Source organism: Mustela nigripes, chromosome 16, assembly GCF_022355385.1.
Source record: "Mustela nigripes isolate SB6536 chromosome 16, MUSNIG.SB6536, whole genome shotgun sequence".
Lineage (NCBI taxonomy): Eukaryota > Metazoa > Chordata > Mammalia > Carnivora > Mustelidae > Mustela > Mustela nigripes.
The window spans coordinates 6,546,889-6,684,663 of NC_081572.1; the positions used below are offsets into that span (position 1 = coordinate 6,546,889).

Here is a 137,775-nt window from a genome sequence, read left to right on the forward strand (position 1 = left end):
TTGTATCACAGACTGGGTAGACCTAGACAAGAGAAAAATGCCCTTTCACTTGTCCGGAGGCTATCGGTCCCAAATCAAGATGTCTGTGGGGCCATATTCCCTCTGACGCCTCCAGGGAAGAATCTTTCTTTGTCTCTTCCAGTTCCTGGTGGTTGCTGGTGATCTTTTGTGTTTCAGGCTCACATCTTCTTCACTCCAATCTCTGCTTTGTTGTCACATGGCCTCTCCCAGTGTTGGTCTTTACATGGCCTCCTTCTAAGGACAGGATTCATACTGGACTTAGGGTCCACCCAACTCCGGTATGACCTTATCTTAACTTGTTGACATCAACAAAGACCCTACTTCCAAGGAAGGTCACATTCACAGGTACGGGATTAGAACTTCAAAGTATCTCTTCAAGTGTGGTGTGTAAAACCCCGTATATATGTGAGTCCGGATTGTCTTTAAATTTTTTTTTTTTAGATTTTATTTATTTATTGAGAGCATGCAGGCAGGGGGAGGAACAGAGGGAGAGAGAGAGAATCCTAAGCAGACTCCTCACTCAGTGGAGAGCCCCACACTGGGCTCAATCTCCTGATCCTGAGATCATGACCCGAACTAAAATCAGGAGTTGGACAGTCAATCGATGGAGTGACCCAGGTGTCCTGAGTCTTCTCTTTAATTACAGCACAGCTGGTTGAAATTGCTGATGGGAGCAGAGGGTTAGCTTGGTCACCCTCCTGGAGGCCAATGCCATTGCTATGGCAGCCTTTAGGTCACTTTGAAAGTCCTGCTGTCTTGGCCATTTTCCCCAAGCCCAGGCTGCTGTCTCTCACTGGAGTGTCCTCATACTTCCCAGTGGGTTGTGGATTTGATTCACCAAATTTGTGTCCATCAGATTCTTCCTTAGACCCTCCATTTGCCAGCAGCTGATTCTGTTCCATGACTTTCTCACCTGACTGCCCCAAGCATCTCCGAGGCCCATGTCTCCCTTCCTGTTTCTGAAGCCACTTCTTCTCTAAAAGTTGTTTCTTGGTGGAGTCCCGGCACTTTCCCAAGGAACACCACTCAGCCCCTTGTTCCTGGCCCTCACTGGCTCCTTGGTCCAGCCAGGCACCCAGCGATGTGTGTCAGAAAACTGCCCAGCTGGGCAGTGGTTCCCAGTCCCCGCTCTGCCTCCAGTGAGCTGGGTGACCTCCAGCAAGTTTCTTCAGCTCTTCCTACAAGAGCTCTGAATTTGGCAGGTGCATTCCAACGACTCTGTACTGCATACTCCCACTGTGCCAGGCACGGGGTGCAAAGGCAGCTGAATCACAGTCCCTGCCCCCGAGCAGCTCTGATCTAATCAGCAGGAGTCATGTCAACAGGTCGCTGAGATACGGGGTGCTAGCAGGTATGGAAGTATGAGAAGTGCTGTGGGATCAAGGACAAGGGACTGCAGGCTAGCTGGGAATCTGGGTGGAAGAGTGTCCAGGAGAGAAGGAGCTAGACGTGGGATTTCAGGTCAGTGCCAAGCTCAAATAGTTGGTCATGAATGGATGTCATAACCAGCAACTCTCAGCTCTGATTCAGCCTACAGAAATGTTGTTTTACCCACCCAATGTTTAAAATCGGAATTGACTACTACAATTTAAAAAGTAGATTTTACATGGAAATCTGGATTCTCAGGTTCTCTTAGAAAACTGGAAGATGTGGCAGCTCTGGGCCCACATTGCTCCCCAGTGACCATCAGCTGGAGCACTTGGTTTGCCCCACTCCCCTCCATTCCCTCTCGCCTCTCCTGCTCAGCTTTCTTTCCCCGACGCTGCCCGCCTGACCCTCGTCAGCACTGCAGTTGGTGTTCCTTTTTCCAACACCCGTTGCCGCTGCCGTGTCCTCACTTTTGTGGGGCATCGTATGCCAACTCCGGCTGGCTGGTGATTCAGTCCCAAATTCACACAAGATTTTGGGAGAAAGATGTTGGGGGCACACTCAGCCAAAAAGTTGAATTCTGAGGATATTGGGGAGGTAACCTGAACTTGGTGGTGACAAATGACCAGAATGAACGTTTTCACGTTTCGGGAGGCCAGAAGTCCCAAATCAAGGTGTCAGCAGGGCCACGCTCCCTCTGTCCTTCCTTGCCTCTTCCAGCTTCAGGTGGCTCTAGGCGTCCCTTGGCTTGTGGCCATATCCTTCCCATCTCTGCCCTTGACCTCATGTGGCCTTTTCCTTTGTATCTCTGTGTCTTCTTTCTCGTTTCTTATAAGGACACTCATCCTGGGTGTAGGGCTCCCCCCAATCCAAGATCATCTCATCTCAGTATCCTTATCTTAAGGACACCTGCAAGCCTTTATTCCAAGCAGGGTCATATTCTGAGGATTCTTAGAGGAAAGGGAGAGACACCATTCAACCCACCAGCCCCCAACCCACTCTGTTCCAGTTATCTATTGCCGTGTGACAAACCATCTTAACCTTTAGTGACTTCAAACAGCAAGCACCATTTTCTTAGCTGTCACGTTTTCTTTGGGTTAGGAGCTCAGGAAGGGCTCAGCTGGGCAGTTCTTGGCGTGGACAGTGGATGGAGCAGGAGCAGCATGGAACCGAGGCAGCTGGGGCCCCGACAGGCATCTTTCTTCCTGCAGCCCCAAGGCCTCTCCATGTGGCCTTCTTAGGTGGGCTGGTCTGGGCTTCCTCACAGCCCGGCAGCCTCGAGAGTTCTGCCAGCTTTGTGGAGAGCAAGGCGGAGAACTTGTATTTCGTGATCTGGCCTTCAGCATCACCGATGGTCACCTCCGTGGTGCTCCATCCTTGGAGGCGGTCACAAAAGCCCACCTCAGTTCACACCAAGGTCTCTGCTGGAGGGCATCTCCCTTTCCAGAAGCAGGCACTAAGGTGCGGCCAGGTGAGTTATCACAGTCGAGTTATCACAGCTAAGAGCCACGCCTGCCCCCAGGAAGGGGGCTGGGGGCCAGAACCACAACCAGGGCTTACTGGCCGCAGCCAGTTTCTCTTCCCCACGTCCCTGTCCCCTGCCTGACGAGGCCACCGCCGCTCTCCAGGATGGTTTGGACACGATCGGAATGCCCACAAGGCCAGCTTTCGGACGGGCAGCCAGGGGACATGCCACTCCTGTTTGTGTCATCACAAGGTAGTTTCCTGTTCTAGAACAAAAGGAATAATGCCTCCTGCTACTTTGGTGGTTTTCATGGGTGAGATGAGGTTCAACAGGCTGGAGTGCTGGCTACACAATGTAATGCTCTTCAAGTAAGAGGCATGGGGTGTCTCTTTGAGCTCCCCGGAGTGCCACAAACGTCCCAGCAGCTTTACGGATTTTCATGCTGAGCTTTCCTGCCTGCCCCAGAAAGAGCAGCGACCCCTGCAAGTCGGCCCCACGACCAGGGCCAATGACTGGGGAGACCGTGGGGTCAGATCGTCGATGAGGAGCTGCAGACTTTGGGGCTTGAGAGTTCTTGCGGCCCCTGAGTAACCCAGTGCTGCTGCCCCGACTGGAAGCGGCACCCAGAAATGAGCCCAGGGACGGGGATGAAGGGTTGATGAGTCTTTCAGACTATTTCTATCATGCAGAGCTGGGTCACCAAGCTGTCCCTAAATGTAGTAGCTTCAAACAATTTATGTATCTCTCTCATGGTTTTGTGGGTCCAGAGGGTTCAGCTGGCCAGTTCTCCCCCGTGATGGAAGTGGTCTTCTCTGAGACAGCAGCTGGGGCCAGATGGGGCTGGAGTCCCAGGTGGCAGCTCAGGGCTCCTCCGTGTGGCCTCTCGCTCCCGCAGGATGACCTCCACCTCTCAAGGGGTGACCCGGGATTTCGAGAGCAGGTGGGAACGCCAGTCCTCTCACAGCTAGGTGCGAATCTGGCTCAGCATCTCTCTCGCCATATTCCACTGCTCAGAGTAGTTACAAGGCCGCCCGGATGCAGGGTAGGGAGGAACGGGCTCTGCCTCGATGGGGTGGTCATCCGCAGAGGGCAGGAACAGAGGCCTGCTACCTTCAGAGGCAAGCTACGCAGAACCAGGGACAGTCCCCGTTCCTCAGGCTCCTGAGCTGCCCAGCTTAGATGGGCTGTTCCTGTGACCACCCAGAGGGCCCAGCTTTGGCTGGAGCATGGGGACCCAGAAAGCCCTTCAACTGAAAAGCTGCTGGTCAGCCTTAGTCCCCTCCCCCCTCTCCCCCAGGTGCCGCTGCCTTGCCCTGGGCCACGGGAATGTGGGCCAGCACAGGCCCTGAGCACCAAGGTCAAGGCTGTGATATCGAGGCCTGGACGTGGCCAGCATCCAGCCCGGCCTCCCTCCCACACCCTGACACAGCTCTGACCAAGCAGTTGCATGGCTTCGAGGGGGTGGTGTTGGACCGTCTGCTGGACAGCTGTGCAGGCCCCGATGTGGGGGCGGAAGGGCAGTTGAAAGCGGCACAGGGAGCTGAGCAAACAGTCGTCTCGTTGCATCCGCGGTGTGGCTGTATCTCGTTATTGGAGAACTTGTCACCAGCACCGTCTGTCTGTAGTTCTCCATCGCCGAGGAGATGGAGCCTTGCTTGGCCAGCCTTGCCCCTCCTGCTTGTTTTCTGACCTGGCCCCCTCCCTGGCTCGGGGCAGCCGCTCCCCTGTGACTTCGAGCACATTCCCCAGCCTTCCAAGCCAAGAGCGGGCCACCAGCCGCCTCCTCCCTTCCTGCGTTCTTTCCCTGCCCCTTGTGCCATCCTACTGGCGTCCTCAGGGACCTCAGGGTGCGGGGCACCAGGGTCACCGGGAACCACCCGCCAATGCTCGCCCCGGGTGTGTTCACTTCCCGAGGCGTCTGTAACCAACCACCACACACTGGGTGGCTTCAAAGAACAGAAGCAGCTTCTCTCCCAGGTCAGGAGGCCGGAAGTCCAAGATCAAGGTGTGGGCAGGGTGGGAGCCTTCTGAGGGACAGCCCATTCCACGCCCCTGTCCCCGCTTCTGGTGGCTGCTGGCAACCCTTGGCTTGCAGTGACCACGGATTTTTGCGAGACACCATTCAAACCGGGACACGGAGGCATGGGACGTTCACCGAAAACCCCCCAAAGAATCTTCCCACCAGGACACTCCGCTCTCCTGGCTGAGACAGGCAGGTGGGCAAGAGACAGGCCTTCCACGGAGATGGTGACTCAGCGGCCACTGCCCTCTTCCTCTAGAGAGTGGAAACCCCGTGATTCCAACCCACGTGGGGGCGTTCCCAGGCTTCCCGTTCCCACCCACCCTACTCTTCTCGGATCTGCGCTCTCACCGTCTCCCTTGTGACCCCGGCTATCTCTGTGTCTCTGGGGCAAGGGATCCCTCCTTGGAGCCTCCGTTTCCTTACCTGTAACCCAGGGTTACTAAGAACCACCTCTTAGGGCCGTACTGAGTCAGAACTCAGTTTAACTTAGCGGTTCCTGGCCCAGACCTGGGCCCTGGAAGGTGCCAGTGAGTCAGCGGGGAGTCACAGCCGCGGGCCGGGCCCTGCCCTAACACGTTAGCTGTTGTGTTCACGGCTTTCCGTGTGTTATCTGAGCTAAACCTCAGGGCTCCAGGAACGAGGTACTATTTTTATCTCCATTTTATAAAACAAGGAAACTAAAGTTTAGAGAGATTAAGTAACTTGCTCAAGGTCATTCGGTGAGTAAGTGGCCTGTGGTCTGAGCCGAAACCCTGTTTTTCCCACTGGAGACTGACCCTGAGCCCCGAGGCTCTGTAGAAGAGTAAACACATCTCCTTGGCTCTTGGGCCCCCATGGGGGAGGGGGCTGTGGCCCCTCCCTCCGCCTCCAGCGGGCTCTCTAGACTCGCATCCCCCCCGCCCCCCAGAAGGATCATTCCTTGTTACCTCCTTAAGTGGCTTACCTTGGTGATTTATGGAGCCACAACTGTGCTCATGGGGGAGATCTTTTCAGGTGTAATTAAAAAATTGGGCAAAGTTGAAGTGATTTACGGGGCTGGGGGTGGGGGTCAGTTCAGCCAACATCTTCTTCCCCTCCCCCCACGCAGACTTTCCTGCCCTTTGGTGGTGGACAGCCAGGCACTCTGGGAAACAGGAATACCCCCCACTCCCTGCTGGTCCAGAGGAGTTTAGGAACATGGCTAATCCTAAAGGCTGCTCAGACCTGCCCTAGCAGGGGTCTGGTGAATTAGAGCAGGGGTCGGCTAAGGGCAAAAGACATTCCTGGGCCAAATGTGGCCCGCTGCCTGTTTTTATAAATAAAGTTTTATTGGAGCACAGCCACATCCATTTGTTGACAAATCTGTTGCCTGCTTTCATGCTATGATGGCAGAACTGAGTAGTTTTGATGGAGACCCTGGCCCGTAAGTGGAAAGTCCTTGCCATCTGGCCTTTACAGAAACCTGCCAACCCCTGAATTAGGGGAGTCCCTGTACTGCTCTTTCTACAAGATTACTTCTCTCTGGGCTGCTGTTTGGGTTGATAGAAGAGGGAAGAGCTTCTTCTGTTCTGAGTAAGAGTTCTGTTCCTTTGGAGGGGATGTGTTGGTGTTTCTCCCAAACTTGACAGCTCGTTCAGGACAAGATCAGGTCGCAGTCCGAGGCAGTGCAGACTCAGGACCCAGCTCATTCTTGACCCCCACCCAGAGCACACCATTGGCCGCGGAGCAGCTGCAGCCTCAAGGAGATAACCGCTGCTTGCTTCTGTCCCCTTGGACCCCCATGTCCCAGGTGGAGGGGCTGAGAGCCTCTGTAACTTGAGATTAGGTATTAAAGTGACCTGGTTTATGCAGCTCACTGGAGGGACCTGGGCTCCCCGCCAATCCTTCCTCTCCCTCTCTCCCCCTTCAAGGGAGACATCCTGGGGACCTGTCCTCCTGGTATGGGCAGAGTGATAGTCGGTGGGGACTGCTGCTATTACAAACAATGGTGGTCTCTTTAAGTGGTCCTTTTTCCCCTGGCATATCCTGGGCTCCCCAAGGATTGTGCCCCCAGCCACTTTCCGAGACCTGGGAGGTCTTGTGAGCAAGGGAGGGCTTTTCCTGGGTGGGTTCTAGGCACCTGGGGAAGTCGGCACCCATACCCATGGGCGAGGAGCTTCAGCCACAAATAAACAAGTACAAATGCACACGGCCTCATTCCTCCTTGCTGTCCAGCGAAGGTGTGCCAGCCCCTGGCTGTGCCCTTGGCCACTGAATACAGTTGGCCCAGGCTGGCTTCAGTGCCTGCTGAGCCATCAGCATGCCCAGAGCCCCAGCTGCAAGCTGGCTCCTTGGGAGGATGACCTCAGCACCCACCCCCCCCCCCCCCCCATTATGGTGGGCTGCTGCCTCAGTGATTGATTTTTTTTTTAATGTGCTCTGTGCTGACTCTTCTGTCCTACAGCATCCTTCCCTCTGGCACCATGGCTCCTGCCTGCAGGCTGGTCTGGCCAGATACCCAGGGAGGAACATATGTCCCATACCTGGGGTTCAGAGTCCGAGGGAGGAGCCAACTCACAGCCAACAGGGAGCCACACCTTCTCTTCCAGCCACCTCCCCTGGAACCCAGATCCCCATCCTGGCCGATCTCAGCCAGTGACACCCTCAGATGGAAGGTGGTCACGCAAGATGGAGTGACCCACACACAGGTATAGAAGAACAGCTAGCCAGCCATTTAGCAGAGCTGGAAAATTCTGGAAGACCACAAAATACATCATTACGTTATTATATTTAACCACTGTGAACATTTACAAACTTTTTATCACAAAAGGAATTAATATTTTTAAAGATTATGAAACAAGATCAGAGTTGTTTGAACTTGAAAGAAGATATCCTGATGCCTGCCGACCTCCTCCACCCGCTTCTCTACCTAACCCCATTCCATACCCTGGAGAAGCCAGTTCGGGTAGTAGCTTTCCAGACATTTTCTGTGCTGGATCGTTTATGTCTGGAAACAATTCCATGAGATGGGCAGGTCAGATAGCGAACTTGCCAGTTTACAGGCAGCAAAAGGGGGGTCACACAAGGTTAGAGACCCCAGAAACGGAGGGACAGAAGGAGGGTGAGGCCTCCAGTCCCAGGAAGGAGGCCAGCGGGGAGCGGGTATCCCACAGCCGGACACTGGACAGATCAGTGCAACCAGGAAACCCACTTTCTCCTTCTACTCTGCTCTTAGCTTTGGTGTAGACTCAGCCTCGCCTGTTCTAGAATCCAAAGATTAGTGTGTGTTCAGACCCAACGATCCCAGAACAAGACAAGATGAATTCCCACTCCACTTTAGAAGAAATTATATGTGTACTTTCTGGCAAGTTTTTTGACCTGATGAAAAACGTGCTTCACACAGATAAGTACTATGTTGCAGGCGAAGTCAGAAGTGTTACAACCGTTTCACTGTCAGAGTAAACACAGCTCGGTCCTGGGAGTGAGTGGAGAGCACTGATCTGTGAATCTTTTTATAAACACTTAGCAACTCCATAGCAAGGAAAAGAAAGCAAATTTGCATTCGTCATATTCCTCAGGCAAAATACAATCTGTTCTCCCAGGAAGCAAGGGAATGTCTGTTTTTGAGTTTTCTATAAAATCAGCATTTCTCTCCTCCTTTAGAACCGACACAAAGTCTGATCAGAGTGTGAAAGTCCTATAGCTAGGACAAAGAAAGTTGAGCCATCGTCCTAAGTCTATACCTGTGGCGTAATAAGAAATATATTCAGAGGCACCTGAATGGCTCTGTCGGTAAAGCGCCTGCCCTCAGCTCAGGACATGATCCCAGGGTCCTGGGATCAAGCCCCGCGCTGGGCTCCCTGCTCAGGGAGAAGCCTGCTTCTCCCTCTCCCACTCCCCCTGCTTGTGTTCCCTCTCTAGCTGTGTCTCTTTCTGCCAAGTCAGTAAATAAAATCTTTTTTAAAAAAAGAAAAAAGTATGTGATCTTTGTCCTCTGTTCCAGGCATAGAGCTCCTAAAGCCCTTGTCCTTTCCTAAGTGAGAGGAGGCGCTTTTGGTACTTAGGACAAGCCCTTTGGGTCACACCTGAGTTTATGCTAAAGAGGAGACTTAGTGTGGGGTCCCTACAGAGCTTCCCTCTGGTCTGTCCCTATGGGGCTGGGTAAAAGGAAGAGCAAGTCATTAGAACTGAGAAGCTTTCAACCCCTTCCACCGATGGAGGCCATGCGGGAGATTAAGCTGTATAAAAGAACAAGATTTGTCAGGCTTCTGGGCTCCTGCCTCCTCTGGGCTCGTGTGCTGGGAGGGAGCATGGTGCCCCCCCCCCCGCCATGTGGACAAAAGACCTGAATAGACACTTTACCAAAGAGGACAGACAGACAGCAGAGAAGCACGTGAAAAGACGCGCATCACTAGCCCTCGGGCCAACGCAAACATAAAGCATAATGAGGTACCACTATACACCTATCATAATGGCTTCAATTTTAAACACGGACGCTGTCAAGCCTGGGCAGAGAGATGTGACCCACCTGGAACTCTCATATGTTGCTGGTGGAAATGCAACATGGGAAAGTCACTTGGGAAAACCGTTGGGCAGTTTTTCATAAAGTTCAACGTGAGCACGGCCGGTGACCCAGCAATCTCAGCGTCCGTACGTTTCCCCCGGGGCCAGCTTTGTCGGCCACAGCACTAGTGACATGGGGGAGCCAGATCATTCGGTATCATGAGGCCGGCCAGGGCTCTGTGGGAGGTTTGGCAGTGTCCCTGACTTCCAGCCCCTAGACACTGAGCATGCGACCATCAAAAAGGTCTCCAGACATTGCCAGATGTTCCCTCGGGGGCAAAATTGTGTCCAGTCGAGACCCACTGCTCTGAGAAAAGGAGAACTTTTGTTCACACGAGAGCTGGTTGTCTAATGTTTCCAGCCTTCCGTGCATGATCACTTAACCCTGGAAATAACCCAAATGTCCTTCCACACATAAGTGGATGAACAAACTGTGGAGCCCGCCACTGCGGGATCCAACTCAGCTGTAAAGGGAGAGAGCTCTTGGCACTTGCAATGAGAAGGATCCCAAAGGCATTATTATGAGTGAAAAAAAACGGTCAAAAGATTACGGGCGCCATAGACTTCCAGTTCGACGACCTGTTCTCAAAAAGACAACCTCAAAAAAAAAAAAAAAAGAAAGAAAAAAGACAACCTCTGGCTTAAAGGGGGGCGTTGGGGAGGTCGAAATGTCCTGACCTGATCTGATCATGGGGGGCGATGACACGAATCTGAACCCCAAAACACCCAACGAAGATAAAGTCAGTTTTATTCTGTTGATTTTAAAAAATAAAGTAAGAGCAAAGAAGGGGAGGCTGAATTAAGGGAGAAATGGGCTATTTTAGTCAATATCTTCTTCCTTTAGGGCGCCTGGGTACCTCAGTTAGAGAAACATATGCCTTTGGCTCCAGTTGTGATCCTGGCGTCCCGGGATCGAGCCCCGTGTGGGGCCTCCACCTGCAGGCATGTTTCATGCTGTTACTCAGCGCAAGATGGGAAGTGCCTGAGTCTCTGAGAGACTGTGGAGCAGAGCAGCCCCGGCAGCTGAGACATTCCCCCCTCCAGACCCTGAGATGAGAGAGAAACTTTTGTTTTATTTTAGAAAACAGTGGTGGTGTGGGGGTGCGGGAGCGGGGAACATGTAGCTAAAGCCTTCATGTTCCAACCTATTTAAGGAGAAAGGGAGAGGAAAAACTCACTTCTGTTTGCCTTCTTCCCTTCTATTCCGTTTTTTCTGGGTGATTCCAGGTGCCAAAGAAAACAAAGAGCTGGTGGGGCAGCCCCGGGTCTCCGTGCAGAATCTCGGAACCACCCCTCCAGGCTGCCGAGAGCCGGGCAGGACCAGGGAGGACGAGACGGGGTGAGAATGAAAGGGAAGGAGAAAAGAGCATCCATCAGAAGGAAGGCCCACCGGCCCACGGTGCAGAACCAGCACTAGAATGCATGCAAAACACTTTTCTTCTTTATTTGTGCAAGATTCCTAAGAAGCAGGCAGCTCACGGCTGCGCTGTTTCAGAGGGCAGCTCCGGGATCCAGGCAGCCTGGCGTGGTCATACTTCCAGGCTGCTGTTTCCCTGGGTACTTAGTTCATGTCAAACACAGGACAACCCTCTGAAGTGGGCGGTGGTTTCATTCCTGCTTCAGTGATGAAGTAAGGGTTACTTTCCCAAAGTCGCCCAGGTAGGAGGCCGCCAACTCAGAGTTCGAGGCCAGGCTCTGACATCATAGCTGGTGCCTGCACCTGTCTGACCTGCGGCCTGGCTCATGTTCTAGGTAGGAACGTTCTAGGCAGACATGACAGCAGCCACCTGAGTCCCCAGGACTCTCAGGGGAGGTGGGAAAAGGAGAGGGGGGAGCCAGCAAACCTGGATGCAAGTTCTTGCTCAACCACCTGCTGTGTGACTTCAGAGAAATCACTTCCCCTCTCTGGGCCTCCATTTCTTCTTCTGGAGAAAGGGACTGTCCTGAGGATTGTAAGTGCAGCACAAACGAAGGAGTGTCATGTCAACGTCACATGCGGGGGGAGTGTAGGACGGGACAATATCTCCTGTCCACTGTCACATTCTGTCCTGGGAACTTGCTGGTGGCCCCTCCAGTTCTAGGATAGTTCCATTCCATTCCGGGGCACATAGCTGAAACTGTATTTTCCTTTTCAATAGGTCCTGTAGTCACAGGTCAAACATTTGAAGTCACAAAAAAGGTATATCATGAAAATACCTGCTCCCCTGGAAACGACGGAACCCTTTCCTTGGGTCTCTGACCAGAGACGACCATATGCACTGTTTTCCTTTTCTGATTTTTACCCAAATGGGAGTTTGTCAATTGATTCATTTATTCATTCATTCACCGAGACTCGAAACCAGCCAAACCCGCAGGCTGTTCTGCTCCTGCTTTACTTTACTTTAGTTTTCCCATTTCACAATGTCACTGGGACCCGTGTCCAGCTCCATGCTCCAGTTCCTTGTCCTGGGCGTACCGTAAGTGTGTGGAATCCCTCACCTGCAGAAGGCACCTCAGATCCCTTGTCATTCTTATAAGCAATGACCCTTAGGTGCTTTTACAGCTGTGCGCCGCTGGGCGTTCCGTTTCTGGAAGTGGTGCTGCTGGGTCACAGAATCTGTGCACTCGGTAGGTTCTGCCAAACTGCCCTCCGTGGAGGATGTGCGTGTCTACAGTCCTGCCGGCGAAGCCCCAGAGTGCCTTTCTCCACCCTTGCCAGCTCAAGGCACTGTTGAAACTTTGATCTTTGCTCATCTGCTCTGTGGAAAATGGGCCCTGGGCGTTTTTGTTTGATTCTTTTATTCAGAGTGAGGTTGAGCATCTTTTTAGTGCCCCGCTCTGGACTGGCTCCATTCCGCACACAGCGGAAGGCCAGGGCCTTGCCTGCTACGCCCTCTGCAAGATCCAGGACCGGGTTTGTGTTTCTGTCCCCCAGGTTCTTGCTGAGTCACTCCAGAAGGAAAGGGCAGCAGGCTCGGGTTATTTCTGCCCCGGGAGCCATCCGAGCTGCCAGCCCTGGGAGGACCTTGGTCTCTGGCATCGTCCGTGGGCATCCAGCACCCAGCACAGGCACGCAGGATCGTTGTGCCTGTCTGATCCGGCCTCCCTGGGCCCCCAGGGAGAGATGGGGTGTGCAGGTGGGGATCAGGACAGGCATGTTCATGAACTAGGCATGGTAAGGTCTCAGCTAGATTTGGAGAGGGGACATTGGGAAGGAATGAATTAGCAACGTCCTAATTGTAACAGCATGAGAGGAGCTGTTAAGTAACAGAGTGAGAGGAGCCAGGCCAGGTGCAGTGGAGGAGGATGTAGCTGTTGGGAGAGGCTCCGGGCAGGGTGTGCGGTGAGCCACAGTGAAGGGGTCGGGAAAACTGGGAAGAGATCCTCACGGGCAATCTCCAAAAGCATCCTGCATGAGATACACCCTGTCCCGGGCGCTCAGTTCACCACCACAGCAGGGCTTGTGCTAATCCCTGGCTGGAGTCTGGAGCAGAGACACTCCCTTGGTGCTCACAGAGGATTCAGGCCACCTGTGTGACCAGCGAGAGGCGTGGAGGGGCCGGGGACGCTCGCTGCCCGTCTCTGCGAGGTGGCTCGGCGTCCGTGCGGCAGCCCAGGTCAACTTGTCATTTAACCTCAGTGCCACCCCACGCATCTGGTTGCGTCTTGCTCCTGGACAGAAGACACCAAGAGGAGCCAGTGGCTAGGTTCCTGGGCCCTGGGGAGTCTGCCGCCGTTCTTTCCAGACTCAAACAGAACGCACATTTGCACAGGAAATTGCTGAGGCAGCGTCATCCTGGAGCCCCACGAAGCACGGGGCTGATGTGAGAGTCCATGACCTCTGGCTCCTCTGAGCCCACAGGAGAGCTGGACGGTGGCATCTGTGAACTGCAGCAGAGCCCAGGGCCCTTCCTAAGCTGCACACTATCTTTGCCTGGCCTGTCTGCTCTGCTGGGGTCGATGATCCAGGGCTGCTCTTCAGCAGCGGACCAAGAAAGGGGGGCCTTCTTGTATGTTGGACCCCCTCTCCTGGTCCATTCCGGGCTCCCCGTGCTGCTGCTTGGTGTGCCAGCTGCTGGTACCAGAGGGAGCATCCTTGGGTGAGGAGCGAGGTGGAGGGGTTGCTGCTGCCTTCCTGCAGTGAGCTTCTTCCGGCCTTAGCCACAGCCCACAGTAGAGCTTTCTAGAACTGTAGCCACAGTGCTCTCCTCCTCACCCCCACTCTCTCCCCAACCTCCCTGGGGGAAATGTACAAAAGTTGAGGTAGTCCCCAGGGGCTCCAAGAAAGGCTTAATTGCTTTCTGAGAGAATTGTCCCCTCCCCTCTCCAGTACCTCCCTCTACCTCTTCCCCAGCCGCTAGAGGCCCTTGCTTAGCGCGCGAGGGCTGAGGACCTGTGCTCCCTGGCTGTGTCCCCAAGTAACCAGCAGCCACGCGCCGAATAGAAGCCAGCTTCTCCAAATACACTGCTTCACCTCCTTTGCTGAAAAATAAGAACCCTATGTTTGGGGGAATACATGTGCATTTTTCTGTGAGCCAGGCCCTCGCTGACAGCAGATGGACGCTGGCCCGGGCCAGCTGAGTCAGCCAGACTCCGGAGCGAGCAGACAGTGCGAACCGAGGCCTGGGTAGGAGCCAGCCAAGGAAACTGGAACACAGAGACATTAAGAGGCTTTCACCCAGGTTAGTCAGCACCTTGGGCTACTCGCTTCGGGTCGAGGGCCAAGCAGAGGGATGCATGTGCTTTGTGAAGTGTAGGCTACTAAGAATCAGTAACAGACCCCAAATATGGAATAATTATCCAATTTATAGATAATGGTTCAAATTACAGATAATGGTATAATGGCTCAAATGCCTTAGAAATATATTTCGTACTCATATAATACACCACGGCACATATTTTTTTTTTTTAAGATTTTATTTATTTATTTGAGAGAAAGAGAGCAACTGAGACCGCGAGTGGAGAAGGAGGGACATAGGGAGAAGGAGAAGCAGACGCCCCGCTGAGCAGGGAACCAGACACAGGGCTCGATCCTGGGACCCTGAGATCATGACCTGAGCTGAAGGCAGATGCTTCACCGCTTAATCGACTGAGACACCTGGGTGCCCCTCAAGGGAGGTATCCTTGACGGGCCAGTGGCTTTCCTCCACGTGGTGATCCAGGAACCCAGGCTCTTTCCTTCTGGGTGCTCTGCCATTCCCCAGGGCCTCATTGGCATCTGCATCTAGTTGACAGAGGAGGAAGGGAAGGAGGGGGGAGGGACACCTGCTTCTTAGGGCCTTGGCTCAGAAGCACACAGCTCTTCTGCTCACATCCTATTGGTGGGGATGGGTCACATGACCACACCTAGTCACAAGAGCTGCTGGGAAATGTAGTTTTTGCCCTTTAATGACAGCTACAAGGGGAGCAGGGATTTCAATGGACCTCTAACCACCTCTGCCAGAGGATGAAATCAAGGCAGTTGGTCCATGCAACTGAGAGAGACCAATTCATTCTGGAACTTATTTAAGGAACTATCTAGAAGAAGAGTCTGGGTCTTAAACTAGAGAGTCTGGCTTCAATAACTGGCTAGAAGAGATTTTGCTTTTGCCAAGGACCAGAAGATCTAATAGCATCAGAATGGGGTAGAAAGACAGGAGAGAGTTAGTAGAGAAGCCAACTCCTAAGGAACCTGGATTATGAGGCCCAAGAAGCTGTGCTATTCACCTACACTTGGTCTGTCTATCTATAAATAGTTCGTGTCCAAACTTCCTGGCTCACCAATTGGAACTGGGGCCCCTGGCAGAGGTTTCATGGACAATGATTTGGATGCCTATGTGTGGAGGAGGGCCACAGCCAGAGTGCAGGGTGAGTTCAAACCCCAGGGTTTGGGGTGAAATAGGAATGTTACCTTTGCCTTCTCACCTGGGGTCAGCCTACGCAGCTTGAAGCCATCTCCGTGCGGGCCTCTGGGTTAGGTCTCCTTTGCTCAGTAACAAACCGCCACAAACCTAGAAGCTTAACAGCACCCATGTCAGCTCCTAGTTTTGTAGGTTAGAAGTCTGGGGTGGGCGCGCCTGGGTCTCCGCTTAGGGCCTCAAAGCCAAAATCAAGGTGTTGGCCAGGCCGAGCTCTCACTAGAGGCTCTGGGGGATAATCTGTCCCCGGGTCATTTAGGTTGTGAACAGAACAGGTTTCCTGGTTGCATGGGGTTGCAGAACTGAGGTCCCCATGGTCTTGCTGATTCTTGGCTGGAGGGTCTTTCTCAGTTCCTAGAGGTGGTTCTGAAATCCTTTCCATGCAGAGCCTCCGTCTTCTAAGCCATGACCCAGTACATCAAATTCTTCCTGTGCTTGGAATCCTGACTCTCCATTCTCACCGGAGACTTTGTTTTTAAAGCGCTCATGTGATTAAGTCAGACCCACCCAGATACCTGTCCTGTTTGAAGGTCAACTGATGAGTAACCTTAATTTCACTGCAAATCCCTTTTTGCCATATGACCTGGTCTAATTATGGGAGCAAACCCCAGGGAAGGAGGTCATGGGGACATCTTAGAATTCTGCCTTCCACAGCACCTGAGCCTTTGTATCTGGGACCTAGAGTGATGTCCGAGAAAGAGACTTTTGTCTTCTGGTCCAAAAGCTGCCCCACCTGGTTCCACCCAGCCTTGGCAGGTTGAAGGACAGGCCTGGCCACAGCCCTTACCCTATGCAAGGGAGGTCTAAGAACAGAGGAATGCAGCTGACCACCCCCGTCAGTTCCTTTTCCTTAAAGCCTCACGGAGACTGGGCCCCCCAAGGAGGAGCTCAATGTTGCACAGAGCACTCCGCACCGAGAGAAACAAAGGCAGTTCCTGTTACCAGGGATCTCAAGGCAACGGCCCTGACTTGCCTCCCCCGCACCCCTGACCTCCCGCACTCAGGTCTCCTGCCCTGAAGAGAGCCGCGTAGTTCTCCGGCCTCCCCACCTTCTTGCCTCAATCCTCCCTCACACCCCCTCAGGGAAGGGCAGGCCTGGGCACAGTGACTTCAAGCCTTGGCAGCTCCCTGGCATTCCCTGACCCACTTCCTGGCCACCCAGATGGTTCCCGGCCTGGAGAAGCAGCTCCTGGTCTGTCCCCCATGGATGGCCTGCCCCTGGGGAGGGCAGCGTCCATTGGAATCAGGAGGTCCTGCCCCCCTGGGCTTCTGGCTGCTGCCGCTCAGGTTTGGCCCTGCCACCTCACGTCCTAGACTTGCCTCTGGCCTGTTGGTTGGCTCCAAGCTTCACTGAGGGTCTGCCCTGCACACGTTTGCAGCACTTTCTGTGACACGTGTCTAGGTCCTTTTTATGCCTTTTCCTTGTAGCCAAGACAGGTAGGGCCTCTCCCTCCACCTGAGGCCTGCTGCCTTCCATTCACGGCTGGAATTCAGGAATGTGGGCGTCTGCAGCAAAAAGCACTAAAAATGTTTTCTTAGCTGAAGGCCCGTGTCCTGGGGCCACCGAGAAGAAAGACCCTTGCGTGGCCCCCTTTCCTTCCCATCTCGGACGTGGTGTCTCGGCCCCCCCTGAGTGGACCGCGGTCTCCCCTCTTGCAGGCAAGTGCTGGGGGCTGGGGGACTGGAACAGGCCCCTCTTTCGATGGTCCATCCCAAGGGCAAAAGCAAAGCTCCGTGGGAGTCTAGCTGCGGGCCTGGGAGCCCTTCCTTTCCCCTGGAGCCCCGTGGAAGGCAGCAGGAAGCACGGCGGGGCTCTCTGCAGGCAACAAGGGGTGTGAGGGGAGCCCTCCTGATTCCCTGGGGCTGGGACAGACCCTGCAGCCTGCTGGACAGGGCTGGTTCCCGAGGACGTTTCCTGGTGTGCCGGGATGTGATGTCTGCCTACGCAGAACTTTGAAACTGGGAGGAAAGTATCCCGTTGGCCACATGGTTATCACGCACGTAGCCGGAGTGCATTCACGGAAGCGCGGATCGTGACGCCCGTGTGTCCCACGCCGAGCAGCTGCTGGGAGTCCCACAGTCAGCTGGAGCAGGCCAGTGCTCGGCTGGGGCCTGGGGTGTTGGTAGGGGAGGAAGAGGCGAGAGGCTGGGAGCCCAGACTGGAGGGCAGGCCAGGGGAGGAGTCCGGGTCTCATCCTGGGGCCCTGGGAAGCCACTGGAGGGCTCTGTGCGGGGACAGAGTCAGGACTGCCTCCAGAAAGAAGGCTCTGCCTACAAGGCAGGGAGGGTCAGGCCTGAGCCTGGAGGAGGGAGGCCAGGGGACCCTCTGGAGAGGGGACAGGCCTGTGGACAAGGCCCCCTCCTACCCGTAAGCACCAAGAGTCCACAGTCGAGTCTCTCAGGAGAATGACGCCCCATCTGATCTGGCACCAGGCAGCTCTGCCAAAGAAGACTTTTGTCTCCAAGCCCTGTCTCTCTTCACATTTTCTCCTCTTGTCCCTTCGGGTCCCCTGCGGCTTCTGCAACGGGGTGCTACTTCCTTTCCTCCGGGACTCCCTCCGGACACCAGCCTCTCTCCTTAGCTTTTCAGGGACCAAGCCCTCTGTGGGATGCCCTTCGGAAAGAAAGAACGGAGAGAGAATGCAGAGGCCGGACGCAGAGACCCTGAAGCGCTTCCAGGCTGTGTGGAGGGCCCCTGCCCACTGCCCCGTCTTGCGAGTGTGCTGAAGTTGGGGCGCAGGGGCCTGGAGGGGAGCAGCGGGGGTTTGGGCAGTGCCCGGCCCTGCCCACGCTCAGCCTCCCGATGCCAGGGCCTATGTGAAGCCCACAAGGTCCTCGGACTACGTGGTCTCCAGGCCTTGGGACTGAGAAGTCACTGCCAGGTTGTGACCACACCCCTGCTGTGGCTGTGTGTGGGTGTGTGTGGCTGTGTGTGTGTACGTGTGCGTGCAGACCTCAGAAAGCAGAACCAAGCCCTTGGAAAAATCAACAGCCACACCTGTTTCTCACCCAAATTCTCTTTCCTTCATAGTAGGTGTGGCGCATCCACTTGAGGTGGGAGAGGACCAGAGGCTGGAGGGGGAGGGGCCCGGCGGGTGGGGAAGGGGGCGGGGTTTGCACAGACAGTAGCCACATTCAGAAGCGGTTTCTGCTGCTTCTTTCCAACGGACCCAGGAGTCACCTCGACCCACCTGACGGGCATAACCCAGGGGAGTTGGCCTTAATCCTGGCCTCTCTTGGGCTCAAAAGAATCCAGATCACAATAGGTAGGGTTAGATTACTCGGGCCAGTAACTCACTCCACAGATAGAGAAACTGGGGCTTGCAGAGGCCTGGGGTTCTGGGGCCAGTATGGGATACACACTGGCAGCCAGGTCGCCTGACCTCCCAGGGTGTCTGACCCCCACCCTCCAGGTCACCTGACATCTCAGACCACTGCCCTCCCCCCCCAATGCAGTGCGGTTTTCCCTATGTGGGAAATCCCTTTCACTGCAGTACTTAAAATAATTGTGGGGCATCCTGATGGGGTCTGGGTTGGTGGCATGGCCGGTTAGAGAATTCCCCCAAGGAAGAACAAAAAAGATTGTTATTGCATAAACGGCTACAGAGCAGCAGGCAGGACAGCAAAGGAGAGACGGGCTGCCACGAGGCGGTGGTGAGGGGCTATAGTTACAGGGCGGAGGGAGGGCGTATGGGGACAGGTGGAACTTTCCCCTTTTTGGTTCCTTAGGAACTACTGGGGCTCGCTGTAAATAGCCCATCCGTCAGTTAGGGCCTAAGGCTTAATGAAAGTCTGTTTGCATCAGCTCAGGGGTCACTATGGGCCCTTTGGCCTCATTCAACTTTCCAATGCTCAAGCCCGTTGCCTCAAAATGTCCTCTACGATGATCAAGGAGTAACTCTTGAGGACAAGGGATGGAGATCATGGGGTCACCTTAGAATTCTGCCATCCACAGGGGCTGAGGCTTCTGCCCCCCTACCCGGCTTTACTCCAGGCCAACCCCTGGGAGGAAACAGCCTCTTCCACCCCTGGCTGCCTCTGTCCATCAGGGAGATGGACCAGAATCCCCAATCCATTGATTATTAACAACGGAGTGGGCGGTGGGGTGGACACACCCGGGGGCAGACTGCTTGCATCCCAGAGGCTGGTTCCCTTCCGGCCCAATTGGCAGAAACCCACAAGTCTCAGGCTGTGGTTTCAACTTTCAAATCAGGAGTGATCAGGTGCTCACAGGTTGCCGGCTGGGAGAGAGCCCGGAACTTGGCCTCTCTTAGTGCAGCTGCCTCCCCAGCCAGCACACCCTTACTCTCTGTTTTTGCATTTCTATCTGATCTCCTCGCTGACATCATAAAAATGAGTATTCACTCATTTAATAAATATTTATAGAGAGCGAGCGCAAAGCATCAGGAGAGGAGCCGGAGAGAAGGCGCAGGGAGCTTGCCTTCAGAAGGCTGGAAGGAAAAAGTTGTGCATAAAACCAATGGGTTCTTGTCCAACTTCTGAAACTTAACTGGCTCTGTAACCGAGCTGTCACCTAACCTTTCCAATTTCTGGTGTGCTTGCCTGAAAAACTGGGCTGATATGCACAGGTTGTTGGTGGCAGACTGAGTCTACAGATGGACAATGGCCAGACCGTCCATAAAAATAGAACTGTGACCCACAATCCTGCAGCAACCAGCTCAGGAATCCAGTCATGGTTTGTAGGAAGCAGCCCAGGAAGCCAGCGGGTAGCTGTGAGTGAGACACGCAGGGCTTCGGACCACTATCTCTAGCAACTGGTCCCCAGAAGCCAAACCAGAGCCTTGTAACAATCGACCCCACATGGTGTGGACCTGATTAATGAGTGACAGCTTCCCTAATTCTTGTCCCTGCTTAGGACCAACCAGAGAATACCAAATCTGCGCCTAACCACTCAGTCCTACAGGATGCCCCGTGGCTGGTTAGCCGCCCCTCGCTGCAGCTGTGCTGGCCTTGGTCCCTAGCTTCCCTTTGCGGCACATCTGAGATCTTCTGTTTGTTCCACTATATGCTTTCCTGCTCCCCATTCCCCTCGAGTCCCTGTGAAGCATGGGTGATGGTGGCTGACCCCTCGTAGCAAGCTCCAAGCTCTGAAGCACTAGCCTTTGCTGGTTCTCCTGTGGGTGGCTCTCATCTGTTCCCATGCTGGGGTCAGAGCAGTGAGGGGACGTGCGAGTTGGTTAAGAGCTCAGGACTTCTAGAACGGTAAGGTGGAAAGATTGTAGGTAGGAAGGCTCCCGGTGAGGACCAGAGCAGGTGTTCCGAGAAGGGAAGCCTCCGGAGCCTCCTGACCTTGCCTTCTGAACTTTCTCCAGGCCACCGATCTGAGCTCGATGGCGGCGGTATTTGGGTCAGCCTCCTCCAGGTCCGTTCTCCTCACATGCTGGCACGTGAGCACGAGAAGGACAGGCCCCAGTGTCCTTGGCACTAGAAGTGCCAGCTGTGGCCAAGCCAGCTGTAGCCAAATGAGCAAGTCCAGTTACCAAGGACCACTGAGGCAGGGCTTTCTAGGCCCATCCCCCACTACGCCTTGCCTGCAGATTATCTCTGGATACATGTCCAGCATCTGGGGGGACACTTCTGAATGCCTGGACCCAGGCTAAGCTCCCACAGGCACAGGGTGATCAGTGGGTCAGGGAGGGCCGGAGTCCCCAGTTCAGGTAGTGGTGGAAACTTTTCTCTCCCCAGCAGTGCTCCAGGGGCCATTGTGGTGGTGGTGGTGGAGGGGGTTGTTACCTCCTTCTGTTCCCAGGTCTCCTCCAAACTCAGCAGACCCTTCAAAAGCATCTGGGCCCCTCCGTCCTGGCCTCACTCTCTCACCTGGACTAGCCGCTGGTCTTGGGGTCTCCAGTTTCCCACCTCGATCTATTCTTCACAGTGCCACTGGTGGGATCTTTCTAGAACGCAATCCTGAGAACCTTCAGAAGCTCAGCCCACCACACAGAGAGGCCTTTCAGGCTGGGACCAGCCCAGCTTCCCAACTTTACACCAAACTACTCACTGTTTTCACCTGATTCCGAGAGTTAGAATAAAGGGGCATGTGCTGGCGTGTAGTTGGACGTGTAGACTTCCTCTCGCACACCTCTTCTGGCTCTGGGCTCTCTGCCAACTCCAGCATCTCCGCAGGCCTTGTACAATGGTTAGATGTACAGACTCCAGAGGTAAAGGGGCCTGGTCCTGAGCCCTGCCTCTCCCCACCCAGCTGCGTGTTCTTTGGGCAAATAACTCTACCTCTGTGACTCTCAGTATGTCCATCTATAAAATGGACATAGTAATTCCTGCCTTGTGGTGTTAGTGTGAGGATTCTATGAGATGGTGCGCACAAAAAACTCAGCCCCGTGCCCGGGACGTGGGAAAGGCTCCGAAGACGCTACCTTTTCTACAAGGTGCTGCATCCGGGGCTGAGCAGCTTGCCCATGGACGTGACCACAGGCCCCATCTAGTCCAACCTCCATCCATACCCTGAGATTGGAAATGACGTTCCCAAGGTCTTGCAGCGCGTTGGTGTCAGAGAAGGGTTAGCTGCCTTCTTTGTTTGTAGAGAGGGCACTTGGGAAGGGGTTGGGGTTCATTGCCTCCATGAGAGTTCGTGACACAGAAAATTCTAGAAGGGTGCTATCCCCTGGGCAGGAGAACCAAGATAGACTAAAAGCAGTAACACCTGGCATGTCTTGGTGGCGGACAATCCCCAGATCCTTTCTGGCGGGGCCTGCCGCTCCCTCAGGCAAAGGGAGAGCCATCCTTTTCTGGTAGGGGATGCCCCGCTTGGAGGGGATCCTCGGAACCCCTCATCCACCCTAGCCCCAGCCCCAGCCTCACCATGTCTGCCATCCCAGAGGGACGGTGTGGCGCCCAGCACAGCACTCACCAGCCATCTCGCCTCTGGAACCCTCCAACCAGCCTGGTGGGCACCTTAACCAGGAGGGGACATCCTGGCGCGGACACTCAGTTCCCACGTTCCCAGGCCCAGGACCCTTTCAGCAGGTGGCTGAAGGAGCTCTCCCCGCAGCCCTGCCCCCTCACCCCTCCCTGGGAAGCCCACTGATCCCAGCCCTGCTCTCCAGCAATCCCCTCACACCCCCGGGAGACTGGGTCACTCGGTCCTCCTCCCACAGAGAAAGAGCAACGCCCTCCCCTCCTCCCCTTCTCCCCTTCTGGGCCTGGATGCTCTCTCTGAGACCACAGCCAGCTTGCACACCCCTTCCCCTGCCGGCGGAGGACCCTCTCCCCTTCCGCCATCCCACCCCCGTGGCACCCGCGCCCCTCCTCCCACTCCGCTGCGCTCCCCGCAGCCTCCGAGGGGTGCTGTGGTGAAGCAGGGGCCCATGCCAGGGCCTCTTGGCATTCCTAGCCCGGCCTGCTAAATATACATCCTGAGTCCGGGAAGGAAAACACCACAGACCAGTTAACTCTTTCACTCCCAGCAGCCGCTAGAGGGCGGCCACGGAGGGGTGCTCGCAGGCCGGGGGTGGGGGCGGTTCCCAAGGATCTTCTGCCCAAGCTGAACAGGAGGGCAGGAGGGCAAGCCAGCCCCTCTCAGCAGGCCGGAGGGATGGGGTCTTGGGGTCAGGGCTCCGGGGTCGTGGTTGGGGGGGACCTGTGGGAAGGAAAGCAGCTGTGCTCCCACGCCCACCCCCGGCCCCTGCGCAGGAGGAAGGCAGGTGGGGCCCCCTTGCTCAAATCTCATGATTTGAGTGAAGTCAGGCCCTCACCCACTCAGCTCTCCTTTTACAGAGAAGGGGACGGAGTGTGGGGCAGGTGGCCCACTTTCCTCTGGGCAGGGGGTGGGAGGGTTCCCCTTTTCAGGCTGCTTGGACAGAGGAGTGAAGGCCTGAGATAGGAGGTGGCCCGCGTCTCACGCCTGGCCGGCCCGGGATCAGCCTCCACCATCCCTCCTTCCCTCCGGGCTGGGCGAGCCCCCCCAGCACGGCAGCCCCAGCCTAGGCCTGCCACCCACGCCCCCCGAGGCCTGCCAGGCTGTCCTAACTAGGACCGGGGGTCAGCAGGCTGGTGAGGTCAGTGGGGCTGGCTGGGCTGGGGTGGAGACTAAGGGGGGGGGGCAAAGTCTCTCCCTCCAGCTCTGTGACCAGAAGGTGGAACTTGGCGGGTTCCAGGGAAGGTTTCAGGCAGGGATGGAACCACCCTGGGTCCCACCTCTGCTCGTGACTCACTGCGGGGTTTGGCAGTCTCTCTCCTCCCTCACCTCCCCGGCCCCTTTCCCTCCATCCTTGTCACGTGGGGCCGCTGCCAAGACTCAGACTTTCTTGGATGCCCAAGCGGCTGCCGTGGCCAGGACCCCCTGGCCAAGGGCGTGGGGCCAGGGGGAGATGGACTAGGGTGGGGTGAGTGGGACCCCAGAGGCACTGATCGAGGGGCAGGCTCCCCACCACGGGGAAGGCAGTGCCACTGACCGGGATACCAGCGGGAGGGGCTGGCTGGACCCTGCCATGGGTGGGGGAGGAGGCCAATGAAAGGGCCCTTTACACAGTGCCACGCACAGGAAACCATTCCAACCACCAGAATGAACTGGGAAAACTGCAGTGTCCTGGGGGCCCTCTGGGCTCACCAGCCCCAGCGTGGCAGCTGGCATGGCTTCACGGTGGAGGGGAGTGACAGGGGGAACAGCGGATCCCTCCTGCCTGGCCACTCCCCAAGCTGGCTGCAGGCCCCAGGGCAAGCACTCTTTCTTTGCAGTATCTTGGATCTTTCTACAAATCTGGCTTGAAGCCCGGCGGGTCGGTTTCCTTCCAGCCAGTCCTGCAGCGCCCCCTGCTGTCTGGGCCCATAGCGACAGACAAAAGGAGTGGGTGGGCCCCGAGACCCTCTGAAGGGCTCAAGCTTCACCTTTGGCAAAGGAGCTGGCCGTGGGGAAAGGCAAGATCCCCAAGATGACGTGTGAAAAACCGTCCAATCGTCCCTGCTACAGCATCTGTCATCTGGCTGGCCAAAGGGCTCAGTGTTTAATTCAGTAAGTCCTGCTTGGGGTAGGGGGCTGGGGGACCCTCTCCAGCCTCGTTGCCGAGAATAGCAGGCTCTCTTAGAAGCCTCTCCCCTCGTCCCCTTCTTGCCCACTGCCACTCCCCACCCTGACAGGACAGGGACAGCCGTGGGCCCCTTTGACCCAACCTGTGTGCCCCTTTTTTGAACAAAAAGAAAAAGGAAAAGAGTGAGCGGTAGAGCCCCTCAAGGGGAAAGCTGGAGGAATCTGGAAGCAAACCAGCAAAGCTGCACCAGGGCCGGGGGACTGAGCACGTGGAGAACGCACGCGGGTGACGCTGGATGTCCAGGCAAGTCTCTGAGCCCCGGCCGGATGGAGACGCTCTGGGGGTGGTGGATGCGACAGAGGGGGACCCTGGAAGCCTGGCCAACAGCACATTTGCCCTCCTGCCCAAGCACAAGGGAGAAGAGGGCCAGCATCTCAATCAGGATTCGGAACATAAGGAAAACTTTCTGAGCTAAAAGGTCCACTTGATGTGGAGTTGAGACTGGCTGGAGCGGACTCTGCGGATGGACTGGTACAGGAGAGACGGTGAGCCACGCCACGGCCACCCCAGTCTTGCCCTCCTTTGGGACGTCACTGAGAGTTAATAATAAAAATGCACAAAGGCAGCGGCTAGAGCAGCTTTAATGATGCCCCGCATGTCCGTGATCCGGATATCCAGGGGAAGAGCTCTGCGTTTTGTTAAAGGTTACAAAGACATTTAAAAGGAATGTTGCTCAAACCATCTTATCAGGAAACTATGATCGTGCTTTTCAAATCTGGTAAGTCGGGGACCAAAAAGTTGTAAGCGGCGCAAAGCACTGCTGAAGACTCCCATCCCCCAGTCTGCTGCCCCTCCCACCCCCACCCAGTGCACCTGCAAGGTGCTGGGAAGACGGGGAACCAGCCACCCTGCTCTCCACCAGCGGAGGGCCTCTTGCTCAGCGTGTCACTTCTCCGGGCTCCCATTTCCTCCGTCGGAAAAACGGTGACTATACTCGGGACCCAGGGTTGTTTGGAAAAACTGGTGTCGCCTCAGCCTGTGGGTCCGTGTGAGGTCCCATTCACGTTAACACCCTGGTTCTGGTGGCTTCATGCCCCCACCTGTGCCAAACCCTCCGTGTCCCCACAGAGCCTCCACACCCGCTTCTGGAAGCATCTGGTTTCGTCCGTGATCAGAAGCCGCTGCATGCATGGGTCTTATTCCATTGGCCCACCGGCCCATTGAGAGGGTCCGGTCACTGGTCTCGTCCCCGGCTGCAGTCCAGCCTTCCATGACAATGCTCTTTTTTGGTCCTGGAGGGCTCTCAGAGGTTTCTTCTAAGGGGGGTAAGGTTGCCCCTCCACGGTGTTCCACTGGGTTCTGCGTCAGAAAGGCGCCTTTCTTTCCCGTGCCTCCCTCTGTAGGCGGACCGGGAAGCATCGCTCCAGCCTCTAGAGCCTGCTCTTCCCCGAGCTCCCTGGCCTTGCACGCCCGCCTCCTCGGGGGACCCTCCGTGCCCAGAACGAACTCAGGGTCAGCCTGGACCCTGCGCTGCCAGCAGTGGTGGTGCTGGGGGTCCCCCTTCCTCTCTCTGAGCTCGAGACCTGATGTGTCCCAGAATTCAGAGCTCTTCAGAACAGAGAAGGGTCACGTGTGGCCTGTCCCATGCACGAGGTCTCGGTTCCAGCCGCCCAACCGCAGGCAGTCTGCAGGGAACCACTGTGTCCACGCTCCCTCGTCCTGCCTCAGGTTAGGTCAGGTTTGGCCACTAAATGTGACCGTGGCAAACTTGGGACAAATATTTTGCTTTTCAGAGCTCTTAAGAACTGTGGATAAAGGACGGAGGGCCTGCTTTTTCCCTTTTTGGGTACGGCTGAAAGTCCCCTCCTGGTGCCTCTGTTCTGGGGAGAAGGGGAAAGCCGAATATTTATTTTGCACTGACGGTGTGCCCCGTGCATTTCTGGTTCTTTCTGCTGGGCCATGCCACTAAGGGGTTGGGTGCTGGTGGGCCCCAGCAAGGACCGCCCATTGAGGGGGAAAGGTCAGCTCCGCTGGACTGACTGGGAAGCAGAAAGCAGCCGCTAATGTGTTTACCCAAAGCCCAGAGCAGGTGGGAGGTCCATCTGCTAATCTCTCCCAGCTGCCTCTCCCGACTGGCACCATGGCAGAGAGAAGAGAGGGGCCCAGGAGAGGCTGGGAGGGGCCTGAGGCACCTGATCTGCTGGGCCTTCCTACCCCCGGGTGGAGCAAGAGGCCCTCGTCCAAGTGGAGCAGGTTGGGTGTGCCCTTCCCATCCCTCGTCCTCCGGGCTGAGAAGCACTTCCTGTCTCATCGGGCAGCAACAATGAAAACCCGAGGGCCCTTCTGGGGCCCTGAACCTGTTCTGGCTCCGGGGCAGGGAGTTAAGTGGAATGGAGGCAGGATGACTGAGACTCAAGGGGTGGTGTCACCCCAGAGCTGGGACATCAAATCTGCTTTCAGATCACCCCTATTCCCAAGCAGCCATCCTCCCCTTACTCAGCAAAAGCATTAGGTTCTCCCAGCCTCCAATATACAGGAGATCCTACCCATGGTTTCCTTCCATCCTGGCCTTACCACTGGAAGCCAGAGAAGTGAGAGGTAGGCTCTGGAGGGCTGGGGTGGGGTGGGGGCTGGAAATGATTCTTGTCCATCTGCCCGCCCAACCATCCATCCATCCATCCACCTGCCTGTCCATCCATCCATCCATCCATCCATCCATCCATCCATCCATCCATCCACCTGTCCATCCATCCACCTACCTGCCTGTCCATCCATCCATCCGCCCGTCCGTTCATCCAGCCACCCACCCATCCATCCATCCATCCATCTGCCCATCCATCCATCCATCCATCCATCCGCCTGTCCGTCCATCCATCCACCTGTCCATCTTGCCTGTCATTCATTCATCCAGCCCCCGTTGATCTGGCCTTCGTAACACGCCAGGTGAAATGTCCCTCATGAAGGAACGTCCAGAGCAGCTGACACTGTTAGCCTATGCCTGGAAGAGCCCTCTCCTTGTGCCAGGAAGTGGAAATTGTTGGTGCAGCTAATCTGAGAGTTGGATCAATTGGACACCCCTGCACCTGGGGAGCCGCCCCTACAGGAAGGAGCCTTCCCTGCCCCGCCCTTAGGTGGCAAAGTAGGGTGTTGATAAAGTTTTGCGAGGACACCACAGGGCAGCAGTAGCTCTGACCCTGCTGGGCCCTGCCTCTATGGTCCTGCCCCTTTGGGAAGTCCTGGGGGCCTTAAGGCAGGGCCCACCATCAGGCCTTCTGGCCGTGACCCCAGCGTGCAGGGCAGGTGGGCGTCATGGAACACCTCTCGGACGGTGGCCCGGAAAGTCTTGCTGACAAAGCAGTAGAGGCCAAAGTTGACCGCGGTGTTGAGCATGGCCGCCATGTTGGCCATGTCCAAGGCCAGGTGGACCCTCCAGTCCCGGTGGACGGGGGCCACATACAGGTGGTAGAGCATGACGAAGATCCGGGGAGCCCAAAGGAGGGCGAAGAGTGTGGTGACGCCCAGGAGGATGGCTGTGCTCTTGCCCACCCGGGGCTGCTGCCCACTCGGGCTCCGCCTCCGTAGCCGACAGATGATGGCCGAGTTGGTGATCAGAAAGACGCCACAAGGGATAAAATAGACCGTGAGGCAGTGAGCCCACTTGAGGACCTCATCCAGCATGCTGGGGGGGTCCGCGTCCCTCCACACGTCCAGCCACCAGTAGAAGGGGATGCCGGTCAGCACAGAGACACTGAGGACAGTGGCGATGGACCGGCGGGTCCGGCCTGGGGACGAGGTGGCCCGGTGCTGCAGGGGGTGGCACAGGGCGCTGTAGCGGTCCACGGTGAGCAGGACAGCAATCCAGACTGAGGCATGATTGGCGGCGAATTCCAGGATGTTAGCGGAGCGCACCACAGCCTGGGGCACCTGCCGGGCCAGCACCGCCCCCTGCAGGAGGAAACCCATGAACACGATGACCACCTGGGTGACGATATCTGAGGCCGTGAGTGCCAGAAGGTAATAGTAGGAGGGCTTCCTGGTCCTGGTGGCCAGCCGGGCCAAGGCCACTGTGGTCAGGAGGTTGACTGATGACAGAGGTCACAGAGGGCAGAGGGCAGAGGGGTTAGAAGGGCTGCTTAGACTATGTTTCCAAGGGGTTATCCTCGTCTTTCTCCTCTCCCTGGCTTCTCTTTTCCTCTTCCTAGACCCTTAAAGCTCACTTTATCAGGGAGGCTAATCAGGTCAGCCGTGCCCTGTCCATCGAACCACCACAGGCCGTGGTCTTCACTTGGGGGCAAGGTGGGTCATTCCCCAAGGCTGAGACCATCTGTCCTTTCCCGACTCCACTTCCCGACCTGTCCCCTAGCTCTGCTGCTCTCGGAAGCAGTAGACGGTAGGGGAAGGTTTCAACCAAGCTGAGGGCAGTCCTACATGGACTTAGCCTAGCACAGGGCCCACTGCAGGGGGTGGGGAGGTCGCGCGGAGCGGGCTGTCCCTTCTGGTGACCCCTTGGCTTTAGCCAGGAGCACCCCACATCCTGGCCCCTCACTTTTACTCCCCACTAGGCTTGGTTCCCCAATGACCCAGATGGCTCTATAAAGTCAAAGGGTGTCTTGGAGTCTAAGGTTCTGGGTCCCAGGGTTCAGCACAGAGGATGGACACCCATCGAAGGTGGACCCCCATTTCTGCCCACCCCCAATGCTTCCCACTCACCAGGCAGCCCCAGGCCCAGCAGGGCGCTGTAGTAGATGACAGGGATGATACCAGCCACACAAGGGGACTGATCCGGGATTTCTGGCCAATGGCCTTCCAGCTCCTGGCTTGGCCCACTGCCATTGACTGTGGGCAACGGGGTCGCTCGTGGTGGGCCAGCTAGGGAGAGTGGAAGGGTCGGGTTAGAGCATTAGGTCTCTCTCCAGCCTGCCCCTGCCCCCGAGATCTTTATTCCCCCCATTCTCTGCATGTCCCCTGGTCAGGCCCAGCAAACGGGCCACCCCTATGGCCAGGTCCAGCCCACCCCGTCCCTCAGGGACCTGACTCCCCCATTAAAGGGAAGAAGTCCTCTGTGGCATTTCTTGCTGCCACAGCACTATTTCTCCATTGTGTTTCTCGAGGCGCATCTTCTGCCTGGAAGTCAGGGCCCTGAGACAGGCCGGACGGCACAGTCAGGGAGGCGGGGGGCCTCCGTCTGAGCTGGGGTCCAGAGTGGGGCTTGGGCAGCCATGTTTTTAGTGAGCAGTCTGGGTGATTCTCACCCACGGTGATTCACAGCAGCCACTCGGCTCTACTCAGCAGTCGCCCCCTCTCGAAGGAGTGACATTACAGGGTTTCCTGCTCTTCTTCCCTAAAGAGCAGCCCTCTTTGTCAGCGAGCACTACCGGAGCTGGGATGACCCTGGTGCTCAGGTGGGGAAACTGAGTTTAGAGGAGTTAGGTGGCCACATAGTCTGGTCCTTGCTCCATTCAGCCTACACTTTAGGTCTCTAGGTTTCATAGTCCAGGTTTAGATTTCCTGCTGAAGGCCCCCCTCCGCCCCCCAGTCATCCCTGCCCTCCCCCTCTCCCCCGATGTTGTACCCCCTCCCCCACCCCAGCTGAACCTAGTTTCCCCGCCCACCGCTCGTTAGTGATCCATTTCAAGCTTCTTGATCCCCCATCTGTCCCTCACCTGCCTGCCACTGTCCTCTCCCTTCCCACCTCGTTCTGGATACTTCACCTGCCTCCTGCCCCTCAAGCGTCATGCTCCTGGGTCCTGAGTCCTAGGTCACCTCGCGGCTTTTCCGGGGGGGTCCCCGCAGCTCCCTCCCAGCATCGCCAGCTCTCCAAGGGGTGGTTTGCCCTACGATTCTTCCCGCAGCACTGAGACTGGGCTGGTCAGTGCAGAGAGGTGGGGTGGTGGGAGGAGGAGGAAGGAAAGGGCGGGGCCGAGCCCCGGGGAGTGAACCTCCACCGTGGATTGGGCCTGGAGCAAAGCAGGATCCCAGAGGGTGCACAGGCAGGGGTCAGGCTGAGAGGGAGGCCTTGAGGAAGGGGCTGGACTGGGGCTCTGGAGAAGCCGCCTCATGTTCCAGGGCACTCTGGGGACTGGCCTGGGTTCAGCCACGGCATTGACATCCTGAGGGTGAGGACTTCCGGAGAAGGCAGAAGGATCCCATCCGTGGCATCAAAAGAGAGGAGGGCATGGGGGGGAGGGGGGACCAGTGCAGAGCAGGGGTGAGGCCGCCATGGGCAGGGCCCAGATCTGGAGAGAGGCCCCATAGGCTAGGCCTGAAGGAGTCAGCTCTGTAGCCGCAGCAGGCAGTGGAACGAGGAAGAGGCTCCCTGGGGGCTTTGGGCCTGGAAGGGTAGCTTGAGGCCCTTGCAGTGGTGGCAGCGACCTCTGGGAGAAGCTTGGCCGGGCTACTAGCAGCTCTGGGAGTCTTAAGACCCAGTGGCCCCCACGAGCGGTTGTTTTCTTAGCCTTGGTGGAACGGACCATCCCCCCAGGAATATTAGTCACCGGCAAGTAAACAGCAGCAGGTGCAGGGAGCGCTCTGGAGAGGCTGGAATCTGTGCCCACTCGCTTCCCCTACTCCCTCGGGGAGGTGACCCATGTAGCCCACAGTGGGCACCCGGGACAAATGTGTGGCCTGACTCCGGAGGACATCTGAGGTCCAGTGTGGAATCACTTCCCGTGCCCATCTCTGGGAATGGAGTAGGCTGGCCTCTGGGCTCACTCAAATAGAGCCCACCTCTGGGGCTGGGGCTACCTGGACCGTCACCTGCGTCCCCCTCTGCACACCCACCCTGGGCTAGCACAGAGGACTTGCTGCCCCCTGGTGGCCGTGTTCTGACCCTACAGGCCCCCAGAGAGCACAGACTTTGGCTAGGTCCTCAGTCAGGGTGGCTGGGCAAGCCCAGAACAGCTACGACCCACTCTGATCCCCAGGCCCTGTCCGGGACCCCAGCCCCAGAGAATGCAAGAAGCACAAATAATTCCCGGGGCCACCACCTCGAGGCTATGGGTCAAGGAGGAGCCTCTCACAGTCAAGTTGAAAAGACCAAGGGTGTATGCGGAGCTCTGGCAACATTTCCTGAGCGCTTACTCTAGCTCCTACACTTGTCACCCCCCAAGCTAACTCTGGTGACCTCTATCTATCTCACACAAGAGGGGACGGAGGCTCAGAGAAGTTCAGCAACTAGGCTTAGGGGCCGCCGAGCCACCATGTGGCGGTGGGAACATGAACTCAGGTGTGTTCTCCGCTCCCCCGTCTGGAGCAGTTCACTTGTCCTGGCCTCCTGCAACCTTCCCTGGGAGAACAGGCACACAGGCAAGAAGCTCGGGCTTTAGAGAAGAAGGGGATGTGGGTCAGACAGAGCATTCAGGGAGAAGTACTGCTGTCGGTAGTGGGGAGGGGTTGGGGGGATGGGGAATATCACACTAGAGGGTGTTGGGGAGGAGAGTAGATCTGCCACTATGACGACACAGCCTGGCTTCCCAGAAGCTTCCGGTGGCCTGTGACTTACTTCAGGGAATTTATTAGGGAAAGATTCCTTCTGGTTTATTATTAGTGTGTCCCGCTGAGTACACAGACCAGGAACCTAAACTCAGGATCCCCTGTTCCCCAATCTAAGCGTCTGAGGGCACTTCCCTAGCTCTGGAAGGGAGATGTTACAGGTCTAAGGCAGTCCACACTCTAGGTAGGGCGGGTCTGGGGGCCCACCGCTCTGGGGCGCGTACTACCCCCCCATCCAGCGTCTCATCATCCATTCTTATAGATATAGAAAACTTTCACCTTGTCCCAAGTTTGCCAGAATTTTCAGTGGCTTTTACAGTACTAGAGATTCCTTGCCCACTGGGGATCTTATCTGTCTGAAATAGCTTCCTATGTAGGGACCCAGTGTAGAGTCATGGGAAGAAAAGTCAAGCAGAAAAGTGGCATTTGAATCTCGGCTGCCGTGAGATCTCAGAAGCGTCACTTAGGTTATAAACACTCTTTGTCTCAGGCAGGAAGCAGCACTCCTTTTTGGGAACTGTTGTAGCTTGGGAGCTCATCAGACTTGCTCTCAAGGAATGATGGAGCTTCCAGGTCCACAGGGCAAAATCAAACAGAGTTCTCAGATCCTCTGTCTCGACAGCTGGGCGGGGCTAATTCCCTCCTTTCTCTCTCCTGCTCCAAGATTCTCACACACAACACACATGCACACACACGCACACACACACAAGCACGCAGGCACACACGCCAACAACTCTCAGACTAAGACACCAAGAACGTGGGATGCCTGGGTGGCTCAGTCAGTCAAGCTGCTGCCTTTGGCTCAGGTCATGATCCCAGGATCCTGGGATCGAGTCCCGCATTGGGCTCCTTGCTCAGTGGGGAGCCTGCTTCTCTCTCTGCCTCTGCCTGCCACTCTGCCTGCTTGTGCTTGCGCTCTCTCCCTCTCTCTCTCTGACAAATAAATAAATAAATAAATAAAATCTTTAAAAAAAAAAAAAAGGAAACCAAGAACAGAGAATGCCTATTTCTGGAAAGTCAATTTCGAAATCGTTAGAGGAGGTTCAGGGACAACAAAGTTCACAATCATAGGAGGTGGGGCCCCTCAGAGATTGGGGGGGTCAAAGGTGACCCTTCTGAGTCTTCTTGGTATTGTGGGGGCTCCCGATCCCTGCACCCTGGGAGTGCGTACGTGACAATCACCCAGTGTGCTTAGAAAATACAGGTGTCCCCGCCTCTAAGTAGAGAAGAGTTCATGGGAGAGTCCAACACAGATGGACTACACCTTCTGGAAAGGCAGATGCAGCCCCAAGGAGGCTGGAGTCAAGAAGAGTTTATTGAAAGCTAGCTTTTTGGGTAGTGGGTTCTTTTACCAACGTCTCCTTATCATCAGATAATGCTCCTCCTGAAAAACATTGCACTTGGGAACAGGGGAGCTCTTGGGGGCCCGGAGCCCCATCACACTGAGGCTCTGTCTTGCTGGGCCGGGCTGGGGAGGTGGTAGAGTCCATGGGAAGGGCAGGCAGGCAGCCAAGGGATGGTGGATCTGGACGAGGGGAGCCAGGCGTGAAGGTCAGGGCAGCGGGGAGGGGTTTCCGCTGGGCTGGAGAATTCCATCTCTGCCAACCCGGATGAGGCAGGTGCCAGACCCAGTTCTTGCTCTCTCTGCAGCTCTGGAGTGGGGGTGGAGCGGTTGGTGTCTCTGTGTCAGCCGGGAGCAGAAATCAATGCATGGACATCTCTGGGACACAGAGAGCGTGGGAGGGCAGGCTCCATCCCGTCAAGGACCCCGCCTGCCTCCGGGGAAACTGAGCTGGATCTCTCGGTCCATTGGTACATCCATCGAGCTTAAAGGAGTCTGTCCCAGGAAGAGCTGGGCCAGGCCCCACTTGCTCCCCCAAAAGGTGAGGCCTCAACAGAGCACACGGACCCACCCACTCCCCCTAGACCCCGCCCTCCTCTCTCTATTCCTTTGGATTTAGAAGAGCACTCCTCTGCACGGACCTAACCAAGACCGTGACCTAGCTGTCTGCCTCGATTTCTCCCACGGTTGGGGTGGGATGCCAGCTCTGCTGTGCGTCTCCCTGAGACTCTGGGAAGGGAAACATTACATCTGGAAGTTAGAAGCTGGTAAAAGAAGCCTTCTGAGAGGTGTGCCTAGAGACGGAGGCCCTCGGAAAAGCGAGTTGAAGAAAGTGACAGGGAAGCCAGGCGCCCACCTCAGCATCTTTAGTCCCCGAGCCCAGATTTGTGCTGTCTGCTGAGGGCCGGCCTCTTACAAGGGGGCCAGCCCTGCTCTGGGCAGAGGGCCTCACATGCAAAGGGGCATGGCGCAGTGGATCCCTGCTCTGGGCTCAGCCCTGCCATCTTGGTTCACCTTGATCCTGAGGGATGACGGTCACAGTCCCCAGGGGACCACTCTAAAGGCCCATCACCCTCCCGAGCAGGCTAGGAACAGGCTTTGACAAGGAACACAAAAGTGACGCGGTGATCTCATGAGCCCCTATTCAAGACCCTCGCCCTGCTCTCTGCAGAGCTAACCCAGCCCAAAAATGCAAGAAGGGGAGGGGGGAGGGATGGGGGCCCGAGCCGCTGTTTCCCTCTCCTCTTCCAGGCCCTTCCTCTGCAGCCTGCTCGCCATGGCGCTTTAACCAAGATGCTGCCAAGAAAACTTTGTGCCAGGATGGAGACCGGGCCTGGGGGTTGGGGAGGGGACTGGGGACCCTCTGGGCTAGCTGCTGCCAGAGGTCCTGGAGCCCCCAGCCTGTCCTGTGGAGAGCCTAAAGCCTCCCAGGAGAGAAATGACTAGCTCTGCTGGGTGGTGGAAGACGTGGGGGAGGGTGCCGGATCTGTCCCCCTTGGGGGCCCATGGCAGCACAATAGCCCCAGGCTGCCGCTCTCTGGCTTAAGTGGTTGCCTGGGCAACAGCTGGGGCCAGTTTCCACCAATCCTCAGCAGAGACTGGGTGGGGGGAGGGAAGTTGGTCAGGAAGGGGGGTGCCATCCCCTTGTGCTGAACCCTATATAAGGAGGAGGGATGTGAGCACCAGTGGTCTGGGCTTCACTGTCTTTCCAAGGAGCTCAGGGGCGGGGCACAAAGATGCTTCGCCTGGGCTCTGCCAAGCCTGGGTCCTGGGCCAGCTTCTGGGCCATCCTGACCTTGGTAGGTCTGGCCACTCGAGCAGGTGAGTGGGCAGTGGGTGGGGTGGGGGGGTGGGGGGGTGGGGAGGGCCGGGAAGAGAGGCAGGCCCCTTCGGCCCTAGCTGCACCAGGCCGGGAGGGGGCGGTGTCCAGCTCCACGCTTGCCTCCGAGGGAAGAAGGGCTGGGAGGCAGGCCTGGCTCTTGCAGACAAGAAGACCTTTCTAGCGTCCATTGTCCGGGACAGCGGACAGCGGGGCCCAGGCGGCCAGGAGGAATGCGGTCAAGTGACAGCTGGGGGAGGCGGAGCTGGGAAATTAGCAGCCCACCCACCTCCGACCTTCCCCGTCTCCCTCCGTCTCCCTGTCTCTTACACACGGATGCTCTGCTCTTCCACATGGGCGTGTGTGCATGCACGCGCGTGTGTGTTGGGACAGGTGCTCACGGGCTGCTGTCAGACACCTACCTTATCTCCCTCGGAGGCTCCTCACACTGTTCTCTGGGGAAGCTGCTGGCAGCCTTTTCTCTCCCCAAGTTTTCTGTAACGGAGCGCATGTCCCCATCTGACCCTCACGGCGTCCCTGGAAACACAACAGAAGGGCCCAGTCTCAACACACAGGGGCCCTGGGAGGCCCCCTCCAGCACCAGCTCACCCACGGTGTTTTCTCTGCCCCCCGCCCCAGCCTTCTCAGTGACCCAGCACCGCCAACTCATCCTTTTCAAGGGCCTGTACAGGGCTGGCTCTTGTCCTCTGGCTGGCTCCTTCCTGTCACTTTCTCAGGGAGCCATCCCTGATTTCTGCCCCTCAAGTAGCCCTGTCCTATCACATCCCTTATTCATCATGATCCCAAACTAGGGTGCTTATCTGTGCGCTTGATGCCCATCAAAGGAGCTGGTGGGTGCTTGTCTCGGGAGATGAGAGGAATGGGGGCCACAGTCCTCGCCTGGTGCTCCGGCGTCATGGACACCGGTTCTGGGCATTCTGTCCCACACTGCTTCACGATCTCTTCTCGCCAGGAAGCTACTCCCCGTGCAAGAGCATCCTCTCGGGGGGGGCTGCTTAGGGTCAGGCTGACAAGCTTCCCCACGTAGGAAGAGCTTTTGCACACATGCACGCCTCCCCGGGCCCCACGGGCACAGACAGGCAGGCACGCAGCCTCCCCGGGCCCACGCCCGAGTATGCGCATCTCTTGCTGGTCCCTCCGCACCCCTGGCTGGCACCCCCAATCCAGGGCCTTCCTCAGCCGGGCCGTGTCCCTTCCCGCCGCAGCTCAGAGAGCCGACGGGGGCGGCGAGTCCACGGGCACCTCCATCAACCACTCCCAGACACTCCTCCAGCGCCTGCAGGAGCTGCTGCGGCAGGGCAACGCCAGCGACGTGGTCCTGCGGGTGCAGGCGGCGGGCACCGATGAGGTCCGGGTCTTCCACACGCACCGCCTGCTGCTGGGCCTGCACAGCGAGCTGTTCCGGGAGCTGCTGAGCAACCAGAGTGAGCTGGTGCTCCAGGAGCCCCGGGACTGTGCCGCCGTCTTCGACAAGTTCATCAGGTGAGCAGGGGTGCAGGGGAGTCTTCCTCCCTTTCTGAGGCCCTGGTTTCTCCGCTCACATCATGTCCATCCCCCCGACTGCATCAGGATGACGGACCCACGACCTTATAACCATCCCTCCTCCCGCTGCCTTCTCCTGAGACACAGCGGGACTCCCTGCCCTCGCCTGCGAGCCCTGGGGCCTCTGATGCTCTCAGAGCTGTTTCCAAACCTGGGCTTAAGCGCTTTTCAAAAATGCAGATTCCCGGACCCCGTTCTGCATCGTTGGCATCAGGTCTGGGGTTGGGCCTGGCAGTGACTTGGTTTTTTAATTAGTTAATGATTAATTTTTTATTTTAATGCTTCCATGTGGCTTTCGTGTCTGGCCAGGTTTCTGAACCTCAGGGCCGGCTGGGGGTAAGGCAGCTCTCTCTCATCCCCTGTTCCCAGCTGGTGGGGGATGTGCCACAGGGGGCACATTCACACTATCGTCAGAGAAAGGAGCCCTGTTTTGATGGTTTGTTCATTTATTAAATATTTTTATGTATTTATTTGAGAGAGGGGGAGCAGAGCAGGAGGGAGGGGCAGAGAGAGAAGCAGGATGCCCTCTGAGCAGGGAGCCGGGCATGGGCTCCATCCCCAGACCCTGGGATTGTGACCTGAACCCCAGGCAGATGCTTAACTGGCTGAGCCACCCAGGTGCCCATGTTTCAATGGTATAGACGAGATGGCTTCAGAATACCAGGCAGTAGGAAGAGGGTTAACACAGAAGGGCACAGGGTCTTCTCTCCACTAGTCAGATCTATGGAAGCAGCCTTCCTTCCACCCCACGGGGTGCCTCTGCTGACATCAGATTGGTTAGAATTTAGTCACATGGCCATGCCCACTCTAAGAGAGGCTGAGAACCATCTCTTATTGCCAGAGGCAAATAGTGGGGCTAAAATGCTGGGGAAAGGGGAGACGTGGGTGTTGGTGCCGCTATGGGCCGCTCTTGGCACACCCCCAGGGAGCGTGTGCCTGTGGGGGCCTGGCAGGAAGCGTGAGTGCCGGGGTGGGAGCAGATGGGGACGGGCCATGAGTGAGCAAAACCCACACGGACAAGATCCAGTGAGAAAGATGAGCTGGCGCGGGAAGAGGAGGACGTGGAGGGAATTCCCCTGTGTCGATGGCCTGCTTCGGGTCGGGATCAGTTCATTCTCCCCCACCTGTCACAGTGACCCTGTTACCCCCTTTCCCAGATGATTAGCATAAGCTTTGGTGAAGTTAAACAACTTGCCCACTTGCAAGTAGGCTACGGATCTGAGCCGGAGTTGTAAAGCCCACGAGGGCAGGAGCCTCCTTTGGCAGCCCAAAGCTCGGATCCTAGTAGATGCTCAGTAACATGCTGTTTCCAGTCCCTACGAGAAACGGTCCCTGAGATGAAGACAGGAAGCCTCAGGGCCCACTGCTCCGCATGCATCCCTGACCCCAGTGCTCTCCACCCAAGGCCTGGTCCCCTCTGGGTTGTGTGTGTGTGTTGGGGTGGGGGGATGGCACAGCTGACCCTGCCCCATCTCTGCGCGCCCCTCCCGCAGGTACCTCTACTGCGGAGAGCTGACGGTGCTGCTGGCCCAGGCCATTCCCCTGCACAGGCTGGCCACCAAGTACGGCGTGGCCTCCCTGCAGCGCGGCGTGGCCGACTACATGCGCGCGCACCTAGCGGGCGGCGCGGGCCCAGCGGTGGGCTGGTACCACTATGCGGTGAGCACCGGGGATGAAGCCCTGCGCCAGAGCTGCCTGCAGTTCCTGGCCTGGAACCTGTCAGCGGTGGCCGCGAGCGCCGAGTGGGGCGCAGTGAGTCCCGAGCTCCTGGCGCAGCTCCTGCCGCGCTCGGACCTGGTGCTGCAGGACGAGCTGGAGCTGTTCCACGCGCTCGAGGCGTGGCTGGGGCGCACCCGGCCGTCCTCCGCCGTGGCCGAGCGCGCGCTGCGGGCCATCCGCTACCCCATGATCCCCCCGGCGCAGCTGTTCCAGCTCCAGGCGCGCTCGGCCGTCCTGGCGCGCCACGGCGAGGCGGTGGCCGACCTGCTGCTGCAGGCCTACCAGTTCCACGCCGCCTCGCCGCTGCACTTCGCCAAGTTCTTCGACGTCAACGGCAGCGCCTTCCTTCCCCGCAACTACCTCGCGCCCGCCTGGGGCGCCCCGTGGATCATCAACAACCCGGCCCGCGACGACCGCAGCACCAGCTTCCAGACGCAGCTGGGCCCCAGTGGCCACGACGCGGGTCGTCGGGTCACGTGGAACGTGCTCTTCTCCCCGCGCTGGCTGCCCGTCAGCCTGCGGCCCGTCTACGCGGACACGGCCGGCACCGCGCTGCCCGCCGCGCGCCCGGAAGACGGACGGCCGCGCCTGGTGGTCACACCGGCCAGCAGCGGTGGGGACGCGGCTGGCGTGAGCTTCCAGAAGACGGTGCTGGTAGGGGCGCGGCAGCACGGCCGCCTGCTGGTCCGCCACGCCTACAGCTTCCACCAGAGCAGCGAGGAAGCGGGCGACTTTCTGGCGCAGGCGGACCTGCAGCGGCGCAACTCTGAGTACCTGGTGGAGAACGCCCTGCACCTGCACCTCATCGTCAAGCCCGTCTACCACACCCTCATCCGGACCCCCAAGTAGCCAAGCGGGCGGGGCGGGGACCCTGCCGGAGTGGGAAACAGAGACCTGGCATTGGTGCCTCTGCCCCTGGGTCTGGGGTGTGTGTGTATGTGTGAGATGAATGGACATTCGACCCTGGCCCCCGCTGGGTGGCCAGATGCCGGTGGTCTTGGAGCTGGGGTGGAGGCCAGGGGAGGGATGGTCGAGCAGGTGCCTGGTTTCAGGAGCTGGTTTCGCAGCTGTCTTGAAGGCAGCGCTCTTGGAATAAAGCGATGCTCAGAGAGCGGAGGGGATGATTGAACCACCCAGCTCCCAGATTAAAACAGCCCCAGGAGGGTCCCACAGGTGTGGGGGTACCTTATCTTTCATTAGCTTTTCCCGAGGGTCCCCCACCCCCACATGGAACTGGGCAGGTAAGAGCAACCTATGGGAAAACTGGAGGACCCCAGGACCCCTTGCCAGAGTTTTCCTACCTTGAAGCCAAGAGGCTTACTTAGCTGGGCAGTTTCTGAGCCCTGACTTCCAGAGGGGACCACCATCCCACCCCCATTCGGGTAATTAGGCTTTCTATGGTTTGAGCCTCCCGAGGTCTCTGAGCTCTCATGGGAGGGAGCCGAGGCAGGTGTGAAGGCTGGTGGGACAGGGCATGAACGGACCTTGTCGGGCCCACCTTTCCTGGGCACAGTGTAGAGAAGAGCCCCTTTCCCCCAGGTGTTCAGGCATCTGTGTAACCAGCCAGAAGGAGCTGGGGTGTCGGGGAGGGAGGAGGATGGCGTTGGGTTGCCTCTTAATCAGTCTTGGCCGCTCCACATTCCATACAAGGTCTCATTTCCAACAGAACCGTCAAGACCCACATGGGATTTTATTGTTACACTGCCAGGTAACAAAACCAGATTCCCTCCTCTGCCATGGTATGCACCAAGTGACGGTCCGCTCCTTCCCCAGCCATCCAGGATGGCTTCCTTGCTCCAGCTCTGGGCCCAGGGGCCCCTCCCACAAACAGCTCCCTTACCCCTCCCCATCTCCAAGGCTGAGTCCGGCCACAGGTCTCTACGGGGTTTTGGCAACAGGGTTCTATCCAGAGCTGGGAGGCCAGGAAGTCCTGTCATTCTGGCCATGCCTCCTGAGTTCGCCTCCCGTCCCCAGTGGCACTGAAAGCATGGAGGTGCTGGGCAGACACCCTCATAATTCCTGGGTCTCAGGATCCCCAGCCTTCTGGGTTCCTGAGCTCCTGCTCGCAGGGGACCCCATCTGCCCAGCCGCCATCTCCCATTTTCGGCTCCACCCCATCCAGGCTTGGGGGCAGGAGGGCTGTTCCATACCCCTCAGGTATGCCGGAAGCATCCGTCTTTGCCATGGGTGCTTGTGCCGTGAGCCAGGCGTGGCCCCCGGGCAGCCCGTCGGGAAATACCAGCTGCGTTGGAGGGAACAGTGAGGAGTGAGGAGTCCCCAGGACCTGTGGCAGGGGAAGGGCAGGGGCAGGGGTTTAGAAATTCCTCATTCCCTCTCTGGTCACCCAGTGGCCTTGAACTCCCTAGGGGCATGACCCCAAGATGCCAGTCCCACAAATATTCTGTGAGAACCTGGTTTCCAGCAATGAGTGGCCCTCGGTGCAGGGAGCTCAGCATGCCTCCTCCCTGGGCTGGCCAAGGCCACCGCCTTTCCCATTCCCTCCCTTGCTGGTACTGACCTGCGCTCTGGCTTGCAGGGAGTTTGACCTTGGCCAAAGGCAGCATGACCTTCCCCAGATGCCGGATACCAGGTGCTGGGTGTCCGCACACTGGCACCTTATGGTCCGAGATGCTCTCCATGGGACGGGGCCCCAGGAGGTGTGTCTTGGGGCGGGAGAGCTGTGTTGGTTGGAGAACAGGGAGGTGAGTCAGAGCTGTATGGTATTGCTACAAGGGTCCGCCCTATATGCCAGCCCCCTTGACCCCCTATGCCAGCCTGGGAGACAGAGGCATGGAGGGGCCCCCAGGCCCCCATCCACAACGAAGGGATGCAGACACCCCATCCCTTGTCTTTTGTCTCACCCCTTGCCCCGTGACCTCAAAGGACCGGGACCGCCGCTTCCTCCTCTTGGCCTCTAGTGACTCCTCCCGTTTCTTGCCCGGGCTTTTCTTCTGGCCACGCATCCAGGGCCCGGCGCCATCGCCACTGTGCCCGACTGACTGGGATGGGGCCTCGCCTGTGCTGCTTGACAGGTTGTCCTCACTGGCAGCGTGCTGCAGCGTGGGGCTGGGTGGCCTCTTGCAGGCCAGAGGGCCGGGCGGCTGTGCATCCTCAGCCTCGCTGGGCGAGTGCGGGGACAGGCTCCTGCGCTCCCCAGCAGGTGCCAGCAGGTGGCGCCCCTCGGGGACCAAAGCCCGAGAGCGCCGCCGAGCAGCCTTCACAGAGATGTACTTCGTACCGGTCAGGATCTCCTTCCTCTCTGGAGCGGGACAGAAGGAGCACCTAACCTGAGCTCCAGACCACATATAATCTCCCCCCTCCCACACCCCTTCTCCAGCCAAGGCAGATCAGAGGGCCTGGGTCCTAATTCCAGCACGCCCACTTGCTTGCTATTCAAGAAACTTGGGGCACGTTTTGGACCCTTACCTTCATCTGTGAATGAATGTGGGGTGGCGAAACTAACCCCACAGGGTTGCTGTGAGGATTAATCGAGAAAATGGGCTTAGGGGGTAGGGATCCTGTCTGTATTTGCTCTTAGAATTATTGCTGGGTGGGAAGAGGGGGGGCAGGATCCTAACTGTCACGTACGCCCCATTCTGACTTCTGATTGTGCCCTCAGTGCTCCGTGTGTCCTTGAGCAGGAGGTTAATCCCCTCTGGGCACAGGAGCCTCTTTCCAGACTGGGTGGCACCCAAGGCGTGGGTGCAGTCAGCAGGGCAGGAGGGCTGGGTGAGCCGAACGGTTTAGATGATGCTGGGCTCATGCTGACAGGGCTGGCAGGGGGCACACCTTTGCAGGACAAGGGGATCTCTGACAGATTCTCACTGCTCTCGGGGGAAGAGTTGATCCGGCTGCTCGGGCTGACCAGGCTGTCCTGAGTGGGGGCCTACGGGGGAGGTGGTTGAGAAGAGAAAGGCCTTAGACCCAGCAGGGACCCCTCGTGTTCTTCAGCAGAGACAGCGGGACCTCAGGAGTGAGGGTCATTTTGAGACCCTCCATCCCAACCCTTGGGTGTGTACCTTGTGTCCCCGCCACAACCCCACCCCCCAAGTTGTGGAACCCGGGGGTCAGGAGTGCTCAGTACTCACCTCCTGGGTCACCAGACCACCGATCTGGATGGGGGGCGGGGTGGGCACAGAGGAGCTCTTCACCTGCCAGGCCCGGGGACTGGCTTTGAACACGCGGTTGGCTTCACTGAGGTTGGCAGAGGAGGGTGGGTGGCTATTGACCTGGCTGGTCCCACTGAGGTCCCGGCTCCACCCCAGGGGAGAGCTATTTGTGTGAAGGGAGAACCCAGGCGTCCTGGCTCCAGACTTGTGCCACTACCTCCCTTTCTCGTTCCTGCCCCATCTTCCCCAGGGAACCCGAGTCTGGGTTGGCATCCCTGGGATACAGCCCAGCAAGTGGCGGCTCAAGCTGGCAGGACTGGCCGGAGGTGGTCTCTGGCCTCACCTGTCCATGCCGAGCGGGGGGAGGATGCTGGTCTGCAGGCGCTGAACCTCAGAACTCAGAGTCTTCACACTCTCTGGGTCAGACTCTGGTGTCAGCGCGGTTCCTGCTGGGGTAATTTTGGGCAAGGAGCTGTCCTGGGGAGGGAAGGGGGCGGGGGGGAGGGCGGTCAGAAGACTTGGTCCTGGACCGGACCAGGGCACAGCACGGGGTGACAGGCACACCAGGTGACCAGGGCTGTAACGGGGCTTAGGAATTTGGAGAGAGCAGTGGGCTTGCGCTCCGGATCACAAGAGATACACTGTGGTCTGCTAGGCATCCCCAGTGGCACTGCTGGATGGTCTGGTCTCCTGGGAGGGCATCTGGGACCATTTAGGATAGCTCAGATAGCCAACCCTGACCTTCAGACTCTGGGTAATGACCAGTGCCAGAGAAGAATGCCCTGGGACGGGCACCTTACTCAGGCAAGGCAAAGCTTTGAGTGGGATAAGAAGGAAGGGGAGCTAACTCCTTGGGGTGCCCAGCCTGGTTCCATCCCCACCCCAGCTACCCGCAGGTTTTGCCTGGGGCATCCATCCCTCCATCAGTACAGGTGCTCCTGCCCAGGCCCAGGCTTGCCGGCACTCCCACCTGCAGGGCCCTGGAGGCCACCCGGTCCATGATGGTGGCCCGCTCCAGGCTGCCCTCCTCCAGCTCCCGCAGGTACACCTCGTACAGCTCCTCCAGGTGCTGCGGGACGGCCAGGTTGTAGTCTGCCGGGGCAGGGGCAGGACTCAGGGCGTGCCCTGGGAGGCTCCGCGGGTGGAGGGGGGCCCTGGGGTCTGGGACGCACGGGGCCTACCTTCGATGATCTGCCGCTGGCCTTGGATGATCTCGTCGCAGAGGCTGCGGTGCTGCTCCAGGCGGCGCACGGCCTCGCGACGGTGGCGGAGGGCGCCGTCCCGAAGCAGCGCGTGCGACTGCATCTCCGTATTCTCCACCTCGAGCTCGTGCACGCGGCACAGCAGGCTGAGCACCTCGCGCTGCTCCTCCGAGCCGATGCGCCGCGGCAGCGTCTCCTCCAGGCGCCGGCCGCGCGTGCGCAGCTCTCGGCAGCGCTGCTCCAGCGCCAGCTGAGGGCGGCTGGGGGTCAGCACCAGGCGAGGGGCGGGTCCTGCACCCCCAAACCCATCCTCCTAGCTGTCCGCGCCCTTCCAGCCCCCGAGCCTCCCTCTGGGCTGAAGCCCCGTTCTGGGGCTAACCCTCGAAGCTGTTTTTTGGGCCTTGAAACCAAGTGACCCTTGAAACCAAGGGCTCCTAAGTGACCCCTCTGTGCCCACCTTCTGTGCCACCCTGGCCACAGCCTGCCCCTGCAATCAGCTCTGTGGGTATCTGCCCCACTCCAGCCCACCTGATGTCCTCAGGGCTCATCACCATGCCCTGAAGCCCTGGTCTGGGTGTACCCTCCAGAGCAGAAGGACAAGATCCCTGGAAAGCCCTAATTAAAATACTGACCACCATTATTTGAATCCTTGGTATGCAAAAGGCTTTGATTTAATCCCCAACATCCCCACGAAGGACCACACCACGACTACTCCCATTTCAGAGATGAGTAAGCAAAGCACAAAGAGGGAGTTGAGCGAGGTCACAGAAGGCCCGAGGCCTGAGCTCCCAGGGCTGAGCCCTCCCGCACCGCACCCCCAGCCCCTTCTGAAACCACCCCCCTGCCCCCAGCCCCAGGCACCTTCTGCTTCCGCAGCTTCTTCTGCTCCCCGACCAGGGCGGCAATGCTCTCCCGGGCTGAGGCCACCTCTGGGGGCTCCAGGGTGTCCGGCTGGTCATCGCCCGTGTCGGAGTCCTTCTCGCTGTCGTCCTTGGTGTAGGATTCCTTGCGCTGCTCCTCCCGCCATTTGAGCGCCCTGCGGGACTTCTCGTGCTCCCAGCTGCCGTGAGCCCACCCCAGGGAGACAAGGGAGTCAGACCACAGGGGCACAGTGTGCAGCTACAGCTCCCAAACCCTCTGTCCAGGTCCGGGGTGGGACCTGGATGGCCCCGGGGCAGGGTCTGCTTACCCGGCAATGGTGAGCAGGTGGCGGGATGTGTCGATCTGGACCTCCATGGCGTGGTTCTCCAGCTCCAGCAGGCGTCTCCGCACATCCATCTGCTCCTGGAAAGCGCTGATAAGCTGCTCCCGCAGCTGTCCCATCTCGGCCTGCTCGCTCTGCCCGCTGTGCAGTTGGACCTCGGCTGCCCAGAGGATGGGGGCAGAGGCAATCAGCGGAGGAGGGAGGGTCAGGCCAGGCAAATCTGGGCCTACATGGGGCTCTCCCTTATCTCTGTCTTCCTAAACCACCCAAAAGATCTCCTAGATTACTACTTCCTCCTACACCTTACTTCCACACTGAGTCTTCTGGGTGTGGTCCACGGGTGATCCCCAGGTCCCTTGTATGACCTGGGCATCCACTAGCCCTTACAGAACCTTTATGCCAACTATAAAAGGTGGCCTTTGGACACTTTACTGCCATCTGTGGGAAAACCATCCATAGCAAATACACAAATCTACAAGAGAATGGTACCCGTTCCAGTGATGCTGGGCACAGCCTCACGGCCCTGAGAGTGCCGCCCCCCCCCCCCACACACACAGCTAAGCGCTCACATGTCTCTCACTCATGTGATCTCACCGACTCTTAGTCAATGTTAAGTCTCTGAAACAGAGACCACTGTTGTATACAACGCTTGAGAAATAGAAGGTTCAGGGCGGGTGAATGATTAGCCCAAGGCTACCGGCCCAGAAAAAGCCCGAGTCTGGATTTGAACCCGGCACCACCTGACCCCTGAGCAATGTGAGACAGGCTGGGAGGGCTGCCCGAGACGGGCCCCCAGGAGCACGGATCTATGCACACACCTTGGATGTGGCGGATGTCACCCCGCTCCGGCCGGCCCTGGGCCTGGCCCCGCCCACCCTGCTCATCGATCTTGCACTTGAGCCTCTGGATCTCGCCCCGCAGGTCTGCGATGATGCTGGTGTACTGGGCGATGTGGTAGGAGACGTTGAGCAGGTTCTGCTTCACCTGTGGGGAGCACACCGTGGGGGCAGAGCAGGTAGAGTCACCCCAGAGGCTGGGGCCAGCCTGCAGGGTCTTCTTTCTCTTTCTGCTCCTAGTCTTCCTAGATGACAGTCACAGTGCCCCTGGCTTCCAACCCCTAAACCTATCGCACTCCATGCCTCTGCCGGACCCACACTTCTGCTGCTGCTTCTGCTCTTCAACCTTCAGTGGCTCCCTACTGCTCGGGAGAAATGTTCCAATTCCTTTGCCTGGGCCCACCACTATCTCAAATTTCATTTTTTAAAAAAGATTTTATGTATTTTAGAGATAGAGAGAGAGTGCGTGATCGAGGAGAGGAACCCAGGGAGAGGGAGAGAGACTCTTAAGTAGACTCCACGCTGAGCGGGGAGCCCAGGGCGGGGCTCGATCCCACAACCCATGAGATCAGGACCTGAGTTGAAATCAAGAGTCGGATGCTTAACTGACTGAGCCACCCAGGTGCCTCTCTCAATTTTCCTTTCATCACTGCTCCACCAGGAACATTCCGCTCTGGTTGAGGAGCTGTGCTGTCGTCTCCAGCTGTATCAGATGCCATCTCCTTCCTGCTCTTGAAACCTCTACGCTTATTGCTACCCCCTCCTTCTAGAGTGTCCTTCCCATCTCTCAGAGTCCCACTGTCACACAGCCACACCGACAGTCCCCAAAGAGCTCCACCAGGTCCCACCAGCCCTCCCCCACTTCCCCATTTCCTCGCTGCCTCAGCACCTACTGCTGGCTTCACTTGCCAGAATATTAACAATATTCTGAACTGTCACTATTCAAGGACATGTCTCCTGCTCCCATGAAGTCCTTGGAGGGCTGGAATAACACACAAAGCCCCAGGGACAGTGGCTGGCAAAGGGGGCAGTGTTGCGGGAGGGTTCCTAAGTTCTATCTGGCAAGTGTCTGTTCCCACCCTTGCACGGGTCAAGAGAAGCTTCCTACATCAGGTGAGTAACGCCTTTGCCCAAAGGCATTACATGGGTTTGGAAGCCAGCCGGGGCCACTTCTGGTCTCCGTGCCCATCTGGAAAGTCACTTCACTTCCTTCAGTCTCGCTTCCCTAAACCGCGAGATGGGAGCGTGGGGAGTCTGGCCTCGCTTGAAGAGTGAAGGAGTTGAGAAGGGCCTGGGGCCACATGGGTCTGGGGATGGAGGCCAGGGCCACAGTGGCCGGCTCCAGAGAGAGTGGAGTGTGGGATGGCAGACTTCAGTCTCAGCCGGGAAAGGACCTCACCCTGGTCTTGATGTTCTTGGCCCGGCCGGCATAGGTCAGGGTATTCCGGGACTCCTCAAAGGCGCTGCTGGCGGGACTGATGTGGGCGATCATCACCGTGCGGCTGTTCCCGCCCAGGGAGTCCTGACGGCAGGGAGGGCGGGCTGCAGTCAGCCAGCGACCACCTCCCCGGGACCCTGCCGCCCCTCCCAGGCTGTGCTCTCTCGCGCGCTCTGTCACACGCACCCTCACAGACGCATTCCCTCTGGTGCTGGTGTCGAGCATCACACGGACTCCCCTGGGTCCAGATATCCCCCCCTCCTTCTGTTCCTTCTTCCCACTTGTGGTTTCTTTTCCAAATTCCCATTTGAATATTTCAAGTATCTGATCCCGGTCAGGGCCTCCGGGCTTTCCCTTTCCCACCTTTCATACCAGAGAACGAGGAAAGGTGGCCGCCGTGACGGCTGGGGACCAGCGTGGGAAGGTGCCCTATGGGCTCCCCCCTGTCCCATCCCCTCTGGCATCTCAAGTAACCCCCCGACTCCCCATTTCTGACAGCTGATGGCACTGCTGTTACGGCTGCAGTGAGGGATGGGGGAACGGGGAGCACTGTAGGACGGGTGAATGTGGCCTGTGGCCACCCCTTCCCTTGCTCCCTGTGAACAGCCCTGGATGCAGGAGAGGCGAGTGGGGAGAAAGCCTCAGCTCCCACGATTAGCAACAGAGCGACTTGAATTCCTTGCTTTTAAAAGTGGCAGCATTTGCGCCACCGTCCCCCTCTTCCCAGCTTATGGGCACACGGATGGCGGCCCACTGAGGGTGGGCTCCGGTGACACTGGACTGTAGACTGTCTTCCAGCACTTACTACCATGGGCCCTTGGGAAGCTCAAAAATGGAAACAGTATTTCCCCCATGCCTGGGGTTGCTTCGGGAAGAAAGGAGCGAGTTGGGTGAAGCCCAACCAGGGGTGGACCCCAAATGGCAGACCCTGTGAGCCCTGAGGCTGATGTCCACCGGAACCCCATATCCAGGTGGCTCATAGTTCCCTCAGCCCTGCAGCCCTGGTGCGAGGGTGGTCAGGTGCAACGCCTTTCCCTCCCTATTGCCCACTCTGGCTGGGTTCACCAGGTAAAATACAGGTTACTCAGTTAAATCTGAATGTCAGATAAACAATGAATGATTTTTTTTTTTTTTTTTTTAGTATAAGTATAAGTCCCAAATGTTGCATGGGATATACTTACACTGAAACAAATTTTGTTGTTTATCTGAAATTCTCACGTAGCTGGGTGGTCTGTACGTGTTTTTAAAGATTTTATTTATTTATTTTAGAGAGAGGGAAGGAGAGAGAGCACAAGCGGCGCTGGGGGGGGGGGGGGGGGACCGAGGGAGAGGGGAAAGCAGGCCCCCCACCCAGCAGGGAGCCCCATGCGGGGCTCGATCCCAGGACCCCGAGGTCATGGCCTGAAACCGACTGAGCCACCCGGGCGCCCCTGGTGGCCTGTCTTTTGATCTGCCCCATCTGGCAGCCCCCCCCCTGGTGAGGGCGGCCCGGGGCTACCTTCAGCAGCCGGGTGAGCTTGCTGTCGCGGTAGTTGATGTACTTGTTGCTGCTCTTGTCGCTCAGCGCGTTGATGCAGTTGCCCAGGGCCAGCAGGGAGCGGTTGATGTGGGCGCCCTCCTTCATGCGCTGCCCGCGGTTCTGCGTCTGGGGAGGGAAGCGGAGGCAGAAGCGGCCTTGTGGGGCAGGGGACAGGCTTCACCACCGCCGGGGGCCGCGAGCCCTTCCCCCTCCCTCCGGGCTCTGAAACGTGGGGGTGACCCAGGGCCGAGGCTCGTCCTCCTCCTGGGGTCATCCAGGGCGTTCGAGAAGGCGAGAGAACCGGAAGGCCTCTGAAGAGAGTGGCGGACTGCTTCTGAGGAGGGCTGAGAGCCTGGCCCTTGTCTCCCTCAGGGGCTGGCCCCGCGGTGCCAAGAATGACGTGGAAGGAGGTTGAGGCCTCCCTGGCAGCTGAGAGCTGGCGTGGGCACGGGCATGCGGCTCCACAGCATGCCCTGGGCTTCAGGGGAAGGAGGGAAGTGCGTGTGTGTGTGTGTGTGTGTGTCTGTGTGTGTGAGAATATGTGGGAAGTGTTCGTGATGCGGGGGAAGAGAGAAAGAATGTGAGGGAAAGAATATGAGGAAAGTGTGTGTGTGAGAGAGAGAGAGAGAATGTGAGGCAATGAGTGTGGTGCGTGTGTGGAAGAAAGAATGTGTGCGTGTGTGAGTGTGTAGGGGGAAGGGTGTGGGAGCGCACTAGCGTGCACGTGTGAGTGTGCTGGGCTCCTCTCCTTCCCTTGGGCCTGCGGGGACACTGGCAAGGGTGAGGAGGCTCTGCTCAGAGCTGCCTGGGCCTGGGCCTCCAAAGCTGGGGCCTCAGGGACAGCCCTCTCCCTGGCTGCTCCGCTGTGTCCCTCCAAGAAGCCTCAGGCCCTCCCCGGGGAGAGGGGGTGCTTCGTGAACACCCCCTGCCCCATTGAATCCCAGTCTCACAGGCTGGAACATGAAACCCTGTTAATTCTCTCTGGCCACTGGCCTGTCCCCTGGATTTGTTAGCAGTGACATCACCCGGCCTCATCCCTTGGGGGACCGTGAAACCTCCCAATTTGCCTAAAGGAGGGGGACCTGGGCCTACACATTGGGGCTGAGGCCATAGAGCCAGGGGAGCAGGGCTTAGTGTCAGGGACAAATGCTTTGAGAGATGGTGATGGGCCTTCCTCTCTCCTCGAGGGGGTAGGCAGGGCGCCCCCCGGAGTCAGGCGCGTCTGTGTCCCCCATCCCAGCTCCTCATCTGGCCCAGTCACTCTCACCTGCCTGGCCTTCCTCCAGGGCAGTCCATCTCCTTCCCCAAGAAACACTCCTCACCCCACGCCCTTTCCCACAGAGAGCTGCGATACCCACCCCCTCTTCCCGTCATGCTCCTCTGGGACACTCCTCAGTCCCTGACCCAGGGGGGCCCCCTCACCCCCACCCTGCCGAGGATGGCCTCCCCCGTGATCTCCTGCGGACGCGGGGAGGTCAGCATCCCTGCGCTCTCCCCGCCCCCCAGAAACCCTTCTCCCCAGTGCTGGGGGAGCTGACCTCACCTGGGAGGCGCGCTCAGAGCCAGCCAGGTCGATCATGAACAGGCGGCCCTGCCGCACCTCCTGCAGGATGTTCTTGACCCGGCTGCGCTGGCGCACGGCCACCTGGAGCACGGCGTGGGAGCGGGAGGACGTCCGGTTGGCAGCCGTGGGCTCCTGGGTCCTCTGCCGGTTGCCCTTCATCAGCAGCTGCATGATCTGGGTGGGGGGGTGGGTGGGAAGGACGCCTCTCTTGGGGATCCATGGGGTTGACCCCACATCCCGCATCTTGGAGGTTGGGAAGGGGCCCGGGTGGGGTGAGGGGCAGTCTGGAGGCCGGTTGCCTCATTCGTCCCCCCAAGATGAGCGCAGCCAGGGGCACGGAGGCAGGTGAGAGCCCCCTGCTTGGATACGGGACTCTCTGTGTCTGCCCCAGCTCCAGCCCCAGGCGAGCGGGCAGCGGCTCCCTGCCTGCTGTCCTCTGTCCGCTCCTGCCCCACAGGAGTGAACGGCCCTCCCCACCGCCCCGCTGGCTGTGCAAGACTTGCCTCTTTGGCATTGATGGTGGAGACCTCGGTGATTCCAGCCACCTGGATCACCCCTTTGGAGTCCTCCCTCAGCTCTAGGTACCCCAGGGCGGGGTTCAGCAGGTCCCGGATCATCTCATTGTAGATCTGATGGTGCCAGTGGGGGAGGGGCGGGGGACAGGTGTGACGGGGAGACTAAGGGCAGGAGGTCCAGACAGGGACCAGATTCCCCATCCCTCCCAAGCAAGACGGGGACAGGAGCTCCCACATCCTGAGCCCCAGTCTGGGAGCTCCAGACTCCTCTTAGGGACACTCTGGTTAAGGAGAAAGACCCCCTCCTTTCTATCGGGCAGGGGTAACAGGGCTTCAGCATCCACAGGGAAACACTGGGCTGCCAGAACTTGGGATACAGAAAGCTTCAGAACCAAGCGGATTCCCTTTGCAGGAGGGCTGGGCACTGGGCAGAAGATAGGGACCTGACGGATGGCCAGCCCTGCTTGTTGCCAGGCAACCCTTACGCTACACCGCCCCCCACAAGGGCATCTTGCTGGCTGAGTCAATGCCGTGCTGGCTGCAGCAGTGTGGCTAGCAGCAACGCCTCACTGCCCTTCCTGAGCTGTCACCCAGGAGATTATCAGCTCCCGGACGGAGCGGGGGCAGCCAGGAGCCAGGTGGCACGGAGCCCCCTGGCTCTTCTGCCTCTTCCGGCCTCTGCACACTCCTACCGCTGATGCCTCCTTGCTGCCTGGCGGGAGCGCTCCCACGGGGTGGGCGCTGGGGGCCAGGGCTGGGGATCAAAGGCTGGCAGGTTCAGGCCTGTGCACGCATGCAGGACTCACCTGTACCCATGCCCACAGCGTGCCTGGAGGTGGCGGGGCAGGGCAGACACAGCTTTCAGGAAGGGGCCTTTGAGGATAGCTAGGCGCTGAGCCGTTTGGGAGGGTGGCCGAGGTCTTTGCTCAGGGTCAAGGGTACTTTGAAGTATGGCAAAATAGGCAGAGCTTGGCTTTCAAGGTCTGGGGTCCTGAGTTTGAATCCCTGCCCCTCACTTACTGTGTGATGTTGGCCTAGTGTAACCTCTCTGAGCCTCAGATTTTTGCAGAGTGGGACCAACAACGTGTGTGCGGCTGTCCCAGGGGCTTCTTGCCTACGCTGCGGTCAGGGGAGGCTCACCTCCAGGTAGGACATGGACACCTCATACTCCATGTCGTTGCTGGTCTCCTCAATGGCACGGAAGAGGTCATTGAGGGTCCGAACGTAGATGCCAGGCTCGTGGTCTGTGCCCAGCATGGTGTAGGTTTTCCCACAGCCTGGGGCAGAACACGGTGGGGGGTGAGCAGGGTGGGGGCGAGAATCCGGCTTTGCTGGACAGGAGCTCCGGGCACACCTAGGTCTAGCCTCAAGGCTGGGTACCTCCCAAATGGCCAAGGAGGGAGGGGCCAGGGAGGATGGCGTTCTTGGCTGGTGATGGGGCCGCTGGGGCCAGAGGACCCTGCAGGCGTTGGGATCAGATACACGCTTGATTCTGGCCTCAGCTGGGGCCAGAGCAGTTCTCTCTGATGGAGGGTCAGGGGCCTGTTGCTCCAGGGGGACAAATGGGGCATACTGTCCCATCCCATGGTCTTGGCCCCTCCGTCACCTGTGGGGCCATAAGCGAAGACAGTGGCATTGTAGCCAGAGATGACGCCATCGATGAGGCTCTTGGTAGTGGCCTGATAGACCGTCTCCTGCCGGGAAAAGTAGACCCATCAGGGGCCTCAGGTACACGTGGGGCAGAGCACACATGCCCACCGGCTGTCCTGGCCCCCAGCATAAGCAGCTTCTGTTTCTGGGACTCTCAGCCCGAGGAGTAGGGGCAAGGAATGGGGGCTGGGAGGTCTCTGCTTTCGCCCCATGGGGGACACCAGCCTAAAAAGAGCTCAGGACACCTGAGACACTTGCCCCCACAACTGGCTCCCAGCCCCCCCCCCCCGAGGACGCATCACATCTGCTCCTAGGAGCACCCCCCAGATGGGGAAGACAGGGGTCCCTGGGAGGGTGTCAGCTTCCCCGAGACTCCTCCCCACACCAGATGGGCTTCGCGTGCCCTCCTCCAGCTCCCATGGGGGCCAGCCTGGGGGTGTTCCACACGGATAGCATCTGCCCACTGACTCGGGTGTGCCCGTGCAAGAGGCTGGGTGTAAGCCATATAGGCACATTTGCATGCATGAGGATGTGGTAGAGGGGAAAGCCAGCGAGCTCGCGGTGGAGGGAGGGCTGAGAGTCAGTGGCAGGGTCCCCTGAGGGCTGTCTCCTCAGGGTGGGGTTCAAAGGTTGGAGAGGGGCTCCTGCATGTCCCTAGGGCCAGGCCCTCCCCCACCTGGGTGGCAGTGAAGTCAAAGGCCACGTCAAACAGGTAGGACTTCTCCCGGGAACGGTGTGCCCGCAGGACGTCGTCGGGGTCCTCCATCGGGTCCATGAGAACCACCATCTGCAAAAGTCCCCGAGCGGGGGGGCGTCTGGCAGTCACCACGGGGCCAGAGGCCCACACCGGTGTCAACTCTGGCCTCAGCTCTCCTCACCCAGGACATGGGGCAAGCTAAGCAGCCGCAGGCCCCAGAGCCTCAGGCCCAGCCCTACCCCGTCAGCTCCGCAGGGGTGTCTGATCTGGGGGCTTGGCTCTGGACACTCCACAGGGAAGCCTCCCTATCGACTGACAATGCCCTACAGGAGCCAAGAGTGCCAGGGACCCCAGGCCACAGACCTGGGGGGGGGGGTCCCAGACCTGGGGGGGGGCCCTCCCTCTAAAGGCAACACCATGCCCTGTGCACCTCTACCAGAGGGGCAGGAACAGTACCAATGACTTGCATTTATGACGCATTTACTGTGTGTCAGGACCTGCTGTAAGCACTTTCGACACATGGACTCACTTAACCCCCACTCCAAGGCCAGGTGGTAAGGCCCATAATTGTTCCCACTTGACAGGTGAAGAGATCGAGGCCCAAAGAAGTCACTTGTTCGAGCTCACATACCAGCAAGCAGGGGGACTGGGACTGAAAACCTGGGACCTGGGTTCAAAGTCTGTAGCCCCTGGTCTCCCTCACCCCCGCACCCCAGCCTCCGCCAGTGGGTAGACCCAGGGGTGGAGCAGAGAGCCACTGACTGAGGGCTGGCAGGGGCGAGGAAAGTGGGCTGCGCTCGGGGCGACTTATCAAGGCCCCTGCAGCCTTGAGCCTGAGCTGTGGATGGAAGGAGGGGCCAGGGGTCGGAAGGTAGGATGAAGGAACAGGTTGGCCATCCTGGATTCCCCTCCCTGCGGGGTGGGGGCCTCTGGCTCCGTGTGCTTGTGTGTGGGGCTGGAAGGAGACGCACAGCACTTCCCCAGGCTCCTCCTGTGCTCCGAGGATGATCAAGGGACCCATTTTCCAGAACAAACTCGAAGCCTGCTCCACGTCCAGCTCCATTCTGCCCCTCCCTTGGCCTCAGGGGTCCTGGGTGTGCTGAGCCTGGTCCCGGACTGAGGGAAGGTACAGAGGAAGGAGGCTGGGCCTTGGCCCGAGGTTCTTGGCCTGGGGAAGTTGTGGGGAGAGACAGTGCCCAGATGGATGAAAAGGCCAGAAGGTGTTCAAAGATGCGCGGGAGGGCTGGAGTCGGGGGGATTTAGGACAAGGTGGGAGAGCTAAGTCAGGGCAAGGCACGCCTGACCCATTGTACTCTTGTTAGCAGAGTGGCCTTGTATGACCCCTTTAGCCTGCCTGGGCCTGGGTCTCCTCCTTCGCAGGATGGGACAGGAGTATTGTCTGCCCGCGGGCTATGAAGAGCCCGTGAGATAACGTGTGTGGTGTGTGTGGGCACAACACCGGGCATATATTAAATGCCCAAGGGTCTTCATTCACAGGGAAGTGAGGAGGGACAGCGGCAGTGATGCGGGTGACGGGCCACCCCACCCCCTGGAGGGAGCCACCAGGATGCCACAGGCTCTGTGCCTGCCCAAGTCCCCTCGGGAGCTGAGCCTCCAGGTCGGGTCCCTGTTCTCCGCCCCAGCCATCCCATCAGGATGCCCGCCGAGAGGCAGCTCTGTGTTGGGGAGCACCTGGGCTCATGCTGGACAGCGAGGGCAAATCAAATCTCAGCTGTGCTCCAGGGCCAGACGGTGGTCGCAGCCATCGTGATGGCCTCATGGTGCCCTCCACTCCCAGAGGGAGCGCAGGGGGTAAGGACAGAGGGAGTGGGTGTCTTCACACCCAGACCCTCCTCCAGATACGTGATAATGATAGCTCATCTTCACAGGAATTCATTATCCCCAGTCGGGGACACCGAGGCCTGAAGTCACATAGCTAAGAAACAGTGGGGCCGGGAGTCCAGGCGGTCTGGGTCCTGGGCTCTCTGTGCACCACTGTGAACCTGCTGTCACGCATACCCTCTGCTCTCTCTGCTCCCTCTGGGGCCGTGCGTGGTGGGTGTGGCAGTAGGAGGGTGTGCCCCCACCCAGGTGTGGCGTCAGCACCCACTGTGTGCATTGTCCCTACCTAATCTGACTCTGGAGATGAGATGCTGACCCAAGAGGCAAACTGAGTCCTAGAAGAGGGCCAGGCATTGAGGAGGATGTGCTGTCCCAGCGTCACCCCAGGTGGCACAGACAGCGACTGAGGAGCAGGGGCCAGGGACAGCCCTGTAAAGGGCTTGAGTACAGACAAGGCATGGGGGCAGTCACCCTGAGGGACAGAGGGGACTGACGGACGGCGAGGCAGCAGGAGGCCAGGCTGGAGCCCAGCCGGGCTCTGTGGGGTGGGAGATCCACAGTGGATCCCTCTGATGCACCCCTTTCAAGCAAGAGGTACACCCCTTGGACAGGGTCCCAGTCTGGGACTCCCACCGACTCCTCTCGGCGCTTGGTGTGTGCCGATGTCTAGCCCCCTCCTTCATGACTTGCATATGTGCAGTAGGTGCACACTCGTGCTCGCTGCATGTAGAGGGGTCTAAGACCCTCAGGGGTCCCAGCAGAGCCCACTCCAGGGATTCTCATAGAAAAGGGAAGAGAGAAGAGGTAAGGCCTCGCCCCAGGAGGCCTGGCCCCAGGAGTTTCACCCGGAAGTCTCGTCCAACCTGGTAATTTAGGTAAACCGGTTAGGGGGCACAGCTCCAGATGGCTGGGTAGGGGCTTTGTGCAGGGAAAGAATAAGGCCACCCACTGGGCCCCCTCACTGCTTGCCAGAGGCTGGGTGGCCGTGGTGAGCTGAGTGCAGGGCATCTAGGCCTGCCGCTGTCAGCTGGCATGCCCACCTGTCCCCGCCACTGCCTCAGGGCTGCAGCCCCAGTGCCCTATCAGCCTCCTCCAGGATCCAGTTCCTGTCTCTGGCCCTAAAGCCAGCAGCATAAGCCCTGATTAAGTTTCAGACCCCAACGAAGATAACGCTGCCTCTGAGTCCCCTGGCACGGGTCCCGGTGGGATGCAACAGGAGCCCGACCAGCCGATCCAGCTCTCACCCCTCGGGCGCCAGCGCTCCTGCTGACGCGGGCAGGGCTGGCAGCTGGGGGGGCCCTCTGGGGACCTTGGGTGCAGGGGAGGGTGAGCAGCCACACCAATGCTCATCACCCCGGATCACCTTCAAACAACCTCCATGCCCTGCCAAGTTCATGGCACCCTGGACATTGGGCTCCTTTGATATCCGGGCTCCTGAATCAGTACACTGTCCGCACAGCTGCCGTGACCCCTCTTAAAGAGGTCTTTGTCTGGGTCTCCATCTGCCTGGGTCCCCAGCCCACGCCCCACCTCCCGAGCATCACCCCCATCCCTGTCCACCCTACCATACAATGAGGGCCTTGTGCCCCTCGGCCAGGTGAACTGGAGCTGAGCCAGGGAGGGTTGGGTGGAGGGGGCTCTGGGCTGCCACCCCAGAGAGCAGCAGAGGGCGTGCAGGGCAGGGGAAGCTTCTAGGTACGAGCCAGTAAGCGAGGCCCAGGGAGAGAGAAAGTGAGATGAAGTTTCCCCACATCTGACTCTGCAGGAAGCACTATAGGAAGGTTTTCTGGAGGAGGCGGTGCCAGCACCAAGTCTTAAAGGATCATATCAGCAGGGGTTGGCAGACAGATGTGAGGTGAGGGGAACATTCTAGAGAAAAGTGTGAGCAAGGCCGGGGGTGAGAGGCAGGCGGTGGGCAGCAGTTCTCAGCTCAGAATCTCCGGGGAGGGGGCGGATCTTGTGAAAATGCAGGGTTGGGAGGAGAGCTCAGGGACTTTCCCTCCTGTTCTCACCCCCGGAATCTCCAGAGCACGGGCCCAAGACGGCCATAGGGGTGAGCTGTCTGGGCCCCCTCTGGGAGCACATGCTGTCCCCGGCCCCTGTGTAGCCTCCAATGCACCCCCTAAATGTCATCCTGGCCGGTGCCACGCGTGCGCCTGGGGAATGTTTCCGAATAAAGCGGCCTTTGGGGGAGCTCTGTGTGTACCAGGCGCCTTGCTAAGTGCTTTGCACACATTTCCCCCAGACACTCCAAGATCCCTCCACTGTAATGAGAATCGCACCATTAATGCCCCAAAACTGCACAGCCAAGCAGAGAGCGGGCCAGACTGAGAGCTGTCTGCTCCCAGAACCCAGGCTCCCATCACCCAGGCGGCCACCCCTGCCTCCCGAGCAGATGAGCGAACCAAAAGCAGCCTGGCTGGGCCAATGTGCACCTGGTATGGGGTGAACCGTGTCCTCCCCAAATTCAAATGTTGAGGTCCTAACCCCCCAGAACCTCAAAGTGTGACTTTATTTGGAAGCAGGGTCATTGCTGAGATACCGAAGGTAAGACGAGGTCACACTGGAGTGGCGTCGGCCCTAAATGTGGAATGACCCCGGTGTCCTTCTGGAAAGGTGATGCGTGGATACAGACACACATCAAAGGAAGAGGACCTGAAGAGCCATAGGGCCCAGAGAACCAACTGCAAGCCAAGGAGAGATCCTGGATGGACCCTTCCCTCAGGACCCTCGGAAGGAGCTGACCCTCCAGACTTCTGGCCTCCAGGATGGTCGAAAAATCTATGTCTGTGGTTAAAGTCGCCAAGTCTGTGGTATTTGGTTATGTCAGCCTCGCAAACCCTACAATACCCAAGGCAGGAGCACCTGCTGGGGGAGGGGCTTGTCGGCACCCGAGGGGGCGGGGCCTCGATAGGCCACTCCCCCAGCCCCCAGGTGGTGGACTCAGCACGGGGGAGGGGGGGGGCTCTCTTTCACAGTCCCAGCATCATAAATGTTCACGCCCCCGCATGCTGGCCACCTGCCCCTGGGAGGCTTCAGCAGGGACTGGGGGAGGGGATCCAGTGGGGACTGGATCGCACCCTATACACAGGGGCCTCCCCAGGCTGGCCGGCGGGCAGGGGGCAGGGCCAGGACCAGGGAAGGTGGGCTCTGCCCCCAAGGGCCAGGCCTCCTGACTCAGCAGAGCGCCCCCCCCCCCCACCGCCTCCCTCTCAGACCGGTTCTTCATTCAGTGCAGATTTTGACGTTTCCATAGTTCCAGACTTTAAGCCCGGAAACCCGAGATCTGAGATCTGAGATCCAGAGGGATGTAGGGTGCCTCAGGGGGGGAGGGCATCTGTAAACTCTATGCCCCTGACGGACAGGCTCCTCCCCAGCATCTCCTAGGTGAGAAATACCCCGAACAAAGCCTAACCGTTCTTCCTGCTACATGCCACAGCCGTGTAAGCTGCTGGCGCTCTGATCAGCTTTGCACTTTCCACTGGCTTCTTCCTGGCTTGCAAAGGTCGAGACCTTTGAGGCCAGGGTGGCTCAGTCTTGGCACTACTGGCACTCCGGGCTGGATCACTGTGAGGGGACCTGTCCTGTGCACGGCAGGCGGCTTAGCAGTGTCACCGGCCATCAGAGGCCAGTGACATGCCTCGCTCCCAGGTATGGCGTTGCCAGATGCCCTCTGGAGGACAAAATCGCCCCCAGTTGACACCCTCCAACCCAGATCATTCCTCCTGGAGCCTCCAGGGATGGCAGGGAAGATCTCCAAGGAAAGGGGTGCCCCAAGTTGGGTTTAGGGTCAACAATGCTGTGTGACCTTGAGGAAACTGCATCTCTTCTCTGGGTCCCACGTTCTTCCCAGTTGGAAGTCAGGGAGGGTCAACAGGGCCATTGCCTTGAAAAAAGAAATCACACCAACCCTGCCAGCCTACTCAGGAAGCGCCAGTGGAGAATGAGTATCTGGAAAGGCCCAGGTCTCAGAAATTCCATCTCCGGTCCAGGGAGCCTGCAGGAGCCCCTTTATCCTCAGGGTGGAAACGAGGCAGAGCCCGATGAAAGCCTGACTCCAGGTGGGGGTCACCCCTGTGAGGCTGCTTCCGGGGTTTTGTTTGCTTTTTCTTTAAGAAGGAGAATTTGTTGCTGGTCATATCTCTAACTGTAAATGTGCTCACCCACGAGTGCTCAAGAATTGGAGACTCTGATCCCAAGAAAGGTGTCCCCTTCAGGCTCGCTGGAAAGGACCAGACGGGAGCCTGCTGAGCTCATAAAGCCACCAAGGCCCAGCAGGCTGCTTAGCACAGAGCTGTACCTGGCCAGGCCCCCACAGGCCTCCAGGACTCCGAGGGCTCTGAGGCCCAGCAGGAGGGGAGGCATGGCCTCGAGGTTGCAGATGGGGCTGTGTCTCTGCAGACACCTTCATCGGAGACCCCCAAGGAGTGTGGGAGAGGCCGACTCCCAGCACCACGCAGATTCACCAAATGAGCATCTCTGGGGGAATTGGGGCCACACAGATCTGCCTTTTGAACTAGAACCTGCCTCGCACCCACCCAATCACGAGGTTTGGGGATCCTTACGTTCTGACAGCCATATTCACAGTAGCCAAGAAGTAGGGACCCCCACCCCATTGAAAACATGCTGCTCAGTGACTGGAGTCAAACATGAAGGACCATGGAGTGGGAAATCCCATTTATAGGAAGTATCCAGAATGGGAGAAAGTGGATAAGTGGTGGGCTGGGGCAGGGAAGGGTGCGGGGGTGCTAGGGAAGGGCTGGGGTGCTAGGGAAGGGCTGAGCCCTTGGATCCCTTCCCTGTCACTTCCTGCCAGGCTCAGCTTTTCGGGGGCGATGGGCTGGCCGAGAAGCCTCCAGAGGGTGGGTGCGTGGGGAAGCGGGGTGAAGGTGGGTTGCCCCCCACCGTCCCCACCGGGGTACTCATGTCTGACGCTCGGCACCTGTCACCCCACCCTATGCTTTCTTTCTCTTTCATGGGAGTTGTGTGTGTGGCTGGGTTTCTCCCTCTCACTAGCTCCAGAAAGCCTCCCAACAGCCCTTGGGCAGAGTTCTTCTTACCCTGTCTTCTGTTGAGAACAAAGAGGCTGGAGGTCTGCCAGGGCCTGGGGGCCCCAGGCACAGCTCCTCAGACAGGACCCCAGGAGCCCAGGGGCGACAGTGGGACTTGGAGCAGACAGTGTCTAACTATGGGATTATGCATGTTGTCAGGTGACTTAAATCCTGTAGGTAAACAGCCTGGAAAGCTGGGAGGAGGGTCAGCAGGCAGTGGGCCGGGTTGGGGGTGGGGCGTGGGAGGGAGGAATGGAGCTGCTTCTACCCGGGAACTTCTAGACACCCCCTCCCCCACCCCCGCAGCCTCTGGGCCTGCACCTGCCCTCCCTTTGTGGTCATGGATGGCGTCCCCGAGGGGTCTGATGTCAGGTGCAGTCCCACCTCAGGCGCTGGTCACAGGCTTCCCAGAACACACGGGTGGGGAGGTGACCATTTCACCCCCTGACTCAGGAGAGAGGAAGCAGGAGGTGGGCCGAGTGTCACTCACCTCTAGGCTCGAAGCCATCCTGTACCTCAGTCCTTAAATAAACTAACATCTATTAAGCCCCTACTATATGCCAGGCACTTGGAAGCACTGAGCCTACATTAGCCTCCAAAAAGTGCCAAAAAAAGATCGTCTGATTTTGGTCCTGGATTGAGAGGGGGGCTTCAGACCACAAGTCCGCCAAGGCACCCAGACCACCCCCTTTACAAACGTGTGCCCTCCAACTTCCCCAGAATCCAGGCACATCGGCCTCTGTTCCTGGGGGACACTTGGCCTTTCTCACTCCCAGGCCTGCGACGATGCCAGCAGGGGAAAAGTAACCCACCCAACCGAGACAAGAGGCAGAGCCCAGAGCTGGAGGCCAGAAGAAGCTGGGTTGGGAGGCTTTCTGTGGCACTGAGCCACCCGGGCCACGACTGCCACGAGGAAGGGGGCGAAGGAAAGAAGTGCGGACAGAGCAACTCTTGGTTCCAACCCCGTCTGCTTTAGAAGATGCTGATCGCTGTGAGGCCACTTGGACCCTCCTGTGTCTGTCCCAGGAAGAGACTCCAAGGCCATGGTGTCCTGGGATACTCTTTAAGTCACCGCGCTGGCCCTCCAGGCTCCAGACCTCAGGAGGAAGGAGCAGCGCTAACCCACCAGCTGGCCCGTCAGCGAGGCTAACAGCCTGTATCCCCCACCTCCATCAGGGCCAGGGGTGCACGCCAGGAGGGCCAGGTTTGCAGACAAACTGGTGGGGGGTCGCTGGTGAAGGACAGAGGTCTAGGGGTAGCAGACAGGTCAGAATGGGATTCGAGGGAAGTAGGCTGTCCGTTCTGCATCTTGGGCTCCTGTGTCTCACCTCCTACTGGCAAGGGCCTTCTCTGTCAGCTGACAGATGGGGGTGTTAGGAGGTTCCCAGCCTGCCAACTGCTGTGGCTGCTCCAAAAATGTGGGCCAGAACAGCCATCTTTGAACCCACTGGGGACAGAAGGCACTCGAGGCCATAAGCCCAGCACTGTCCCACAGGCTATGCTGGTAGCCCTGAGCCCACGCCACTCAGACGACCCACCCTGCCACTCTCAGCGGACAAAGAAGCAGCCCTGTTAGGACTGCCCAGTCCAGAACCTTCTCAGAGACACAGCTGGGCCAGATCAGCCCAGACCCTCCCTCTCCACTTGTAGGGACAGAAAGGAGCCACTGTTTGGCATGTGTGGGCACCCAGTGGGCTGTACCCCAGACCAGAGCATTTCTATCAACATCAGTTAATACCTCTCAGCCCCCGCGCCGGCTGGGAGCCAGGAGCAGCGGAGGAAGAGAGCCATCATTGTCCCCGCCCTGAGGACCTGATATTCTTGGGGACAAACAGGACAGATGGGGAGTGGTCCTTGCCTGGAAGGCTTCTGGCTCATCAGGCTGGCCCCTCTTGTCGGCCAACGCAGCAGCTCTGGGGAGCTTTCAGTCACTAGCTGATGATGTCCACTTACAACTATTAAACTCCTACTGTGTGCCGGGCACTGGGAAAGCGCTGAGCACACATGAGCCCGCAAAGACGCTCTTGAGAGGGCATTACGGTTGCCACCCCCACTTATGGGCAAGGCGGCTGAGGCTCCAAGAAACAACCCGTCCAAGGCCACCCAGTTAGCGACGGCACAGCCCATCCTGTGTGATGTCAGGTGTGTTTGCCCCTACTCCTGCCCAGCCTACCCGGACAGCTAGGGTCCTCGCAGTCACCCCTGGCTTTCTCCGAGGTCTCTGAGGAAGGCTCCCCCTTCCTGAGAGTGAGTGGAGGGGGGCGCCTGGACGGCTCAGTCGGTTACAAGTCCGACTCTCGGTTCAGCTCAGATCATGATCTCGGGGTCCTGGGATTGAGCCTCACGTGGGCTCCCTGCTCAGCGCAGGGTCTGCTTGTCCCTCTCCCTCTCTTTTTCTCAAATAAAAGAATCTTAAAAAATAAAAAAAAAAAAGAGAGAAAGTGGAAGGCTGACACCAGTAGGCTCTGTGGTGCCCAGGAGAGCTGAGGGAAGAGGCTGGAGGAGGCACCTGTCCCTCAGGGAGCCCAGGGGCAGGTGGGCGGGCTGCCTCCAGCTCACTTCTCACCGCCCCTGGGCTTCCTGAGTCCAGCCCTGGAGCCCCAGACCTGGGCCCAGCAGGTGCTCCTGCGTGCCCTTCACTGCATGGGGCACTGCCCCTGGACTTCTCGGACTCACCGGCATACCTTGCCATCTTGATGAGCCCCGACACTCAGGAGAAGCCAAGAGCAGCAGCCACCGAGCTGTCCCCGCCACTGTGCCCACCCGCACCCCAGCACCTGCGCCCTCACTGCTGACCCTGACAGTCACCCTGGCCATGGTCCAAGCGTGTGCAGTCTGGCCCCTGCCACGTCCCCCCGCCTCACCTCACACCTCTCGGCCCTCTCCCTCCTGCTGGATCCACCCAGGCCTCTTGCACCTGCCAGGCCCTTTGGTTGAAGGGTCTCCCTCCGTGAGCCCCCAAAGTACCCATTTCCTCTCTTGCTTTACCTCAAGCGCCACCTCCTAAGGCAACCCTCCCTGACCTGTGCTGACTCAACCCCTCTCAGCGCCACACGTTTCTCTGCAGCCCTTGCTGGGGTTAATGCTTTGATTAGTGCTTTGTCTCCTGTGCGATCAGGAAGGTACCGGAGGCGAGGGTGGGATCTCTTCTGCTCACTGTGGTCTCCAGATCCATGTGCTGGGGACACTTGGTACGTATTTGCCCCCTGCACAGATGGGGGCGAGACTCGCCCTGCCCACCACATCACGGTGACTCTAGGACCAACAGAGCAAACGGACACCCTGAGACTTTACAAAACACCAGCAGTCTTTGCAAAATCTGAACCGGAGTTAGGCTCTAGCTCTAGACCTCGGAGATATGCGCTCCGTGGGCAGCAGACATGCTCCATGTGTAGCTGACCTGCTAAATGGGGCACATCCTGTCACAGGTACATGGAAGGTATGTGGCACTTTAAGGGCTGGACTGGAGAGCTCAGGGCCCACCCATGCAAGGGAAGCTTTCGGCTCTCCTTGGATCAATCTGGGAAGGCTTCTGGGAAGAAGAACCCTGGCTTCCTTGACAATGTCATCAGCGACACAACAGAGCTCGGTGGATGGAGGGAAGGTGATGCTGCAAGCCACGGGGACCCTTCCTGCCCCCACCCCCTAAGCAGATGCCCACCCTGCCATGTGTGAGCACAGCTCTGTGCCCCCTGTGGCTCCCGGCCACAGCCCCATGTACCTGCTCGTCCACTTTATGGGCTATGAGGGTGGCTCCTTCCTCCAGCTCTGCCACGCTGATGGGCCGGACCCGGAGTGCCACCTGGAAGGGAAGGCCACACACTGAGATTAGAAGACAAGGGCCAGGATGGTCAGACAGAAGCATGAGAGGACCCCAGCATTCCCCTGGGCAAGGCTCCTGGGTTCTCCCCTGTGTGACCATCCCAGGCATCCTTGGTCTTAAGGAAAACTCAGCAGTTCAAGGCCACCGCCCAGGTGGAGGGGAGCAGGTCCACGGCATACGGCTCCCTCTGAGTGTATGAATTTCCCCAAGGAGCTGGGCCTCTGGGAGAGTCTCAGGGGAGAGAGTGGTCTGCTTCTCCAGCCTGCATCAGTCACACGTCCAAATTAAGCACTTGCAGCTCCCCAGGGCTTTGAACTTGGAGACTTGGCACTGGAACAGCTTGTGTGTGCATCTGTGAGTGATGCACGGCTCCTGAAGCTGCAGGCCTGGCTGGAGGCATGACGGGGCTGCACCTTGACTTCCTAACAACCCTTGACTGCATTCCTACCCGGCACAGGTAGAGGAGAGGTGCTCCCGCCTCTCTCCATTCTCCAGCTGGTAAGAGCTGGTGGGTCTTCATCCTGGGCATAGGTCTCCCCAAAGAACAAGGGAGTGCATTTCTTTTGCAGACCAAGGGGAAATGCCTGCTGGAAGTATGGGCATCATTGATGGACCCTCATACCAGGTAAGAACATCGCTCTCTGAGGGACCTCTGCGGACTGTCAGATCATCTTTACCGGCCTCCTGGGCCCAACCCCACAGGTGGGAGAGGACCTGCCATCCCTGTCCTGTGCTGGGACAAGGATGTGTGGGGCTTGAATTCACGACTGTGAGATCAAGACAAAGGGCTGAGATCGAGAGTCAGATCCGTCACCCACTGAGCCACCCAGGCGTCCCCAGGGGTCTGTCTTTAGTCTCTACTTGCCCCCAGAGAACCCCACTCACACCCCTTCATCTGTCCCAGACCCCAGAGCTCAGGGAGGGGCTGCACCTTGGTTGTTTCCAACACTTCTCTGGAATAACGGGCAGCATCTGTGTTGAAACCCAGTAACCAGCTGTTCTCAACCCCATGCCAGCAACTCTGGCTCCCTGGGCTCCTGTCTGCCCATCTGTGATTCCCAATCCCTTTAAACTCTCAACCCCACAGCGCCAGGGTAGCTCTGGCTCAGGGAGCTCTGGCTCTCCCTGCCCCCCTGGCTTTTCTAGATCAGAGAGCTGTCTCACCCCAGAGACCCATCTACACAGCTTTAGGGATGGGAGGGGGTCCCCTGGTGGGAAGGTTTAAGGGGGGAGTGAGGTTGAAGCTAGGCTGACTTTTCAGCACGATGGCCGGGATACCTTCCTTCTTGACATCCAGGACTTGGGGAAAGTTGCTCTGGACAGTCCCATCCCTGACCTTAGTCGGGGTGAGGGGACAGGACTGCTGTGACCGTGGCCAACTCAGAGGCTGGGTTTCTGGGGTGGGGGGTTGCTATGAATGGGGGCGGGGAGGAGGTTGTCGGGGTCTCACCATGAGCTGCTGGTCCTTGGAGTCCCCGCTGTCCTTCATGCTTGCGGCGGATGGAGGGGCTCAGGTCGCGACAGCGGGCATGGCCGAGCCGCACCCCCACGGCCGCCGTGGGGTCCCTCGCAGCCTTCCTGCGCCGCCGCCGCCGCCGCGCTGCCTGACAACCCGAAACCAACAACGCGCCCCGGCCAAGGGCGCTGACCGGGAGGCGGGGCAAGGGGAGGGCCCCGACGGCGCCTCCCGCCTCTGCGCCCCCGCCCCTCCCGCGCTGTAGGCGAGAGTCGGCGGCCTCTGCCCGGGAGGCGCCCGAGCTTTCTGGGGCGGCTGCCCGCCTGTGCGTCCCTTCGGCCCTTGGCGTGACCCTGCGTCCGCCCGGAGCCGCCGCGTCCGTTTGGGAGCTTCTGGGCGCCTCCCCGCGCCCCCCACCACCCCCGCGGCTCGCGCCCAGCGCCCCTCTCCCATTGACCTCCAGGGGGCGCCCGGCCGGCTGCGCGGGCCGTGCTCCGGGTCCTGGCCGCTTGCACCTGCTGCTCGCCTGCCCGCCTGCCAGTCTGTCTGGGCGCCTCCAGGCAGCGACTGGCTGCCCGGTGTTTCCAAGGGCACAACGTGCATCGTGGCTGTGGCTGTGGCTGTGGCCGGGGTGTCTGGCGCCGTGTCTTCAGCCACTGTCCAAGGGCAGAGGGGTATTGAGCTGTCTCTGCCCAGTCTGCCCACTGGAGAGTTGCAGGGGAGCACCTGCGTATGGCACGGGGTGTTTCACAAAGAGCCCGCCTCAGTGGACACCACTAGCTCGAATTTACATCCAACTTGCTGAACCACGGAGAGCCGGTGTTTCCGGTCCCTGCTCCGGGGCTTGGTTTCCCCGTGGTGGTGGAGGAGCTCCTCCTGGTCCTGAGGGTCCGTCTTCTTCATCTTCTCCTGCACCCCACCCCCACACCAGGGAAGCTGAGCGAGGCAGCCACCCTGCAAAGACTGTGTGAGGGAAGCACACGGGGGATCTTCTTCCCGTGGAAGGAGCTGGGTAAGGAAGAGCAGTTCGTTCATTCCCCCAGGGCTGTCTCAGACAGCCTGGCACACATCCAGGGGCAGAGCACAGTGCCAGGCGGCTCCCTGGGACTGGCTTCCCCAGCCGCCCCTGAGGAGCTAGTGTTAGGTGTACTTACTAATAAACAGTGGCAGGAAGCTACCCGTGCCCTTCAATTGGATACATAGATAAACCAAGGGAGGCTTGGTGGAAACCAGATACTCCTGTGTTGGGCTGGTGGGTGGGTGGTTCCCTTAAAGTTTTGTCCTGTTCTCTGGCCCAGGTTGCCCCCGAGGCTGCACACCCAGGCTGCCTGGTTTGCAAATGGGGATGCTGCTGGGAGAATCAGGTCAAGTCTGAAGAAGCGTGATGTGGCTGGCTGGAAACCACCCTCCAGGCTTGCATACCAGACCCTGAATCGCATACCACACCCTGATCAGCCACAGGAGACCCCTGGTCATTCGGCCTCTCCTTTTTTCTTTCTTTTCTGTTCCCCCACGTGCATGAATCCCACCCAGGATGGCTCACGGAGGTGAACACCAGAGAAGATTCTGAGCTTCTGGCCACAGCCCAACTTGTCACAACGTTGTCTCTGTTCTCAAACTGAGTCTTCCGCTTGCCTTCTGTGTTTCTGTCGACGACACCGCTGAGCCACCATTCGCGACCCCTCCCCCCCTTCCCCTCTACCCAGATCCTGGGGGCTTTGCTTCTGCAGGTGTTTCTCTTCTCCATCCACATGCCCGGCGCCTGCTTCTACTTCTCCTCCCCTGAGCAGCACGCGGCCGCTTGCTCTGCCCCTGCCCGCTGTCTTCCCCGCCCTAACGGATAAGCAGACCCAACTACCTCGCTCTCCACGCCTCCTCGCGCCTCCTCCCGGTCTCATCGCCCTGATCTGCTCCGCACACGCAGGCTCCCGCCATCATCGTTCTAAAAGACAGTTTGGCGCCATTACCTCCCTTGAGATCCCACCGTGGCTCCCCGAGGCCTTTCACGTGGACCGTGCCCCTTAGCCTGGAGTCCTGGCCTTCTCCGGCTCATCTTTGGCCCCTGCCCTCGTCCCACCCCTGTTCTGGCCGCGCTCTATCATGGGCAGCCTTCTGGGTGGGCTGCTCCCTTCCGTCACGCCTGGCTTTTGGCTTTGTTCTTGTCTGTCTGTCCTGGAGGTCTGTCCTTCACTTACTCGTGTGGCGGGCAGCACAGACAAATGGCTTCTTCAAAACTCCTCTTACATGTCTTTCCCCCCTTTTCTGACTTCTTGAGATCTTTAGTCACATACCTGAAGCTTCTAGTGGGCAAAAGCTCCCCTCTGAGGCGGCCACGGCTCCTCTCTCAAATGTCATCATTCATGACCACTATTGTCACAAAGCAATGGTATTTTCAATCAGGGATCTGTGACGTTCTCCTCCTCCTCCCTCCATAGTCACCTGCAGCTAGAACCAATGCTTTCGATGAGCCCTGAGTGCTTTTCAAGCCCTGTGACCCTCTGGGGCCTCAGGGACCTAAGTCCGCCCCTGCTTTTGAGGGGCTGTGGCTACTTCTAGCTCAGGAGGGGAAATGAAAGGGCCCCTGGGACACAAGACATCCACCGAGGACTTTCCCTTCCTGCTGTCATCCCTCTGAGCACCCTGGACTTCCCAGAAGATGTCTCTCTGTGCAACCGTGTTTCTCTATTTCCCTGTGGATCTGTCCGCTCTTGTCTCTCCCGTGGATGTCCAGGCTCCCGGAGGGCAGAGTCGGCGTCTGCTTGCTCGTCACTCTGGGGTCGGTACCCGGCTCAGGGCTGGGTGCAGACCTCAGAGCTCAGCCCTTTCTGCCTGCCAGTGAGCTCCCTAGAGACCTGCCCCTGTCCACCATGATGTTTCCATCCCGTAGGCCCTTAGCATGTGGAGGTGCCGGCTCCTGGGTCTCTGGTTCTGGAAGTCAGGGAAGAGCCATGGGGGGTGCTGGTCTGACCCTGGGGGGTGACCTGTAGTCAAGTTTGCCTCACCCGACGGTCCTGCTGAGAGTACCCCCTACCACTTAGGTCAGTCCAAAATGTGCCCAGACATTGCCAAACGTCCTGTCGGGGGCAAAATCGCCCTCAGTTGAAACCACAGCTCTCCGGGCATCTCTGGGGCCCGTGTCCTCACACACTGAGGCGCCTGTCACAAGAGACAATACAGAGTGAGACACCTGGGGTGTCGGCGCCCTCTGCTCAGATGGCAAGGCCAGGCAGGGGGCAGAAACTCAGCCGGCCCACTCCTCTTCCTGGGACTCAGGCATTGCCCCCTCTCTCTGTGCCTCACGTGGCGCATCGGTGACTTGGGGACTGAAGATGGGGCCGCTGCAAAGGTCAGGCACTGGATAAATAGGTCCCACAATGAGTATTTTTTTTAAATAGAGATTTTATTTGACACAGAGAGTGAGCGAGTGAGAGAGAACACAAGCAGGGGTAGTGGGAGAGGGAGAAAGAAACAGGCTTGCTGAGCAGGGAGCCAATGTGCGGCTCGATCCCAGGATGCTGGGACCATGACCTGAGCCGGAGGCAGATTAACCAACTGAGCCACCAAGGCCCCTCCCCTCCCACGTATTAAAGTCTGGCCACAGTGGCAACTTCATATTGTTTTTCATTTGGTCACAAAGGGTGGCTGACCCTGGGTCCCTCTCCAGTAAGATTCTAAACTCAGGCAAGGTTTTAAAGGGTATTTTGGGTCCCCGTTAGGACTATTTGACACCCACAGAATGGATGGTGGTTGGGGGACTTTGGGTGCACAGCTGGCTCTGAGGAGACCTCTTGGCTTTGGACGTTTCTGATAATGGTCACTGAGTGCTCTGCTGTACCACGGTCCCTGCTGTCGCTACGGGCCCTGCATGTGCCTGCCAGGGGCGGTGGAGACTGCGTGTCTGAGCTCCTGTCCCTACTCTGCCCTGCGCTAGCTCTGTGACCCAGGCCAGTCTCCCCACTTCTCCTGGAATCTGATTGTTCCTCTGGAGAGTAGGGGCAATCAAAGACCAAGCCTTCCAGGGATTCTGCACAAAGAATTAGATGAGAGAACACAGAAAGCTCTCGGCACAGGACGTACAATGAGCACTCGCTGGTAGCACTGTTATTAATTTAATTTTGTAAGAATTAAGAGAGTGGAAAGCTTGCAGGCAAACAGCTATAATCGAACTCGCTCGTGCATCTCCTCCCCGAGGTAAACATGCCAGGGCAGGGGGGTTGGTGGGGGGGGGGGTTGCCCAGAAACATTTTAGAAGCGGACGGACCATGTTTCTGAGTTGTAGGAGAGGGGAGGTTCAGAAAGGGAGAAGGAGAAGCCCCTCTCCCCGCTCACGGGTCTTTCTGAGGCTTCGCCAGGGCTGAGGCAAGCCCACTTGGAAAAGGTCTGCAGGCTTCACAGGAAAATGATTGCCCGAAAAGCCCTGCGGGGAGCTGAACCGGAGGGAACAGGCAGGGCCTGGCTGAAAGGCAGGGTGTGCTCCACTGGCTGAGAAGGGGTCCCCAGCTCCGCCAGGAGCCCTGCCCTTTCCCGCCCTCCAACAGGTCCCGTGGGACTGGGCTCAGCGGGTCAACGGGGTCCCATCCTTTGTGGGACTTCGGGTCGTGTCAGGGCCCCCTGCTCCCCCAGCCCGCCCTCTGTTGATGCTTTAAGGGAGGCGCTCAGTGCCCACTTGGGAAGCCAGCGCTGTGCCAGGAAACGGAGGGAAACGAAGGTGCAGAGCGAGTGGGGCTGCGGGCAAGGCTGGCCTGACCCTTCTAGGCCAGAGTCCCGGCACGCTTGTCTTCTTCCTCCCCTTGGTCCTCTCCTTCCATCTCCTCATCTGCCTCCAGATCCCGATGGGTCTGCAGAAACAGTGCAGAATCACTGTGGGGGCGGGGGCAGGCCTCCCCTGCCCCCTGGGAAGTTAATCCCCTGAGGCCAAAACAGCTGCTGGGTGCTCAGGAGACTGCTACCAGCTCCGTGGCCTCGAGGGCCTAGTGGGTGCTCCAAGCTGGCGGGTGCAGAGGGCGGGCAAGGTCGAGGGCACCTGACAGACTCGGGTACAAGTCCTATGTCTGTTGCTGTGCTTCCTGGGTGACCTCGGGAAGTCTCTTTGGTCCCCTGACCTGTAAAATGGACATGATTCCTCGCAGGGCTGTGACCCGGAATAGAAACAACAGGAGTAAGGACCCCGCATCTCTTTCTCAGCCCTGACCCCAGCATTTCTGGCCAACCACAGAAAACTTAAGAGAAAGGCAGGCCGAAGTGGGGTTGTCCTGCGCCCCGCACTCCCTGCGGAGGCCCAGCTTCTCCAAGAGGGGGTGTTCGAGCAGCGGGATGAGCCCCATTTGGGACCCCCAGCACCAAGCCCGCTGTCTGCTGGGTACATTGCTCCGTGGAGGGTGGCCACTGTCAGCGCTGCCTGCTGGAGGGCAGGATGGGCCGGAATCTGGGACTCCAGTCCCACCTCTGCAGTAAGCGGCAGGAGGGCTGTGCCCCGCCTTGCCACGCAGTGTTGAGGATAAGGCCTCTCATAGCCAAATGCTTCCAGACGCAAAAGGAGCGGCAGACATCAGAGCCGGGCCCAGCCCCAGCGCAGGGAGACAGAGTGGGAAGAGCTCGTGACATGGGACCAGTTTGTCCTCTCCAAGCATTTACCTGTCTTCCGCCACCTGCCTGCTCCAGCGACACCCAGGAGGCCACCACCCATCTCTCGAAAGCGGGGCAGTCCACCTGGAGACTTAAGACTTCTCAGGAGGAAGAGAGTCACGCCCCCATTTCCCGGATGGACAAGTTAAGGTCCACTTGCTGAGGCCACTTGCCTGAGGTCACCCAGGAGGTCAGCCAGTAGGAGGAACCCAGGCCTGGGGTTCCCCCCCAAAACCCCTCCCACCCAGTGCCCCTGCTTGGGGTCCTACAGGCTTTGGCTTCTTCTTGATGGCTTCCACCTCCTTCTTCTTCAGCTCCGTGAAGATGATGTCGAAGAACTCCTCCTCGGCCTTGGTGACCAGTTCCTCCAGGTTGAGGGTGGTCTCCTCCTCTCTCTGGGCATCGTCCTTGCCCTCAGCCTTGCCCTTCTCCTTCAGCCGCATCTCCCGGTGCCTGGCCTCCAGAATCTTCTCCCGCCGGGTCTCCCGCTCAAATATCTGGGGCACATAGGGACAGGGAGGCCCGTGGGAGGAGGGCAGCAGCCAGCAGCCAGCTCTCAGCATGGGGTCAAGCTGAGTTCTCTTGGCTCAGTGCAGCCCCAAAGGCGTCTGTTCTCAGCTCTAAGGGCAAGGGAGGAGGGCTGGACAGTGAGGTCGGGAGGCAGGAGCAGAGCTGCCAAGTCGCCCAGTTCCAAGGGGTTTCCAGAACAAAGATGGCAGCGTGAAGAACGCCCTTACAGCTGTGCACTGTGGGGCCCTGGGCCCAAGGAAGCACCTGCTCGGGGGCGGGCCCACGGTTCCAGCAGAGCCTGGGGGCTGGCCCCAGGCCTGAGCACCAAGCCTCCAGTTCCCCGGTGTGCCCATGGTGCTGGGGAGATGCCGCCGGGGTCCCTCAGGGGGCGCGGGGGGTGCAGTGACAGATCTCAGCCTCCCAACCCCTTTCCCCAGGATCCTCGCCTTCCCTGTGTCTTCTCTAAGGGCATCTCTGACCCTTTGACAGGGTCTGTTGCAAAGAGATGTCATCTGTGAAGCCAGACAAACTGACCTATCAAACCACTTTGACAGCGACAAGCCCAGAGGGGTGAGGTCACTCACCCCGGGCTGATGTGCGGGCAGGTCACGGTGAGTTCAGACATCCTGACCCCACTTACCTGCTCATGTGGGGGACACCACGCCGCCTCCCCAAAGGTCCATGCATTTCCCGGGAGGCGGTGGGGGCTGATGTTTGACTCTGGCTAGCCTGCTCTGCCGCGGGCTGGGTCTGTGCAGGATACTTACGGAAGAAGCTATGTTCTTCTCATTCCTCTGCAGAGTGCACAGCCCACTGGAGACCTCCAGCAGCGTGGTGGTCCCTAGCTGAGAACCGCAGGCGATGAAGCACCCGTTGTCCTGCACCCGGAGGCAGAACAGGGCCTCGTCACACACCTGTTGGAAGGTCCCAGCAGACCCGGTTGGGGAGGAGAGATTCAATGACGTCTGACGCCCAGGGATGGGGGCGCTTCACCAAGCTCTGTGTTCAAACACCTTTGGTGACTCCCCTGACTCGCAAAATGAAGGTCACGCTCTGAGATGGGTTGTCAGAACCCTTTGCCCCCTTCGCTCACTGTCCACCCCAGCCCCCACCCCCCACCCTCCACCCTCCACCCCTTCCGTCCAGCCCCACGGCCATCCTGCCGTGTCCCAAACCCCGTGCCCTTCCATGGTCTAAGCCAGCAGGGCTCGGCTCCAGCTATGCAAATATAACATCAGCTTGGGTTGGAAGGGTCTCCTGCCAGGAGCCCATGCCCGGGCTGCCTGAGGCGTACGTCTGACGGGAGACCAGGCCTTCTACTCTCTTCTTTCTAAATTTCCCCCAGGTGATTCTACTGAGCCACCAGACCCCAAAGGCCTCCATGCATGGGGAGTGGGATATACATGACCTTCAGGCTGAGGGCAGGGTCACAATGCTTGAACACAAAGTCCCAGATGTCCAGGGTCCCATCCATTTTGGTGGTGAAGAAGACTGCCGGCCTCACTGGGCTCCAGGCACCGTCGGTGAGGTAAGACATGTGGTACCTGGGGGGACCCGGGGTTGGGGGGCACAGAGAGGCTGCTGAGCAATGGCTCTGCTCATCCAGGCTCCCTGGACTACAGGGACTCATCGCTGGGCAGGAAGTTCTTTCTTCTGTCTGACGTCTAGCCATGCCAACCTGCTCACCAGCAGTTCACAGTCTGCATTTTAAAGGTTACGGTCCTGGGGGGCCTGGGGCGCTCAGCTGGTTAAGCATCTGATTCTTGATTCAGCTCAGGTCATGATCTCAGGGTTCTGGTGTCAAACCCCATGTTGGACTCTGTGTTTAGCAGGGAGTCTGCTTGTCTCCTCTCCCTCCACCCCTCCCACGATTGCATGCTCTTTCTCTTTCCAATCAATCAATCAATCAATCAATCTTGAAAAAAAGGCTCCAGTCCTGCCAAGGGGCTGGCCACTGGTATTTCCCCACTGGAACAGGTGCATGCCGCTGGATCTAGGCCCAGTCTTCCAGCCATGGGACTCACAGAAAGGAGTCAGAGGAAGAGTGTGTGCAGAGAAGTTCCTAATATTGACATAGGATGAGTGCTATACTTCCTACTATACTATACTTCCTTTCTGCTATGAGGAAGAAATACAAAATGTCAACTCAAAATGAGTTAAAGACTTAAACACAAGACCCGAATCCATAAAATTCCTGCAAGGAAACATGGGAAAATCTCCTTGATATTGGCTTTGACAACCATTTCTTGGATATAAATCCAGAAGCACAAGCAACAAGAGCAAAAATAGACAAGTGGGATACATCGATGTAAAAAGCTTCTATACAACAAAGTTGAAAAATGAAAAAATAACTTAGGAATGGGAGAAAACATTTGCAAATCACATATGTGATAAAGAGTTAATATCCAAAATATATAAGGAACTCATACCAAAAAATTTCATAGGGAGTAACTTGATTAAAAAATGGGCAATGGGCTTGAACAGGTACTTCTCCAAAGAAGAGATCGAGATGACCAATAGGTTCATGAAAAGGTGCTCACCATCACTCATCATCAGGGAAGCACAAATCAAAAGCACAAAGAGATTAAAAAAAAGAAAAACCAAACCACACACATGAGGAGATAGCTCCCCATGCCTGTTTGAATGGCCGTCATCAAAAAGACAAGAAACAGTGTTGGCGAGGACGCAGAGAAAAGTCTATCTTCGTGCACGGTTGGTGGGAATGCAAACGGATGCAACCACTGTGGAAAACAGCATAGAGGGGCCTCAAAAAATTAAAAATAGCACTAGCCAACAATCCAGCACCCCCACTTCTGGGTATTTATCCAAAGAAATTAAAATCAGCATCTCAAAGAGATACCCACACCCTCATGTTCATTGCACCATTATTCACAACAGCCAAGAGATGGAAACAACCTAAGTGTCCACCAGATGGTGGATGAATAAAGGGAATATGGTCTATAGATTCAACGGGATGTTATTCAGCCCGAAAAAAGGAGATCCTGCCATTTGCAGCAACGTGGAAGGACCCAGAGAACATTATCCTAAGAGAGATGAGCCAGACCAGAAAGACAAATACTTTATGATCTCACTTCTATGTGGAATCATGAAAGTCAAACTCAGCAGCAAGAGAGTAGAGCTCTGGTTGCCAGGGGCTGGGGTGTGGGGGGAGGAGGAAAACAGGAAGGTGATGGTCAAAGGGTACAAACTTTCATTTATGTGGGATACATAAGTCCTGAAGATCTAGTGTGTGATCTAGTAATGCCTCTAGCTAACCACGCTGTAGCAAATAGTAACATTTGCTAACAGGGTAGAACCCATGTTAACTGTTCTTACCACCCCCCCATAAGAATAATTATAATAAAGGGGGCAGGAGAGAGGTGATGGGTATGGTTATGGCTCTGATGGTGGTCATGGTTGCACTTGTGTAACTTATCCCGATTCATGGAGCCTGTGTGCATTCAGTACAACCTTTTCCATGTCGATGACACCTCCATAGAATGGTTGAATATATATGTATATATATATTCAACAATTATATATGTTTTATATACATATTATATATATATATATATATATATATATATATATATATATATATGATGAAAAAGTCAGAACCTGGGTAGGTGGTGTTGAGCTCTAACTCCCCATGGGACCTGGAACAAAGTGTTACCCTCTGCACCCTCTGGAGAATAGAGAGATTGGCCCAGACGTCTGCTCCAAAAGCAGAGGTAGCCAGAATCATAAAGCCCCTGAGGAAATCCTTATCATGCCCATTCCTTGGTCAAATGCAAGATCCCATAAAACAGCCTTGGAGTCCAGAGTTAATAATAATAATAATAATAACAACTCCTCCCAGGAGATCCTGATGCCCCCAGATTTGGAAACCCCTGGAAGAGAAGATGCCCATCCAGGTCCACAGTGGCACCAACACTGCAGGACCTGTGACCACGTGAGCTGGAAGGGAACCCCAGATCCACACACGTGAAGGTTGAGAAAGCACATGTTCCCCCACCTCAGGCCTCTGCTCTGGTCTCTTGGCTCTGCCTGCATTGTAACATCCCCATGGATGTGGCTCTCCCCGGCTCCCCCAGGGCCAGTGGGACCATGCAGGGGGGCTCAGTCTCCGGCATCCCCTTGGCCTCTCCTCTGGGCAGACTGGGCAATTCCACAAGTGTCTCTGATCCAACGCCAGAGCTCACAGCTCTGTCCCTCTCTGCTCCTATGTGCTCATCCTCCCAGGAGAGGAAACCCACGAAGCTGTCCTGCTGAGTGGTCCGGATTCTTTTTTTGTTGTTTTTTTTTTAAGATTTTATTTATTTATTTATTTGACAGAGAGAGAGATCACAAGTAGATGGAGAGGCAGGCAGAGAGAGAGAGAGAGAGAGGGAAGCAGACTCCCTGCTGAGCAGAGAGCCTGATGCGGGACTCGATCCCAAGACCCTGAGATCATGACCTGAGCTGAAGGCAGTGGCTTAATCCACTGAGCCACCTAGGCGCCCCAAGGTCCGGATTCTTAATCCAAGCTTCCTGGATTCAAATCCCACCTCTGCTCCTCACCAGCTGAGGGACCAGGAACAAGTGGCTCTACTTCCCCATGCCTTTGTCCCCTGACACAGACCACAAAGGATAAGAGGAGCTGTGCTACCTACTTGTGGGATTGTCTTGAGATCCTGAAAAAGAACCCAAGGCTGTTATTCGTACCAGCCCAAGCGGCTGGAACCACATTCCTCCATAAAGTGGCCGGATTAGGCCGCTCCCAGCACAAGCTCTGGTGTGTGTGGAGGGGCGGTCTCTCCATGTTATGGGTGGGCATACGGAGGCTCAGAGCATTCCTGGGCTGGACCCCTCTGTCCCCTCCCACCCTCCCTCTTACTTGGTCCACATGATGGATGACTCCCGGCTGTCCTCTGACCAGATGCGGGCGGTCCAGTCACCGACGGTCAGGAAGTTCTTCGGGTAGAATGGGTTTCTCTGGAGGGCATAGATGGGGCCATGGTGGCCTGAGAAGGTGCACACAATCTTCTCGGCTGATGTCTTGGCCTTGCGGTTGCAGGAGATGACAATGCCCTGCTCGGTGCCCACCATGAACTTGGTTGGCTGTGGGGGGGGGGGTGACACAGGAGCAGAAGGCGCCATGAAATGTCAGCTCGGGGCTTCATTGTCATGGGGAGCAGCCTCCTGGGATCTGAGCGGAGGGGGCTGAAGGTGCTGGGAGGGCCTTTGGTTTAAGCCTCAGCTCAGGCTGTTCCGCAGCCCCTGCTAAGGAGCTGTCCCCCCCCACTTCCCAGCTTCATCAGACCCCCACTACCGTGAGACCTCGCGTCAGGGCGCCCCATCTTAATGAAGCTTTCTCTACTCTTCTGGTCCCGGGGAGACTCATCAACAGTCACGTGATGAGCACCTCTTCACGGAGCACCATTGTGTCCATGAGGCATTTTGCTATACAGAGTCTAGAAAGCCCCCTCACCCAGGCTCCAGCCACTCCCTGCAGAACTGGGCAGAACTGCTCCTGGCACCTTTATTCACAGAGGTGAAGAGGTCAAAGCAACTCAAGTATCCCAACCCCAGTGACCCTGGATGGACGCATGGGGTGTGCTCTGTACACAGTGGAAGATTGTTTGGCTTTAAAAAGGAAGGAAGTTCATGGTTTTACACAGGAAAAACAGGGGGCGCCTGGGTGGCTCAGTAGGTTAAGTGTCCAACTCTTGATTTTGCCTCAGGTCATGATCTCAGGTTCATGAGGTCGATCAGCTTCTGCATGGGCCTCCATGCTCAGTGGGAAATCTGCTTGAGATTCTCTCTCTCCCTCTCCCTTAGCTCCTTCCTCCACTCGTGTGCACGTGCACTTTCTCTCTCCTCTCAGATGAATAAATAAATAAATATCTTAATAATACATTATATGTTCATAAAAAAATACAATAAAAAAATCTTAAAAAAGAAAAGAAAAGAAACAACTGGACTCCAGGTTGGGGGTCAAAGGATAGTGAAGAGACACAGCTTGAAAGGCCCAGAAGCGTGAGTAATGAAGGAAACCTCCAGACTCCTGCAAGCCAGTCATGGGGAGAAGTGCCGGATCCCTAAACCGCAGGGGAGTCATAGGGAGAAGTGCCCGGATCCGATGGACCGCCATGCCACCAGCCTCAGGCTTCTTGGTGGGGTTGGCCTGGCAAGCCTGGGCCTGGAGTCAGAGCCCTGGGTTTGAGCCCGGGTGGCTCCATGTTCTAGAGCGCGTGACTTCCCCACTAAGACTCATCTGTTTATCTGGAAAGCAGGGATAATAATGTTACCTCACAAGACAGGTCGTGTGTGAGGATGCAGGCTCATCACGCAAGACAGTTACTAACGTCCGGCACACGCCTGTGCTCAGCTGCAAGCCTGGGAGCGCTGGAGACTAGTGGTGGCACGGTCACCACATCCAGCACTTACTCTAGACACCCCTGGTTTCAGCACAGAAGGCTTTTCTGCGTCCTCTCTGCTGTGACTACCATGCCCAGTGGTAGGGGTCTGTTAACTTGTCTTCCATCTCATCTCACCAGCTGGTTCCCCAGCCTTGGGTGAGCACGCCCAGGGCAGGGGTGAGGCCAGAGCACCTCCACGCCCCAAGCGCCTGGGAATGATGTCACATGACCTGAGAGCAAACAAGGGATAATCCCCAGCGGAAGCCAGGCCTGGGCTTCAGCAAGACATAAACTAGGAACCAGCCCAAGGCAGAGAGTCATCTGGGAAAGTTGTTTTTCTTGCTTTGGTGGTGGTGGTGGGGGGGAGGGGGGTGTCTTCGTTTGCTGCTTCCAGAAGCTTCTATCCTCTGACACATTCACATTACTGCTCAGTTTCGGTATTTCTTTACCATCCCTTCCCGTCACTAGTACTGGAATCACGCCTGTGCTCTGGTTTTCCGAGGAGCCTTCTCTGGCCTCATTTGCTTCCCCAATATCTCTTCCTTCCCTTCAGAAAGTGAAGCGACCCACACGAGGCAGGGCGAGAGCGTGGCCTCTCCTTGTTGGTCCTGGGCAGGGCTCTTCCCACAGAGTGAGGCCTTTCTGGAATCCTGTCCTCTGCAAAAACTTGCCTTCTGCTCAGCGAGGGCCACTAGCCAGTGACTTTTTGTGTGGAGAGGGCTTGGCGTCTTTCCGCAAGAAGCTCTGCTGCCCCCTGCTGGAGAGTCCTTGAAAAGACCACGTAGGTCCAGGATGACCACCGGAGGGAGGGACGGCCCTCCATGGAGCGGCAAAGAGCGCAGGGTAGGTAGTCCTGGCCTGCCCCGCCCTTGGCTCTGGCTGCCCCAGCGATGGAAAGCCGGGGAAGGAAGAGCTGGGACACTCACCAAAGTGGACTCGAACTCCAGGGAGATGGCCCCCAAGGCGTTCTCCAACCTCTCCTTTCTGGTAATGTCCAGGATTACCACCTCGGTGGGTTCGCTCATCTTTCGGATATCCCACCACATGACCTGGGGGAGGACAGGGCAACTGTGAGAACAGAGGCGCCTCGATTCTCCTGGCTTTTGCCTTCCCTACCTCCCCCACCCCCTGCCACTTTCCCAGGGTCCACCCCTGGGACCAAAGGGGTGAGTGTTAAGAGGTGCCCAGCAACCTGCAGGACAAACATGCTTTGGAGAACCACCACTCCGGCCCACGGTCTTAAGCTTGGCTCACGATCAGGGTCACAGGCAAGCTTCGTAAAATCTAGAAACTGGGGCCTCACTCCAGACCTTACTGCATCAAAATCACCAAATGTGGGTTCTGGGATCTGAACTCTTAAAGTCTCCCCACAATATGGTAATACATAGCAGTGTTGTAAATGCCCACATGTTTTGATCCAGAAATCCTACTGTATGCTATAGGTGTGCCTTCACACGTGTGCAAAGACCTATATACAAGCACACACTTTATTACATTATTCTTAGAATGACAACATATTGAAATCCATTTAAATAAATTATGGCATAGCCATGCAGTTCTTTTTTTTTTTTTTTTTTTTTAAGTTGGCTCCATGCCCAGTGTGGAGCCCCACACAGGGCTCAAACTCATGACCCTGAGATCAAGACTTAAGCTGAGATCAAGAGTCAGACACTTAACCGACTAAGCCACCCAGGCACCCCCCTAATGGAGTTCTTAATGGGCACGGGGCAGTGTTTTATGAAGTATAAAACCATCTTCAAGATAGACTAAATGAAAAATATCAAGTGCAGGTATTTACCTACGTGTAAGGTGTGCAGGAAGAAAGTGAAGAAGACGGATGTATTTGCTCCTGTATACAGAGACTATCCCTGAAGGCAGCCATAAGAAGCTGAGGCAAGTGGGTGCCTATGGGAAGGGGGGCTGGGAGGCTTGTGGGAAGATGTGGGAGGAAGGTGTTTCCCTCTCTGCCCTTTTGTACCTTTTGAATTTTGTCCCATGCGCATGCATTACTTACTCTTTAATTTTAAAATAAAATGCAAAAGGAAACATTCCCCCTGGGATTTTGAAGGGGAACCAGGGAAGTGTCATTGCTCCCCACAACCCTGCCCCCCACAGTGGCCGGCCAGTACCTGCCCATCTGTGGATGCCGAGAAGAACTCAGTTCCTGTCTTTGATTGCAGCCAGATGGAGCCATACACAGGATCTCGATGGCTGAACTCAATGGTGGACAGCTCTGCCACCAAGCTGCCCTTACGGGTGTCCCAACAGGCTGGAGGGGGGTGCGGAATGAGGGGAAGGTGAACAGAAGCCCAAACTCCCTTTCCGGCTACAGGGAGAGGTGATGGAGGAATGCTGCTTCTCTTGGTTTGGCAGGAATGTGGTTTTTCAGAATCAGGGCTTGGTCCCAACCTGCCCGAGTTTCTTACCGACCCTTGAAGTTCACACACAATCTCTATGGGAAGACTCCCAGAGTGTGAAGTGCAAGCTTCACTCATTTCTGTTGAGCCCCTACTATGTGTTGAGCACCACACTAGACCCTCGGGAAGCCTCTGGGATAAGATGTTTCCTGTTCCTGAGAGGCAGGAAGGGGGATGGTGCAAGCACAGCTCATGCTGGGATCAGTCTGGTGAGGGACACATGGGGGTGGTCAGGGCAAGCTTCCTGGAAAGAGTGAGAAGGACTACGGACTGAGGAGGAGCCTAGGATGAGACAATATATACAGCCAGAGAGAAGAGTGTCTCCACCCCCAGAGAAAGGCTCCTGAAAGTAAGAACATTGAGGCAAATCTCTCCTGCTGCATACACTCCTTCCCTTTTTATCTTCCACACCTTGGCTGCCCCTGCTGGGAGATGGGAATGCAACTCACAGAACCTTTACTCACATCCATTACTGGGGCTTCACCTCTGCTGCTTTACTTTTGGAACTTATCTAGTTTCTGTCTTGACAGATTGTGTTTTCATTTTGCCATGAGTGCACAGCAAGGACCCACTCTATTACCCAGAGCTATTTCTGGGAAATCAACAAAAACACGATCCATGTTTTGATTTATGGAATTGAACTCCATAAACTTCCCCTGGAGCGGCCTGGCCCAGATATGGGCTTTTTTTAGATAAGCTTGCTTGGTCTGGGCAGAGCAGTGCTCAAGGGTAGGTCCCCCTGCAGCACCTCCCACAGGCAGCAGAGCCCCCAAACCCCAGGCTGTTCTGAGCTGGTGGGATGAGCCCTGAAAGGGGTTATGAATAATGAGCGAGGCAAGGCTCCTGAGTAAATCATGCACAGTGGCTCCGTTTGTCTTCTAGAGCCCTGGCATCAGGTAATTTGGCAGGAGACTTGTGGGATCCCATGACTGATCCTGGGGAGGAAGCAGCAGGCCTGAAGGGGCAGGAGTCAGAGGCCTCAGAAGAGTGTCTAAGAAGTTTCCCTGCCATCCAGCTCCCACTCTGGGAGGAAGAAGGGGAAGGAAGAGAACGTGTGAAGGTAGGAGGGTAGGGAGCACTTTTTAGGGCCAAGGTCAAGTCAGGCCTGGGATGCAGCCACAGAGGCTGAGGGCCAGAGGCTGCTGTCTGGGGGCCAGAGGTGGAGGGCAGGCAGGCAGGCGGGACCCATGTGGGAAGCATCCTTCCAAGCTCCCCAGGGATCCAAAAACCAGTTTTCTGGGTGTTCCATCAGCAAAATCAGCAGCCTAAGGACCTCTGAAAATCTCTTCCTCCATAAAAGCAATGAGAAAACTGGCAGAAATTATAGGTCAACTTTTTCAGAACAAATTAGCCGAAAGTTTGCAGCCATCCAGAGAGTGTTCAGAAGAAAGCTGAATGTTAGTAAGGACAGTGAGTTTTGGGGCAATTTTTTTTTAAAGATTTTTTATTTTATTTATTTGTCATAGAGAGAGAAGCGAGAGCAAGCACAGGCAGACAGAGTGGCAGGCAGAGGCAGAGGGAGAAGCAGGCTCCCTGCCAAGCAAGGAGCCCGATGTGGGACTCAATCCCAGGATGCTGGGATCATGACCTGAGCCGAAGGCAGCCACTTAACCAACTGAGCCACCCAGGCGTCCCCGAGTTTTGGGGCAATTTTACTTGCCCAAGTTAAGACCCCAACTCTCCAAGTCCCACGGGGCAGCCTCAAAAAAATAAAAAGAACATTCCATCTCCCTGGTAAAAATCTGCAACTGGGCAGCCACAAGAGGGTAATGCAGCCAGAGCTCATTCAGAGCCTCCCGTCCAAAGAACCGCGACTGCCTGACCTGCCTGGTGGTTCTCCTGCAAGTTGTCTGTATTCGGCTTGACTTGGAGCTTGATGAGTGAAAAAAGTGTCTTATTATGGAGGCAGCTATTAAAAACGGTGATAATTACAGGCAACTGAGTAACTTTGCAGCTTCCTGAAGGTGAGCCAACAGGAAACTAATCACTAATCACCTTAAAAGGTAAGCATGGAGAACAAGATGTCCAGAGGCGCTTTGAAAAGCTCCAGCATATTCTTGGAGATCTGGAAGGCCACCTGCCTGGGCAGGGCTGCATGCATGCCCAGAGCTGAGCATATGCTCAGGGAAGAACAAGGGAGGTCCTCAGCCTCTGCCTCTGGCTGACCCCAAGGCTCTGCACAGAGGCTCAGGCAGGGATGGCAGCTGCCTGGCTGAGTGTCGCAGACATGCTCAAACAGGCACACGGGGGCTCTCAGCAAAGACTGGTTGGCTGCAGGTGCTTGAGGATAGAGTACAGACTTCACAAAACTGGTCCAGAAAATTCACTGAAGCAATGAACTACCACAACAAACAGCAAGGAAAACAAACCCCTGGGCAGGTATAGGGTCTGATTTCCAAAGTTGTCACTTTATATCCTGTAAAGAGAGTAATTTCCAGCAAAAAAAATTACAAGATATACAAAGAAATGAGAAAATATGGCCTATACACAGGGGAAAAGGCAATAAATAGAGACTGAGCCCAAGGAAGACCACTGTTGGACTTATTGGACAAAGACTTTACATCATTGATTTTAAGGATGTTCAAAGAACTACAGGAAATTGTATCTAAAGAATTAAAGTATGGGAATGATATCTCGCTCAAGATAAAATATCAATAAGGAGATAGAGATGATGATGATGGTGGTGGTGGTGGTGGTGATAGGGAGAGAGCATGAGCAGGAGAGGGGTCGGGGGACAGGGAGAGAGAGAATCTCAAGCATAACTCACACTCAGCAGGAGCCTGATGTGGGGCCCAATCCCATGACCCTGAGATCATGACCTGAATTGGAATCAAGAGTCAGATGCTTAACTGACTGAGCCACCCAGGCACGCCAACAGATAGGAATTCTTTTTAAAAGGAAGAACAAAATAGAAATTCTGTGGAGTTGAAAAATATGTTCACTGAAATGACAATTCAGCGGAGGGGCTCAGCAACATACGTGAGCTGGCAGAAGACCCCCCCCCCCCCTGCCGAGCTGGAGGGAGGTCGTTTGCGATGACCCATCTGAGAAACAGAAAGAAAGAGGAACGGATCTACCAAAACTGATTCGAGAAGACCTAGAAAGTGTGGAGCAATCCCGAACAAATGAAGAGGATGCATCAGAGGGGCGCGTGGGTGGCTCAGTCAGCCGAGCCTCTGACTCTTGATTTCGCCTCAGGTCATGATCTCAGGGATGTGAGATGAGGCCCCGCATCAGGTTCCACGCTCAGTGCAGAGTCTGCTTGGGATTCTCTCTCCCTCTAGCTCTGCCCCTACCCCAGCTTGTACTCTCTAATCCAACCATCAATGAATGAATGAATTAAGAAAGAGATTGCATTAGCAATGAAAAGTTTTTTTTTAATTTTATTTATTTATTTGACAGAGATCACAAGTAGGTGGAGAGGCAGGCAGAGAGAGAGAGAGAGAGGAGGAAGCAGGCTCCCCGCTGAGCAGAGAGCCTGATGCGAGGCTGGATCCCAGGACCCTGGGATCATGACCTGAGCCGAAGGCAGAGGGTTTTTTTTGTTTTGTTTTGTTTTTTAAATATTTTATTTATTTATTTGACAGATAGAGATCACAAGTAGGCTGAGAGGCAGGCAGAGAGTGAGAGAGAGGTGGAAGCAGGCTCCCTGCTGAGCAGAGAGCCCGATGTGGGGCTCTATCCCAGGACCCTGGGATCATGACCGGAGCCGAAGGCAGAGGCTTTAACCCACTGAGCCACCCCAGTGCCCCGAAGGCAGAGGTTTTAACTCACTAAGCCACCCGGGTGAATTCTACTGAACATTTAAAGAATTCGTACCAGATGTTCCTGATCATCAAAGGAGGAGGGAACGTGTCACCACTCATTGTGCATGGCGGGAATCACTCACACCCAATCCCATACAGGTGTCTCTGCCTGCCTTTCCTGAGATGGAGCTCCTCACAGGTCTCATAATCCCTCTGCCCCCTAGCTACTCTATCCCAGCTGGGGCAGGTGGGTGGTGAATGCTCCTTGTCTTTATACTTGACCTATAATTTTCTTAAAACTTTTTATTCTGAATTGGTTTCAGACCTCCTTTTGGAGTTTTGAATAATCGTAATTAAAATCGGAGTTTTAATAGTCGTAAAACTATTACAACGGGAGACCCAGCTGAGCTATCAGCAACCCCCAACTCGCCCGGATGTCTGGAGCCCATCTGCTGTGGGAAGTCCCCACCTCCCTTTGCGCCCCGAGGGAGGTCCAGCAGGCGTGTGGGCCCTGGTGGACAGCGGTGGGGGCTGAGCCCCTCCTTACCAAGCTGCCCGTTGTAGCAGCCTCCCAGAAGCACGTGGGAATCTTTGGGGTTGTACTCCAAGGTGACAAGAGGAGAAGATGGCTTTAGGACAATTTCAGGCCTGTTGGGGTTTTCTATAAAACAAACACACAAGAAATGGTCCCATTCGGGGACCATGGTCTAGAAAACGAAGGACAGGGTCAAAGAGTTTAACCTTTCTAGAAGTGAGAGGTGGCGAGGGACAGCCTGGAAACCCCGCCCGCGGCCCCCCCCCCCGCCCCCGTCTTCCTCCAGGTTACAACCTCTAGGCCCTGGTGACCAGAATCTGGAACTCTTGACCCTAAGGGCTCTTCTGGTGGTTTTCTCTTTGGTAATCAGTAGTGTGTGGTGTGTGTGTGTGTGTCCATTTTGTGGGTTTGGTAGGAAACCAGGTTTGACCACAAGGTTTTTACATAAAAACAATTCTCCCTGACTTCTCCAAACCAGTTTCTTTGTCTGTATAAGGGGATTAATGGTGGAGTCCAGCCCCCAGGGTGACTGTAAGCCTTTGTTGGGTTGTTCCAAGAGTGTTGTGTGCTCGGTTCTGAGCTTGACGCCTACACGTACTCATAGCGGCTAACGTTTATTTTCACACTGGTGACAGTGAAAGGACGTCTGACCATGCATAGCCCCCCAACACCGGCTCCCAGCCAAGCTCACGCTCTTAGAGAGAGACAACGGATCTGTGCTTCCAAGTGGACACACTGTTCCTCCTGGCCATAGGTGAAGGACAGATGCCAGGAAAGGTGGCACAGAGGGGAGTCTGTCTGAATTGGGCTTTGCTGGGGTCTGGTCTTGAATGCCCTGATCAAGGATCTGGAAATGAAGGGAGTTTCCTGTTTCTGCTATGGCTCTGGTTTGGCTGCGTCTGAACCCAGACAGGGAAGGGATAGGTGGCTTCCTGGGGTCCTTGTTCCCTTCCTATGAGGGACCAGCCCTATGAGAGTCCCTGGTCTGCAGTTTCTATCTTCCACTCCTGTGCTTTTCTGACCTCTCCCCTGCCCCCACCTCCACCAGCTTTCCTGGCCACCTGGACTCTTCCGCTTCTCACCCAGGTCCCAGATGTATGATTCGTGGCTCATGCCCTCAGGCGCCCGCTGAAAATTCAAGCAAGAATATGCCACTGCCAACTTCTTGTTGCCATCGGGGTGCCAGGAGAGGTGTGTGGCTGACCGCTTGATCTCTTGGGGGTCCCTTTACAGGAGAGGAAGAGGAAGAATGGAGGTTGAAGCCTTCCCACACCTCTTTACCTCTTACTTACTCAATTACTTCTTTATGAAAAAAAATTTTTTTTTTTTTTTTTTTTTTGGAAAGAGAGAGCATGAGAGCAGGGGACAGGAGAGAGGGAGAGAATCCCAAGCAGGGTCCATGCCCAGTGCCAAGCCCAACACGGGGCTTGATCTCACAACCCCAAGATCTTGACCTGAGCCAAAACAAGAGTCAGATGTTCAACCAACTGAGCCACCCAGACGCTCCACAGAGAAATTTATTTTAAGAACAAAGTTTAGAGGACTCTCTTAATCAAAAATCCACCCTTGCCAGCCATAAACAGAAGGCAATTATAAATACTAAACCCATGGAAGTAAAAAATACTAAATTCTAGTCTGATATTTTCATTTGCTGGAAGTTTTGAGCCTGATCAAGGATCCTGAAATGAAGGGAGTTTCCTGCTTCTGATATGGCTCTGGTTTCCCATCACTATTGAAATAAAAAGGGAAGCAGAATCCAGCAATCCTTGGTATATGCCCAAAAGAGTTGCAAAGTTTTGTCCACACAAAACATTGCACATGAATGTTTTCAGCAGCTTTGCTCATAATCGCCCTGACTTGGAACGAACCAAGTTGAAGCTTGAAGGATGTCCAACCAAGACATCCTTCAGCAGGTGAATGGATAAATAAGCCAGGGTCTATCCAGACAAGGGAATATTAATCAGCATGAAAAAGAAATGAGCTATTGAGCCATGGAAAGACAGGGTGGAAATGCAATGCACATCACTAAGCGAAGGAAAGCAGTCTGTGAAAGGCCACAAAACTGTATGATTCCAGCTATGTGACATTCTAGAACACATAGAGACAGTAAAAAGGTCAAGCGTTGGCCAAAGTTTTGGGGGTAGGGAGGGATGGGTAGGTGGAACACAGGAATTTGAGGGCAGTAAAACCATTCTCTATGATACATTTGTCAAGACCTATGGAGGGTACAGCACAAGGAGTGAACCCTAAGGCAAATGGTGGATTTGGGGGTATTACAGGCTGACTGTTGTGCCCCCCAGATTCATAGGCTGAAACCTCTCCAGTGTGATGGTATTGGGGGGTGGCTGTGGGAGGTAATTCAGTCCTGAGCCATTCAGAATGGGGTTAGACCCTGATAAAGGGAGTCCGGAGAGCTCCCTCACCCCTTCCGCCATGTGAGTTCTCAGTGAGAACATGGCCGCCTGTGAACCAGGAAGTGGGTCTTCACCTGGCGCAGAGCCTGTCCACCCTGATCTGGGATTTCCGGCCTCAGAACTGTGAGAAAGTAGCTTCTATTGTTTGTAAGCCTCCCAGGTTATGGTGCTGTATCAGAACAGTGGTTCATGATGGTGACAAAGGCCCCACTCTGGGCCGGGGTGTTGATGGCAGGGAGGCTGTGGGGGTGCAGAGAGGAGAGGGCATGTGGGAACACAGCACTCTCTGTGCTTTCTAATCAGTTTTGCTGTGGACCTGAAACTGCTCTGAAAAATAAAATCTTAATTAAAAAAAAGGGGGGGGGCAGGAAGCAGAATGAGTAAGAAGTAGAAAAGGTCCCAACTGAGACTTTGTCCTTGAAGAAATCAGAAGGAACAAAGGAACATGGAAAGCCAAGTGACTTTCTCACTCCCTGATTCCTCCACTTCCCTCCTCCCGAGGAGCACTGTTAGAGTGAGAGGAGTGCAGGCTGGGACCCAGAAGACCAGAGCCCCATCCTTGGTTGGGTCACCCACCCACGTGCGTCCTGGGCACCATCCCCTCCCTGGGGTCCGTCCCCTCATCTGGCAAACGTAGAGGTTGGGATGAGATGATGTCTAACCCATCATCCTGCTAAGGTGTCCCTATGGAAGGTCAGACCCCAGGAAGCTGGGACAGCCCCCGCCCCGCCCTGGACCCTCTCCTCGTAGCCCTTGGTCCACTTCACACATCACGACTCTGTCCTGGATCACAAAAGTGTCCTTCCTAGTTGAGCTGGGACAGGGTCTAGTAATTCCCAGGACCTTCAGAGGGTCCCGGTTGCACAATGAATCCCTCAGAATTGGCATTTGAGGCTGGCCACTTCCAAAATCGCAGGAGTGTGTGTGTATTTTTTTTTTTTTTTAAGAAAAAATAGTGCTACCCTACATATTGTTCTGTACCTTGTTTTCTCTGGTTTGGCTTCACAAAGGAAATCTTGTCATGGAAGGGGCTGCCTCCTTCATTCTGATGGCTGCATGGTATTCCACTGTGTAGGTCTACCAGAATTGCTAGAAGCAGTCTGCTACCAATGGATTTAGTTTGGTTCTGGTCTTTGCCTATAGCCCATGCCCCGCTTCAGTGAATGTCCACACACACAGTGATTCCACACACACGTATCTATAGGACAAAGTCCTGTTGTCAAACTGCTATCCTTGGGGGTTATTACCAGGTGCACTCCCATGAGTGTGGGATGAGGGTCCTGTTTGCTCACAGTGCTGCTGCATCACGAATGTCCTGTACTTTGAGCTCATTCGGCCCTGCCTGAGTCAACTAGACTTGCACTCAGCTTTGCAAATTCCCTTAGTCTTTCCCTTGAGTCTGTCTTCCTTTTCCATCAACCAGACCTTACCCCCAAGGTAAGGACCTGTCGGCTGCTGCGTGTTCTATGGCTCTGCTTCTTACCAAGATCGGAGCACAGATGGCATTGTACCCACAGCATGGAGTGATCGGCAAGGAGTGACCTTTGGAAACACCCACCCGTAGGGGTGACAGAGATCAGCCAGACATCTGCCTAGCTGGAGAGGTACCTGAAAACATTGATGGTTTTAGCTGAAGGGGCCTCCTCTGTCACCTCCATTTCATCCTCGTCATCAAAATACTCCTGGTAGATGTCAATGGCATTATTCTGCTTGATGCAGTGCTCCATGATCTGAGGAGGACATGTCGGGAGTTCTTAGCAGGAAAGGGAGGTCCCTGCAGCCTAACCAGGACTGGGATGGAGTCTGGGAGGGACAAGACATACCCAGTGGTTTTTCCTATTCTTCCTGCCCATCCATACCTTCTCCATGGGGCCACCATCACCTCCAAGGGGGTGAAAATTGGTTTTGGGGGGTAAAATAATATTACTTTCTATGTTGAACGCACAGATATACATAGAGTACATAAACAATGTACGTATAGTATTAAAACTTCAGGGGGAGGCAATTAGGAAAAAAATGTCTAAAAAGGCTCATTGGGGACAACAATGAAAAAAAAAAAAAAAGTGAAGAAACACTGCTCCAGGCAAACAGAATTGGTAATCGCTTCATAGACAACACCCATGTTCTGGTTCTGCAACCCAGAAGGCCCTCACCATTTTCCCAGATGCCCAGCAAGGAAAAGCCGAGCTCAAGGGCTTCCTCTTTCAGGAAGCCTTCCCTGATCCCTTCAGCAGGAAGTCGAATCTCCTGCCTTATGGAGCAAAATAGCAAGTCATCCCTCATCTTACAGCATGTCCTCTACCTTACAGGGCGCTATCTCTATATTTGTCATTGACCTCTAGGGGATTATAAACTCTTTGGGGGCAGGATGTATGGAAATTTTTGCGATTTTTTTTTTTTTTTTTGCAGTTCATTCTTGCCATCTCTGCTGGCCTGGCAGAGGCTAGAAGCTCAATCCACATGTGCTGAGTGAATGAATGATCCCTATTGGCAGGTGGCCGCTGGGTGGGGTTCTTTGGGGTCCTTTTTGCTCAAGGGGAGCTCTTGTCACACTCCTCCTACAGCCTGTCCAGCCCTCGCACCCTCCTGCCTTCCTCTTTGGTTTGCTGTTGTGGATGGGTCTGCCTAATCCCAGATAGAAGGTTCTTGAAGGTAGTCAGTGCTCTTGCCCTGAGTAACCACAGGAGCTGAGCACAGCGCCAGGCACGCCCAGCCGGGGTGGTGGCTGGAGCTGCAGGAAGCCTCACCGAACCCAGCTGCATGATGGCGTTGATGTAGTTCTCATCCTTCTCCACCTTCTTCCGGAACCGGATCGTCTGCTCCAGCTCCAGGGGGTTCACATCCTTGGGCCAGCCCCCCTCAACGTGGTTAATCCCCCGGGTCTCCATCTCAAACCGCTCCGTGTTGGCCTGAACAGAGAGGCACGGGTGAGAGCATGCTTGCCCCAGGTGTTAACACGAGGCCATGACCGCCAACCAGCATCCCAGGCCCCCCGTCCCCTGGCCAAAGCCGCAATATGGTCTGGTTCCAGCAAGGAACTTTCTGATCCTCAGTTGGTCACAGGTGGCGACGGAAGTGCTGCCCTACAGAGCTAGCAGCTTTGCGATGCCGCTGCCATGGGTAATCCAGTTCTGACTTGATCTAAACCCTAACGGACCAGAGGGGCCCACCATTTGTTCTGTGAGATCCCAGAGGAAAAGAAGTGAGTGAGCCTGCTGCGCCTTACCTTGTACTATGCCACGGGCACCGAAAGATGGAAATGATGGAGAGGGAGGGATTGCTCTGCATGTTCTCTGTGGCGGGGAGGACCGTAGGGACAGTCATAGTTTACCCCTTAAACTTGCCACTTTGCCTCCTTTCTGTCCCCACCCCCATTTAAAATTGTGGTTAAATACATATAAAATTTATCACTTTAGCCGTTTAAAAATGTACAGTTCTGTGGCATTAAGGAACTTCCCAATGTTGTGCCACCATCACTGGCATCTAGTTCCAGAACTTTCTCATCAACCCAAATGGAGATCCCAAACCTGGGAAGCAGCCACTCTCCTTCTTTCCTTTCTAGGCCAGGGCTCACAAAAGCAACTAGTCTTCATGGGGGTGGAGACCCGAAGGCCATCCTGTCTATTTGGCTACTCCGAGGACAATGCCCCCGGTCCCCATGATAGCAGTGAGCCCCGGGAGAGCAAGGAACCCAGTGCGTTTGGGCCGGGAGGAACTGGAGCTGCCCATGAATTGTGTTTGGCCAAATCAAGTGTGATATTCCCTGGGTTGATCTGGGACATGACCAAGTGGCTTCTCTCCCTCAAACTCGTTTTCTCTCAGCAGCGCCTAACACAATCCAGGTGTCTCACCCTCCCCTTTAGACAGGCAGGGAGCTCGAACTGCACCATGGCCCTCCGCTCTCCTATCATGGGGGCCCTTCTGACTAGAACTTTCCATAGCACCCTTTCCCGTTCATAAGCGGAGCACGTGCCTGGAGATCCAAATCCCCACTCCCTAGGTTGACCTCTCCCAGGTGTGCCACGTGCCCCAGACGACTCTAGCAAGGGTCCCAGGGGTGAGGCCAGAGCCCACAGGAGAGACAGCATCCTGAGTCACATTTGCCTGGCCTGGCGAAGGGCTGGTGCGGGGTCTTTTCCTGCCGTGGTGGGTCACGATGTCCTTCTGTCCTCACCCTTCCAGCACCCTCCCTGGGCCACTCTCACTGGCTCCTAGTCACCGGGATGGAGCCACGCCATCCCACCCTGGCCGGCCACACTTCCACCGGCCGAGGCCCTGGGGCTGGGTCCCACCTCGTGCTCTGACATGCTGGTGGAGCACTGGACGCCCACGTCCACCGGGTTCCGCTCCACAAACTGTTCGGCCAGCTCGGGGTTGGGTGGGATGTCGATGTTCAGCTCGGCCTGGCGGTCGGAGAAGTTGCATTGCTTCCCGAACTCGCTTCGCTTCTTGACGTACACGTACACGATCTCCATGGTCCCAGCGGCTGTGGGGTGGGGGTCGGGGGCAGAGGGTGGTGTTGTGGTAAGGGGCCCCACCTGGCTGCTTCCCCTCACCAGGGTTAGTTCCAGATTCTCAGTCTGATTGAGAGGAGGGGTCCTAGGGGATTTGTTGAGGAGCCACATCCGCATTTAAAAAAAAAAAAACATCTATCGAGTAATGACTACGTACTTTATATCTGGTTCTGTTCTTGCATTTGTCCTGAGGTGGACAATAGCATCACCATCTGACTTGGCGGAATCTCATACTTAGAGACACTGAGTGTCCTGCCTGGGACCATATGGCTCATAAGGGGTCCAGCCGCTCTGCCTGACTCCACAGCCCTTACTTACCCAACAGTACTGTTTACTGAACTAATACAGTTATTGGGAGGCAGGAAGAAATATTAAGGCGATCATGTTGGACTAAATTCCTTGCCACATGTTGGACATGTCTATACAGCCTACGAATCTGAGAGCCCCAGGCCTCTCTGGAAATGCCCACCCAACCACCTGATTGTCCACAACTGCCTTCCTAGAGTTCTAAGCTGGGCTGGACACTGACTTTAAGTTCTGGTCCTGCTACTCTTCCCAGCTGCTTGACTGTGGCTGGGCCACTCAGTCACTCCCACACCTGATGGCTCTCAGGCTGCTTGGCCACGGGAACGCAAGGATCAGACACACAGAAAAGTTTCCTCACAAAGGCTAACTGGGAGTTGTAGAAATGCAGTGAGCAGTTCCCACAGATGGCTCTTCTCTTCACTGACCCCTGTTACACCAGGACACTCTGTGGGGTCTGAGAGCTTGGTGACTTCCATGGCTGGCCAGCTGATGAGGTCTGTCTATAAGACTGTACTATGGAGGTGAGCAGAGTCGCCCTTTGCTGGACACTCCTAACTCTCAGAAAGTGGGTCTTTGATGGCAAATTCCCCAGGACTCAGACGGTGGGTCCGTGAGGCTCATGGGCCTGCCCAGAACCCTTGGATGAATGGGTGGGAGCTGTGGGGAGGACGTCTGGACAGGAGCCTTGCCATACTTGAATTTACAACCAAAGGTCTTTGGTGACCCAGAGTTTAGGTTCTTGCCTGTGAACAGATGTTGCTACCTTTGAACTGGAAGGGGACCTGGTGGGAACATACTTGGAGGACATGGGTCCTGCTTTCAGTAAAACCCACAGACAAATGTCCAAACTTAGGAAACAGATGAAAAATGCAATAGAGATGATAGAGTGCCTCATTTTACCAAGCAATGTTGTGCTGGAGTTTTTGCCCAAGAATGCCCTCTGGGGCACCCAACTTGAGTCTATTAAAAAAAAAAAAAGAAATCTAGGGGTGTCTGGGTGGCTCAGTCATTTGGGCATCTGCCTTTGGCTCAGGTCAAGATCTCAGGGTCCTAGGATCGAGCATCGGGCTCCCTGCTCAGCGGAGAGCCTGCTTCTCCCTCTCCTCCTCCCCCTGCTTGTGCTGTTTCTCTCTCTGTCAAATAAATAAATAAAAATCTCCAAAAAAATCTTAAAAAAAAAAGGAAATCTAATTACATAGACTTTTCTAGGAATTCATAGGTTTTGTGAATGCCAGACTTAATGCCTTGTATTTGTTCCTATAGTTTCCATTCTCTCACTAACTCATTCAGCAAACATTTACTTAAAACTGAAAAATCAAGAAGGCGTGGTACTGGTGTAAGGATGGACATGACATCCTTGGACATCCATGGATACTCCGTCAATGGAATGGCATTGAGAGTTCAGAAATAAACCTTTATATTTATGACCAACTGATTTTTGGAAGAGGTACTAAGGCAGATCAATGGATAAATGATGGTCTCTTCAACAAAGGGTGCTGGGCCTGCTGGGCGTTCATGTGGGTCAGAATGACCATGGCCCCCTACCTCACACCCTACACACAAATTAACGCAAAATGCATCATGGACGTTAATGTAAGAACTAAGACTATAAAACTAAGGGGGACGAATACAGAAGGAAATCTTCGTGACCCTGATAGGGCAGATTCCTTAGATATGGCACCAGAAACATGGCCCATAAGAGCAAAAATAATAGTAAGTTGGACTTCATTCGAATTAAACACTCTGCAACGCAAAAGATAACATTAGAGCACCTGGGTGGCTCTGTTGGTTAAGCGTCTGACTCTTGTTTTGGCCCAGATCACGATATCTGGGTGATGAGATTAAGTCTTGTGTTGGGCTGCACACTGGGTGTGGAGACCCCATAAAATTCTGTCTCTGCCCCTCCTACCCCCAACTCACAAACACTTATGAGCAATCTTTCTCTTAAAAACAAAATAAAATCCAAACGAAACAAAACAAAAGGGTGCCTGGGTGGCTCAGTCGTTTAGCGTTTAGCGACAGCCTTCCGCTCAGGTCATGATCCCCCAGTCCTGGGATCAAGGCCCATACCCGGCTCCCTGCTCAGTGGGAAGCCTGCCTCTCCCTCTTCCATTCCCCCTGCTTGTGTTCCTTCTCTCGCTGTCCCTCTGTCAAATAAATAAATAAAATCTTAAAAGAAAAAAGTTAACTATCTTAAAAAAAAAAAAGAAAACAAAAACAAAAAACCAAGAAAACAAATGAACAACAACAAAAAAACTCGTAACATTAAGAAAATGAAAAGACAAGCCACAGACTTGGAGAAAATATCTGCAAATCGTGTCTGATAAAAGACTTCCATCCAGAATATACAGACACCTGCGGGTCCCCGGTGTTGTGAAGAGCAGTTTGCAGGTTCCCTCACTGCATGCCCCCCAGAGCCCCCCACATACAGTTCTCATTCTGCGTATGAAGAAACCAATGCCCAGAGACCTCAAACGCCTTGCTCAAGGTCACAGTTCTTAAGCTGAGGCAGAGCCAGTGCCCAGGGCCATCTGGATCTAAAGCGGTGATTCTTAACCTTGGCTCTAGGTTTAGAAACTCCTGGAAGGCTTTATAAAATCACAAGGCCTAGGTTAAACTGTGGATGATTGAAATCGGGGTCTCTCCACAGGATTTTTCCAAACTCCCCAGGTAATCCCAGTGCGCAGCCCAAGGTGAGAACCACCGATTTACAGTGATGGTTCTTAATCTCTCGGCTGGCCTGTCTCAAACCTGGCATGTTCCTTTGCAAAATGGAGACACCCAGGCCCCCTCTTGCAAATGCTGACCCTGTGTCTGGGACAGGACCTGGCAATTTGCGTTTTTCACAATCCCCCCCCACCCAGATTGAATATTACGATCAGACACATGTCTCATCTGCCTCCCCTCCCCTCCCAGTCTGCAGGGAACCAGACCACTGGGTCCTGGCTGCTGGCCCCTGGGATACAGGGCCAAGAACTGTGGGATAGCCCAGAAGCACGTGCCTGGGGTGGCCTTGGCCTTGGAGCAGCTGAGGCAGGGGCGAGAGGGTGAGGGTGGGAGGGTTAACTTCCAGGTCCCTTTGCATCCGCATACATTGTTCCTTAAAGACAGCGCCGCCCAAGCCCGGGAACAGCTGGACCTGAGACAGACTGGCAGAGAACAGAATTTGTCGCTCTTTCTCGAGGTTTGGAAACTCTCCTGTACCAAGAGAGGTAGAAGCGACGGCTTGGACAGCAGAGTGTAGGAGCAGAAACACGACGTGCAGGAGGTGACCCTAACAGGTTCGTTCTACATGGGCGAGCGTTGAGGGGCCACGGGGCTGCTTCGGGGTCCCCAGAGTCACGGGCTGCCTGGTGCTCCCTCTGCGAAAAGACGGTTGCTGAAAAAGCCAGCTCTTTGGAGACACAAGGAGGCTTACGAGCGGGAGGAAACTCCAGAGGCACAAAAATAACCTCTTTTGCCCAGATCATATTTTAAACAGCTTTGCTTTCCTTCTTGGTGCCTCCCAAGGCCAAGCCAGGAGCAAGAACAGAGGCATTGTTTTCTATCTGGAGGCAGACAGAAGGGACATTTAAAGCCTGGCCCGGTGACGGGAAGACAGCTCATTCAGGGATCCAGAGCAGGCTCTTTCTCACAAGCTGGCGGGGCCTGAAGATGAATAGCAGGGTCAGCACGGGGGTCTCAGGAGGTCTCTCCTGCTTGGTGGGACAAGGGCCCGTGGCTGGGCGTCCCCAGGCGGTGCTGTCTGTCTGCAAAGCGGGCTTCCGAGGGGGGCGGAGACAGCCCTGCTGCCAGTTTGGGGCCGTTGGGGGAGGGGGCCCCCACCCGTGGGAACCTAGAGACCCAGGGATAGGCAGGACCCCGCGGGGAGTCTCAAACACAAGAACACACAGGGCTGGCGAACATCAAAGCGACAACTGTGTCCCATGTCCCAGGGCTGTCGGATTGGAACCTTCACCAATGATAAAAACTCCTCTTGTGCGATGATAATGAGCAAAGTGATTCCTGGAAAGAACCTCCCTGACTTAAGAGAAAGTGGGCTTTGGGTGCCTGGGTGGCTCAGTTGTTAAGTTTCTGCCTTTGACTCAGGTCATGACCCCAGGATCCTGGGATCAAGCCCCGAATCAGGCTTCCTGCTTGGTGGGAAGCTTGCGTCTCTCCCTCTCCCACTCCCTCTGCTTGTGTTCCCTTTCTCGCTGTCTCTCTGTCAAATAAATAAAATCTTTAAAAAAAAAAAAAAAAAAAAGAGAAAGTGGGCTTTCCAAGCTTGGGTTGGGGCTAAGAGAGGGGTGGCAGTTTTCGAGCTTAGTAGGGAGAGAGGAGGGGGGCTGCTTTCCCTCCGTGCGGGACCCCATCTAACATAAACACGAAAGCATTTTCCTCTTCCTCGTGGTCCCTAGGGCAGCCCCCAGTTTTTGTGCCAGGGACTGACGGCCTCTGTCTGGCACCTGGCCTGGCAGAGGAATGCAGGTGAGGCACTTCCCTCTTTTTTTCTTTTAAAAAGATTTTTATTTATTTATTTGACAGAGACCACAAGTAGAGAGGCAGGCAGAGAGAGAGGAGGAAGCAGGCTCCCCACTGAGTAGAGAGCCCGACCTGGGGCTCCATCCCAGGACCCTGAGATCATGACCTGAGCTGAAGGCAGAGGCTCTAACTCACTGAACCACCCAGGTGTCCCTCCTTCCCTCTTTCTTATGTCCTTGTGCACCTTCTAGAATGTGGGGTCCTAAGGGACTCACTTGTCTTCAAATGAGGCAGATCTCCCTAGGAATCCAACCCGCCCCCTACCATGGCATCCCACAAGGACAACACAAGGCACACTAGGGTCAACCTGAGCTGAGCTTCAAGCACATGGAGGATAGGGACAGGCAGAGGTGCGAGAAGGTCCCCAGGACTGAAGCGTGCTGCCTTGAGGTTCACCAGCTCTCCCCCCTACAACGCTGTCTCCTTGAGGACAGACTACGGAGTTTCCCCTCACCCCTGTCCCCATCTCCCGGTGCAGGAAGGAGCCCAGCACTCCCTCTGTCCCATGCTGAGTACTAGCCCTGTCCCCCAGGGCTCTCCCCTAGAACTCTCTCCCTCTTCCATTTCTGATCAGAAAAACAAAGCATAGCTATGCATAGATGTGACCGGGGAAGCACACAGGGTCTGAAAGCCAAGAACACACTTCTGTGATTCCAGAGATTGTGATAAACTTTGAACGTGTTGCCGGAAGGTGAAGGTAAACGTGTGACCTTGAGCATGGTATCTCAGTGGGCGTAGGAATGTCCCCCCCGGGTTAGGGAGTAAATAAAGCCATGCATTTAGGGGAACTGCGACCTAGTCCGTGATCAATAATTATGGATTCCCTCTCCCCCACCCCCCACCCCCGCCTTTATCAGAAAGCCCACCTCCCCCCCACTCCAGCCCAGATTGCACTAGCCAGCCAGCCAGCTGTGAACCCTTTAGAGACCTCCTGTCCCTCCAGGAGACTGGTGAGTCAGGAGCAGACTAACTGGGAGTTCGGGGTGTAGGAGTCTAGGTGACCAGAACCTGCAGTGTCCTGTGACTCGAGAGAGTGCTGAGGGCAGCCAGAGGGATGGAGTGGGGACACTTGACACCCACCTCCCGGGAGGAGCTGTCCCCAAAGGCTGCCCCCACGAGGAGCTTCTTGGGGCTCCCCGTTTCACTCTCCTCCCCTCTCCAGCCCCGCGCCCTTACCGTAGGTCCTTTCCTGTCGCCTCCAGGCCACAAGGGAAACACCGGAACCGCAGCGCCGGCCCCAGCGCTTCTCAAACGGCTCAGCCCCGCGGAGTTTACCTGTTGCCTAGCAACCCTGACTGGGCCGGGACGCGGGGCGGGGCGGAGGGCGAACACGTGACCGCCCATCCCGCAGCATCTTGTGGAGGTCTCCAGAGTCAGGAGGAAAATGAACCAAGTGAGGCAAACACCGATGGTAGTAAACGTTTGTGGGATCTCTGCCAAGGAGCTTGTCCAAATCTCCAAAAATGCATTGGGCGAGAGCCTGAGAACATGCACATTACTGTAGTCAGCGCTGCGAAATCCTGCGCCCTGAGGGGTGATGCCAGGCTCTGCTATTATTTGTCTGTGATCTGGCAGGTTGTCTTACTGCCCCTTCCTTCGGGTTCCTTGTTCACTCAATGGGAATTATGTCTGCACCCAGACACAAGCCGGCCCCCTACTTCCCACCACAGGGAAGCAGGCTAACCAAGTTCAGGGATGGGCACTGGAGATCTGGACTGGAGTAGGCAGGGGACGTGTCAGCCAAAAAGTGGACCTGGGGGTTGGGGCTGGTCCTGAAAAATGGTGATGAGTTGCAGGGGAAGGAGTGAGGGAGAGGACTCCAGACTGGGGGGAGGGCCTGGCGTGTGCGAGGGAGGGGTGGTTGCGATGGAAAAAGACGTTTTGGGGAGGTGGATGCATCATGGTGGCAGGAGGTGACAGTCCCTGTGGGGGAGACGATGAGATAGGAATTGGAAAAGGTCAGCTGAGACCAGTTTGGTGTATGTGTGTTGGGGGGTGTCCCAAAAGGCAGGCTAAGGCACCTGGAGCGCTTCCTGTGGGTTTTGGGGGGGCTGTGAAATTACAGGAAAAAAGCAAATGTTCCCCCACTCTGGTTCCCCAACTTCTTCACAAATGCATCTTCTCTTCTACCCATCTGCCTTTAACTGGGCAGGTGCAACAAAATTCCCAAGATGGCACTTAGCCCAACCATACTAACAAGCCCCAAAGTGACAGCCACCAACACCTCTCCGCCCCCCACTTGGATCCTGCTCCCACCAGTGCTTCCAGGTAAAGGGCTCTCTGGGGTGGGCGCTGAGGGTGGTGATGGGGGCGGGGGTCAGGAAGATCTGCAAGCCCCACTGAACTGGCTCTGTACAGTCAGAGGCAAATTAGACCCAAACAAAGCATCCAGAAGAAACAGATCGGCTTCCCAGTGGAGCACTGGCTGGTTGGGACTGGAAACACACACATCCTCCTCCCCTGGCCCGAGCCCTGGAAGGCTAAGCCCCTGCACACACACATGAGTCCCCGGGTGGGGAAGTAGGGTAGTGAGTAGGGAAGAACAAGGAAATGGGAAAAGTTGAAGGAATTCTCCAGTTACCTTTCTCATTTTATTGCAATGATATGCTCCAGGTTCCCCACCCCCACCTGCGCTCAGAAGACCTGTGTGCTTGCAAGGGCCTTGGGAAGCTCTGTTCTCTGGCAAAACAGCCATCACCCTTGGGCAGGCCCATCTCAGCTGCCCTGGGAAGCCAGCATGAGGTCATATAATTAGGAGTATGCCCAGGCATCCGGATAAAAACAATTTTTAGTGTCTCTCTGATCTCTGCCCAATCCCAGGGGAACTGGCTACTGAGAGTCTTTGCTGAGAGCAGCCCCTGCCCTGGCCACCCCCAGGCCAGTCCACGATCCACCGCACTGCTGTCCATCCCCCCACAATTCTTCTTCCAATTTTTTTCTCTATTGCGGTAAAATACACATAACACAAAATGGATCGTTGTAACCATATTTTAGAGTGCAGGTCAGAGGCCCAAGGTACACTCACACTGCTGTGCCATCACGACCATCCATCTCCAGAACTCTTCCATCTTGCATAACTGAAACTCTATACCCATTAAACCCTAACTCTTATTTCCCCTCCCCCAGCTCCTGGCGCCCATAATCCTACTTTCCGCCTCTATGATTTTGACTACTCTTAGCACTTCATATAAGGAGAATCGCACATTATCTTTTTGTGCCTGGCTTATTCCACTTAGCAAAATGTCTTCCAGGTTCATCCATGGGGCAGCCTGTGTCAGAATTTTCTTCCTTTTTAAGACTGAGTAATATTCCATTGCTTGTCCGAGGACATTTTTGTTTATCCACTCATCCACCAATGGACACTAGGATTGCTGCCACTTTTTACGACTGTGAATAATGGTGCTGGGAACGTGAATGTACAAACATCTCTTTGAGACTGGCTTTCGATTCTTTTGGGAAGTAGAATTGCTGGATTCTATGGTCATTCTATTGACTTAATAGAATTTCTTGAGTTTTCATGTTTTGAAGAGCCACCATACTGCTTTCTTTAGCAGCCGCCCCATTTTACATCCCTACTGACAGAGCACAAGGGCTCAGATTTCTCCACATCCTTTCCAGCGCTTGTTCTTTTCTGTTTTGGGATAGTGGCTCTCTCTCTCTCTCTTTTTTTTTTTCTCAAGATTTTATTTATTTATTTGGCAGAGAGAGAGCTCACAAAGGCAGAGAGGCAGGCAAAGAGAGAGGAGGAAGCAGGCTCCCCACCGAGCAGAGAGCCCGAGGTGGGGCTCGATCTCAGGACCCTGGGATCACGACCTGAGCCGAAGGCAGAGGCTTTAACCCACTGAGCCACCCAGGTGCCCCTGGGGTAGTGGCTCTCTTAATGGGTGTGAAGCCATGTTTCAATTCATCATAGCTTTGATTTGCATTTCCCCAGCGATGAGTGATGGTGAACATCTTGTGCTTGTTGGCCTCCTGTATGTCTTCTTTGGAGACATGTCTACTCAAGGCCTTGGTCCAGTTTTGAATCAAGTTTTATTTTGTGGTTGAGTTCTCTATCGATTCTGGATATTAATTCCTTATCAGATACACGATTTGCAAATATTGTCTCCAGTTTTGTGAGTTGTCTTTTTGCTCTGTCGATAGTGTCTTTTGGTGTCGCCGATTTAAACATTTTTGTGAATCCAACTTGTCTACTTTTTCTTTCATTGTCTGCCATTGGGGTCATGCTCCAGAAATTATAGCCAAATCCCATGTTGTGAAGCTTTTACCCTATGCTTTCTTCTAACGGTTTCATAGCTTTAGGTCCTACATTAAGGTCTTTGTCCATTTCAAGTTAATTTTTGTATTTGCTGTTAGGTAAGGGACCGACATAATTTCCATGTGGATGTCCAGTTTTTCCAGTGCCATTTGTTGAAAAGACTGCCCTTTCGGGGCACCTGGGCGGCTCAGTGGGTTAAAGCCTCTGCCTTTGGCTCAGATCATGATCCTGGGGTCCTGGGATCCAGCCCCGCATCGGGCTCTCTGCTCAGCAGGGAGCCTGCTTCCCTTCCTCTCTCTCTGCCTACTTGTGAGCTCTCTCTGCCAAATAAATAAATAAAATCTTAAAAAAAAAAAAAAAAGAAAGAAAGAAAGAAAGAAAGAAAGAAAAAGACTGCCCTTTCCCCCATTGAATGGTCCTGACCCCATTGTTGAAAATCATTTGACCACGCATGTGAGGGTTTATTTCGGGACTCTGTTTTACTCCATCGGACTCATGTCTTGACATCATGCCAACATTACTCTTTTAATTATTGCGGCTTTGTAGTAAGTTTTGAAACAGGAAGTGTGAGTCTGCCAGGTGTGTTTTTCAAGATTCTTTTGCCTATTTTGGGCTCAAGGAGATTCCGTACAGATTTTAGGATTGGTTTTTCTGTTTATACTGCAAAAAATGTTATTTTTCAATAGGGGTTGTGTTGAATCTGTAGATCACGTTGGGTAGTACTGACACCTTAATGATATTAAGTCTTCCAATCCATGAACATGGATATCTTTCCATGTATCTATTTCTCTCAGTTCTTTCAGCAGTGTTCTGTAGATTTCATTGTACAAGACTTTCATTTCTTTGATTAACTCCTAAGGAGGTTTTTTTTAGATTTGATTATAAATATAATTATTTTTTAAATTTCCTTTTCAGACTGTTCACTGTTAGTTTTGATTTACAGACAAGTTTTAAAGATGGTACAAAGAGCTCCCACATACCCCTGCTGCGGCTGGAATGTTTATACCCTCCTCAAATGTATATGTTGATATCCTAATGTTCAACGTTGATAGTGTGCAGAGGTGGGGCCTTTGGGAGGTGATTAGTGATGAGGATGGAGCGGTCATGAATGGGATTAGTGCTCTTACAAAAGAGACCCCACAGAACTCCCTAGTCCCTTCCACTATGTGAGAACACAGAGAAGAGGCACCATCTATGAACCCGGGAAGCTTTGTCTATTTGTAAACTCCATGAAGTCAAGGGCCACAACTGCCTTAGATGTTCCCATAGCCCCAGAATTTAGAGATGGTGATGTCCTAGGCCAGGGGCCAGCAAACTACACACTACTATAAGAAATAGTAGGGTGCCTGGGTGGCTCAGTCGGTTAAACATCTGCCTTCGGCTCAGATCATGATCCCGGGGTCCTGGGATGGAGTCCCATATCGGGGGGGGGGTGTCCGCTCAGTGGGGAACCTGCTTCTCCCTGTCCCTCTGCTGCTCCTCTTGCTTGTTCTTTCCCTCTCTCTGTCAAATAAATAAATAAAATCATTAAAAAATTAGTAAATATTTTAGGCTGCAGGTGGAGAAGAAAATCAAAGACATGTTGTAGCTGCTTCCATGGTAAAGGAGAAAACTATTCCCACACATTTGTTTTTTTTTTTTTTTAAGATTTTATTTATTTATTTGACAGAGAGAGATGACAAGCAGGCAGAGAGGCAGGCAGAGAGAGAGTAGGAAGCAGGCTCCCTGCTGAGCGGAGAGCCGGACCTGGGGCTCGATCCCAGGACCCTGGGATCATGACCTGAGCGGAAGACAGCGGCTTAACCCACTGAGCCACCCAGGCTTCCCATTCCCACACATTTGATTAACAAAATTAAAAATATTATATCAAGTTGAATTTTTCTGTCATACAAGTCTATTAATGAGAGGGATGGAATTCTTTGAAGGGGAGACAACACTTGGTTTTACTGAGGTTCAGAGTTAGTATTCTCTACTGTCAAAATCTGTTGCAAATATTTTATTATTATTTTTTAAAGTAGAATCTATACTCACTGGCTATTGAGGCAGCAGGTCAGATGGGGCTCACAGGTGGTGGTCGTTTGCTGCCTCCTGTGCTAAGCCAACCATGCACTTTTGAAGGGGAAAATAGAAATCTGAAAGGGAGAAGAAAGGAAATGCCCCTGGTCTGGGTATTATCTGTCGTGGGGACACAAGGTGCCTCAAGTGTTGCTGCGTCAGCAGTTTATAGCCAAGAGGCAGGGATATTGCCCCTGTGGCTTGGAAATACGAGACCGTGAAGCTCTGGAAGAGAAAAAATGCACCACACAGCCTTGTTTAGGAAGACTGGAGATGGTCCAGCTTTGGAACAGGGATCACTCTGTTACTGCCCCCAACTCACCCACCCCCGTGGCTGAGGGAGCCCCGAATGACAGCCTCAAACACAGGCCCTTGTTCCTGGCAGAAGCTCTGCTTCTTCCACATGGGGGCCTGGTGGAGTTCACTACTTCTCCTCTGGGAGCAGGTTCCTGGGTCTGGGGTTGGGGCTGCTCAGAGAGGTTTAGAAATGGTAAAGCCAACAGGTGGATGTCTGCCTGCTTGGCAGACAGGCCTATTCCCCCCACTTCTTTCCTTCGGTGAGAGGTTGTGGCTCCCAGGACAGAAATGCAGGTCGCGGAATGACATATGTGGGGAGCCAAAGTGCCCTTGAGCTTGTGCATGCTCTCAGGTGCCTGCTTCCTGCTTCCTGCAGGGCCGTCTTCCACTCAGGTCTTCCTGCGGATCCCAGAGACGATGAATGACCCCAAAGTTGAGTACTGAACTGCAGTTACCTTTGAACAAATAAGATTGGGCAGGGGTAGGGGAGGCACCTGGGTGGCTCAGGTGTCTATCTATCTGGCTGTTGATTTTGGCTGGGGTCATAAGATCAAGTTCGTCAGGCTCTCTGCTCAGCAGGGAGTCTGCCTAAGATTCTCTCTCCTTTTCCCCTCTGCCACTTCTCCCCTCTAAAATAAATAAATACATCTTTTTTTGTTTGTTTTAAGATTTTCTTTATTTACTTGAGAGAAAGAGTAAGAGAGAGCACGAGAGGGGAGAAGGTCAGAGGGAGAAGCAGACTCCCCATGGAGCTGGGAGCATGACGTGGGACCCAATCCCGGGACTCTGGGACCATGACCTGAGCCAAAGGCAGCTGTTTAACCAACTGAGCCAGCCAGTCACCCTAAACAGATAAATCTACAAGAAAACACCAGATTGGTTTCTCTATGGCTCCAAGCCTTTTTCTTCGCTGCTCTCGGTCTCCTAAGATGAGGGAGGAAGACACCTGTCCTACTAGATGGGGTGAGGGGAAGCATCCCTACTTCAGGAACGCCCCAGTTCCAATGCTCAGCTTTGAGGGATGAGCAGTTCTGAGCCCAGCATGTTCCACTGTGCACAGTCCTCTGGGTCATGCCTCAAGTGCTCCCAAAGGACGCATCAGCTGCTCCCTCCAGGAAGTTCCTCAAAATGCAGTCAATTCCAGGAGCCGAGGCTGTGGCAGGCACGGAGGCGCTAACAGGGCGTTGCGCCACAGGCACAGAGTTGGAGTTTGCCCTGCACGAAGGGTGTAGAGCATCTCAGGTGCCCCTGCCCAGAGAGGCACCCCATGGAGACAGGGTTCAGGTACAGAGTGCAAAGCTGGGGAGCCAGCAGCTGGGGGACATGGCCAGCCATGTGACTGTGCCCCAACCCCACCGAACTGTCCAGGGGCACCTGGCCTGGGCTCTGGGTTAGACACCTGGGCTCTGCCACTTGCTCCAAGTCCCAACTTTTAGTCCCTACCCTGAGATCACCAAGATCTGCGGAGAAGCCATCTTTCTGGCCCGTGACCCCACCGGCGGGGAGCGTGCGGCACCCTCATTATCGCCGCCGTGGAGGAAGTCTGACAGAGCGCACATTTTAGTACAAGTGGTTTATTTCTCCCCAGGCGAGGGCACACATGTATCAAGCGGAGGCAAGCCCACCTGGTCCTTCAGGAACCACCCGAAGGAGTCTAGTTTAGTTTACATGCATTAAAAACAACTCTACGGTCGCCAGCAACAAAATGTTAAGAAGCAACGTCATGGCGTTGCGGGCTTCCTATCTGCATGCAATGGGGTCATACACGGACACATTTATGGTACATGGTACTTCTAAGTTAGTGCGGGTGAGGAAGAGTCCGGGCGGTCCTGGGCCCTGTTGGGTCACAGAGGCTTGGCTGGGCGCTGAGAGCCACTGCTGTCAGCATTCTGATGGGAAAGGAGGTCTTCAAAAACGGAAGTGGAACCCTTGTCCCCAGCAGGGTCACCCCATGTCCCTGGCTCTGGGTGTGCAAGACCGTGGGGGCATCAGTGTTGTGCACTCTGAGTTGACAGGAGATGAAAGCACCAGAGACCCTAACCCTGGACCCTCAGCAGGTAGGAGGGCGGGTCATTATTTCCTCCTGGCCAACAGACGGCTTCTCACGGAGCAGGTACAGCTTATGGGGGCCCCGGGACAAAGGGCTGGCTACAGGGCTGGGGGAGGGGAAGAGGCCTGCCTCAGGTCAAGACACGACCATCCCACCTTGCTAAAACGTTTAAGACAGAACTGCTTGAAGACCAAAGGGAGGGGCAGTTCACCTGGGCAGTCCCCAGAACGGGGTGGGGGGGTGTGCGGGGGTCCCTCTTAGCTTCTTTTGTGTCTTACAGGGCCTCCCTCCTTAAATGGGATGAACCCACCTCCCCACCAAGCAGCAGCCTGGGACAGCCGGTCTCCGGGATCGGTACCTCCAGACCCTCAAAGAACTGAGGCCAGCGACACCTGCCAAAGAATGGTATTCAATCCAGGGGGAAGGAACGCACCCCAGACCTCTGGTAAAAACTGGATGTGCTAGGAGTTTCAATTCTTTGGATAATCACAATATTTAAAACACTTGGGGTGGGGGGAAGAGTTAGTGTCGCTTTCAAAGTGTCTATTAATGCCTGAGACTGTCCCTATCCGTAGTGAACCAACTCACAGCATCTGGAATTCCATTCTGGAATGGAGGAGAGGCCGTGGAGGGTGGCAGAAGAGAGGGTGGGTGGGCTGTGGCAACTGTCACTCACCTTCCCAAGGGGTCTCCCTGCGGAAAGCCTGCCAGGGATGCGGCTGTGGCCACCCCCCAGCCCTGGGGCCACCCCCTGCACGGCTCTCCAATACCCTCGGCACAGCCGAGCACCCCGGGGGGCATTGCCTGCGTGGACAGGAGGGAAGAAGAGGAAGAGGCCGGCCCTGGGGTCACGGGTCTTCTGTCTGCCAGGGCCTTGGGTCAGGCATCTCAGCCGAGCTCGGGCGGATTCTCCCTGAATCGCTGACGCGCCGAGGCAGCCTGCCCATCCCGTGGTCCTGCCCCCGGCCTCCAGACGCCTTTGGTTTCTATTAAAGAAACGCAGCTTGTGCCGGGATTTGTTAAAAACCAAAACGGATCAAGGAGGCAGGAACCTCTGCAGAAAAGTGCATTAGGCTGGAAAGTCATTGCCGTAGTGTCTCAGGTGCTCATCTGCCACGGACAGGTAGGTGGCCCTCATGCTGGGAGAATACTGTGGGAGAGAGGGGGAGGGGCACGGTCAGAACAGGGTCGCATTTGGTACAGTCAGAGCAGACACTGTGCTCGCAAAGGTGCGGGCACTTCTTGGGGAGTGGGAGAGGGAGCCAGTCTTTGTCATAGGCATTTTGGGGGGACACTAGAGTGGCTTGAGCAGGCTTCATTGTTGGTGATGCCTCCAGTCCTGGGATCACCAAGGACATGGGGCTCCCAGCCTTAAATGCAAGGCGCACACACAGATCAGCCACCCTCCCCCTGCTGGGACAGCCACAGCCACTTCAGGGCATGGGACAGTGTGAGGGTGCACCAGTGCACTGGGTAGTCCGCCTCGTGAACAGGCTGACGGGCACAGGTTCCTAGAATCAGAGACCCACGTTCAAATCTCAGTTATGCGGCTTATCCATCCTATGACCTTGGCTAAGGCTCTCCCACCGCTGTGAGCCTCAGTTTCCCCAGCCGGCAGAGGGACCAGAAAGCCCTCAGCAGTTCCCGTGGGAGGATGGATACCATCAGACCGGCGAGACCCCTCGCACGGCGGTTCTCACGCTTGGCTGTGTTACAAACTTGGCTGCATCTAAAAAAACACCCTGATTCCCGGGCCATACCCACCAGTAATTTTTTTTTATTGACGTAAAACCCACATCACATAAAACTCAGCATTTCAAAGTGCCACCAGCACTTTTTTTTTTTTTTTTTTTAAGCTCTCCCAAATGCAGCCAAGTTGGAGAATCAGTGACCTAATGGAAAGTTCTCAACAGATGTTAGCTAGCTGCTGCTCCGAAGCGGGGAGATAGGGCTCCCCACATTACCTCATCTCACATCCTAGACCCTGCTTCTGCATTTCTTTCTTTTTTTAAAGATTGTATTTATTTGATGGAGAGCGCAAGTAAGGGGGAAACAGGCTCCCTGGAGCCTGGTGCAGAGCTCGATCCCGGCACCCTGGGATCATGACCTGAGCTGAAGGCAGACGCTTAACCCACTGAGCCACCCAGGCGTCCCTGCTTCTGAATTTTGAACGGGCTCCAGATGCTTTGGGTCTGCTGACTCGGAGTAGCAGGGTTAGTCCAGCAGGAAGGGCCAGGAGATACTCATGGGGAAGTATTGGGGGTTCAGGTCCAGACTGTTCACAGCAGAGAAGGGAGCACATGCTCCCAGCTGGCAGAAGCCCTTTAACCCAGCGCTTGGTAAGCAGGGGTGACATTTGGCAATGTCTGAAGGCATTTTTGTCTATCCCAACGGGGGAATAGAGAGACTTAACTGGTATCAAGAAGGTAGAGGCCAGGGATGCAGGTAAACATCCCACAGTGCCCAGGACAGCCCTGTCCTCCAGAAGCACCAAGCCCATCAATAGTGTGGAGGGAGAGGAAGCCTATGCCAGACCCAGACCCAGACCCAGACCCGAGGTTCTCCGCGGAGCTTCCCAGACCTGCAGCCTCAGCTTGACGGGGCCCCAGCCCATATTTCCCGAGTCAGAAGTGGGGGGGTGTAGCAGGAGCCTGGGTTGCAACAAGGCCTCTGGGTGATTCTGGTGCACACCCAAGGGTGAGCATCTCCTTGAAGCACTATTGCCCAAACCTCCTCGAGGCTCCACTGGCTGCTTGATAACACTCAGAACTTTCCAGGCACCTTCCCGGGATTGTCTGCCCTAGTGAGCCTGAGTGAAGTCCTAGCATTGGTATTTTAAACAGTTGCCTGGCTCATTCGTGTCCGTCAAGTCTAGGACACGGTGCCTGAAAGGACACGAGGCGTTCCTCAAAGGGAGAGCTGAGGGAAGGCATGTTTCCAGCCAACGGAATGGGCCGTCCATTCTGACTGCCTGGCTTGCCATCATCCTCCAGAGCGAAATCCCCATTGGTCCCCGAGATGGAGCTGGAAGAGGAAGGGACCCAACCAGACGTCACACTTGCCCAGTACAGAGCAGGTGCCGGGGGAGGGCAGGGGGCGGACGGCCGTGCTGTCCACTGGGGTGGATGCCCACATTCTCATGCTGGGGGTTCCTTGGTCAGCAGCATCTGCTGATGCCTCTTCAAGCCCCTTGCATGGCAGGAGGTGGGGGAGGGGTCCGCCCTGGGGCCAGTAGGGCCGCCAATTCCCCGAAAGCAGTGAGAGTCCGCCGGCAGGTGACTCTAGGGAGAAAAGTGACCTCTGTCCTCCAGCCTCGAAAATAAGGCCAGTTCTTGTTGATCTCTAGGAACGGCAGGGAGAGTGGCCTGGATCTTTCAAAACAGAAGGTAATCCAAAAATCGTTTTTATTTGGCATCGCGGTGCACAGAGTCATTCATTACTCACAGCAGATCTCCCCCAGTGATGTTTTGCTCAGATGATTATTACAATCACTGTGCATTAATGGGTCTACAGCAGCTGTGGGGAGGAAAAGGAACCCAGGAGGCTTCCGGGTGGAGAAAGCCAGGCTGGGATTTAAGAGGTGCCTACTCGGAGCTGTGGGCTCCGACCGGCCCCCTCATCCCTTCCTGAGGACCTCAGGAAGTGAGGGCTATGCCTGGGTCTAGGGCTGTGCATAGAAAGACAGCATGTGGGGTGCCCTGGGCACAAAGAGCAAGATGGGGTCATGGTGGAAAAGATGGGGGACCGGTCAGAGCAGGGTCTCTCAACCACAGTGCTGGGGACATTTGGGGCTGAGTCATTCTTTGTGCTCTGGCTGTCCTGTGTGCCCTACGATGCTGAGCGGCGCCCGGGCCCTGGCCCACTACACGCCCGTACCACCTGCCCGTGGACTGTGACAACCAAAAATGCCTACAGACAGGCGAAGTGTCACCTGGAGGCAAAAGTGCCTTTGTGTGAGAATCCTCCTCAAAGGTGTGGCTGAAATGCCACCTGCAGCACAGGACCTCCTGCGACTGCACAGTGCAGCAGGGACTCCTCCTCCCCCTCCCAAAAGCCCTGATTGCAGGAGCCGCTTTCCTGGGCCTCCCCCTCCCCCAGCGACAGGTTGCACACTTGCCGGAGACAGACGCTGGATGTCCTCCTCTTTCCCGCGAGCGCCGTGTTTGGGGCTGCTTCACCACATGTGCCTGCCTGGTTCTCGGGATCCAGGCACGTGTCGGCAGCCCCGTGTCCCAGAGTCCAGTGCTTCTAGTTCGGCAGCAGGACGGCCCCTCCCAGACCCCCTGAATTCAAATGCCTTGTCCTTCCCTGATAGACACCTGGTTCCAGGACTCTGTTGCAGACTTCGACCTTGTTTTCTACTCCCGCTAACGCCCATTTCTTATAAATCCCACAGCTTGTGGGGAAGGTGGTGAAAGATACAGTAAGGAGCTCCTCTTTGAGCACCTGCGGGCCCTCCTCCCCCATTTATAGTGACCGGGATTCCAACGCTCACCATCACCCTGAGGTGTGCCCCGTTCCATCCCCACTCCACAGGCGGGAAAACTGAGGCACACAGAGAAGGATTGCTTGTCCAAGGTCATAGAGGTCTTAAACCAAGATCTGGGTGTGAACCCAGGCATTTGGCACGGGAGTCTGAACCCCAAAGTCTACTGTCTCTACTGGTAGTCATGTCCTTTGGGAGAGGACAGAGCCTTTTCTCTTGAACGTGACCCCCTCACGCCACCGCACCGGCTCCTGCCCCAAGCAGGGACTCGGTTCCTTGGCTGGAGATGGGTGTGGGTGTGGGTGTAGGGACGTCCCTACCAACAGCAGAGCTGAGGGGCTGGAGGAAGGCTGGTGTCCCAGCCACCATGCGGGCTCTGGCTGCAGCCTGGGGCAAAGACCCAACAATATCCCCGGAGCAAAAAGGGGACGCTCTCTCTTCTTAGATTAGTTCTATCTCTTCTAGATTATTTTGTTTAGCAAACTTATCACTGTAAATGACTTCTTGGTTCCTCTGAGATGTATATAAACCTTTTCAAAGGCTAAATCTGGCTCTTGCCAGCTTTACAATCCAGGAATGTTTCCTTAGGGTCTGGGAGGCATCTCATTGGAGGAGGACCTTCCGTCACTGTGGCAATTAGGGACACTGACGGCCACCCTAGTTAGCACGTACTTAGGATGGCCTGGTGGACAAAGGTGCTGTGGAGTCTTGCTTGGGGACAAGCATGCCCTGGGGTGAGGCCATCTGGCCACATGGGGGGGAGCTTTCTCTCTCTGCAATGTCTTTAGCGGCCTGTCTGTGACCTGCGTGGCCATCTGGTCCAGGAACTAAATTCTTCCGTTTTTTCCCCCACTTCTGTGGGGGGGATTCCCTGGACTGGCAGAAGTCTAATCTTTACTCATTTCTCCTCAAGGGCCACAGCTGTGATTTTGCCCGGAGAGCCCAGGTTACCGTGGGAGGAGGGGAGCCTCTTCCGATGAGGGGCACGTTTTCGTAGCGTGGGTTCCCGCCGAAGAGCATGGCCTGGTTCCTGCAGGAGTGGAGGGGAGCACTCAGCAGGGGAGGGCATGGGGATGGGGGCGGGGTGCTCGCGTTTGGACAGGAAGGACCTGTGGGTGCGCACGTGCGAGGAGGGGGATGCCAACGGACCACGGAGGGTGCGTGGGCAGGAGAGCTCGGGGAGGCCCAGGGGAGAAGCAGCGGCCGGGGTGCCAGGGGCCAGCAGCAGCACGGCCTGGAGAGATGCAGCTCCTGGGCCCTGTGATCCGCCCTGAGGGTCTGCGGGGAAAGGCCTGGTATCTACTGAGGGCTATTCCTCAGGCAGAAGTGCTGGGGTGGGCCCTGGGGCAGCAGTGGAGGGCCGCTGCTGGCCTCTGATGCCTTCCTCCCCACATGGCTCTCTGAAACCCCACGTGCGGTCCTCGGATCTAGCTCCCTGAGGGCGGGGCCCCAGCCGCGATGTGCGGGGGCAGGAAGGGGGTCCCGGGGAGCCCGTGACGTACATGTACTCTGAGACCGGGGCGTTGGAGATGGTCTGAGCCGGGGGCTGCAGGCTGGTCTGGCTGCCCAGGCCGCTGCTGTAGCTGCAAAAGCTGCGGAGCTGCCCCCGGGGCGGGTTGTGAGCTGCCATGCGTCGGGCCTGGGGGTTGAACGGGTCGTCACTGTCGATATCATCGTAGTCTCTGTCCCTAGAATAACACACAGGACACAGCCGGCTGTGAGGGCGGAGGCTCAGAGGCAGTGGGATCCTGGCCAGCTTCCCAATCTCTGCTGCCAGAACTCTGTGGCTACATGTGTTTGCATCAGCTTCCTGTCCAGCTTCATGCCCACCTCCTCCAGGTAGCCCCCCGTGTTGACCCCGTCACACCGACCTTCCCTTCTCTGCTTCCTTTTGTCCGATCTATCCACATGCACTGAAATACCATCTCATCTCTACCTCCTCAATGCGAACGAAGATGCCCTGCTCACAGGGTTACAATCTATCCCTCTTGGTATTCTGGGGGCACCCAGAGCCCTCATCATCTCATACCACAATGTCCTGCAGAGGAAGACAGGACAAGCAAAGGATGCCAGGCTGTGGTATGACACTGTCACCATCCTCTGTCAGCGTCGCTCCTGCCCTGGCCCCTTGGAGCCTCCTTCTGGGAGTCTATCTGGACTCTCAGGGAAGCTTCTGCAGCGATCCAGCCAGCCTGCTGGGGCTGAATGCTAGGCCCCCTCCTGCCATTGTCCCAGATTACCAGCTCCGGGCTCGGTCTCAGAGCAGATCTTCCTGCCTGTTCCCCCAGGAAGCCCCGGGCAGCCCACCTGGTAGTGAAGTGTTTCCAGGCCCTCGGTCCCGCACAGATCATGGTGGAGAAGGCCAGGGCAGCCAGGAGGGAGAAGAGGGCCAGGTATAGCAAGCCTTCGATGCCATCGTAGCAGATGCCATTAAGGGCGTCCAGGTAGTCCTATAGGAGGAGGGAGAGGGACAGGTAGCCAGAAAGCAGGTCAGGCCACAGCCTGGGGTCTGAGCGGGTCTCTGAGAGCCCGTCTCCCCAAGCCTGTGCTTCAATTGTCTATCTTTCCCCCTCCTGAGCACTCTGTACAGCCCACGCAGGGCCCACATTCTGGGGCCCAAAGAAGGGACTTCTTGGGTTCACTCCATAAGCAGATGCTAACCATCTACTGTGTGCCAAGCATGCTAGAGTCAGCTCTGAGCGAGACAGACACAGCTGCGGGGCTGGGGAGCCAGGAGCCAGGGGACATTTAATCTCAGACCAGCATGGTGAGAAGGAAGGGCTTGTGCCTTAAGCCGACGGGGGAAGGGGACAAGAGGGGCACATTCAGGAGAGAAGAAAGGCCAGCGGGAGACAGGGCAGAATGGGACCGGGTCACGCTAAGCCTTGCAGGCACGTGAGGACTTCGCATTTGATCAGAAGGTGATGGGGTGTGACGGAAGGGAGGTGACCCAACCGGCTTTTACAAACACCGCTGTGGTTGCTGTGAATGAAAGGTCATGGGAGGTTCAGGGGGCAAGAGAAGGGGGGGCAGCCAGGAGGCCACGGCTGTCACCCGGGGAAGGGGGAGTGGTCCTTGGATCATGGCGGAAGTGGGTTAAGGAGAGCAGGGTCAGATTCAGGATACGTCTGAGAGTCTGGATGCTACAACTTGCTAAGGGATCCGATGTGGGTGTCTAGGAGGGAGAGAGGGTACATGTTCTCGGCTCTAGTCAGGGTGCCAGGGTCCAACCCCAAGCCCTTGACTTGAGGGCTCTGGAACCTTCCCTGAGCTACTTTATAGATCTATGGATATCTACCTATCGATCCATGCATCCATCCATCCACCCCCACACAGTTTCCTGACCTATAAAACTGTCCATGAAATAACACGTGTTTTACGACATTAACTGGGACAACTAATGATACGGTGGATACAACCGGCACAGAACAAGGGTGAGCACTTGTCCTCACACGGCAGCCAGGAGCATCCTATGAGCCTTCATGCTAAATCCATACGGGATGGGAGAAGTGTCCACACGCACTGGCTTACTGCCGAAGGGAGGAGGGGGATGCACATATGCCCGGAGCATTCCTTGCATTCGAGGCTGTCTGGCATTCCAAGTTCTTGGAGAGGTGACCCCGGCAAGGAGAGGGCGGGGGGGGGGGATGTCCACTCTCAGCCAGGGAGATGGACGGGTTGACCAGGTTGCTGGGAGTCTGGAGCCTGGAGAAGGGCCTCCCTTATGTAGGTCAGGATCCCCCAACGTTCTAGAGTTAACCTGATCCAACCCTCCTAACCCATCCCTTGGTACCTTTCAAGGACTCTCCCTGTCTTGGCTACTTGGGAGAATCAAGAAGCCAGACACCCCTCCTGCCTTCCTATTGTTCGGCTTCTGTGCCATGCAGGGGCCTGCGGGGAGCCCCGACAATCACTCCCCCGGCCCCTACTGGCTGGTCTCTGGGAACAGAACATGTGGCCTGCCGGGGTACCCTGTCCCACCTGCCACCCGGGCCCGCCCCGGCACCTTGTGCAGCCCTCGGCAGTCCAGCATGGCTGTCAGCTGGTGGAGGCCGGACTCGGAGGAGTTCAGCAGGAGCTGGATTCCCAGCAGGTCCTTCTGAAGCAGACAGACATGCAGAGAGGCAGACAATGAGCAGCAGGGGCGGGCTTGTGGCGAAAACCGCGGGCAGCCGGGTGGGCAAAGGGGCCAGGGAGGGGCCTCCTCAGCCCGGCTCCGTGAAGCCCCGGGGGCTGAGGACGGGGAGGTGCAGGCAGCGGGAGGGTTGTCGAGGTCCAGTGGGGGTGTCCCTGCTCCCAGCACAGACGCCGCGGGAGGCAGCCGCCTTACCTCGGCCGTGGGGAAGACAGGCACGGCGAACTGCAGCAGGCTGGCCACCTGGCTCTGCATGGTGGTGAGCGAGCGCTGGAAGACGGTCAGCGCCTGGCCAGGAGAGACCGAGAGATAGCAGCCCTGCCCTGAGGCTCCGCTTCCCTCCCCGGCAGCCCTGCTCCCGCGGCCTGCCCCACCCTGCACCCCTCGGGCTTCCTGCCACTCCCAGTGTGGTCCCCGGACCAGCAGCCCTGGCTTCACAAGGAAGGGAAAAGCCCCCAGCCATCTACAGGTGCTGGACTTCGGGTCCAGAGGGGGCGGTGGGCAGAGTGGGATACCTGCTGGAAGGGGCTGCTTCCGCTCTGACCGCAGTAGAGGTAGTAACGGGTCACCTCTGCAAGGCGAAGACGGGGGATCAGGCGGGAGCTCACGAGGGACCAGGCCCTCACTCCCCTCAGTGGCCCAGCCAGGCCCCGAACGCCCCAAGGAGGGCCTTTCTAACAATCGCCCCAGAGGTCCAGCTGGAGCAAAAGTGTCGGGGGGCTGGAGGTGGGGAGGGGTTCGGGGACAACAGGGCGGAGAGGTCCGGCCGGCCGGGGGCCTGGTCTGAGTTTCCAGAGCGGCTCGGACAGGAGAGGCCCCGAGGTTCGTTACCTGTGCGGACCTGGCCCTCCGTGATGTTCAGGAGGAAGGTGTCGGGATCGGAACAGAAGTCACCAGTGCCCTGAGCCAGGGGAAACAAGGAGGGACGGAAGAAAGTTCTGATACCAGAGCCCTGCTGGAGCCGGTGCCCTCAGGCCCAGCTGCTCAGACCCCTCTGCTCCGTCTTCCCTGGGCTCAAGTCCCGGTCCCTTTCTAGCTCTGTCAGTTTGGGAAAGTCGCTTACTCTTCCTGTGTCCCAGCTGCCTGAACTCGGAAAGAAAACACTACCTACCTCATAAATTCACTGATGTAAAAAACATGGAGGCCAGGTTCCCGGCAGCGTCAGCTCATACTCTATCTCTGAATGCTGCTTCTGGGACGGACCCCAGGGCCCTTGCACCTCCGCCAGGCATGTGGGGGCGTGACTGCACCGTGGCCTTCGTTCATTTTGGTTTTATTTTTGGCTTTGCTGTTATCAAGCCTCACAATCTTTGGGGTGCCGATCTATGAAGCATCCCCGGGACTCTCTTCCTAAAGAATTATGTCAGGGATGCCTGGGTGGCTCCGTGGGTTAATAAGCATCTGCCTCTGGCTCAGGTCATGATCTCAGGGTCCTGGGATCGAGCCCCACATCGGGCTCTCTGCTCAGTGGGGAGCCTGCTTCTCCCTGTGCCTGCTGTTCCTCCTGCTGTGTTCTCTCTCCCTCCGTCTGACAAATAAATAAAATCTTAAAAAAAAAAAAAAAAAAAACCAACACCGAAAAACCAATAACAACAACATTGAAAGAATTACGTTGGCCCCGAATCCATCTCTGAGCTGTGGGTACGGGTCCTGATCAGGATAAGATGGAGGACTGGGAGGAGTGGGGGGCTGGGAGTTAGGGGACACAGACTCCAGGCTCTCCCACCGGTGAGCTGGAAGGCTTAGACCCCATAGTGTGGCCTGGAGAAGTGACCGTTAAGGGGCTATGGGCTGTGTGGGAGCAGGAACCCTCCCCCCGGGATTGGTGGGAGCAAGGACCCATCCCCTGAGCCAGGCCCCTCTCAGGTCCAGCCTGGGGGTACAGTGGGACCCCCGGGGAAAGGAGGGCTTCCATCTTTCCGAACAGCCAGGAGAAGCTCTGGCGCTCCAACCCGTTTCTAGGAGTTCCCTGAGTCGGGGACCCCTCCCCAGGGCCCTGCACTGCTGGAGCTCTGTCCTCCTTTGGGAGCAGTGACATCAGGCTCCATGCTGGAGCGTCACGCATTCATTCTGAGTCGGTCGGCATTTATTTAGCACCTACTGGATACCATGTGCCTTTCCAGGGATGAGATCCAGGGGCGAGCTGTATCGTGGTACTTATTATGGTCTAGAACATGTGTCTGGGGGGCTGGAAATAAGATCCCCCTCCAGACTGAGAGCTCCCCAGAGTCACTTCTGTATACGCATGCACACACACACACACACACACACGCACACACACGCACACACACGACCACATGCTCGGGACCCTGGGAGAATTGCTCTATATGCAAATCACGACCATACATGCATCAGACTGATTCATTACCATAAATCAGAGCCGCAGGACCCGCAGGCCTACTCCTGTCACGGGAAGGGCGAGGAGGGAGGAGCCAGCCCTGAGCGGGGCTGATGGGAGGCCTTGGGGAATAATAAAGACGGAGGCCGCCATCTTGGCCTGGGTCCCAAAGTGTTTGGGATCTGTCCGAGAGGCTCCCCTGGGGACGTGGCCTCCTACTCCCGTCAGGCCAGGTCGGCCCTACAGACCCTGCAGTGAGGACTCAACTTTCTCTCCCTGTCCACGTAGCCCAAGGCCCCTATGTGCCTTACTCACACAGCAGGGCTGGGGATGGGGGAAGGGGCAGGGGGCACGGGGCAGGGGGCACGGAGCACAGGCAGAGACGCCCAGGATCCAACCCAGCGGAGGCAGCTCCGGAGAACAGGGGACGATCTGGAGGTGTCCCCCCGCGCCCCTCACGTAACAACATAGACGCGTGGCCGACAATGAGGTTACAGCTCCCTGGCCATTTCCTGCATGCCTCCCGGGGGTTCACCGACCCACCCGACCCCTCTGGGGCGAGTGCTATGCTTCTCCCCATTTCACACTCGAGAAAACTGAGGTCTGGAGGGCTCCAGATCTTTCCTAGGACCCCCCCCCCCCACTGGGAAGGGGCAAAGAGGGGAGACACAGACCAGACAGGAGGTCCCAGAGGCCACCCTCCTACTCCCTCACCCTGACTCAGTCCGGTGGGCTCCGCCTCCCCCTTGGTGGCTGGCTTTGCAGGGAACTGCCTAGCTGTCCCAGTGTGTCTGGATGGCCCCCTACCCCCCATCCCCAGCCTCCACGGCCCCCTTCTTTCTTCTCTGGCGCTTTCTCTCCTCTCTGCCCTCAGCCCCTCACCCTCTCAGGGTGGGCGGGCGGGGAGGCGGCAGGCTAGGGTGGCCAAAGCCCAGAGCGCAGCTCCCCAGACTCCCACTGGGAGCTGATTCCCAGGGGTGGAGCGCCTTCCTCGAGGAGGTCCTCTTTCCGGGACTGGAAGGGATGGTTTGGGAGGGGCTCAGCGTCGGTCCTCAAAGGGGCCCCACAGCGCTCAAAGAGAGCAGGCCTCCCAGGGCAGGGACAGCAGGACCACACAAAAGCTTCCACAACAGCCTGACCCGGCCTGCCTCCCGCCTGCCTCCTGTCCTCACCCCACTTCCCATTAGAATGCAGCGCGGCCGGCAGCCCTCTCAAAGGCGCATTCAGCTCCCTCACAGCCCTCTCTCACACAGGCCTGACTCAACAATTAGGGATACGGAGCCTTCCTCGCCAGCGTACTGGCAGCCCAGGGCGCCCAGCTGGGAGATTCAATGGCCTCTGGTCCCCCTGAACACTGCAGCCGGGGGTGAGGGAGAAGCCCCCTCCGGGAGGAAGCTGGATTCCCGAGGGCCGCTCAAGGCGGCAAGCTGGAGGCCTCCCCTGCTTCCAGAAGGCAGAGGCTGTGCGAGGGGCAGGAGAGCCCCCCCTGGAGAGCTGGCCTCGTGCAGGCTTCCCTGTGCGTCCCCAAAGGAGAGGCGGCCGGCCAGGCAGCTGAGCGTGTGGCTTGGACCAGCCGCCGTTCCCTTGGACTGGGTACCTGCTCAGCTGCTGGTGACCCCAGGATCCTCTGCGGCACAACCTGGGCCCTCCTGTCCTGCCCTTCCCTGCATCTTGCGGGGGGGCCCCAGCCCTTGGGCTGTAGGCTCATGCCTGGCTAGTCCTCCCTTGCACCCAAAGCGGACACCACGCAGTGGGCAGAGGGAAGAAGAGAGGAGACCCCCAGCCTGTCTCCCTCCAGGACAAACTCTGCCCGAAGCTGCTGGGAGCCCGGCGGCACCAGGGTGGGCCCCGTGGAGGCAGACTGCCCCAGCCTAGAGTGACCGGCCAGCCCCAAGTCCCAGGGCAAGGTGTGACTTCAGGGAGAGGGCTTCAGGGAGCGTCCTCGTTCATTCTTTACGCCCAGGTAACTAAGGCGGCACAGATGCAGGCCATGGGCTGACTTTGTGGCCCCTGAATCAGGCAGGGGTTCCCCGAAATCCCCTGGTAAATCCTGCCTGCTCCCCCCGACTCACACACTCACACACACACTCACACACATGCAGCTTGGGCCTCCCTGGTATCCATTCACACGCGAACATCGTGTCCTGGTGTCTGTGTCCTTAGACACCCAGCGCGGCCGAGAGCCACAGAACCAGAGTCCGCTGAATCCAAGACCCGTGTGTGGCTCCACCTGAGCGCCAGGTCGCTCAACAACCAAACATACCTACATAGGGAGCATCCCCCGCCCTGCGTGTGCGTGTTTTAAAAACATTCTGGGGTCTCACAGCCAGAAACATGAATACCATTGTGTTTCAGGCCGTGTGTGCGAGTCCGAGGCAAGGGGACGGAAGACAAGCTAAACACCACGTTCCACGTTCCCAGTGCCCGGGGAAGGCGGCCCAGGAGGGTGCTTCGGGAGCCCGAGGCTTCGCCAGCCTGGGGATGAGACCCCGCCCGTCCCCATCAGACCGGGTGAGTTCTTCATGCGCACAGAGTCACCTGGTCATCCAAGCCTGGCGTCACAAGCCGGGGCTGAGAATGGGCCAATGGGGTGGGAAAGGGATCAGGGATCAGGCTTCTCATCTTGGCCTTGTCCCTAAATACCCCATGATCTTGGGTAAGCCTCTTCCTTTCTCTGGGCCTCTGTCCCCGTAGGAAGGGCAAGGGGACTGGTGAGGCTGATCCAAGCCCTCTCGGTTCTGAGAGTCTAGGTTAGGAACAGAGACTGGAAGCTGGCCCTGCCCTGGGGACTCTGGACAGGACACCTCAACATGCCTCCAGACAAACGGTCCTGGTCGGACCACCCCCCACCCCCACCCCCACCCTCGACTCACCACAGCGGCTGCGCTGTCGGCAGCGAGAGATGTCCAGCTGAGGAACAGGCCCAGCGCCGCACAGCACAGTGTCCTGGGAGAGAGGCACAGCCAGTGGGATCTAGGCGCAGGCTGGCAGGTGGGAACCCCGTGAGGGCCGTCACCCCACCACCTTCTAGTGACCTTCCTCTGAGCCACCAGCCTGTCCCCCCCACGGCCCCCGAGACTCTAGCGGTCCCTAATTATCTGCTGCTGACTGCAGGCTGAGAGGTACGGAGCCCAGTGCCTGGAGCATCGGTCCCTTGGCCGAAAAGCCACAGCTGTGAGAGCACAGGCTATGAGGAAGGCTTGATCAGAAACCCTGGAGGCTCTCACGCTTGGGTCCCATTCCTTCAGCGGCTCAGCAGCCAGGCCCAGCGACATGTAGGACACATGGAGGCAAAGCCCGGTCCTTGCCAGGTGTCCAGATGCTGCATCAGCGGCTGCCGTCTCCCTCCGATGCTGGCCGAGGAGGGCTTGGAGGGCGGCTTCCGGCCACAGCCCCCACCACACGCTCAGAGCTTGGCCAGGCCCCCAGCTCTCTCTCACGGTGACACTGTCACCCCCTGGCTGTCCAGCCCACATGCAGGGATACTCACGAGACCAGAAGACACCTGGAGCGCCTGGCCAGTCCCAGGCAGGCGACGAGGCAGATGACCAGGTCCAGGATGAAGAGCAGGAGGTAGGAGAGCCATCTGGGTGAATGGGGAGAGACGGTCAGGGGTGGGGGGTACGTCACCGCACCAGTACCCAGCAGGGCCCAGCGGGGGATGCCTGAACAGCAGGCCCCAGGCCAGCTTGACTCTTCACTGTGACGTGCTGTCCCAAGCCAGCAACCGAGCGGGAGACGAGGCTGCACACCCTGCCCCGGACGGGAAGGACCAGGACGCATGGCAGACGGGCTCTTCGGGGACTCCCAGCGCTGCACCAACTGTGCCTGAACGAAGGGGTCACGCTCCCCACCCAGGCCGAGCATCTAAACCAGCACTGCCGGCCAGAACTTCCTGCAGTGACGGGCACGTTCTGATCTCTGCGCTGCCCAGTGCACCTGGCCCTGCCCACGCATGGCTCGGGGGAGTGGAGACGTGGCCCGGGCAATGGAAGAGACGTGTGTCTCATCCGAGCTGCTTCTAATTCATTTACAAGCCAGTGCCACGTGTGCTAGTGGCCACACGCTGGGCGGAATGGGCCTACGAGGTCTCTGCAGCCTCCCACGGGTACCGCTCCGGACCCTCCTGCTGCTTTCAGAACACTCACCGGCATCAGATCAGGCCTGACATTTATATCCATGGATCTAAGAAAGCCCCAAAGATGTCCATGTCCATGGTGAAGGCTCAGCCTGGCCTCCCTCAGGCCTCCTGTCTCGCCCTCCCAGCTGCCTGGGACCCACTGCTTAGGACACACAGGCTCGTCTCAGCAACATCTGTGCCAGGTACGGGGTGCCCAGACGCGGGGTTGGGCTCATTCCCAGACCACCAGGGAGCTCAGGTAGGGCGAGGGAGCCCCAGGGAAATCCCTCACTCCTTGACTCCTTGGGCCTGACTGCCCGCCCCCCGCCCCCCGCCCCCCACCCCCAAGCTGCGCTGACGGGGAAACACTGTCACACACCAGCGGGCAGACCCTGACAAGCTGCCTCTCCCTCCCTTGGGCCTCAGTTTCCAAATCTTTACTGCTGGAGCCTTCTCAGGGCTGGGTGGAAAGCTGAATGTTCACTAAGTTCAAAGGTTAATAAGGCATGCCACCAGGGGATCTCAAAGTCCCCGCTTTCCTGCTTCTCCAAAGCACCGGCTGAGGAATCCACAGGGCTTAAAGTCCAAAGGCATTGATGTGGTCCCAAGCAAAGCCCCGAGAGTTCCTTTCTCTTCTACACGGGATCCCCAGAGAGGGCCTTACCAGTGAGCACCAGGCTCACCTAGCAGCCACCGCCTAGCAGCCTGTGGTTGCACAGGAGGCAGCGGGGACAGACAGAAGGGATGGCTCCAAGCCCCTGGAGACGGAAGCCTTTGGATCATTATGATTTCTCTTACTGCAAGAGCCAGTTAAATTCAGGGACCCCTCCTCTCCAGCAATGCTTCACTAACAGGATCAGGAGGGTGAGAAGGAGTTTGGGAGGGTGGGTGGGAACAGCGCCAGCTATACAAAAGGACGAGGGTCCCAGAGGGAGGGAGCATGCGGAGGCCCCCTGGCAGCCAAGCAAGGTTCTTCCCGTCTTTGTGAGTGGAAGCTGAGTGCCAAGAAAGGGCGCTAACCGAGACCCCCCTTCCACCAAGGAGCCAGTTTTCCTAGAATGGGAGTCAGGGCAGGAAGGGGCCTCAGAAACTACGACCCCATTTCGCAGATTGGAAAACAGACAGAGGCCCGTGGGAGGAGAGCCCAGCCCAGGAATTCTGGACTTTCCCCCTCCTCTGTGAGTCTTCCTGCAGGAGACATGGCCAACCACCAGGGACCTCTCAAAATTCCGGTTTCATGTTTCAAACCTAAAGGTTTCTTCCTGCCTTTCTCCCTGCTGGGCACACCAGCAGGAAATCAGGTTAGGATTGCCTCTCACTCACTCTCCACGATCATGTTTCCGTGTTTTCTCCACATCCACACCCCGTGCTGTAAGGAGTTCCTGAAAACAGCTCTGCGAGGCGGATGTGTTTTCCCAGAGGAGCCCAGAGATGACCTGGGATGTGTTTCTAAGGAACAGGAGCTGCACGGGCCCTGATTCCCGGGGCTCTCACAGATCCGGCCTCCGCAGGCGCCTTGGTCACACCCCTTTTGAACCTCTCAGAGAAGCTTGGCTTTTTTGAGTGCCTCCAATACTTAGCTGGGTCTTGTATAAAAGTGCCAAAAAAAAAAAATTACGAGCTTAGCTGGATGGCTCTGCTCTAGAGTCTTCTGGAAAGCAAAGCTGGGGAGTCTGTTCGGACGAGCCCCTCAGGCTGGTGAGCTCGAGGAATGAGGCCCCTCTCTGTCCTGGGACAACAGGGGAGAGAAGGAGCCGGCCAACAGCGGAGGGAGGAAGGCACAGAACACCATTGGTTGTCAGGGGCCACTGGTGCTAATGTCCTCAGACTGGGCCTTTTCTGCCCCAGCCTGACCAAGGGAGCTGGGACGGGGGTCAGAGGGCACCCCTTGGTCACCCACACTGAAAACAGCTGATGCGCTCTGTCACCACCCTGCCGCCCATTTTTAATGGAATCACCTTAAAAATAAGTCCCTTTTGATATGTAAACTGACTTATTCCAACTCTTACAGTGTCTCATGCCCACGGGGGGCCCTTAAAAATACACAGTCCCACTCCAGGGCCGCTCATGGAGAAAAGCAGGGCCAACGTGGGCACCCACTTTCCACCTGTCCCTGAGCCCCGAGACTAAGCTTTCACACGCTCAGAGGAAGAATGGCCTTCAGGTCACAGGACTCATCAGATGCCACTTTTTTAGGTCACGAGTCACAGCCCATCCTCGGAATCAGGAGTTTCTGTGGCTGGGGAGAAAGGCCATTTTGAACGTGAGCAAAAAAAAAAGAAAAAAGGGGAAAAGTCTGGTGGGAAACCGGGTCCGTGATAGCTGAGGCGTGCAGGGGCTGGGTGGGGTGTGGGACCGAGGAGTGGGGAGCGCCCGCCTGAGCTGGGGACTGACTTCACGCGCTTCCCTTGCCAAGGTCCGGCTTGATCCTACCCAGGGGGAAAGGGAGAGAGCTCTGGACAAGTTGGGGTCCCACTAGAAGCATTTCCTCTGTGTCCTTCTTAGTCAGCCCGGGGTGGGGTTTCCTCATAAAGGAGAAATGAATCCAGAAAACCAGAGTAAATTGTGCAACAGGACGGGTAAAGGCTCTGACCTTTGCTAAATGGCCTGAAGGGGAACCAATGCATTTGGGGAAGGGGCAGGTCTGAAGAGCTGATACTTCAGGACTCATCTACCCCTTCCTCGCCAGGGCCCCCCTCCCTCCGTGCAAGGCGTTGGGCCCTGGCGGCAGAGAGATGTGCACTTGGGGGGTATAAGTCTCCCTTTGGCCAGGAGTCCCCGAAAGCGCAGACGGCCGCCTCCTTCCTTGGCTTTCCCCAGAGCGACCTTCAGTAGATGTCACCCACGGAAGGAGGCAGCCGGTCGCTGGTCAGCGGGCCTGTGTCCAGCGCCCTCACCTGGGATGGGGTCTGGGAACTGGGAGGGCAGGAGAAACGTACACGGACTCCCAAAGCTTACGGACGTATGAGTTTGTACTTCTGAGTACGGTGAAGGTGGCGCGGTGCCCCTCTGCCTCCCACCCCTCGGGCTTCTCTGTGTACAAGAAGCTGGGTTTGCTAAGAAGTTGCCATCAAGGGAGGCTCCGTGCAGACCCCCTGCACCCGTGCTCGAGCCTGCAGATGTAGGGAAACCTGCCCCACAAACCCCGTAAACCACTGGCATCTTACCCGGTACGAGCCACGAAGGATGTTGCTTCCAGGGGTCCCTGGAGGCCATCTTCAGCCTCTCACACGGGATCTTGGCACACCGCCCCCCGTCTGCCCCTTTCTGGGTCTCTGGGACCGGCTTGCCCAAGGAGGCGGTTCTGGACGCCCACCGCTCAGCACACACACTCCTCTGGTCCCAGGATTGGCTCACTAAGGCCCTGCCTGGGCCCCAAGACTCAGGCTGGGATGAAGGAAGCCGCCCTTGGGCTCTCACCTGTAGTACTCCACGTAGCCAGTCTGGTCGGCCAGCTCAGTCAGCTCTGTGGTGACCTCCCTCCACACGGGCAGCCCCGAGAGCTGGACCAGGATGTTGGCCGCCATCTGCTGCACAAACTTCAGTGTCTGGATATAATCGCCCCGGGCGGCAAAGATCTCACTAAGCCGGGCCAGGTGCTGCTCGAGGTCCACCTTCATCTTCTGGGTGGTTCCGGACACCTGCGGAGGGGCCAGGGTTGTGAATCTGGCCTCCAGGGGGAGGAGGCGTGCAAGCCACAGGAGGACAGAGAGGCCCTCCCGTACCCCAGCCCTCACATGCCTGCACCAGGGTTGGGGGGCAGGCCTGATCTGGTCTAAACCAGGACCGGGGCTCCTAGATGGGGAAACAGACAGGAGAATCTGTTTTACTTCCTTGAAGAGGATTCCCTTAAAACTCGAAACACCTTGGATTGGAAATTCTTTTTCAGATCAAGGGATAGAATGCTGAATGGAAAAGTTCCTCTGTTGCTACCTGACCTTCTGTTTCCACAGTGGGATTTCTAAACACCTCCCAAGAGAAAGGCTCTGTTGTGGGCCCAGCAACAGCTCCTGGCCTCCGGAGCCTGCGTGAAGCCAGAACAATGACACTTTGAAATGACGCAGACGGACGGATCCTGCCTTGGAAGAGCCTGGACATGTGGCAGGAGGAGGTCGGCCCCTGCTCTGGGGACTCGGACCCCGCCTCCGCCCCCACCCCACCCTGTCCTGCCAGGTGGATGGACAGGCTCCCTCCTTTGGCTGGGCTGCAAGGGCCGGGAGCTGGGAGCTCCAGAAGGAAGGAAGCGACTTTCTTTCCAAAGGTACAGAGGGAAGGACAAAGGTGGTGACTGGCTTTGGCTTTCCAACCAGGAGCCCAAGGACAGCCTGGTCCTGGAGAGGTGCTTCCAAACAATCCAGATGCAGGGTCCCTGCCGGACCCAGGGACACAGCCTGGGAACCCCCAGCTCGCCCTTCCAATCCAAGCCTGCTCTGAGCCTCTGTGTCGGCCGCAAGCAGAAGAAAGGCTCTGTTGCCGAAACTGTCACATTGAACCAACAGGTACCACCGGCTGGAATGCTACGTGTGCACTAATCCTCCCCTGGGGCTGGAAGGAAGGTAAAATGTCACCGAGGGGCGTCATCCCACAGGCAGCCCTGAGAGGCCTCGGGAGATGACACTCCTGGTGACCAACTCCGCTGCTGGTGCGTTAGGGAGACTCGAGGCAACTCTGTGGCCTTTCACATCTGTGCTCCTCTGCGGGTGCCCGGTTCCAGACAAGAGAATGGCCCTCTTTGTTCCGTTTGGCTTTGTTTTTTCAATGTCAGCAGCCTGTTCCATTTCCAGGCTTGCTCTCCGTTCTTACACGCTGGGTAAGGCCTAAGAGATACTCCAGGTTGGGCTGTTTCTAGCTTCATGCGGAAGAAAAAAGTCCTAACAACAATCACCCCAATCAACCCTCCTTTCCGTTCAATGAGATCAACATACAAGTGCTTTAGAACCATTGATCCGAAAGGCACCGTCACTAAGTGCTGAGATCGGGGTCTTTTTATGTTCCTGTATTATATATGAGGAACTTTGGAGCAAAGGGCTGCTAACGATGTTTTTCTACAAGACGACTTCGCCTTCCCTAGCTCATGATTTTAACTTCTTCATTTCTTCAATCTCTCCTTGAAAAAAAACCAAAGCCAGTAACCATCTGCCTGGCCCTCTTTTTCGCTCCTGATGTCCTCTCAAAGGAAACAAAGGAACAAACAAACAAAAATTAAAACCACAACGCCGACCTATGGATGGCCCCCTGTTCCCCACTCCACCGCTGGTCCTCAGAGGATTCGCCGGAGCCCCCAAGAGACAGGGTGGCCCCAGAGATGCGGCAGAGACTCCCCCAGGGAAGAGCTCTGTGCTCAAGAGGGACAGCTCAGCGACTCAGGCTAGTGGGGGAGTAGGGCAAGCAAGCAGGTGCGGGAGCCCTCGGCCCCCCAGGATGGAGGAGTCGTCCTCCAGGTGCGGCCCCTGGACCGGCAGGAGGGTGACCAGGAGCAAATTCCCAGCCCTGTCCCAGACTTCCAGAACCAGAAACTTCGGGGAGGGCCCAGCGACCTGTGTTAATCAAGCATTCCGGGGAATTGGGATACATGCTCAAGTCTGAAAATCTCCAGGTGGGGAGGAAGCTTCTCTATTTTCTGAGGTTTTCTAGAAGGGCAGCCATACTAGGGGACAGAGGTGTGGATCCTCTGCCAGTGTGGGGAGGGACCCCATCTCAGATCCTGAAGGGAACGGTGAAGACCAGAACAGCCGGGTTCAGGTTCTTGGTCCAGAACACACTAGCTTCCAGTCCTGCAACATGAATGCTACCTCACCATGCCCTATTCCTCACCCACGTCTGCCCACACGCTTGCTGCTGGCTCTCCTATGAGAGCCCAGAGGAGCCACACTGGCCACTGGAACGTGTGGCTCAGAGCTGAGTCAGCCAAGCTCCTGGGGACCTTTAAGCTAAGACCCTGAGCAGTTAGAGGTATGCCTGGTCCCCTGTGTGAGTCACTCGCCAGAGCTCAGGCCCCGCCCACTGAAGGAGGGGAGGTGGATGGAGGGCACTGGGCCAGAGAAAGGACCCACCTGGCACTCCCCAATGACCCTTTCTGACCCCCCCCCAAATCAAAGCATGCAGCTGATGCAGAAGCCTGCCAGGCATCCCCGAGCCTTGAACAGCGGCAGGGCCCTCAGGGTGCAAGGGTGCAGGTGTGGGGCTTCTGGTCCAGGAGGGGGAGCTCTGAAGGGTCCCCCTCACTCTGACCTGTCCTTCCAGTCCTGCCCTCCCCCTGCCCGACTAACCCAAGCCTCCTGTCTTCTTCAGGGTGATTAGAGGAACACACATAATGACAGTCATTATAATAAGGACACGCATTGTCATAGTGACCCCCACTTGGGGGGACTTTGTAGATTACCAGGCACTTTCACTCACATTATCTCATTGAACACCACTTCTCTGGTGTTTGGCCTTCACCCCTCAGATCTGGGGAGCCCTCCAAAGGCTGCTGCCTCCCTTGCAGCCCTCGGGACCCAGAGTGTCAGGTGCCCTCCCTGAGGCCCAAACCAACTTCACAGGTCCCACCCAGCAGGGGCCCAGAGCTCCATCTCTCCACTGGGAGAAAATACCTTGCTCACCCCGGAGAGGCAGGCCATGGCCCTCACCGGGATGGAGGCAGCTCCCAGCTGGCTCGACCGTCTCAAAACCCCGGGGATCCTGCGACTTTCAGACATGGTGCAGAGACCATGAAGGGCTTGATAGCCAGGGACACACAGACCTCTTCCCTTTGGTAACACGGAGTTTGGAGACGTGGGTCTTGCCTTAGAATGTCCAGACCTGGCCTGGAGCCCTCACTCAGCCCTCGGGGTGGACAGGCCATCCTGGGGATTCATTCTAGCTATTTCCCTGTCCATTCTCATCTCACAGGATAGGACACAAACAACTCAAACTTTCCCGTGAGGATGGCTCTGGGGTTCTCTCTCCTTAGTCCTTAGGAGAGACAAGGGCCATTCCTTACAGTGGGCATGAGTCAAGCAGTGCAGGTCATGGCTCAGGGGCCACCCCAGGCAGGGGACTCCCCTTTCGGGTCTGGGTTTCTCCTCTTAGTGGGTCTGGTGCTGGTGGGTGGAGGGAGAGCAGGAGGTAGAGCCCAGAGGCCAGAGCCCCTTCCCTTTCAGGGCAGAGGTAGGGCAGAGGGGACCCTGAAGGTGAGGTCCCCCCATGCCTCCAGGGCTGGTCGGGCCATACTCAGCCTCGAGGCTGCCCTCAGCTCCCTATCCCAGCTGTCCCTGCCTTGCCCCACAGAGCTGCCTCCGCCCAGTGTCTGGACGACTCAGTCTCCCAGCAATGGGTACCAGCAGGCACGTGCTGCAGGACAGGAGGGCCCCGGTCTGGCCTGTGACCGATCACTACCCAGGAGGGCTCTCCCTGAGGCCAGAGCCCCATCGGCAGCCTTCCTGGGTCCAGAGGAGCAGCTGGACTGTCTCTTTAAGGTGTGCCCCCCACCCCCACCCCAGGGCTGCTGATGGATTAAGGCCTTAGAAGAGCTTAGGGAGAAAGAGGGGGCAATAGGGGGAATCCTCTTCCAGAATCCTCTTCTAGCAAGTACCAGGGCAATGTCCAAATGCTCTGGCTGGGGCTGGATTTTGTGCTTGCGGCTGCCCAATGACATAAACTGGCCATGTGCTGAGGTCACTGCCCCCTCCCGGCTGCGGCAGGGGACCTGGTCCAGAGGGGATGGAGAACAGAGTGGATGTCCAAGGACCGGCTTCCCTGAAAACCACCTTTTGCCTTTTCCTCTGGAGCCCAGCTCCTGCGGGCATGGGGTCTACCTGGAAACCAGCCCAAAACGCCTGCCCCTTATGATGAAGGGGACAAGCACCTGGGGTCTAAGAGGCCAAGGTCGGTGTTTGAGAAAACCCCAACCCCCACCTTGGTCTCTCACTCAGGCCAGATGCCCAGCAGAGTGGCTCCTGCCCTAAAAGGCCAACACCCCCTCTGGCCAGCCGGCACAGTCCGCCACCCTGAGCCCCCAGCCGGAAGCCAGAGCCCCCACGACACCTGGATGCACCACCCCTTGGGCTGTTTCCCTTGGATTTGAAAAGACTCACACCTTGACCTTGTCTGGACCCCATGATACTCCACATGTAGCAGCTGAAGCAAACAGAGCACAGCGGGAGGGTGATTTCCCACATTTGGTCTGTCCTTGGACAAACGGGGGAAGGCTCGGCCTTCCCGAAGTCCACAGGGCTGGACTCCATGGCTGCCTCCGGGACCCCCCAGGACCCAGTCGGCCTTTCTCCTTTGGTCCTCACCCCTGTCCTCACCACCCCTCCCCGCCTGAAGAGCAGAAATTGCCTGTTTACTCCCAGCAGGACCAATGGTAGCCCCAAGGGGAGTCCCACCCCCCACACCCCACCCCCGGGGGGCCAAGCTGGCTGGGATGTGACTGGGGCCCTTGTTCTGAGCACACTGACCTCACGGGCTGCACCCGGCCCGGCGCCGCCCGTGCGCCTTACCAGTTCATCTATCCCGGAGAAGGTGTGGTTCGCGTTGTCCAAGGAGTAGATCAGCTGGTACACCCCGTCGTTGGTCTCGCTGTTTCCATAGAAACCAACGCCCACCGCGGCACTACAGGCAAGACCCCAAGGTTAGAAGTGACAGCAGAAGAGAAAGTTGTTGTTTTTTAAATACGTATTTTTTAGAGCAGATGTTATTTCATCCTATTATTTTGTTTTATTTTAATTTCAGTAGGCTCCATGCCCAGTGTGGAGCCCCAGGCAGGCCTTGAACTTACAGTCCCAAGATCAAGACCTGAGCTGAGATGAAGAATTGGATGCTTAACTCACAGAGAGACCCAGGGGCCCCTAGAGCAGTCTCAGATTCACAGCACAGCTGAGTAGGGGTCTAGGGATCTCCCACACAGCCCCTGCCGCCCTAAGAGCCACCTCCGTTCCCACCACTCCTCACCACCTTTTTTTTTTTTTTAAAGATTTTATTTTATTTTATTTGACAGAGAGAGATCACAGGTAGGCAGAGAGGCTGGCAGAGAGAGAGAGAGGGAAGCAGGCTCCCTGCTGAGCAGAGAGCCCGATGTAGGACTCGATCCCAGGACCCTGAGATCATGACCTGAGCCGAAGGCAGCGGCTTAACCCACTGAGCCACCCAGGCGCCCCTCCTCACCACCTTTGTACACGCATACGCCGACACCGACACGTCACTATCCCCCCGAGTCCATGGTTCCCACTAAGGACCACCCTTGCTCTGGTTCGTTCCGTGGGTCTGGGCCAGTGTATGGCACCCATCAACCATTCGAGTATCCTACAGAGTAGCTTCCCTGCCCTAAAAACCCGTGCTCCACCTACCCACCCCTCCCTCCCCGCAACCCTCGATCCTTCTACAGTTTCCATAGTTCTGCCTTTTCTAGAATGTCCTATGGCTGCAGTCCTAGCATGGAGCCTCTTCAGACTGGCGTCTTCCATTGAATGATACGCATTCAAGGTCCCTGCATGTCTTTCCATGGCTAAGGAGCTCCTTTCTCTTCAGCGCTGAAAGTTACTGCGCTCTGTGGACGGACCACAGTGTACGTACCCATTTGTCTGTTGAGGGCATCTTGGTTGCTTCCAAGTTTCAGTGATTATGGATAAAGCTGCTATAAACATCCGTGGAAAGTGGGGTTTTGCCTAAGGAGCTCTTTCCTAGGGGTGTGGGAGGTGACCCAGGGGGAGGGGTGAAGGTTCACGGCCATCTTGTCCCTGGCCTGGCTGACTACCTCTATGGCACATTTCCTGTGGGCCGGGAATACTACTACTGTCTTTAAACCCAGCAGCTCCAAAGGTAGCGAAGACCGCTGGTCAGGCCTTTGGGATTCTGTTGTGGTAGGCCTGGGACGTGCACCTTCAACAGCTCCCCTGGGGACTGTCATGGGGGAGGCTCAGGGACCACCGAGGTCTCTCCTAAAACCTCCAGAAGCTGGGGGTCTCCCCTATTCTCTACCCTTCCCCTCTGCTTCCTCACAGCACCCACAAGATGGCTGGCCAGCTGATAGAAAGTTCCTTCCTCCATGGAGCTGAAGCCCATCTCCTGTCTCTTGACTGTCCTTGGGAGCAGCCCGAAATAAGCCTCCAATTCTGTAGGATGCCCCTTAGACATCAGAATGTGGCTCCCCATTCCCCTTCCCTCCCGCTCTCCAAGTGAGATGCGTGTCCTCCATCCAGACCCCGGTCTCCGTCATCACGGTCCACCAGGTTCAAACGCTCCTCCAACTGGTCACTGTCACTCCGGGCGAGGCCTCCACAGCCAGGTGTCTATCCAGCTCGGAGGACTGGGCGGCTAAGCCCCGGCACCCCCTCTCCGGCCCGCTGACCCCGTGGTCTACAACACCCCTGGGTTTCCTCGCCGGAACTGCCGCCAAGCCCAGCCTCTCCTCCTTCCTGTAGCACGGCACTAATTTTTGTTTTAAGCAAAAGCAGAACTTTTAAAATCTATCCCTGTGAAACTGCATCGAGTTGGTATCCGTCCAACATTCCAGCCTGGACAAATCATCTCGAATCTCGCCTACATCATCCGCTGTATTTCATCCGACGTGCGCCACCGGGGACGGGGGAGGGGGTGGGGGGGGCGCACATCTGGAGGTTCACTAAGCCGCCTGCTGACTCTTCATCCAGAACACTAACTTCGGGGGCGGGGGGTGGGGAGACGAATGCACACGTGCACACACTTACATTGTCTTCTTTTTCTGTTCACGAGGAGGAGTCTAGGATGCAACCTAGAGATTTTAGAGAAATCTCCTCCCAGGATGGGCTCGGCCCCAAGCACAGCATTTCTCAGGAAGGGGTCCGTGGACCACGGGACAGAGTCACCCCAAGTGCCTGTTGTCAAGTGTAGATAAGGGGCACTGCCCCCCGCGCCCATGGCAGCCGTGTGCTCCGAGCCTGTGCACAGAGGCTCCTCTGTTGTGTGTAACGCAGACGTGTGCACATGCGCTGGCGACAGTCTGGTGTCCTGCGAGTCTTCTGTGCATTCAACCAGAACGCAAGTGCAACTCGTTCTGACTCCACTGAACCGCACCCCTGTCCGGTCGGTGTCTCTCCCCAGCACCCACCGGACCACACGTCCAGCCGAGATGCTCGAACGTGAGATGCGCTGGAGTTCTAGGAGCTTCTAGTTGGTGACTTTATTATTTTGAAAAAAATTTTGTTATGCTTGAAAAATGCCTCTTGTTGACTCCTTGTGTTTATAACTATCTCTATAACCTCCTCTAGTTCTGTGTCCTGATCTAGTGTTTTCTGAGGATTCAGCGTCAACACAAAGCCTTTCCATCCCTTGCCTTGTTTTTGAGCCTGGAGGTAGTCTCATTTTCTACCTTCCCCTAGTCTGGGTTTATTGGAGCTGGCCCAGGAGGGCACCTGGTCTTTCGAGATCGGAAGTCGCCCTGGCTGTTTAATGAGGACCTCGCAGCTCCCTCCAGGGGTCATCGGTCCTGCCTGGGCCACACAGACCATTCTGTTTGAGGGAAAAGACAGAATACCTTTCCCAGGGATAAAATTCTGTCTCTCACACAGAGGGGCACGAGGAGCTCTCCTCCTATACCATTGACTGTCTGGGGAACCTGCTCTTGGGACTTTCTTCTATGGAATGAATCTCCCCTCTTCTCCAGGATCCTTACTGTCAGGGCCCAACAAGTCCTCCCGATCCCCACACCCCCCCAATCTCCCCTGGTCTCCCTCTACTTCCGCCTTTTCTACTCCCTTTCCCTGACTCTCCCCCCAGCTCATTCTGAACTGAGCACAACTCCAGCGAAGATGACTGGTGCCTACTCCACTTACGGCTGATCCCCAAGACCCCACGTAGTAGCCCCACCCCAGCCCCCTCACCTGCTCTCTCTGCTCTAGCCACACTAGCTTCTTTCAGTTCCTTAAAACGTCCTCTGCTCCCTCCTGCCACAGGGCCTTTGCACACACTCCTCTTTCTTCTGCCTGAAGTATCTCCTCCTACCCTGCCCCCACCTTTGCCTGGTCATCCTATGGATCTTGGAGCCTTTGACCCAGGAATGCCCGACTCAAGTACACCATTGCCTTTATGCTGGTTCTTTTCCTCCAAACGTACTCCTTAGTTTGAAATTACTCAAATCAAATGTGTGATTCTCCGCCTCTCCCAATACACCACGAACCACAGAAGGCAGAATTAGTGCCTGGGCTTCCCGCGGACTCGCGCTTGCCTGGTGCAAACAGCCTGCAGAATTTTGGAGAATGAATCATGCCACATGTGTTCCTTCTGTTCTGAGTTTTCCTCAAATGGCCGGTAATTATTACTTACTGGAACTGGCCCTCCAAAGTCATTCTTACTGTTCCAAAGTATTCTTCTGTCATTTACAGTGTTTTTGAAAAAAAAAAATCTGAGTTCACACGGAGAGGGCTTGCCGTGTCGAAGGCACTCCTGGCTGCTTTGCTGTCTCCCGTCTCTCCCTGCCCACCCCCCGTGGGAGGCTTTTATTCCATTTACTTCTGGAAGCTCCTCTCTGCTGGAGTCAGACTTGTCTTTGAACTCCTGACTAGAACTCCTTCCTTTCTGTTTATGATTTAGGACCCGGCGGCCTGTCCACCCCCCGCCCCCCAGCCAGCCCTAGCGCTCAGCGCTTTGGCACAACCGCGATGCTGCTTCCGACTCCTTCCTATCTTGGCTTAGGTGACCCTTATGCAGCAGGCAGGACCAGGACGGGAGCACGCGCTAATGGAGAAGAAACCACAGGAGCAAAGTGAGGCTAACAGCCCAGGCGTCTTCACTCCCAGCACCGCTGCGCCCCGCCTGCCCCCCCCCGCCCCCACCGTCCTGCTGCCCAGACAGAGGGCCAAGTCCCGCTGTGGGATTTTGGATGCAACAGACACTTAGCAAGGAGGTCTCTACCCCTCGAGAGGGACCACCCCCAGGAGCATCTCACGGCAGGACCTGAGGCTTTTGGAAAAACCTCTGTGGACAGGAGAACAAGAACAACACAACTTCCTGAAAACAGAGCCAGCAAGCGTGCGGATCCTGTCTGGGCAACATGGGCTCTCACGTGGGGTTAGGAACCCTCATGCGCTGTCCAGAGCAAAGAAGGCCCACAGGATGGCACTAAGAACTACTGATCTCTTGAGACGAATGGACTTGATGGAGACTGTAGTCGAATTTTCTCTGGCCTCACAGAGCAGCCGGGAAGGTCCCAGGAAGCAAATGGCCGACATCCCCCTCTGTCCAGGAAGGCTGTCCTGGTCTCCGAGGCTTGCCCCCTGCCAGGCTGACCAGCAGTGCACCAGGGCAGAGGCACACTGGGAGACCCCTGTCGCCACCCCACCCATCTGACTCCTGCTACTGGGCGGGGAAAGGGACCGCTTTCACCCTGGGAAAGCCTCTGCCATCACAGTACCCAGTGCTTGGGCAGGAGAATGTGGCCAGACAGCAGAGGAGCCCCTATGGTTGGAGGCTGGAGGGCTGGAGGCAGAGAGGAAGGGGTGTCAAAGACCAGGCTGACCACCAGGAAGACCCTGGCGGTCAGGCCCATTGTATTCCCGATTTCCCCCAATTGTGGGCACCAGAGAACCTCCCCCCCACAAGTCACACACCAAGCCCAGTGTATAGGGACACTCACCAGCAGATGAGCCCGGCCACCACCGCCGTCCAGGTGACACAGCAGGAGTCCCGCCGCTTGGTCTGCACGGCCTCGTCCTGCCTGCAGCAGCACACGCAGACCACGTAAGTCGCGAGGATGACGAGGTTGAGGCCCAGGCAGATGGCGGCCACCAGCCCCAGGAACAGCAGTGACTGAAGAGGAGAGGCCCGGGGTCAGAACTCGGTCCCACGGTGGGGTTCGAGAAGCACCCTGTGCTGGGGCCCCGAGCTCCCCCTGGGGCTGTGGGTAGCCTCCATCCCCTCCTCTGCCCTTCCTGCCTCCTCCACCTCTCGAACACACCATGCCTGGCGCTCAGGCTGGGCAGGGGCGCCGGGGCAGAAGGCGCCTCCATGCGGACAGGGTGGGCGGGCAGAGGCCAGGAGAAGAGTGGATGCGGTCTGGGCTGCTGAGGCAGAGGTGAGGGAGAAGGAGCAGCTCAAGGCTGGGCCCCGGCTGGTGGTTTAGGATCCGGACCAGGCCCTGACTGATGAGTTCCTCTGAGCCGTTCAAGAGACCGGGCAGGAACCGCCAGCCGGCAGCTGTGGGGGGTGAGCTGCGTGGCTGCGGGACAGACAAGGGGAGGGACGTCTATGAGGGTCTTGGGGCCGCGGCCTCCTGGAGGACACCAGGTCTGGGCAGGATGTTTTGGAAGCTGAGAGGAACCTGAGACAGGGCCAGGAAGGGAAGCCTGGCGCACCCGCTTCCTCCGAGCCTTGTTCTAGATGCTGGGGTCCCTCCAGAGCAACAAGAAGGCAGCTCTGGGCTGGAAGGCTGGGTGGGGGGTGGGGCAGAGTCAGAACATGTACCATGGGGTCCCTTTCACTGAAGCCGGAGAGGGAGCGCTGTCCCCCACAGGCCAGGAGAAGCAGCCAAGCCCCCGATTCTGGAGAGGGCAAGAGGGGCTGCCTCAGGCCAGCAGAGCACCTCGGGGCCCTGCGAGGCGAGCTGCTGTCTGTCAAGAGGCCCGGAGGCACCCCCTTCCTTGCCCTCTAGTCTCCTGATGCAGCCAGATGGACACCAGATGGCACCAGGGTTGGTGGCCGCCAGCCAGGGCTGGACCTGGCCGTCAGTCAGCCTCACCCTGCTCCCCACGTGCCCGCCTGTGATTCCAGCTCCACAGCCCCTGGTACTCTAGTCTGGGCTTCTGGGGTGGGAGCCTGTTTTGGGGAACCCGGTGCTGGTGGTAGTGAGGCAGAGTTGTCAGATGCTAGGACTTCCTGTGCCAGACCACGCATGCACAGAGGAGACAGTGATGAAAAGAGAGGCTGGGGTCTGCAGTCCTCAGGCCAGGGTCATTTTCAGGGGGTGGGGGGGTGCGGGGCGGAGCCTCACCGGGGTGAGGCACCTGCTGGGTCCCCCCTGTCCTGTCCCAAGTCTGTGAGGGCTCGGGTTGGTTTTTGGAGCCCTGATTCAACCTACTCCTCCTGTCACCCGAACCTGTAGGCTTCTGAGCCTCACCCACAAATGGCCCAAGTGGCAGGGACAGCCCGGAAGAAGGCAGGAGAGGTGGCTCATTTGGGAGCCAGGATGGTGGAGGTGTGTGGCGTGGCTTCGCCTTCCTCCATCAGCAGCGTGGCCGCCCCCAGTGGACCTGAACACATGAGCCCAGCGGAAGTGTCCCTGATGTCCTCACGGCGTGGCGGGGCCGGGGTTCTCGGCCTGGAGCACTGGGCTTGTCCCGTGACCGGGGCAGGAGGCCGCCCGCCCTGTTGAGAAGGTGGAAAGGAGTCGCCACCTTCCTGCCCCCACGCCCCCTCACCGGAGTGCCCTGGAGCCCCAGACCAAGGTGAAGACCAAGGAAGACAAAGAGACGGGTGACAGGCGCTCGCTACGCAAAGTGAAATGAAGTTCACCGACCCGGCATGGTGCGCCATCTCTCAGAATGCAGAACCTTTAGAAATGCAGGGTCTCAAGCCTTGTTCCGGGCCCAGAAGGATGTCTAGAGATGATCCCAGGAGGTCGGTGTCCCGCAAGTCTGGGGGGCGCTGAGGAGCGTCCACATTCTTTCTCAAACCTTTTCTATAAGCTTAAGCTTTTCTCCAAAGACTCGCTTAGCAGAGCCCCACTCTCCAGGGCCTCCTCTGACTGAGGAGGGGATAGACATGCCAGGCTGTGTCCTGGCCACCCTTGTGCAGGCCCCCGAGACCCCTCTGCTAAAACCCAGAGTCCCCCTAACTAATAGGCCAATCACTACGCAATGCCCCTACCCCACAAGCCAGCAAGGCCACGCCTGGTCTTTTACTTTACAGAAAAGAGGCCGGTGTCCCCCCCAGGATATGCCCGTGAATGTCCCCAGCAGCTCAATACCCTGGTAACAGCCCCAGAGCAGAGAGGACACAAGTGTCCACTGACAAGAGAACAGACACATACAATGCACTGTCGTCAGAAGCAGGAATACCAGGCAGCCACGGGAAGAAAGCCACGGCCACAGACGGTGGCGCGGGTGATCTCACAGACGGGAGGGTGAGGGAGACAAGCCAAACGGCAGTCAGAGGAGCCCACCTACGGTGAGTGACAGGTGCACACAGGAAACACCTCTGCGAAGGGACAGACCGTGAGGGGCTCCTGGGGGGTCGGGAATACTCCGTCAGGATGGTTTCTTATGCACGTACTCAGGCAGACACTTAAAACTGCACTTTCTGGGGTGCCTGGGTAGCTCCGTCGGTTAAGCGTCTGCCTTCGGCTCAGGTCATGATCTTGGAGTCTTGGGATCAAGTCCCACGTCATGCTCCCTGCTCAGTGAGGAGTCTGCTTCTCCCTCTCCCTCTGCCTGTCCCCTGTGCTCTCTCTGTCTCAAATAAATAAAATCTTTAAAAAAAAAATTTAAAAATAAAAGAAATAAAAGAGCGTGCACTTTTCTACAAGTTGCTCCTAATGAAAAAAAAAAAAAAAAGGCAACAAAACCCCAGACGGACCTTTTGTATACGCTGGAGAGTGGTTTGTGTCCAGAACTCCTCCCAGCTACCCTGGACGTCCAGCTGGTCTGGACAGTCCCAGTCTTTCCCCAAACAGGAAAATCTAGGACTATGCCATGTGTCCACACCCGGCGAGGAAGCACCGCCAAGAAGGCTGGTGCTGTCAGTCCCCCCAGAGCTCGGCCAGCTGCCCCCCTCCGTCTGTGTGGCGGCTCCCCTACTTTGTGCTCTCAGAGACCCCTCGGCCCCCTGCCAGCCCAGCCCCGAGGGCGCAGCCTCCGCACCTGCACAGCGGGCCTCAAGCAGGTGCAAGTCCCGCCCGGGAGAGGCCGGGCCTGGGAAGCCCAACAGGGGTTTTTGGTTAGCAGTTCACCTCTGGATCTCTCCCCAGCACCGGTGCTGGGTGACAAGGGGGGCAGGTTTGGGGGGCAGGGAAGGAAAGGAGGAAGTTGGGGCGCGGAGAAGAGGAGGAAGGAGTTAGGAGGGCGGAGGGAACAGTAGCCCAAATAGCAGAACCCCCCCAACCCCCTTCCACCACCGTGGTGGCACCTGCCAACCTCTAATAGGCAATTATTTTCCTGCCCCTAATTAACACTGCAGGTCCCCGTGTGCATGGCTGGTGGGGGTGGGGGAGAGCAAACCTCTCTTCCCAAGGGAGCTGGGAGCTCTGTCCACAGGTCCCCTGCTCTGACAGAGCCGAGAAAGCAGCTGACCACCTCAGGGCCCGGCAGCCACCCCTCCCCGCCCTGCCCGACACCGAGCCACCACCGTGCCCACAGCCCACAACAAGGCCTGGGCTCCAGCCTCCGTCCTCAGCCAAGTGACTTCAATTAGTTCTGGTTTTCCACTTTGTAATGGGAAACCCAGAGCAAGAAACCAGGACCCAGGCTGGAATGGGTATGCATGCTGGGAACGCTGACCAGGACCCAGGCTGGGACGGATATGCACGCTGGGAACGCTCACCACGAGGGGGTTCTGCACTAGGCGCGGGAGGGGGTCTGCAGTGGGAGACCCCACCCCCACCCAAGGGGTCAGGAGACAGCTACAGAGTGGGCTGGCCTGGGGCGAGAGCCCAGGGAGGGGAGCTGGAAGCACTTGGGAGGAAAGGGTTAAGCACCCCCAGTGACCCCCCAGCAGGGGAGGGGGGCCCAGCGTGATTGTCCGATGACCATGACTCAGTGTGGAGGCTAGATGAATGAGGCTTCCTCATCCAACTTGGGCTCCTCGGCTGGGCTCCCAGCCTGGCCTTTCCTCCTGAGACCTGCCCCCAAGGAAGGGGGGTGGGGGGGAGCCCCATGGTTCTGGGGCTAGCCCCATCCTGTCCCCTCCCCTGGCCTGAAGACACACTCGGGACTCTGGGGAGCCTAGGAGCTGAGCCACCCAGTTACCACATGAAAATAC

At 56.7% G+C, this 137,775-nt stretch overlaps 5 protein-coding genes across 6 annotated transcripts in view; 1 reads left to right on the top strand and 4 right to left on the bottom strand.

Annotated features, from left to right (window-relative positions):
* Window positions 1–25,174: 25,174 nt before the first annotated feature.
* On the bottom strand, window positions 25,175–30,105 carry GPR142 (G protein-coupled receptor 142). Of its 2 annotated transcripts, none has more exons than XM_059380525.1 (3): window positions 29,988–30,105; window positions 28,987–29,145; window positions 25,175–28,221 (listed from the first exon to the last, which is right to left on the bottom strand). In XM_059380525.1, the coding sequence occupies exons 2-3, from the start codon at window positions 29,107–29,109 to the stop codon at window positions 27,487–27,489; spliced, it is 858 nt and encodes a 285-aa protein (XP_059236508.1). In that variant the 5' UTR covers window positions 29,110–29,145; window positions 29,988–30,105; the 3' UTR covers window positions 25,175–27,486. The 2 variants fall into 2 exon arrangements, with proteins under 2 accessions (XP_059236508.1, XP_059236507.1); XM_059380524.1 differs by having other exon boundaries at window positions 25,175–28,358.
* A 4,668-nt stretch (window positions 30,106–34,773) lies between these two features.
* On the top strand, window positions 34,774–39,339 carry BTBD17 (BTB domain containing 17). The gene is made up of 3 exons (XM_059380523.1): window positions 34,774–34,930; window positions 36,155–36,431; window positions 37,985–39,339. The coding sequence occupies exons 1-3, from the start codon at window positions 34,846–34,848 to the stop codon at window positions 39,057–39,059; spliced, it is 1,437 nt and encodes a 478-aa protein (XP_059236506.1). The 5' UTR covers window positions 34,774–34,845; the 3' UTR covers window positions 39,060–39,339.
* Window positions 39,340–39,441: 102 nt separating this feature from the next.
* Window positions 39,442–65,456, bottom strand: KIF19 (kinesin family member 19). The gene is made up of 20 exons (XM_059380521.1): window positions 65,111–65,456; window positions 63,559–63,639; window positions 52,924–53,034; window positions 52,204–52,291; window positions 51,738–51,874; window positions 50,586–50,711; window positions 50,062–50,256; window positions 48,498–48,644; window positions 46,961–47,083; window positions 45,544–45,709; window positions 44,711–44,885; window positions 44,383–44,581; window positions 43,501–43,771; window positions 43,290–43,411; window positions 42,663–42,796; window positions 42,299–42,404; window positions 42,000–42,096; window positions 41,072–41,469; window positions 40,729–40,888; window positions 39,442–40,494 (listed from the first exon to the last, which is right to left on the bottom strand). Exons 1-20 carry the CDS (start codon window positions 65,147–65,149, stop codon window positions 40,364–40,366), a joined length of 3,006 nt encoding a protein of 1,001 aa, XP_059236504.1. The 5' UTR covers window positions 65,150–65,456; the 3' UTR covers window positions 39,442–40,363.
* Window positions 65,457–68,541: 3,085 nt separating this feature from the next.
* On the bottom strand, window positions 68,542–97,369 carry DNAI2 (dynein axonemal intermediate chain 2). Its single transcript, XM_059380975.1, has 13 exons — window positions 97,285–97,369; window positions 91,057–91,250; window positions 89,512–89,673; window positions 88,373–88,494; window positions 85,433–85,575; window positions 84,363–84,476; window positions 79,782–79,921; window positions 78,579–78,701; window positions 76,128–76,351; window positions 72,660–72,795; window positions 72,019–72,165; window positions 71,011–71,238; window positions 68,542–69,954 (listed from the first exon to the last, which is right to left on the bottom strand). Exons 2-13 carry the CDS (start codon window positions 91,237–91,239, stop codon window positions 69,868–69,870), a joined length of 1,809 nt encoding a protein of 602 aa, XP_059236958.1. The 5' UTR covers window positions 91,240–91,250; window positions 97,285–97,369; the 3' UTR covers window positions 68,542–69,867.
* Window positions 97,370–103,441: 6,072 nt separating this feature from the next.
* TTYH2 (tweety family member 2) overlaps window positions 103,442–137,775 on the bottom strand; it is a 37,837-nt gene continuing 3,503 nt past the window's right edge. The window contains exons 2-14 of the mRNA XM_059378451.1: window positions 133,439–133,611; window positions 128,331–128,442; window positions 123,268–123,488; window positions 119,218–119,313; window positions 118,601–118,673; window positions 114,221–114,290; window positions 113,905–113,960; window positions 113,585–113,677; window positions 113,261–113,353; window positions 111,562–111,704; window positions 110,757–110,942; window positions 110,206–110,284; window positions 103,442–105,918 (exon numbers count right to left, since the gene is read on the bottom strand). Of these exons, the coding sequence (XP_059234434.1) occupies window positions 105,838–105,918; window positions 110,206–110,284; window positions 110,757–110,942; window positions 111,562–111,704; window positions 113,261–113,353; window positions 113,585–113,677; window positions 113,905–113,960; window positions 114,221–114,290; window positions 118,601–118,673; window positions 119,218–119,313; window positions 123,268–123,488; window positions 128,331–128,442; window positions 133,439–133,611 (1,476 nt within the window). The 3' untranslated portion in view covers window positions 103,442–105,837. The remainder of the gene's footprint in view (window positions 105,919–110,205; window positions 110,285–110,756; window positions 110,943–111,561; window positions 111,705–113,260; window positions 113,354–113,584; window positions 113,678–113,904; window positions 113,961–114,220; window positions 114,291–118,600; window positions 118,674–119,217; window positions 119,314–123,267; window positions 123,489–128,330; window positions 128,443–133,438; window positions 133,612–137,775) is intronic.

Bases quoted from the DNA above. Each gene is read 5' to 3' on its own strand.
- GPR142 (XM_059380524.1), bottom strand. From the start codon at position 30,012: ATGACGCTTGAGGGGCAGGAGGCAG. The intron at 29,146-29,987 runs GTGAAGTATCCA...CACTCTCCCTAG, and splicing joins GCTTGAGGGGCAGGAGGCAG to CTGGCCCACCACGAGCGACC. The intron at 28,359-28,986 runs GTGAGTGGGAAG...CTCTGTCATCAG, and splicing joins GCTGGGCCTGGGGCTGCCTG to TCAACCTCCTGACCACAGTG.
- DNAI2 (XM_059380975.1), bottom strand. From the start codon at position 91,239: ATGGAGATCGTGTACGTGTACGTCAAGAAGCGAAGCGAGTTCGGGAAG. The intron at 72,166-72,659 runs GTCATGTATATC...ACCTTCCAACAG, and splicing joins ACCCTGCCCTCAGCCTGAAG to GTGTGTGACGAGGCCCTGTT. The intron at 71,239-72,018 runs GTAAGTATCCTG...TATGTGCCCCAG, and splicing joins AGAAGAACATAGCTTCTTCC to ATATTTGAGCGGGAGACCCG.
- BTBD17 (XM_059380523.1), top strand. From the start codon at position 34,846: ATGCTTCGCCTGGGCTCTGCCAAGCCTGGGTCCTGGGCCAGCTTCTGG. The intron at 34,931-36,154 runs GTGAGTGGGCAG...TTCCCGCCGCAG, and splicing joins AGGTCTGGCCACTCGAGCAG to CTCAGAGAGCCGACGGGGGC. The intron at 36,432-37,984 runs GTGAGCAGGGGT...CCCCTCCCGCAG, and splicing joins GTCTTCGACAAGTTCATCAG to GTACCTCTACTGCGGAGAGC.
- KIF19 (XM_059380521.1), bottom strand. From the start codon at position 65,149: ATGAAGGACAGCGGGGACTCCAAGGACCAGCAGCTCATG. The intron at 42,797-43,289 runs GTGGGAGTGCCG...TTCCCTCCCCAG, and splicing joins TGGCCTCCAGGGCCCTGCAG to GACAGCTCCTTGCCCAAAAT. The intron at 41,470-41,999 runs GTGTGCCCCCTG...GTCCCGCTCCAG, and splicing joins GATCCCCTTGTCCTGCAAAG to AGAGGAAGGAGATCCTGACC.